This window comes from Procambarus clarkii, chromosome 37 (assembly GCF_040958095.1).
Source record: "Procambarus clarkii isolate CNS0578487 chromosome 37, FALCON_Pclarkii_2.0, whole genome shotgun sequence".
Lineage (NCBI taxonomy): Eukaryota > Metazoa > Arthropoda > Malacostraca > Decapoda > Cambaridae > Procambarus > Procambarus clarkii.
The window spans coordinates 39866152-40010330 of NC_091186.1; the positions used below are offsets into that span (position 1 = coordinate 39866152).

The following is a 144179-nucleotide window of genomic DNA, read 5'->3' on the forward strand; positions in this document are numbered from 1 at the left end:
TGTGGCTCATCTAGGTACTAAGTTTCCACCTGTGTCCCCTTGTTCGTGTTCCACCCGCGCTAAAGAGTTTGTCCTTGTCCACCCTGTCAATTCCCCTGAGAATTTTGTAGGTGGTTATCATGTCTCCCCTTACTCTTCTGTCTTCCAGGGTTGTGAGGTTCAGCTCCCTTAGCCTTTCCTCGTAACTCATTCCTCTCAGTTCCGGGAAGTATGGTGGCATACTTCTGAATCTGCTCTAACTTCGTCTTGTGTTTAACTAGGTATGGACTCCAGACTGGAGCTGCATACTCCAGGATTGGTCTTACATAAGTGGTATACAGGGTCCTGAACGATTCCTTACACAAGTTTCTAAAGGCAGTTCTTATATTGGGCAGTCTAGCATATGCCGCTGATGATATCCTTTTGATGTGGACCTCTAGGGACAGTTTCGGTGTGATATCGATCCCCAGATCTTTCTCTCTATTTGACTCTTGTAGGATTTCACCTCCCAGATGGTACCTTGTGTTCAGCCTTCTGCTCCCTTTGCCTAATTTCATTACTTTACACTTTCCTGAGTTGAACTTTAGCAGTCATTTTCTAGACCATTCCTCCAATTTGTCCAGGTCGTCCTGTAGTCTCTGTCTATCTTCATCTGTTTTCATTCTTCTCATAATTTTTGCATCGTCAGCAAACATTGAGAGGAATGAGTCTATACCCTCTGGAAAGTCGTTTACATATACTAGAAACAGGATGGGTCCGAGTACAGAGCCCTGTGGGACTCCGCTGTTGACATCTCGCCACTATGATGCCTCCCCCCTCACCGTTACTCGCTGTTTCCTATTGCTTAGATACTCCCTTATTCACTGGAGCACCTTACCTTTTACTCCTGCCTGCTGCTCCAACTTTTGTAACAGCCTTTTGTGAGGTACTGTGTCAAAGGCTTTTTCACAGTCCAAGAAAATGCAGTCTGCCCACCCTTCTCTTTCCTGCCTAATTTGTGTTGCTTGGTCATAGAATTCTTTTAGGCCTGTGAGGCACTATTTACCATCTCTGAACCCATGCTGGTGGTGTGTTACAAAGCTGTTTCCCTCCAGATGCTCTACGAGCCTTTTCCTCACAATCTTCTCCATCACCTTGCATGGTATACAAGTTAGGGAAACTGGCCTGTAGTTCAGTGCCTCTTGCCTGTCACCCTTTTTGTAAATTTGGACTACATTAGCTGTCTTTCAGCTTTCCGAAATGTCTCCCGTTTCCAGTGACCTGTTATACATCATAGAGACAAAGAGAGTGGCACACTTAGTGCTTCTGCACCTTCTTTTAGAATCCACGGTGAGATTCTGTCAGGCCCAACAGCCTTTGACACATTCAGCTCCAACAGATTCCTCTTGACCTCATCACTGGTGAGGTAAATTTCCTCCAAGGTTGTTCGGTTTGCCTCCTCATTTAGTGCAGGGACCTCTTCTTGTTCTATTGTGAAGACCGCCTGGAATCTCTTGTTGAGTTCTTCACACACCTCTCTATCGTTTTCTGTGTATCTGTTCTCCCCTTTTCTGTTTCATCACTTGTTCGTTCACTGCTGTTTTCCTCCTGATGTGGCTGTGGAGCAGTTTTGGTTGGGTCTTAGCTTTACTCGCGGTGTCATTTTCATACTGCCTCTCTGCTACTCTCCTCACTCCTCATTTCTGGCCTCTGGTATTTCTCCCTGCTCTCTGGTGTTCTGTTGTTCCTGTAGTTTCGCCATGTTCTTTTACTCAGTTGCTTTACTGCTGCACATTCCTGGTTGAACCACGGATTCTTCTGTTGCTTTTGATTTTTCACTTTTTGGACTGGGATAAACCTGTTTGCAGCCTCCTGATACTTTTGAGTGACATAATCCATCATATCCTGTACAGTCTTTTCTCTGAGTTCTGTTTCCCATGGTATTCCCATTAGGAAGTTCCTCATTTCGTCATATTTTCCTCCTCTGTAATTTAGTCTTTTTCCTTCCAATCCCATCCTTGGATAGGTTATCCCTACTTATAGCAGATACTCAAATATCAATACTTGTGTGTGTGTGTGTGTGTGTGTGTACTCACCTAGTTGTACTCACCTAGTTGTGATTGCGGGGGTTGAGCTCTGGCTCTTTGGTCCCGCCTCTCAACTGTCAATCAACAGGTGTACAGGTTCCTGAGCCTATTGGGCTCTATCATATCTACACTTGAAACTGTGTATGGAGTCAGCCTCCACCACATCACTTCCTAATGCATTCCATTTGTCAACCACTCTGACACTAAAAAAGTTCTTTCTAATATCTCTGTGGCTCATTTGGGCACTCAGTTTCCACCTGTGTCCCATAGTGCGTGTGCCCCTTGTGTTAAACAGCCTGTCTTTATCAACCCTGTGTGTGTGTACTCACCTAGTTGTGTCTGCAGGATCGAGCATTGACTCTTGGATCCCGCCTTTCGAGCATCGGTTGTTTACAGCAATGACTCCTGTCCCATTTCCCTATCATACCTGGTTTTAAAATTATGAATAGTATTTGCTTCCACAACCTGTTCCTGAAGTGCATTACATTTCCCCACTACTCTCACGCTAAAAGAAAACTTCCTAACATCTCTGTGACTCATCTGAGTTTCAAGCTTCCATCCATGTCCTCTCGTTCTGATACTATTCCGTGTGAACATTTCGTCTATGTCCACTCTGTCAATCCCTCTGAGTATCTTATACGTTCCTATCATGTCCCCCCTCTCCCTTCTTCTTTCTAGTGTCGTAAGGCACAGTTCCCTCAGGCGCTCCTCATACCCCATCCCGCGTAGCTCTGGGACGAGTCTCGTTGCAAACCTCTGAACCTTTTCCAGTTTCATTATATGCTTCTTCAGATGGGGACTCCATGATGAGGCGGCATTACTCTAAGACTGGCCTCACGTAGGCAGTGTAAAGCGCCCTAAATGCCTCCTTACTTAGGTTTCTGAATGATGTTCTAACTTTTGCCAGTGTAGAGTACGCTGCTGTCGTTATCCTATTAATATGTGCCTCAGGAGATAGATTAGGTGTTACGTCCACCCCCAGGTCTCTTTCACGCGTCGTTACAGGTAGGCTGTTCCCCTTCATTGTGTACTATCCTTTTGGTCTCCTATCTCCTAGTCCCATTTCCATAACTTTACATTTGCTTGTGTTGAATTCTAGTAGCCATTTCTCTGACCATCTCTGCAATCTGTTCAGGTCCTCTTGGAGGATCCTGCAATCCTCATCTGTCACAACTCTTCTCATCAACTTTGCATCATCCGCAAACATCGACATGTAGGACTCTACGCCTGTAAACATGTCGTTAACATATACAAGAAATAGAATTGGTCCCAGCACCGATCCTTGTGGTACTCCACTTGTTACTGTTCGCCAGTCCGACTTCTCGCCCCTTACCGTAACTCTTTGGCTCCTTCCTGTTAGGTAGTTCCTTATCCATGCTAGGTCCTTTCCCCCCACCCCCGCCTGCCTCTCGAGCTTGAACAGCAGTCTCATGTGCGGTACTGTATCAAAGGCTTTTTGGCAGTCCAGAAATATGCAGTCTGCCCAACCATCTCTGTCCTGTCTTATCCTCGTTATTTTATCATAGTATTCCAGAAGGTTTGTTAGGCACGATTTCCCTGTCCAGAACTCATGCTGATGTTTGTTCACAAACCTAATGTTCTCCAGGTGTGCAACCAGTCGTAGCCTAATTATTCTTTCCAGTATTTTACAGGGGATGCTTGTCAGTGATACAGGTCTATAGTTAAGTGCCTTCTCCCTATCACCTTTCTTGAAGATCGGCACGACATTTACCTTCTTCCAGCAACTGGGGCAATTCTCCTGACATAAGTGACTCATTAAAGATCATTGCCAGAGGCACGCTGAGGGCCTGTGCTGCTTCTTTTAGTATCCACGGTGATACTTTGTCTGGTCCAACTGCTTTAGTTGCATCTAGAGTTGTCAACTGTTTCATTACCTCCTCTGCTGTCACCTCTATATCTGATAGTCTTTCATCTAGGGTAACCCCTTCCAACAATGGGAGCTGCTCAGGCTCGGTAGTGAACACTCCATGGAAACTGGCATTCAGTGCCTCGCAGATTTCCTTGTCACTTTCAGTATATGCCCCCTCTGTCTTCCTTAGTCTTGTCACTTGGTCGTTCACCGACATTTTTCTTCTTATATGACTGTGTAGTAACTTAGGTTGTTTTTTCGCTTTGATTGCAATATCGTTCTCATAGTCCCTTTCCGATGTTCGTCTTATGTTAATGTAATCGTTAATGTAACACACTGTTACCCAAGACGAGACAGACCAACATAAACTACTTGAGTCTGTAATTATCTCTTCACGTGATTTTCCCCAAGAAACTGATGGTGAAGACTGTGCTGCCATCGTGATCAAAGTATTGCAGGATAAGTTAAGCTATTCGATCCAAAAAAATGACATCACAGCAGCTTATAGAGTGGGTACCAAATCATCTGGTACTAATAACAGGCGAATTCGTTTAAAATTAGATAGCTGCTCCCGCAAGTCTGATCTTATCTCATCTGCAGTCTCTAGTAAATCCACTGTTTATGTGAATGAATGTCTAACCAGGTGCAGGCAAAATCTCTTTTTTAAACTTAAGAAGCGTGGCTTCTGCAAAAATTCCCCTACAATTAAACACTGTTTTGTGCGAGATGGTAAAATTATAGCTAGGAGGACTGACACTGGAAAAACCTATTCAATAACCACAGAAGCTCACCTTAATTCTTTCCTCAATGACTGTGGGATATCTGCTGTATAGCCTGAATTCAAATTATAATCTCATTTAACTACCTTGTGTACTTTAGCTCTGCCTTTACCTTCAAAAGGTTTTAACTTTAGTTAAAAAAAAAATAAAAAAAAAAGAAAAATATTGTCATCTTTATTATTGTCTTTTTTTTCTTTTTACTTCCATGTTCCATAGTACACTGGCTTTGCCTGTGTCCTCTAGTATTAACTTTATTATCTAGTGTCCTGAGTGTATCTCTATTTAAACTACCTCAGTTTGTTTTAGTGTAACTTTAGTATTCAACTATAGTGTACTTATAATAGTATAGTAAGCAAGCTTTTCATCTTATAGATTTCATAATTATTTTTTTACTTTTTTGGTCATCTATTGTTATTAATTATTCTAGTTAATTTTTTACATTCCTAGTTCCCATTAACTTTTTTCTTTTTACTTAAATTTACCATTAAGTTTATATTACTTTAGAATTTTTAATCTACTTTTTTCTTTGTTTTCTATTTTGTAATTTGCCATTCTTGCCTTGTTTTCCTGCAAACAGCCTTTTTATGCAGACAAGTATAGACCCAGAACTAAACCTCTTATCCACTATCTATGACAATCATCACTTCAATGATCAAAATTGCAGATATTTTACAGCACATGATGTAAACAATGTATTAATAGATAATCACAATATCTCTGTAATCAACTTGAACGTTAGATCCCTAGGTAAACACTTCGATGATGTTAGTGCCTTGATTGAAACTATTGACAACAAATTCTCTTTTATTATACTTACTGAAACATAGTTGAAAGAGGATACCACTCAACTCTTTAACATGCCTAACTACTCGGCAATTCACAACTGTCGTCAAATGCAGAGAGGTGGTGGTACTTCTCTTTACTACCACCAAGAACTAACATGCTTAAAAATAATTAGAACTAGAGACTGCTGTGTGGAGTATATCTTCGCCAGTTTCAGTCATGGGTGCCGAGTCTGTCCTGTCTGTGGGTGCAGTCTATAGAATTCCTAACACTGATGTGTCTGAATTCTATTCAAACCTTAGAAATCTAATACTAGATAACAGACTGAACAAAAACTATCTAATTATCGCAGGGGACTTTAATATTGACCTCTGCGAGCCTGAACACCCTACTGCTGTTAGCTTCCTCAACTGTATGAATTCCTGCTTCCTCATACCCTTAATCACTAGACCAACTAGAATCACTGATAGTACTGCTACGACTCTAGATCACATCTGGACCAACATAACCTCTCCGCTTACTTCAGGTATAATCACCGATAGCACTACAGACCATTACCCCACATTTCTCTTAACAAACATTATCAAACCACCGCTTGAGTCAAGGGAGTTAAGCTTTAGGCTGCACAATGAAACTGCTTTAAACAATTTTATAACTGCTGCTGATAATGTCAACTGGGAGTCCGAGTTAGGTAACATAGGGGACATCAACCTAGCAGTGCAATCTTTTCTACAAACAACTCTTAGCCTTTATAACACCCACTGTCCTATGCTTACAAAACAAGTCACAAACAAAAGGCTTAACAATACTTGGCTTACAAAGGGAATACTTAAATCCATTAACAAAAAACACGACCTTGAGAAGAAGTATAGGTTAGGAACCGTCTGCAAAGAATTCTCAAAGAATTACTCGTTATTGCTATCTAAAATAATTAGACGAGCCAAAACTAAATACTATGAAGATAAATTTACCCAAATAAAGAGCAACATTAAAAAAAACTTGGAACACAATTTCACAAATATTGGGATCAAAGAAGATTTTAAATAACAAACCAACACTCCTGTCCAATAACGTGGGTCAGCTTTCAGCCTCTGATTCTGCTATTGAGTTCAATAGGTTCTTCTCTTCCATTGGGTCATCCCTTGCAAATGATATTCATTCTCCCAGTACTGATGTTAATGACTATCTTACAGGTAACTATCCACAGTCTCTGTACCTAAAGCCTACTAGTTCCACTGATGTCAATGAGATAATCCTTTCCCTTAAAACCAACTCTAGTGCCCTCAAGGAGATACCAACTTTAATTTACAAAAAAGCCTCCAGATCTTTAGCCCCTGCTATTACATTGCTCTTCAACAAGTCACTTGAACTCCAAACCTTTCCAGACATTCTAAAAAAAGCGAGAGTAACGCCTGTCCACAAATGTGGTGATCACACAGATGTTAACAACTACAGACCTATATCAATCCTGACTAACTTCTCAAAAATATTCGAAAAACTAATCTACAAGCACCTTTACTCTTTTCTAGCCAAACACAATATACTTAACTCTTGTCAATATGGATTCAGACCCAAAAAAGCACTAACGATACACTTATTAGTATGATTAACTTGATTCACCCAGCTCTTGATAAAAAGGAGTTCCCTGTTGAGTTATTTGTGAACCTGCGTAAAGCTTTTGATACTGTCAACCACCAGAACCTTCTTAAATTACATTATTATGGAGTCAGAGGACACTCCCTGCAATACCTCAAATCTTATCTTACTGACAGGCTCCAGTATGTTTCTGTGAATAATACAATTTCTCCCACCCTACCCATCAACATTGGTGTTCCTCAGGGCAGCATACTTGGCCCTCTCCTCTTTCTCATCTACATTAATGACCTTCCAAATGCCTCCCAACACCTCAAACCAATTCTATTTGATGACGACACAACCTTCATTTACTCCAGTCCTGAAACCCTTGCTCTAAATGCCACAGTAAATACTGGGCTAGAGAAAGTCCATCTTTGGCTAACTGCCAACAAACTCACCCTTAACATTGACAAAACGTTTTATATTCTGTTTGGCAATAAATCCTCTAATCATATAAATCTCAAAATAAACAATACCCAAATTTGTAACAAATTAGATGGCAAATTCCTTGGCGTTCTCATCGACCACAAGCTGAATTTCCAGGGACACATTCTAAATATATCAAAAAAAGTTTCAAAAACTGTTGGCATTCTTTCTAAGATCAGATATTATGTACCCCGCCCTGCCCTGGTGACTCTCTATTACTCCCTCATCTATCCATATCTCAACTATGGCATTTGTGCTTGGGGTTCTTCTACCCAAAATCATTTACGTCCTCTAATTACTCAACACAAAGCTGCTATTAGGACAATATCCAACTCTAGCCCCAGACATCACTCGGTACCCCTACTCAAATCTCTGAATATGTTAGATATTAAGTCATTGCACATTCTCTCATGTGTATTATACATATATAAAACGCTGAACTGTAATGCCAATCCTGACCTCAAAAGATTTATTGAAGGTTGTAACAGAACCCATGAGCACCACACCAGAAATAAATACAGTTTTGATATTCCTAGAGTACGACTTAATCATACTAGAAATGCTCTTCAAATCAAGGGACCCAGAATGTGGAATGATCTTCCCAACCATGTTAAAGACAGTACCTCTCTCAACCAGTTTAAGATAAAAACGAAGCACTACCTAATAAATTCCCTGTAACCTACCTTACCCCTCTGTTGTCAACCCATGTATGTTTTTTGTTTTTTTTTCAAAACAACGCTGTTTGAATGTAATTTTCTGTAATAATTTGTAATTGTATTTGTGCTGCTTTTTCATCCATGTTCCCCCCTCTTTTACCTCTATTTTTATTTGTTCTCAACACATTTTATTCTTTTTACCCATTAGTTTTAAGCTTTAGTCATTAATGTTTTTCCTGCCCGAAACGCTTTGCGTAATAGTGGCTTTAGGCATTGTATGTACTAGCTCTATCTATTAACCCAACAAACTTTGTAAAATATGCAGGCGATGAGTCACAATAACGTGGCTGAAGTATGTTGACCAGACCACACACTAGAAATTGAAGGGACGACGACGTTTCGGTCCGTCCTGGACCATTCTCAAGTCGATTGTGATGAGGACAGGTAGGGACAGGCATTAAATAGGCAAGAGAGAGCTGAGGAGGAAAGTCAGGTGTAGGGGATAGTAGTAATGAGAACTGCAGCAGGCCTATTGGCCCATACGAGGCAGCTCCTATTATAACCACCGAAGGAGATAGTAATAGGAATAAGAAGAGGATAGCAAGGGAGCGTAGAAGACAATGAACAGAAAAAGGGAGAAGAGAGAAAGAAAGGGAAAGAGAAAGAAAGAAATGGAAGGGGGAAAGCTTATGTTAAGTCACGTTTGTTAGAAAGATTAGAGCATTTGAGTATATACTGTGAAAGGGAAGAGTCCACAGCAACAAAGCCAGGACTCAAGTTCATGTTGGGTACATTGTTAATAAGAGCCGATTCTACAAGACGGCGTCTGTGTAGAGTAGAGGCAGGAAAGATTATTTTGGAGGAAGACCAATCAATGGGATTGGACTCATTAGACTCTGTGTTGAATCTAACTCTTTCTCTTTCAACGGTAAATATTACACTCAAACTTTCGGTGTCGCTATGGGTTCCCCTCTCTCCCCTGTTCTTGCTAATTTCTACATGGAATACTTCGAAACTGTTCTTCTTCCTTCTATTGATACTCGTCCCTCTCTCTGGCTTCGCTATGTTGATGACATTTTTGCTTTATGGCCTCATGACCTTAATCTTTTCCAGCCTTTCCTCGCCTCTCTTAACAATCTGGCTCCTTCTATCCATTTCAAAGTGGAGTGGGAATCTAATTCCCTCCTTCCTTTTCTTGATGTTCATGTTCACAGCTCTGTGTCTGGGTTCTCTTTCTCTGTCTACCGTAAACCCATGCATAGTGGCATGTACATTCACTTCTTTTCCTACCATCCTCTTTCTGTTAAGAAAAGTGTCCTCGTCTCTCTCTTCCTCCGCGCTCTACGCATCATTTCCAGCTTAAGATGAAAACTAATTACTACCTAATTAACTCCTTGTATCCTACCTTACTTCTAAATGTCAACCATGTCTTACTATTTAAAAATAAAATGATGTTTGTTGACCAACTTGTATATTGGCTATTTTCTACCATGTTCCCCCCTTTTTATATCTTTTATTATTTGTTTTCTTTCAACGCAATTTATAATTTAAGCTCAATTACTATTAAGTTTTAGTCTAAGTTTTTTTTTCCCCACCTCACCTTGCCCGAAACACTATGCGTACTAGTGGCTTTAGGTATTGTATGTACTACCTCTATCTTTAAATCAAACAGAATGTTTGTACTGCAACTATGTATGTACTTTTCCTAAATAAATTTTTATTGTTATTATTATTATTATTATTATGTTAATGTAATCGTTCCTAGCTCTGTTGTATCTGATCCTGTTGTCCTCTGTCCTTTGTCTTCTGTACTTCCTCCACTCCCGCCTGCTGGCCATTTTTGCTTCCTGGCACTGTCTATTAAACCATGGGTTTATATTCCCTCTTATTTTTTCCCTTTACTGTTGGTATAAATCTCTCTTCGGCCTCCTGGCATTTCCGTATGACTAGGTCCATCATATCTTGGACTGTTTTTCCTCTAATTTCTTCCTCCCACTGTACTTCTCCCAGATAGTTCCTTATCCTCCTGCAATCCCCTTTCCTGTAGTTAACCCTCCTTTCCCAGACCTCTTGACCCATGGTCACAAGTTTGAATTCCATCATGTAGTCAAAGACTAGGACACAATGGTCGCTGGCCTCTAGAGGTATTTCATGCTCCAAATTCTCGATGTCTTCTACGTTCTGGGTGAAAATCAGGTCTAATAGGCTCGGTGCATCTCCTCCTCTTTCCCTTGTGTCTTCCTTCACATGTTGTGTTAGGAAATTCCTGTCTATAAGATCTACTAACTTTGCTCCCCACGTTTCGTTTCCTCCATGGGGATTCCTTGATTCTCAATTTATCTCTCCATGATTTAGGTCCCCCCATGATCAGCAGCTTCGCTCTCATTCTGTGAGCTAATGTTGCTGCCTTTTGCAGTTCATCTATGCATGCCTTGTTGTTGTCATCATACTCCTGCCTGGGTCTTCTACTGTTTGGTGGGGGATTGTAGATTACCAAGATCACAATCTTCCTCCCATCTACTGTCAGAGTTCCATGTATGAAGCAATTATGCTCTCATTAGTAACCCAATTTCCCGGGTCTTCAAAATTGCATCCAAGATCATGTAATTTGTTTTAGTTTCCACTATTGCAACTATGTCAAGATCTGCCTCACTCACTTTTTCTTTTATTTCTTCTGCTTTATTAGATATCCCATCAACATTGGTGTACCAAACCTTGGGATGCTTCATGGAAACTCTGGTACCGGAGTTTGCCCTTTCTCTGGGGGTCTGGGGAAATCTAGGGGTGAATGGGGGCTGGGGGGGTCCGGGGGGTGGATGGGGTCTGGAGGGGTGCTTGGGGGGCATATGGGGGCTGGGCATCTAGGAAGGTAGGTAGGAAGGACTGGGGTAGGGCCTGGGTAGGTAGGTCTGGAAAAGAAGGGCATACTGGGTTTGCAGATTAGGGAGGGTCTGAGAGGCATAGAGGGGTTGAGAGGTATTGTAAGGTTTAGAGTCAGATAGAGTTTGGGAGGTTGCGGGGGGGGGGGGAGAAGGATAGAGGGGGTGGGGGGAAGAGGGGTGGATGGAACATGGATAGTGATAGTGGGAAGGAGGTTGTATTAGTCAGGGGACTCTCAGGGTTAGGTGTAGGCATTGGGACAGAAGGGGGGAAAAGAGAAATGAAGAAGGAGGTGGGGGGTCCCCCCATCTTCCACGGGGGGTCTATGTGCCCCCCTTGCAAGGATAGGGGGTCACATGGAAGGAGAGGGGATGAGGAGGGGTGAGGGCTAGTCGTTTTTTTTTGGGGGGGGGGGGTTAATGGGATGAGGACTGGGCGGGTTTTGGGGGTTGAGGGGATGAGAGGGTCCTTGGAATGTGGGAAGAAGCAGATGGATTCGAATGCAATGGGGTCAGGGGAGGTGTTGGGGAGATAAGCAGGGGCAGAGAGGGCTGATTTGGAGAGGATGTGACCTGGGAAGCAGGTGTGGGCTCGTTAGCACGGGATGGGTTAGCACTGGAGTGGGTTAATACACTCAAATTTGACGAGGTGTGTCGAGGACGGCTCGCCCTGTGGGCTATCTGCTCATCTTTGGTCATGTATATGTCAATAGTTTTCGCTACCTCTGAGTAAGTGCTTGTGTTGCAGTATGTAGTCCACAGCCTCCTCGTTAGTGAACTGTACCGGGACAGGTCGTTTCTTGTTACAGTTATACGCCCCAATGTGGCGGTGGATTCCCACCTCATTCCCTGCTATCTCGGCTCTGATATCTCTCAAGATCCCCTGTAACTCAAAATCTTTAATCTCCATCCTTTCCTGCCTCGATGATGCCTTGGCTTCAATTAATCCATGGATTATGATTGACCTTCTCCTCAGTGAAGGGTCATGCTGGTCGCCTCCCCGCTGGATGACGCCCACCCTCCCACACTCATTCACACTTACTACTCCATTCCCCACCACTCCCCCATCCCTTGGCATGCTACCCTTATTCCTGCCAAATTCAGTTGTAAGCCTAGTTATCTCACTTTCCCATGTGTGTGTGTGTGTGTGTGTGTGTGTTCTGTACTCTCTTGTGTACACAAAGCACCAGGCACCAGTTGTGTGTACGTGTGCTCCCAGGTCTCTCCAGGTGTGTACGAGTGCTCTCCAGAGAAGGTGTCCTGGGAGACCTCCAGGTCGTGTCCTGGGAGACCTCCAGGTCGTGTCCTGGGAGACCTCCAGGTCGTGTCCTGGGAGACCTCCAGGTCGTCCACTGGTAGTGTATGTTAGGGGCTCACTATATACACCCGTGTATACATATGGGTGTATACATACATGCGCTGACATTATATACATCTGGATCTGTATGTCAAGTGGTGTTGTGTATGCTGGTGAGTTTGTGTATTCATGGGCATCAGTGTGTATGGACGTGTGTGAGCCAAACCTTATGTATAAATGTTAGCTTATACATAGGCTTGTGTGTATGCGTAGTGGGAATGTGTTTATATATGTTTGTATTTGATATACATAGATGTATAAGTATAACAAGAAATGCGTTTTTTGTGTTCCTGAAAAGTGTATTAATTCAGTGTTTGGGCCAGTAGCTGTGTATGAAATACTGTTGCATTATGCCTGTGCTCGTGCGGAAACATAGGTAAGAAAACTGTAATACAAACAGACTTTTGTATTTATGTTTTGTTCTGAATTTACTTGATCCAATTTATCTGTTATGCTCATATGACGTTTTCTTGTTGAACATCAGTCAATCCCTTCCTCGTATTTAGCCCCACCCTGTTCCAATCCTTTGTCATTAGTTTATCTTCACCTCCTTTGCCTCTGCTTAAGAATATCTTGATCATCGTATTTATCATATTATCAATCATATTTCTTATGTTTGAATTATCTTCTTCTTTTCTTCAAATAATTTGAGCTTTAATATTATTCATGAATTCACATTTTCTTTGTTATTAATGGTTGAGTCGAACTTTGAGGCAAACTTAAATAAACACTAGCAGTACCCAACCACAGCAACCTTTCCCTGTCTCCCAGTCCTCCCCTTCCCCCATCCCTCGTCCTCCCCACCATCCCTCGTCCCCTCGTCCTTCCCACCATCCCCCACTCTCCTGTCCCCTTGTTCTACCCACCATTCTCCCATCTCCTGTCCCTTCGTCCCCACTATCCCCAAATCCCCCGTCCTCTCGTCCTCCTCACCATTACCCCCCTCCCCTGTCCCTGTTCATTCGTCCTCCCCACCATCCCCCACTCCCTTGTCTGATGCATTTTCAAATGATCAGATGTTTCCATCAGAAAATTGGGAAAATCAAGTGATCTGATGTTCCTGTTACGACCCTGGGTTCCTCAGTGGAAACCAGAGGTCAAAATTAAGCTAAATAAACTACCTTATGGTATTGGGGACGCATGGCGAGGTGCATTTGTCGTATCTTCCCTGCCAGACGTAAGACGATTCGTGTTTCTCACAGAGCATGTAAAGACTGAGCTTGGGGTTGATTATTAAATAATAAAATAGGCAGCAACTATGTTTACTAATACTTTCTAATCATTTGTAAAGTAAACCTGAGTAAACTTGGGATAGGAATGCTGTACGATTAGTTGAGTAGTCTGCTGGCAGCTAGTGAACTGAGGGAGGAGAGTGGAGATGCTCCGCCTTCTCTGACTGGCGTTCGTGGGGGTCAAGACCTTTCTGAGCTGCTCTGCACACCTCTACCTTTCCTCTTACTTATTTCCCTTACCTTAAGTTCCTGTACCATTAAGTTAAGTCCTGTGTTTTTTAAGTGTGCCTACTCTGGGTTTGTAAGATTGGTGGAGACCTTGGGGTAGTATCTGCCAGTGTTTTGGGTACCCATTAGTGTTGTGTTGTGTTAAGGTACCACGTGGGCTCACTACCCCTAAGCTGCCCAAGCTTCAAGTGCTTCACTAGTAGTACTTTACCCTAGCTTTTTCTCAGTGTAAACCTTGTATCCTGCTTATGTGGACCAAGGCTTTTAACGTAAGATAGTGTGGTAAAGTAATTATTATTATTGTTATTGGTGAGAATGTATATGGGGGGTTGTTAAGGGGTTAATAAATAAGTAAGTTAGTTAAAGGAGTATCCATTCTTCCTGTGTAGGAGATCTATGATCAACCTCTAGACTGACATTATCTTGTAGCCAATTAATATTCACTGTGGATATTTTATTTTTGGGGCCGGGCCTTTTAGATCTCCCATATTTGATAACTCTTAATGCTAACTACTGCCCCTACATCCATTTTATACTAGATCCCCCATAATACAGACCACCTTTTATAACAGTTCCCATCACTGAAATATAAGAAAAAGAGTTAAACAACGAAATGAAAACAATAAAAAAACAAAAAATAAACTATACTTGCAAAATGAATGGTATGGTATGGTATGAAAGAAAGAAACCGGAGGCTGAGTGAACAGAAAACTGTACGTGTGATCCTGTGGTCCCAGGTTCGATCCCGGGCGCCGACGAGAAATAATGGGAAGAGCTTCTTTCACCCTGATTCACCCTGTTACCTAGCAGTAAATAGGTACCTGGGAGTTAGTCAGCTGTCACGGGCTGCTTCCTGGGGGTGGAGGCCTGGTCGAGGACCGGGCCGCGGGGACACTAAAGCCCGGAAATCATCTCAAGATAACCTCAAGGTAAAATGGTAAACAACTCAGCTGAATTCCAAGACAATGTCACAAAAATAATTAAATCAAAACGAAAATAAATCGAAATCTATGAGAATTAAATTTATCAATGAAATCGGAAACATTGAAATGGAATCGTAACATATTTAGAAGAGTTTGTGTTGCTCTTACGTACAACAAATGGTGCTGTTTTAATTAAAAGCATGTTTTTACCTGTCACAGGTGTGGAATCTCTACTTTTACTTATGATATGAACAGTATGGTAAACAACACAGCTCAATTCCAACGTAATATCACACAAAATAATTCAATCAAAATGAAAATATATCTTAATTTTTGAAAACTAAATTTATCAGTGCAAATAGAAACTGAAATGGAATCATAACATATTTAGTATACCCTGTGTTGATATTACGTGCAACAGATGGCGCTGTTTTGGAAAAAAAATTACCAATCACGGGTGTAGCATCTATATAGTAGGTATACAAAAACACGCACCTATTTGAATGCAACGTTGTGTAAAAATTTCAAAGCAATCGGTAAAGAAGTTTTGAAGATTTCCCTCACATGAAAAATATTTTTTTTTCCAAAAAAAAACATGTTTTTCCCGTCACAGAAGTGACATCTATATAGTATGTATATATAAACCCGCTCGGATGCGAATAGAACGTTGTGTGAAAAATTTCAAAACAATCGGTGAAGAACTTTCGGAGATTCGCGATTTTGAACAAACATTTACATTTTTATTTATATACATTTTCCGGAGCATTTCGTGCCTCATGGCTAGTGGCTAGGGAATGCAGTCAGGTGAGGAAGGAGGCGCGGGACAGATACTGGCAAGAATTTGCTCAGTCCATTGGTAATACTAAGAACCTTAAAGACATATGGAGAGCAGTAAACAAAATCAGGGGTTGTAAGACCAAATTCATTGCTCACTCAGATCCAGGGAAAGTTGCTAATGAGTTAGTAGATAAATGGGCAAGTGCTGCTGGTATGGAGTCCTTACCTGCAGACACGAGAGTCACCATTGAGTCATGGGAAAATATTAGAAATGGAGTAACTTTATGTGCCTTAAATACAAGATCTATAACATGCACTGAGATAACTCACGATGAGCTAGTGGATGCTATAAAACGTGGCAGCTCTACTGCTCCGGGAAAAGATGGAGTAACGTATGACATACTTAATTATTTAGCCGGTATGAAACCTAGTCCCTTACTTGATTTGTTTAATATGAGTTATAGAGAGGGAAAGTTACCAAGAAAATGGAAAGAGGCTGTCGTCATTCCTATCCCTAAGTCAAACGGAGGCTACAGACCTGTCTCCTTAATATCCTGCTTTTGTAAAATGATGGAAAGGATTTTGTTAAATAGGCTACTCTACCTTGTAGGTGATAACATGTCCAGTAATCTCTTTGGTTTTATCAAAGGCAAAAGTACTGCGGATTGTCTCTTTAAAGTGTTTGTCTAATGTGGATGACAATTGTAGAGTTTTTGTTGATCTACAAGGAGCATTTGATAAAGCCAATGGGGAAGTAATCTTATACGAATTAGCCAATCTGGGAATAACAGGGAGATTGCTACACTGGATAAGGGATTATCTACAAGGCAGAAAAGGTCAGGTGTATTACCAGGGATACATGTCTGAGGAACGGAGGTTTCAGTTAGGTACCCCACAAGGGGGAGTATTAAGTCCCACCTTATTCAATGTATTAATGAACAGATTAGCATCAGAGATGTATCCTCCAGGGGTTACGACGATCATATATGCTGATGACATTCTTATACAAGGCACTTCTGGGAACAAAATTCAAATTGCTCTTAAGGGGTCATCTAGATGGAAATTGAAAGTTGTTGTAGGGCATTGAAAATTTATTATCCTGATACATGTGAAAGGTGCTGCAACTGGGCCAAGTTTCAGCATCGCAGCCTAAATAGAGAGGGAGAAAAAAAATAAAAAAGTTTTTTTTAGACAATTTTTCAACAATGTTCAAATCATTTCACAGGCCACAATTGTGAACCGAAATCAATTCTATGAAACTTAGCTATGACCTTACTATATAATAAAGATTTGTGTGGTGGATTTTTATCCCAGATGTATTTAGTGCAATAATACAGATTTTGTAAATTTCCCAAAAATCCTATGCACTAATATGATATTTATAAATATTTATAAAATCAATAAATCTACGTAGAAAGAAAAGCCACCACAATGTTTTAGAGGCATAAACTTTACATATAATGTGCAAGTTTCATGTAAATTGAATAATAAATAAAGTCTGTGAAATCAGATAAAATTGTAAAATATTTACCTGCACAAACGGAGTTTAAAGTTCAGCCACCTTTAGCTGAGGTTGATGTTGACCGATATCATTCAAAATTTGCACCCTTGTAGATAGGCATGGGTTCAGTAAGGTGTGCAAGTTCCATGCAGATCGCCTGATAAATAAAAAAAAAAAAAAAAAAAAAAAAATAACAACAATATATATATATATATATATATATATATATATATATATATATATATATGTATATATATATATATATATATATATATATATATATATATATATATATATATATATACATATATATTTGCTACCAGTTTTATATGTACAAATATATATGAAGTAATATCACAATATAACACTAAAACATACTAACCTAATATAATTGGTCAGTAATATGGGTCCTCAAGGTGGCACTGGAGTGGCACTAGTAGGCACCTGCGCCATAGCTGGGGTCAGCTCCCTCAGGGGCCTTTCTTGGTTTGGTTGTGGGTCTCGTTGGTCTCTGCATATCCTTGTCCTTTTTGTTCAAGTACCAGTCCCGTACGTCACTTTGTGGTAGACCGAGGAGGTTGTTCAGTGATCCCATCACATACCCAGCGTTATAGTTGACAGCTGTCATTGCCATGGCAAATTCTACCATTACACGACTGCAACAGCACTTGAGGTGCTGGGCCCTGCAACATCAAGAGCGAGAACGTCTGGAGTAGCAGGTGGAACGTCTGGAGTAGCAGGTGGAACGTCTGGAGTAGCAGGTGGAACGTCTGGAGTAGCAGGTGGAACGTCTGGAGTAGCAGGTGGAACGTCTGGAGTAGCAGGTGGAAGACCTGGAGTAGCAGGTGGAAGACCTGGAGAAGCAGGTGGAACGTCTGGAGTAGCAGGTGCAAGACCTGGAGTAGAAGGTGGAGAATGTGCGGTGGCAGAGGGTGGGATTGTGGGGGGGGGGGATAGCGGTCTGCAACAAGTTCCTCACACTCGCGGCTGAGAGGCCTCCACGATCTTCACTCGTCAAAGTGCGTAATCCATGGATTCTAGCCAGCTCGCACCTTCTACGGGCAGCTAGCATGCTTTTAGCTTTCAGAGTTTTCCTCATCTTCGTTTTGTACGTCATTTTGCAGTAAAAATAGCACAAATACTGATAATTCTGGGAGATATTGTGAGCGCGCGTCCACGATAGATCCGCTAGCTATCGGACACAGAGAGTGACTGACTTATGTTAGCAATCCCATCCCTCCCTCACTCGCGACTGTGGTCAATAAGTGAGTTTATATTTGTTTTATGCATCACACGTTATTTTCAACACTATTACGAAATATTAGACAGCTACAACGTAAGACGCAATACCCCACGGCGCACCCAGGCCGCGAGAACCGGAATGGGGAAACTTGCAGCGGGAATTTTGACTCTAATTACGTTATTTTTCAAGATAACATGAAACGGTTTTCACCACAGTGTTGCCAGAACGTTGTAGTATTTTTCAGAATTTTTTGTAAATTTTCGAAATTTTTCGGATTTGAGCAGAGATGTCCCCTTAACATACTTGGTACAACCTGTCACAAGTTAGGCTTAGTTATAAATGCAGATAAAACCAAATACGAGTATAGGAAACGAAGAAATATAACACTTACTCTAAATGGTGTGGAACTGAGCCGTGTTCAGAAGTACAAGTATCTAGGCATGTATGTTCGATACACATGTGAGAGTAAAAATGCTGAAATAAATCATATCAGCACCTTATGTAAAGCCCGTCTGCATCCTCTGAAAGCACTGGCTTTTTCTGGTAAAGGTGTTGGGGTACCTATCTTGCGGATGTTATACATAAGCACTTAGTACCACGCCCTGCCCTGATGACTCTATTACTCCCTTATCTATCCATATCTGAACTATGGTATTTGTGCTTGGGGCTCTACTACCCAAAATCACTTACGTCCTCTAATTACTCAACACAAAGCTGCTATTAGGACAATATCCAATTCTGGCCCCAGACATCACTCGGTACCCCTACTCAAATCTCTGAATATGTTAGACATTAAGTCACTGCACATTCTCTCATGTGTATTATACATATATAAAACGCTAAACTATAATGCCAATCCTGATCTCAAAAGCTTCATAGAAGGTTGTAACAGAACCCATGAGCACCACACCAGAAATAAATACAGTTTTGATATTCCTAGAGTACGACTTAATCAAACCAGAAATGCTCTACAAATCAAGGGGCCCAGAGTGTGGAATGACCTTCCCAACCATGTTAAAGACTGTACCTCTCTAAACCAGTTTAAGTTAAAAACGAAGCTATACCTAATAAATTCCCTGTAACCTACCTTACCCCTCTGTTGTCAACCCATGTATGTTTTTTTTTTTTTTTTTCAAATCAACGCTGTTTGAATGTAATTTTCTGTAATAATTTGTAATTGTATTTGTGCTGCTTTTTCAACAATGTTCCCCCCTCTTTTACCTCTATTTTTATTTGTTCTCAACACATTTTATTCTTTTTACCCATTAGTTTTAAGTTTTAGTCATTAATGTTTTTCCTGCCCGAAACGCTTTGAGTAATAGTGGCTTTAGGCATTGCATGTACTAGCTCTATCTATATAGCCAACAAACTTTGTAAATTCCCTTTATGTATGTACCTTACCTAAATAAAAATTATTATTATTATTATTATTACTGTTCGGTCCCTGATAGACTACGCAGCACCCGTATTGTCTTACACAGGCCAAGGCAGAATTAAAAAATAGAGCTGATACAGAACGAGGCTATGAGGATTATTCTTGGATGTCAAAGAAATGCAATGATTGAAATAATGAGAATGGAATTAAATTTACAGAGTGTGTGTGATAGAGTCCGTGACATTAACACTAGAGTATCTATTCGTTTCATGTGGAGAAAAGGAGGGGATAAGCTGTTTGAGAGCGTTCAGACCTGCTTGAGTGACTGTTATAAATAACAGTGTGTGGGCTATGGGGTACTGGTACTATTAAGGGGTAAGGGTAGTTAGAAGACAAGAGTATCAAATATGGGAGAGCTAAAAGGCCCGGCCCCCAAAATAAACTATCCACAGTAGTAATAACTTGCTACTAGACCATATATGTTAGTCTAAGGGTTGATCAATGCGCTCCCACATAGGAAGAAGGGATACTCTGTAATTCATGTACTTATTTATTAACCCCTTAACAACCCCCCATATACACTCACACCAATAACAATAATAATAACTTTACCACACTATCTTACGTTAAAAGCCTTGGTCCACTTAGGCAGGATACAAGGTTTACACTAATAACAAGCTAGGGTAAAGTACTACTGGATAAGCACTGAAGCTGGATGCAGCTTAGGGTAGGGAAACCACGTGGGACCCTAATACAAAACACAACACTTAGGGGTACCCAAACACTGGCAAAATACTATCCCCAGGTCTCACCAATCGTTACTACCAGAGTAGGCACACTTAACACCATATAATACTTAACTTAAGGGTACAGGAACTTAGGGTAAGGGAAATAAGTAAGAGGAGAAGGGAGGAGATTAGGGGTGCAGCCACAGAGTAGGTCTCGTCCGCACGAATACCAGCCAGAGAAGAGAGAGCTCCTAGCGACCAGCTGGCCTCCCTCATGTCGTGGTGCCGGAAGGAGCCTAATTGATCGTGCAGCTAAGCACATTAAAGATCTTCCCCTATGCAACGTATTGTTACTTTATGAATGATTAGAAAGTATTAGTAAGCAAAGTTGGTGCCTATGTTATTATTTAATAATCAACCCCCAGCTCAGTCTTTAAATGCTCTTTGAGAAACAATAATAGTCTTACGTCTGGCAGGGAAGATACAAACAATTGCCGTTCGAGTTGCACTCAACTTGTACTACTAGAAAGTTTAATAGCTCAATTTTGACCTCTGGTTTCCACTGGAGAACCCAGGGTCGTAACACTCCTCCCCCCTTCAGAGAAAAAAAAATGTGACTACTAGAATAGTAGTCATATTTTTTTGTAAGAGTATACAGAGAATAAAAAGAAAAAACATATGACAAAAACAAAAAATCAATCAAAAACAATTTCTCTGCAAAAAAAAAATACAAAGGAGTTCTCTGAAAGAAAAAAACACAAAAAATAAAAGAACAGGGAAGTAAAGAAATTGGACACGGAATATTTAATGTCACAGGAGAACCTAAAAAAAATAACTAAAGCATGACAGTTGGTAAATGGCTTTCTGTGGCTCAGATGAATGTTATTCAGGCAACCGGGACAGAGCGTCGGCCATCACGTTGAGTCTGCCCAGTAGGTGGGTAATGGAAAGATTGAAGTCCTGTAGGTACAACGCCCACCTGAGGATGCGTTTATTCTTACCCTTCATCTGAGTCAGGAAAACTAGTGGGTTATGGTCCGTGTACACTTCCACTATATTACCTGTGAGGTAAACTTCGAACTTTTTACATGTTAACACTAGCGCCAACGCCTCTTTTTCTACCACTGAATAATTGTGTTGCGCCTTGTCGAATTTCACAGAGTAATAATATACTGGGTGTTCCACCTGATCATCCCCAGTTTGCAACAACACTGCACCAGCACCCGAGTCAGACGCGTCAACATGAATTTTAAACGGTCGGTCGAACCTTGGACTAGCAAGCACTGGGGCGGAAGCTAAGATCAATTTCAAATTTTTAAATGCCTCTGCACAGTCTGATGACCACTTAAATTTAACGGCTTTCCGCAACAAGTCTGTGAGAGGAGTGGCAACACTGGAAAAGTTCTGACAAAAACGTCGATAGTACGCACACATACCGATAAATCTTTGAACGTCCTTTTTAGACTTTAGTACTGGATACTCCAGAATGGCACTGATTTTATCTTGCCGAGGTAACACTTTTCCTTGGCCCACTTCATAACCGAGGTACGTCACTGTGCCTTGGCCAAAATGACACTTTTTAGCATTTAAGGTAAGATTTGCCCTTTTCAAGATGGCAAACAACTGGCGTAACCTAGCTATGTGGTCAGCCCAATTACTGTCAAAGAGCACGATACCATCTAAATACGCCCGACAATTTGGCACCTTAGCGAGTAGAGAGTTCATGAGTCTCTGGAACGTGGCCGGAGCATTACGCAAGCCGAACGGTAACACTTGATACTCAAAAACACCCTCGGGTGTCACAAACGCCGTTAGCTGTTTAGCACGTTCAGTGAGTGGGATTTGATAATACCCCCTCGAGAGGTCGAATTTCGAAACGTACTTGGCATTTCCCAACTCGTCGATGCAGTCCTCGAGGAGGGGCAGCGGATAGGCATCCACAATGGTCACCTTGTTGAGCTGCCGATAGTCGGTGCATAATCGCCAGGAGCCGTCTGGTTTGGGGACCAAAAGGCAGGGCGAGCACCAAGAGCCCTGGCTCGGCCGGATGAGGCCGTGCTGGAGCAAGAAGTCGACCTCCTTCCGTACGATGGCCTTCTTTTCTGGACTCATCCGATAGGGTTGAACGGGAATGGGAGTGTAGTCCGTCAACTCGACATCATGGCAAATGGCATCAGTCTGGGTCGGGACCTCCCCGAACAGACTGGAGAATTCATCAACCAACGACTGCACCTCTTCACGTTGGGCCATCTGCAAATGGGACAGTCCCTCCACAGCATTCACAGAACTAGAATTATTGAAAATGAGATTAGTTGGGTCCCCAGAACAATCATCCCCTCTCTCACTGGAAATGGAAACATTGGTTAGTGCAATGGGCCTGGGGCCCTGGAACTTCTTCAGTCGATTTACATGTATGAGCATTACCTGGTTACGTTTGTCAGAGTGCCTCACTTTGTACGTGAGGTCCCCAGTCTTTTCTGTCACAATGTAGGGGCCTTCGTATTTGTGGGACATAGTGTTCCCTAGTCGAGGCTTTAATACCAGGACAGGGTCGCCAGGCTGAAATACCCGTAACTTAGATTTAGCATCATTACGTTCTTTCATCTTTTCTTGGGCCTTGCCAAGATACTTAAATGCAGCCGCCTTGCAGTCCTTGAGTCTCTGGTGGTGTTGCGCAAAGAAAGCCGAACCTTCGGATAACGTTACGTTCCCTAACAGATTCTCCTGTAACATTTGCAAGGGTCCACGAACTTTATGGCCAAAGACTAACTCAAAAGGAGAACAGCCCACTGAACTTTGTAATCCCTCTCTAGCCGCAAACAAAACATACGGTAAATTCTCATCCCAGAAGGTGTGGGAACTCTCGCACGATGTCTTCAACATCTGCTTCAGAGTTAGATGGAAACTTTCAATTACCCCCTGACTCTGTGGATGGTATGGGCTGGAAACCTTATGAGTTATTCCATGTTCCTTACAAAATTGCTCGAAAACATCAGACTTAAAATTAGTACCATTGTCAGTTTGCACGACCCGAGGCAGTCCAAAAGTGGAAAAAATTGCAACATACGAGCAACAACAGTTTTTGCTCGGATGTTCCTTACAGCAAAAGCCTCTGGGTAACGAGTAGTGATACACATCATCGTGATTAGGTAAATATTACCAGACTTAGTTCTCGGTAATGGTCCAACACAGTCCATTACCACATGAGAAAATGGTTCCTCTGGCACGACAATAGGCCTTAGAGGAGCTTTAGGTGGAGTCTGGTTTGGTTTCCCAACCAGTTGACAAACAATACACGCATTACAAAATTTTGCCACATCGCTTTTCAGCTTGGGCCAGAAAAAATACTTTAAAATTTTGTGATACGTAATATTAATACCTTGATGTCCCCCCATAGGATCATCATGAGCAGCTGCCAAAACTCTTTCTCTATAGCAGATCGGCAACATAACCTGGTGGACTACCTCCCACTCATTTGACAAGGGAGCACTCTGTGGTCTCCATTTTCTCATCAAAATCCGATCATTGTAGTAGTACCCAGTTGCTGCGTCTACAATTTCCTCCATAGAGACGGCTGTTTCATGACAATCTGCAAGAGTGGGGTCAGCTTTCTGTAACTCACTCAAGGAGGCATCTAGGCCTTGGTCAGATGCCATTGGCCGAAGCTCAACAGTGTTCTCCTCCACCTCCCCACTACTCTCGGTAGATGGCGGTGGCAGGCTCTCCACAATGTCCTCGGCCACGTCATCGAGTCGGGCCATGAATGTGTCCGCGAGGTCCACTTGGTTTTCACCACTCGGAAAGCTCCTCGTGACCTCGGGATTTACCACCTTGGCAAGCACAGGGCTGCCCTTACATTTAAGTCCCATAGACCTGGTCACCGCGCACGCAGGGTACACAGCATTATCCTCTGCGGCGGGTGGATCCAGGCAAACCTTAGGGGTAGGCAACATAATAGGCAGTCTGGAGTCCCCTACCTTATCCCCTGCTAAATCATTACCAACTATTACATCAACATTAGGGAAAGGTAGGTATGAAGTGACTCCGACTGTACAAACACCCTTGTGGAAATCAGATTCCAGGGTAACCTTATGGAGGGGTACTGCCCGAGTATCACTAGTGACACCCTCGACCAGTACCACCTCTCCAGTGTCGAGAGTGTTGGCACCTTGCAATGCACTCTCTAAAATTAAAGTCTGGATGGCACCGGTGTCTCGGAAGATCACCACGTCCTTCCAGGAAGAACCTTCAGACAAAAGTAGTCTCCCTTTCGATAAGAATGGGGTAAGCAAGTCCAACCACTGTGGGTTGGAGGTCTTACTCCCTAACCCTTCCGAAGGCCTCAAGCCCTGTGTCACAACTAGAGCATAGGGTCTTTTTTCTGGGTACAGTTGCCAACAACGGCTAATATTGTGGTTTGAACGATTACAGTGACCACAAAAACGTCGGGTAGAAGAGACAATACAATACAATACAACAATACAATTTTATTTAGGTAAGGTACATACATACAATAAATATTTACATGGATTGTTTGACTTATAGGTAGAGCTAGTACATACAATGCCTAAAGCCACTATTACGCAAAGCGTTTCGGGCATGATAAACTTAAATGACAAGCTTAATACTAATTGAGCATAATGAGTAGAATGAAAACAAGAAATGAAAACATAGATGAAAAAGCAGCACAAATACAATTATGTCGACAAACAGCACTCTTTAAAGAAAAAAACAGACATTGGTTGACAATAGAAGGGTAAGGTAGGTTACAGGGAATTTATTAGGTATAGCTTCGCTTTTAACTTAAACTGGTTGAGAGAGGTACAGTCTTTAACATTACATTACTAACAGAATTACCCTTCGGTTCACCTTTAGGTGCCGTTGGGCTAGACACTTTAACAGGGTTAGTTATGTCTGAAACAGAAGGTGCATTAGGTAAAGGGTTAGAATGAGCTGGTCTGGACTGGCTGTGGGTATAAGTTTTGCTACTCTGTGGGGTATAATTATTTTTATTGGGCCTTTTGCCCGCCAATTGGTAGTTTTCTGCCAACTTGGCCAAATCCCCTATTTTAGAATTTACCTCTACCCTTCCTCTAATGTAATGTGATACGTTCTCTGGCATAATATCTATAAAATGCTCCATTAAAACTAAGTTCCTGAGAGCCTCGTATGTTTCGGCTTTCGCCGAGCGAATCCATCTATCAAATAATCGAATTTGATCATTCACAAATTCAGTGAGCGGTTGGTTGTGAGTAGGCCTAAGGTTGCGATAAACTTGGCGGTGAGCTTCAGGAGTAATTTCATATGCCCGCAAAATACATTCCCTGACTTTATCATATTCGAAACACTCGTCGTCAGGCATGTTTATAAAAATATCTTGTGCTTTACCCCTAAGTCTTCCCTGTAGGATTTTCACCCACTCTTCCTTTGGCCAGTTCATGGACATGGCCAATCTCTGAAAATGGTTGAAAAACCTTTCAGGGTCTGACTCGGAAAATTCAGGCAAATTATGCTTTTTCTCATAATGCCTGGGGTTTGAATCCCCGGCAGGTGGAGGTCCAGTGGCATTCGCTCTAATTCTAGCCTCCTCGGTTTTGAGTCTTTGCTCCTCTAATTTTATTTTTGCTAACTCTAAAGCTAATTCTCTCTCCCTATGAGTTGCACTTTCTGCTTGGCTAGGCTGGCATAAAGGTGTATCACTTGCCAATAGTTCTTCATCAATACAATGTTGTAATATTTCATTCACCAAAGTCCACTTTTTATCTGCGACATTTAATTCTAGGTCAAATTCCTTGCCTAACAATACTAAATTAGACTTGGTAAGTTTCTTTATCTCTACTGCTGAAGGCTCCCTTGCCAGTCTTTGCATTTCAGAAGACATCACTAATAATTTTAGCTTCCAGCCAAAGAAAAAATTAAAAAATAAAAATTGGAAAAAAAACAAAAATTTGCACGGCCCCTAACACAAGGCCACACTAACCTTAATCGTGAAGGGATCCAGCTGGGTGTCCAGTCAGTGCAAGAATGTCCTTTGCTAGATGAGCTGGACCCTAGGCTAGCACACAACCGTTCTGCGGAAAACAAAAAAATTTAATTTTGGCACTCAAGAATCTAATTTTTTACACTTATAATGTTCCTCCGGGACAGGCCCCCACTTGTTATACATATATGTGTGGAGCTTCTATGGGGTACTGGTACTATTAAGGGGTAAGGGTAGTTAGAAGACAAGAGTATCAAATATGGGAGAGCTAAAAGGCCCGGCCCCCAAAATAAACTATCCACAGTAGTAATAACTTGCTACTAGACCATATATGTTAGTCTAAGGGTTGATCAATGCGCTCCCACATAGGAAGAAGGGATACTCTGTAATTCATGTACTTATTTATTAACCCCTTAACAACCCCCCATATACACTCACACCAATAACAATAATAATAACTTTACCACACTATCTTACGTTAAAAGCCTTGGTCCACTTAGGCAGGATACAAGGTTTACACTAATAACAAGCTAGGGTAAAGTACTACTGGATAAGCACTGAAGCTGGATGCAGCTTAGGGTAGGGAAACCACGTGGGACCCTAATACAAAACACAACACTTAGGGGTACCCAAACACTGGCAAAATACTATCCCCAGGTCTCACCAATCGTTACTACCAGAGTAGGCACACTTAACACCATATAATACTTAACTTAAGGGTACAGGAACTTAGGGTAAGGGAAATAAGTAAGAGGAGAAGGGAGGAGATTAGGGGTGCAGCCACAGAGTAGGTCTCGTCCGCACGAATACCAGCCAGAGAAGAGAGAGCTCCTAGCGACCAGCTGGCCTCCCTCATGTCGTGGTGCTGGAAGGAGCCTAATTGATCGTGCAGCTAAGCACATTAAAGATCTTCCCCTATGCAACGTATTGTTACTTTATGAATGATTAGAAAGTATTAGTAAGCAAAGTTGGTGCCTATGTTATTATTTAATAATCAACCCCCAGCTCAGTCTTTAAATGCTCTTTGAGAAACAATAATAGTCTTACGTCTGGCAGGGAAGATACAAACAATTGCCGTTCGAGTTGCACTCAACTTGTACTACTAGAAAGTTTAATAGCTCAATTTTGACCTCTGGTTTCCACTGGAGAACCCAGGGTCGTAACAGTGACGTACACACTTCCAGGAAACTGAGGGAGACACGCTACACGAGAGGATTAGCTCATGACCTCAGGGAATACGACGTACTTGACTGCTGTAAACCCTCTCGACAGTGTAATATGTCTGCTCCCTGGAAAGTACAGAAAATAGATGTCAAAATTGTACCCCTCAAGGTGAAAAAGATTCATCATGAACCGGGACAATTACGGTGTTTGTATGGAAGCATGATATCTCTGTTACTGTTACGGCCCTCTCGGGTCGCAACTGGGTTCTTACTCTGATGTTATTAGAGGAAGGGTATCTGGCCCCAAGCCAGTAGTGGCTTTCAAGGGATGAGATCCGTGACGCAAGTAAAATAAAAGGGGAAGGGAAAGAAAGGCAAAAGCTTAAGATTATAATTAATACCTTCACCAATAAATAATATATAAAAGTTACACAGGGGGAGGGGTATTAACACTACACAGGGGAAGTATATACACAGTCGTCTTCTCCTGAAGACGCTGGATCCTCTCGGTGCCAAGTCCTCGATGCTCTCGTGGTCTCCTGACGAATCCTTCGATCAAGCTGAGTCTACCCCTGACCCAGGCCAGCCAAAACACAGTTCCACTGGGGGCACCGCCATGGAGGCCGTCAACCACAAGTCCAGCAAGCTGCTGGCAGGTTCCGGATCAGCAATGCTGTTCAGGCCACTCCACGAGCGATACTAGGGTAGCGCCCTAGTCAGGAGCCTCGTGTGATACCACAGATCACTTTCCTGTCCAGAATACCCCAGTGGTCAATCGTCTCCAGCAGTCGGTCCCGGGGACGACAATCCTTCAACTGCCACTTCACTGGCAGGGTAACACCACAGTGTTCTTCCGGGAGGCGACTCACAGCTGCTGCAGCAAAGCACAAGGTATGGGGACGGCTGCCTTGGGTAGACTCAACTTCCCTTACAGCAGTCCCAGGTCGACTTTGTAAGCAGACACGTCATCAATAACAGGGACACACTAAAGCACCTCACTTACAGGCTCAGACACAAACGCCCGACGTATCCACTCCATAGATGGCGTCGTCGTCTGAGCACCACCTCACCAGAGGTCAGCAGCGGCTGTGTTGTGAGCTGCACAGGACTGGAAACTGGCCCTTGTGGCCGGTACACTTCGTCCTTGCCAGGTGTCGTCGTCCATTGGGAGGGGGTTTCGGAAGCTGACCCACAGATGGCGCGGTCGTCACTGCTCCGTGCTCGGACGCTGGATTCGGGTCCGTAACAGTTACCAAGAGGCAACAGTTTACATGTATATTGCGACGGGTCGGTGGCGGAGGATGGCAGGGCCGGGTGTGGTGTCCTAATGCACCACACCCAGCCGTATTTAGTCTCCGTGGTGTAGTGGTAAGACACTCGCCTGGCGTTCCGCGAGCGCTATGTCATGGGTTCGTATCCTGGCCGGGGAGGATTTACTGGGCGCAATTCCTTAACTGTAGCCTCTGTTTAACGCAACAGTAAAATGTGTACTTGGATGAAAAAACGATTCTTCGCGGCGGGGATCGTATTCCAGGGACCTGCCCGAAACGCCACGCGTACTAGTGGCTGTACAAGAATGTAACAACTCTTGTATATATCTCAAAAAAAAAAAAAAATAAGGGATTACACGGAGTTTGGGACTGTGGACAGGATAATTGAACTCCGGCTTAGTAATTATATATCATCCACACTAGCTGAACTGCAGGCCATTCTGGCGTGTTTGGAGGAAGTACGTCATGACGACAAAAATGTTTTTGTATTTGTCGATAGCCGAGGAGCACTGGAGTCCTTAAACAGTCGAAACCCAGTCTTCATGTCTATAGTTGAGGACTGTAAGAGAAGAATAACTGAGATACAGCTGAAAGGTTATAGTGTGAAATTCATGTGGATTCCATCTCATGTTGGAATAGTGCTCAACGAGGTGGCGGATGACTTGGCCAAATAACGTGCCACATCAAAACCACAAGTTGACATTGAATGTGAATTCACAATGAGACAAATAAGAAGCAAAATCAGAAATATTCAGGCACAGGCAGGAGTGGAGAGGAGAGAGATAATGTATGAGAGTAGTCAAACCATGCAACACTACATGTATGTGAGTCAAAACACCCATTTCACTTATGGTAAAAGGAGAAATGCTTGGAGTGACTCTGTGTACATGCGGCTCAGGCTTGGGTACAAATATTACTGGGAATATGGGATAGATGTTCATGATAATGACACGAAGTGTAAACTATGTGGTATGTTAAGGTCTCACACCCTTGCCCATTATGTTCTTGATTGTCCGTTGATTAATGTATATAGAAACACTGAGATAAGGAGCTGTTCCTGAACAAATAGCCTGGATGTGTCACAACGGAAAGGTTGATGATATTCTTGAGAGATATACGAATTTTGCACCAAGATTGTAATGTTTTGTTGAATTATCTGTAGGTGTCTTGCAAATTGTCTATACAGTATACCTAGGTCATAAAAGTATTTGTGTGTACGTCTGATACCATACTACTTGTGAAGGAGGAAATGTATATGTTTACCTCTCAGAATGTTTGGTAATGTGTTTATTTGTGATGTGTGTCTATGTAATTATTAATAATTAGTAATTAGTGTGTCTATGTATATATTAATACGTTGTACTGAATGGGGTGAGAATAGCTTGAGCTACCTCATCCCTTTGTGTGTATTTTACCTCAATAAACTTATTTCAATTTCAATTCAATTTCAATCCCACAGACTTAGACACATGTATGGCTGTGAAACTGTGTATGGCTGACTCCATACACAGTTTCAAATGTAGATATGATAGAGCCCAGTAGGCTCAGGAATCTGTACACCAGTTGATAAACAGTTGAGAGGCGGGACCAAAGAACCAAAGCTCAACCCCCGCAAGCACAATTAGGTGAATACATATTAACACATATCTCTCAGGCAGCTATCCAAGCCTCTCTTCTCCTTTCACCAGTCAGCCCGACAGATGTTATGTCCATCATACACTCACTAAAAACCGAGGCAGGGAACATCAGTGAAATTCCGTTCATTGTATACAAGAGCGCCTCCCATGCCCTTGCGCCACCTATAGCTCTTTTGTTCAACAAATCCATAGAGTGTCATACCTTCCCTGATATCCTTAAAAAAGCAGGAGTAACGCCAGTTCATAAAGGAGGTAATTCGGCGGACATAAACAATTATAGACCAACATCAAACCTACCAATTCTATAAAAAATATTTGAAAAAATTATCTACAAACAGCTCTATTCCTACCTCGTAAAATTCGACATACTCAGCCCCTGCCAGTTTGACTTCCGGTCCCACAAGAGCACCAATGATGCAATCATTATATTATAATCTCCTTGACGTAATCTACTCAGCCCTTGACAAAAATGAATTTCTGATTGGACTCTTCATTGACCTAAGAAAAGCCTTTGATAGTGTTAATCACAATTACCTCTTACATAAACTCCATCATTATGGAATCAGAGGCCTTGCTCTGGACTATATCCGATCCTATCTTAGTGACAGACACCAATATGTAACCATCAATGATACAACCTCTTCCACTCTACCAATAACCGTTGGAGTGCCACAGGGCAGCATCTTAGGACCTCTTCTATTTCTTATATATATCAATGATCTGCCTAATGTTTCTAATATTCTTAAACCTATACTGTTTGCTGATGATACTACCCTCATCTATTCAGACTCCAACCCACATACACTAAACAATGTTGTGAATAATAAATTTAAAAAAGTCTACTTATGGATGTCAACTAACAAACTAACACTAAACATAGAAAAGACCTACTACATCTTATTTGGAAGCAAATCATCGAATGCAATTCAGCTACAGATAGACAACATTAACATTAGTAATAAAAATGATGGAAAGTTTCTTGACCTATTCCTAGACAAGAGACTCAACTTCAGCACCCACATTCAACACATAACTAAGAAAGTCTCTAAAACTGTTGGTATACTCTCTAAAATCAGATATTATGTTCCTAACTCTGCTCTCCTCTCACTATATTATGCACTAATCTATCCCTATCTGAATTATGGTATCTGTGCATGGGGGTCAGCCACTGCAAACCACCTCATGCCCATCATCAACCAGCAAAAATCTGCTATCAGAATTATAACAAACTCTGCTTTCAGACAACACTCAGCTCCCTTGTTTAAATCCCTAAACTTGCTAAATATTAACTCCCTCCACACATTCTCTTGTGTCAACTACATTTACAAAACCCTGTTCTTAAATGCAAATTCTGCTCTGAAACTCTCCCGGACAGATGTAATAGGACCCATTATCACCACACCAGAAATAAATATCTCTTTGATATCCCCAGGGTCAAACTTAATCTGTGTAAACACTCTATGCAAATAAAGGGACCCAGTGTATGGAACTCACTCCCTAGTGAATTGAAAAGCTGTCCAACTTTTGCCCCATTCAAAAACAAAACCAAAAAGTACCTAATTTCATCTTCGTAGTTTCCCACAATGAGCTTTAAATTTGCTTTGTATCTAGTGTTACCAAATCTCCCAATCTTTATGTACTTAATCCAAACAACTATCTCATTGTGTTCATTGCTGTCTTCTTTTTATGTGCTTTTGTGCAAGCTATATACTGTATTGTGCCTACTAATTTTTGTTAACTACCATTCAAGCTGTCATTGCAATCAATCTGAGCTACCTATATGTGCCTTAATATACCTACAAATTTTTCTCATCTTATTTTTTTTCTTGCTATGTATCTGTTATCATTTTTATAAATTTTACTAGTATTTACTACGTAAAATTTTCTTAGATTTATATATATATATATATATATATATATATATATATATATATATACATGAAGGTACATGGACCTGCCCGAAACGCTGCGCGTACTAGTGGCTTTACAAGAATGTAATTACTATGCTATGTATCCTCACAATCCCAATGTACCTTCTTGTATATAAATAAATAAATAAATAAATAAATAAATAAATATATAACACTGCAAACCAGCATGACAGGGCGGAGCTCATCGAAACCTTTCAAATACTAAACAATTTGGACGATGTCGATCTGGACACTTTCTTCAAAAGGTCAGATTCTCGGGTTCGAGCTCAACAAGCCTCAATGTAGGACAGAAAACAGGAGATGCTTTTTCTCCCGTATGGTTGTAAACCCGTAGAACAGCTTACCCGCCAAAGAGTAGGTAAGGCAAACGCCAAATCTGTACTGGGTTTTAAAATACAGATAGAAAAGATCCTCCAGGCAAATGGGTAGAACCTTTAACAAGCCGCCAGCTTCCTGTCCTCGTTGAGGCCACCAATATTAGTGGCTTTCAGGTAAATTAAACTTCAGCAAAGATCAGTAACCAAAGAAAATGGGAAGAGCGACGTGGCGAGTAAGCGAGCGAGCGAGTGACGTCATCACAATAAAGGTTGCTATAGACGTCTCCACGCCCCGGTAGTTCGCATGTCTTAAAGACCTGTGCCCACAATACCCGCCAAATTGTTCCTCCCACAGTACTCTCAGGACACTTGTGGCAGTGTAAGTGTGTGGTGAGGCCACACCACTGAAGACATTGAGGATATAGCACGAGGGAGAGACAAAACTGTTGAAGGAAGGAGTCACTGGCTCCACCTGACCACCTTGTTCCTCGCACTCTCATCATCCTCCGTAAGTACTGGAGTACTTTCTGCTCCACCATTGTCTTACACCCCAACATGCATTTGTTGGGGTGTGGAAATAGGCCTATGGCATTGTTGGGATGTGGACATTGGTCTATCGAATATGATCATTTTTATAATAATAATAATACGAAAATCCACTGGGACTGTGTGGTGTTGCAAACCAACAACCAAAGCATTGCCAGCCGCATACTCTACCACTGTACCACCACTGACTTCCTAAAAGTTTTATAATCGGATTTCTACTGATAACACAGGAAGTCTGTGATATCCTGATATCACAGGAAGTCCTGAAGCCAGTCCAAATTTTATGTAAGACCCCCCAAGCACTCGGGTGAAGGATAAAGTACTGTAGTTCAATATTGTATGCACAACTTCAGATACACAGAAAATCACACTAAGGTGATATACATAAATGAACAATCCACTGAGGCTGTGAGGTAATGCAAACATTGCAGGTTTGCATCATCTCACAGCCCGAGGGAATTTTCTCATTGATGTATATCACTTTTGTGTGATTTTCCGTGTGTAAATAATAATAATAATATTATTATTATTTATTCAAAAGATTGTGTGTACAAAGAACATAAGAGTATTGTTCAATGAAGAGACAGGAGTTACATATACTAATGAAGCTACTATTATGCAAAGCGTTTCGGGCAAAAATTATTAATAATATAAAAATTGTTTAATTAATGTTGTGACGAGTAAAACACTTAATACTATTAGAGTAGTAAGCTAACAAAATGAGAATGTTCCAGGAAAATAAAAAATTAATACAAAGAAGGTGATACTTAAGGATGACAAGCATAGACTATTACATTATGGAGTCAGTAGTTCTAGCAACAGTACAGTAGTTTATTTGCATTAATTATAGAATGGAAATACAAGTTGTAATTTAGAAAAGCAAGTGAACTGCTCCTCATAACATTTTTTTTTTCACAAATCAGAAGATAGAGTAACATACTATAATTTAAGGTTAATGGGGCCAACACTTACAAATAACGAAGATCATAAAGGACACGAGTAAACACTTTATCAAAGAAATGCATGAAATTAGATGACATTAAATGTTGACAGTAAATATAGAAATTAAATGAGTAATACAGTGTGTCCTCGGCTATGGGGCATAGCCGATTTATTCCAGTGTGGAATTCGTTCCATCCGTTCGGCCCCAGCAACCCCCTTTCCCCTCCCCCCCCCCAAAAAAAAAAAATACAATCACATTAATGCATATGCCAGTACACATTTGCCTTATGAAAAATTTAAATAACGAAGAATTTATATTGAAATGAAATAAATTGATATGGCATGTTGCAGTACTGTACTTACCTTACCAGTTGAGTTGTAATTACCTAAATGCAATTACCTAAGTGTAGTTACAAGATGAGAGCTATGCTCGTGGTGTCCCATCTTCCCAGCACTCTTTGTCATACATATCACGCTTTGAAATTACTGACGGTTTTGGCCTCCACCACCTCACCTAATTTATTCCAACTGTCTACCACTCTGTTTACAAAAGTGAATTTTCTTATATTTCTCTGGCAGCTTTGTTTCGTTAGTTTAAATCTATGACCTCTTGTTCTTGAAGTTCCGGGTCTCAGGAATTCTTCCCTGTCAATTTTATCGATTCCTGTTACTATTTTGTACTTGGTGATCATATCACCTCTTTTTCTTCTATCTTCTAGTTTTTCATATTTAATGCCTCTAACCTCTCCTCATAGCTCTTGTCCGGTCCGTCTAATTACCACAAGCTACACAAGCTTCAGAAAGCTTCAGAAAGCTTATGTTAGTAATGAATAAATATGATATATTTACTCATTATAATGTTGGTGCTGAATGTACAACACGAGAAAACATAATTTTAATCTGAAAAACTATATTTTTATTAAGAAATTAGACGAAAATAAAGAGCTAGTGACGCCAAATAAAGTCGACGATCCAAGCGTCGGTTAGGTTAGGTTAGGTTAGGTTGGTTAGGTTTGGTTAGGTTAGGTTAGGTTAGTTTAGTTTAGGTTAGGTCAGCCTAACCTAACATGTCATATTTATTCATTACAAACGTATTGCCAGGAAGCTTTGTGAAGCTTGTGTAGCTTGTGGTAATTAGACAGACCACTCTTGTCCTTTACTTCTGGGAGCCACTTAGTGGCATGTCTTTGCACCTTTTCCAGTTTGTTGATGTGCTTCGTAAGTTATGGGCACCATACAACTGCCTCATATTCCAGCTTTGGTCTTACAAAAGTCGTGAACAATTTCTTTAGTATTTCACCATCCATGTATTTAAAAGCAATTTTGAAATTAGAAAGTGTAGCATAGGCACCTTGCACAATGTTCTTAATGTGGTCCTCAGGTGACGGTTTTCTATCTAGAACCACCCCTAGATCCCTTTCTTTGTCAGAATTTTTTTAAAGATTTCTCACATAATTTATAGGTTGTGTGGGGTCGATGTTCTCCAATTCCTCATTCCATAACATGGCATTTATTCACGTTAAATTCCATTTGCAAAGTATTGCTCCATATACTTATTTTGTCCAGATCTTCTTGAAGGGCATGACAATCATCTAGGTTTCTTATTCTTCCTATTATCTTAGCATCATCAGCAAACATGTTCATATAATTCTGTATTCCATCTGGTAGATCGTTTATGTAAACAATAAACATTACCGGTCCAAGAACTAAACCCTATGGTACTCCACTTGGGACATTTCTCCAATCCGACACATTGCCTTTGATTACGGCCCTCATTTTTCTATCAGGAAATTTTTCACCCATGTTAGAAGCTTACCTGTCACCCCTCCAATATATTCATTTCCAGAACAACCTCTTATGTGAAACTGTCAAAAGCCTTTTTTAGGTCCAGATAGATGCAGTCAACCCAACCATCTCTTTCCTGTAAAATCTCTGTGGCTCGATCATAGAAACTGAGTAAATTCGTTACACAGGATCTTCCAGATTGAAAACCATACTGTCTGTCTGATATTATATTTTTTTGTCCAGGTGTTCTACCCATTTAGTTTTAATTATTTTTTCCAATATTTTGACAATTACAATTGTTAATGATACAGGTCTATAATTGAGGGGGGTCTTCCCTGCTGCCACTTATGTAGATTGGAATGATGTTAGCCTTTTTCCACACATCAGCTACAACTCCTGTAAACAGGGATGCCTGAAAAATCAGTTGAAGTGGAATGCTGAGCTCAGGTGCACATTCTCTCAGAACCCAGGGTGAAACTCCATCTGGACCAACTACTTTGTTCTTACTTAGCTCCTTGAGCATTTTTTCCACTTCGTTTTTAGACACCTCTATGTGCTCTGTTGTTCTCTGGAATTCTTATTGTGTCTGGTTCCCTGAAGATTTAATTTTGTACAAACACACTTTGAAACTTTTCGTTTAATGTTTCACACGTTTCTTTTTCTTTTTCCGTGAATCTATTTCCCATTTTCAACCTCTGAATATTATCCTTTACCCTGCAATTTGTTGTTTATGAATTTATAGAATAGACCTGGTTCTGTTTTGCATTTGTCCACAATTTCTTTTTCAAAATTTTTTTCTTCCTCTCTCCTCACTGACGTGTAGTTGTTTCTCGCATCTTTGTATCGCTTGTATGTTTGGGGGTTTGGCCTCTTGCTATATTGATTCCATTTTTGTGTCTTTTGGTCTCTGGCCCTCTCACAATTTCTGTCAAACCAATCCTGTTTCCTAGTTGTGTATCTCTGCTTTGGTATAATTTTTTTTGTGCCTTTATCATGTATGTCAAGTTTTGTGAAATATATCTCATTTACTTCCTTGCCTAGCAACAAGTCTGTCCAATTATACTCACTAAAAAAAATGTCTAAGGTTGCCATAATGTCCTCTCCTGAAGTCAGCTTTTTCAACTGCTTCAACCTCCTTATTTTCTACCAGATTATAATGCATTGCATAGTTTATTCCCAAAAAGACATGGTCACTTTTACCCAAGGGAGGAAGGTACTGAATATCAAATATCTCTTCCTCCTTCCTGGTTAATATAAAATCTAGCATGGAGGGAACGTCCCCTTCCCTCATCCTCGTAGCTTGTTTAACATGTTGATACAAGAATGTTTCCAGGATGAGGTCTACAAATCTACTGGTCCAAAAATCCTCTGTTCTAGCTTTGTATGCTTCCCAGTATATGGATTTTAAGTTGAAGTTGCTGACTATCAACAGTCATGATCTATATTTATCCGCTCTTACTATAAACTCTCTCATTATTGTTATAAGACCCTCTCGTTCACTATCTAGCTCCCTCTTTGTCCATGTGTTGCATGGCGGTGGACTATGTGCATTTATGATCATTAGTTTATCATCCTCATAGGAGATCTCTAATGCTATTACGTCAACTTCTCGTGGATTGGCAATCATTATTTCGTTCACCATTAGGTGTACTTTCACCAGCACAGCAACGCCACCGCCTTTCCTAATTTTTCTGTCCCGTCTCCAAATTGAGTAGCCTCTTGGGAATATGACCTCATTTAAAATAACATCTTCAAGTTATGTCTCCGTGAGTGCAACAATGTCTGGTGTCTGAAGCTGTATTACATCACTTAACTCCAGTATCTTTGATCTTAATCCATCTACATTGGTGTATACTATTTTCAGGAACATGTTCCCCCTCTCCTTATTCATCACTACCCTTCTCTCTAGCAATTTTGTTGGGTTGCCTTTTTGTACCATTTTACAGGCCTGCCTTCCCTTATCAATTTGTAGAAAAAAGAATTGATTTCTTCTTCATTTCTGCTCTCATTTAGTTTTTTACCTCTATGAGGTTTAGTTTCAGCTTCTCTCTGTCTTCTCTTGAAAGATCTCGTCTTAACGATCACACTTTCCCATCCTCATCACTTTGTAATTTTCAGCATTCCTTAGTACTTCTTCCATCTATTTGGCACCGTTTAGGGTGATCCTCAAAGATCGATCTTTCCCTTTTATGTACCTGCCTATTCTCCTGTAGTCGCAGACATTCTCTATGGTAGTAAGACCTTCCACGAGGCCAACAATTTTATCTACTACTTTCGCTTCTTCTACAGCTCTTTCTGACCTAGATATTATCTTTTCTTTGCAACCAAAAATTATCAGGGACTTGCTCCGATCAACTGTGTTTTGTACCAACTTTGGGTTAGATGCCAATTCCTTCCTCATCTCCAGCCTAATGTTTGTTTTATCTTGGTTGCTGCAGTGTTTGGCTTCCTTTACTACTTCTTCAATTTTTTCCTTCTCCTTGGCCACTTGTGCATAGGTTAGTTGCATATCCTTCTTGCACTGTTCTATTCCCTGTGTAACTTCCTCCATCTGTGCTGACAAAAGCTGTTTCTCCTGTTGAATTTCCTTACCTAACCTATTGTAGTCATTTATGTTTAAATTTGCTTCTTCCAAAGCTATTTTTAAGAGTTTATTTTCCTCTTCCATGACTTTGCAATTTGTTTCCAATTGAGTCTTGTCCTTGCACAAGTCTTTCACTAAACCCTCAAGACATAAAACTTTGCTACACAACTAGTCATTACTTTCTTTCAATTTACTGATTATTTCTACATGAGAGTTCACTATGGTATCTAATTTTGCCAACTTGTTGTGTAGACTTATATCAATGCTTTCTTCATTGAATCCCCCAAAATCAAACTCTGTTTTTCCTCTTGCTGGCGGCCATCTTGAATATTCTTGTCTGCACTAGAACACTAGGGTAACTTTGAGTTGTGTAGTGCAAACTTTGTTAATCTCAATATCCTGAGAGTGCCACACATATGATATGAATATAAATTGTTTAAAGAACAGTAACTTTTCTAACAAATGTACATTATACACTACAGTCTGTACATAAAGTACAGACCACTAGAATCACACTACTGCAGTACACTTATATCATATAAACTACACTTTGTATATTTAATGTCATTAGAACTGTGCTGTACAGCTCAATTGGCACTCTCAGGTAAGTTATGGCTAGTGCTGGGTGCTGGTCCAGTTGCCTGGGCATCCTCAGAAGATGAGTCCTTGCTAGTGCTGGGTGCTGGTCCAGTTGCCTGGGCATCCTCAGAAGATGAGTCCTTGCTAGTGCTGGGTGCTGGTCCAGTTGCCTGGGCATCCTCAGAAGATGAGTCCTTGCTAGTGCTGGGTGCTGGTCCAGTTGCCTGGGCATCCTCAGAAGATGAGTCCTTGCTAGTGCTGGGTGCTGGTCTAGTTGCCTGGGCATCCTCGGAAGATGAGTCCTTGCTAGTGCTGGGTGCTGGTCTAGTTGCCTGGGCATCCTCGGAAGATGAGTCCTTGCTAGTGCTGGGTGCTGGTCCAGTTGCCTGGACATCCTCGGAAGGTGAGTCCTTGCTAGTGCTGGGTGCTGGTCCAGTTGCCTGGGCATCCTCAGAAGGTGAGTCCTTGCTAGTGCTGGGTGCTGGTCCAGTTGCCTGGGCATCCTTGGAAGGTGAGTCCTTGCTAGTGCTGGGTGCTGGTCCAGTTGCCTGGGCATCCTTGGAAGGTGAGTCCTTGCTAGTGCTGGGTGCTGGTCCAGTTGCCTGGGCATCCTCAGGTGAGTCCTTGCTAGTGCTGGGTGCTGTTCCTGTAGGCCTTCTGTGAAATCATACCAAAAACTTTTGAATCATAGTTTGACTCTTTGTTGTGCCAACCACAAAGATATTATAATATCTTTCATGTCCTTTAGGTGCAGGTAATAATCTGTCAGCTCTTTGTTATCAGTTACAACAACCAAATCAAGCAGATCATTAACCTTTTGCAATGATGCAGCATATGGAATAGATAACTTACTGTCATCTTCCTCTTCAACATCCTCATCATTATTACCAGTAACAGACTAGATAATCTCATTATCAGTTAATTCATTATAACCTGGATCATCAGCAACATTATCTAACCACTCATTCACATCAGAAAGTTGCAAATCTTCCTCACCTGCATCTCTGAATGTCTCAAAAATCACATTATCAAAGCCCTCAAAATCATAGTAATCTTTGTCTTCATTCTAACTAGGTACCGGACTCAGAATTTTATTCCATGCATTCTTTAATGTGGTGACCTTCAACTTGCTCCATTCTTTGGCCTAGTTGTAAATTGCGTCCTTAATTGAATATTTCTTGAAGTTTTCTATTGTTCTACTAACCTTTGTATCCTTATTAGTCACTGTGCTGCTCGGGCTCAAAATATGGCAACCCCCCCTGTGTGCAGGAAATAAATTCTTGGCTTTTTCTGGGGGGAGCCCCGCTGGCTCCCCAGAGCTTTACCGGCTGATATGCTAATGTCAGACTTTGGCATCAGTCATGTGTATGGAGTTCTAGGGCCTACCGGGGACCACGGCCAGAACCTGGCCCCCTCAGAGAGGCAAGGGGAGCAATGGCCTATAGAAACCCCCGTGTGGTTGGAAGCATTCTATGTCTGCCATCGACCGGGTCAAGCATCCAGAAAGGTAAGCATTCCAAAACAAACCCCTATTCTGGTGAAAATTGCTACCTAAAGCCGAACTAGTGGATAGAACTCTTCAACAGAAAACATGGAAACTAGTATGACGTCATACGTCACCACGCCGCTGTCTGCGCAGCTCCCCCCTCCCCGGGAGGGGGAAGGGGGAGCCCCAGACCTCCCACGCCGGCTATCCACCCATCAGTTCTTCGGCTGATGCTATAGGCAACGGTTATGTGCTCCGGCTCCAGTGGTTGTTTCAGCACCGTACCTAGAGTGTGGTGTCTGTTTTCTAGGTGGTGCGTGAGCCGGGAGTGATTCTCCAGTACTCGGGCTGCATGCGCCTAGGGTTCCCTTTCCTAGGTGCCCTGTAAGTACTGCCCTTGGGGCTTGGGGCCACCTTCCACAAGTTCCTTGGGTCCTGCCCCTGCTTGGCCGTTTACTGCTTGGTTTTCGGCCACTCTTTGTGTGCTCGGGTGTTCTGTCTCCCTTGTTCACCTTAGAGTAAGGGGCAGTTTTTGCACTGGTGGGGCGCAGGGTACTGTGCAGCTTGTCTTTACCAATCATAGCGGCCGGCTCTGTTCCGCTTGGGTACGCTGTCCTCTTGCGGGGTTTTCTTTTTCTTTTTGTTTATCTACCTGGTGGGGGGGGTCTGCCTTCGTTCTTGCCCCTTGTGTCCCTTGTGTTCTGAGTATTTTCTGGTGGTACCCCCTGCTAGGTCCCCGTGAGTTTACACGTCATGGGGGTTCAGCTCTTAGAAAGTTGTTTGGTAGCTTTGGGTGCCGGTTAGCAGTACCCTGCCTGGGATTACCTGAGCGCGAGTCCTCTTATAGTAAACGCTCGGGACCCTGGGAAACCCCTGGGGCGCGCGGGTCCGATGGATGTGACCCCAGAGTCCCCCCCCTCGCTTCCAGCGAGTTTGAGGGTTGCTCTCGCCCTTTGTCTCTGGGTGACTCTCTGTTTTGCCTCCGTCTGCTGCCTGTGGGGTCGGTGACACCTTCGACCCGGAGTCCTGCGAGTTTGGTTGCTCGTTGTGGCTTGGTTACCCGGTTGTGCTAACGAAGCGTGTGCGGGCAGCAGGGGCGTTGCACTTGAGCCTTGGTGGTGGCAACGTTCTCGTGGTTTCCTCCCCGGGAGCCCCGGGGCTGCCCCGTTGTAGTTCGTTTTAGGACTTGGGGGTGTTGGTTGCTTCGGTTCCATCCACGCCCCCTTGTCTTTCCCCTGGATCACCCTTCCTGCCTGCGTCCGGTTCCTTACCATCTGTAGGTTCGGGGCGGGGTTTTTGGTGGTGTTGAGACTCGGGCAGTCTCGGGGAATTCCCCTTCCGGGGTAGTGATGGGGGCATTTGAGCCTGTTCCTCCAGCCGTGTTGTATGAATCTGCCAGTGGGCTCCCTTCCTTAGTGTTTTCACGGCTGCCCCGGTTTTCTGGTACGGCCGGGGCTTTGGGGGAACGGCTTGGCCCCGGGGCCTGTCGTGTCGGTTCCCGGGGCTGGGGAGGTGCTGACTTGGGGGGCCTTGGCCCCGTTAGACCCCGTGGGTTTTTTTTTATCCCCCTCTAGGCGGGGCTTGTGGTTATGCGGAGTGGGGTCTTTCCTCCCCACTCGCCGTACATGCTGTTGGGCGTCGGCCCCTCCCCGGGCTCGGTTCTTTGGCCTTTGAGTCGGTTGGTTCCGTCCTGTGGGTGGATGTTTCCTCCCACCCCTTTTTGGGACGGTGTTTTTGTCATGTTTCCCCGTTCGATGGGGTTCTGCGTGACTTCTGATCTCGGGTGCACCTGCGTGTGCCTTCGGGACTAGTGTTGGCTTCTGTGTTCTCAAGGGTACGGGAAGGTTTTTCGCTACTTCCCGCATTATTGGAACGTCTGTCGGCTCCTCTTCCTTGTCGCCCTGTTGGGCTACTTGTCGCCCTGTTGGGCTACTTGTCGCCCGGTTGGGCTGCGTGTCGCCCGGTTGGGCTGCGTGTCGCCCGGTTGGGCTGCGTGTCGCCCGGTTGGGCTGCTTGTCGCCCGGTTGGGCTGCTTGTCGCCCGGTTGGGCTGCTTGTCGCCCGGTTGGGTTCCTCTTTGGGCTCTTTGCTTCTTTGGCCGGTTTTATTGTTCCTGCTTCCTCTTTTGGCTACTTTTCTCGTGCAGTAGTCCTGGCTGGCGTCTTCCCGCAGAGAGGGTGTGCGGTTCGGCCAGCGTGTTATGCGCATGCGCCGTGGAGTTTGTTTTGGTCTGGGCGGTGTTTCAGTGCTGGTGTTTTGCGCCCTTTTTGCTACAGTGCTTCGCCTCTCGTTCTTCTCCCTGGCTGCGGTATGTGCCCCTTCGCGCCGGGGGTGTCCTGGTTCCCAGTTGTGGGGAGGACACCGCAGTTTTCCCTGTGTCATGGGTGTGGACCGCCTCCTTCGCCTCTCCTTGCTCTCCTGCGGGTCCGGCTCTGGCGTCTTCATCTGGCGATGCTCCCTGGTTCTTCTGGGCACGGTTGAGTCGTGTCAAGTTCGTGCCACCGTTCGCCAGGTGAGTTTCTGCGGTCTGGCGTCATTTGGTCGGGCGCTGGATGCAGAGTTGTTTATATACCTGTCTTTATTTAGGTATATTTTTGTACGACTGAGACCGTTCGTACACCAGTGACTGTCTCTTTTTCAACCCTTCCTGTCCCCCTCATGTGCATGTCCAACCCATGCTGGAGTCATTCAGGGGACCCTCCTTTTTTAATGTTGTGAGGTGTGGGGGTTGTAGGGTTGGTTCTGTACTCACCTGGTAAGGCTCCTGGCTGTGCTTGCAGGTTTTGAACTCTGGCTCTTGGGTCCCGCCTATCTGGTAGAACTTACGGGATAGTACCAGTGGAGTGTAGTGGTGCTATTGGCACATTTGGGGAACACTGTATTACCATCAGAGGTCTGTGCTTGTTACACGACCTACTTGCAAGCATAAGCCTTCTTGCTGGTTCATCCGTGGACTTCCAGGGCACACTAGCCTGTTTTCGTATGGCAGTTCCGGCCCGTCCTGGTTGTGGGGGTATGTGGGCCGGTGGACTGCTCCTAGCAGCTGCCTGGTGGGCCACCCTCTGGCCGGTCTAGCCTGGCCTTGGGCCGGGCTTCAGGTGTAAAAGAGCTCCCAGTACCTCATCCAGCAGGTATGGAGCGGGGTTTCTCCGCCGTCGGTCGCCTGGTGCAGGTTTCTGGGCCTGCAGAGTTTTGTCGTGTCTCCGTTGGCCCTGTCTGGGGTCTGCCTGCTCCGTTCTCTGCCTTTGCAGAAGGGAGTTGCTATTTACATGTTCCAGTGGTGCCTGTTGCTGCTGCTGCACGTGTGCATTGGTACCATGTTTCACGGTGGCGTGTCCTTGTTCCTGTGTCCGGTTGTGGAGTGGCACTTTGCTGCCGTTTTGTGCCTGGGGATTGCGTGGGTTTTTTTTCTGTCCCTGCCTGATTGTCCACCCCTGGTGGTTCTCCTGGGGTTTTTGTGCTTCTGCTCTTTCTTCCTGCTTCCTCTGCAGCAGGGATGTTCTGCGTGTGTTCTTAGGCGTTGGTCAGCCTGTGTCCTGCGATGTGCTTCTTTGTCTCGGTCTATTGCAGTTGTTCGTACCCCTTGGTTCGGGTACTGTTCTGGCGGTGACCCTTCCGCCTTCTTTGGTTTCCTAGCTTGCCCTGCTGGTTGGTTTTTTTGGGGGTCTTGCGATGTCTCGCGTCGGACCCGTCGTTTCTGAACTCCTGGCGGGCTTGCATGCTTTGGGGAGTTTTTCTGTTCGGCAGACGTTCCATCTCCTTGTGCCGCCTGGGTTTCGGTGGTCGCGCCTGAGATCTTTCCGCGGCTCCGCCTTTTTCCTGGGCTCGGAGGGGCCTTGTCGGGGCTGCTTATGTTCTGCCTCGCAGTCTCGCCTCCGGTTGGTGGTCGAGTGGCTTCGTGGTAGGTGTCCCACCTGCGTGCTTCTCTTGGCAGCAGTATGGGGTATTTTGGCGGTCCTTCCTTTTCCTGTCCCTTCTTAGGTGGTTACTCTTGTTAGCTTGGTTTACTCTCGGCTTGGTTTTCTGGTGGGGGTTGGGGGCCGTTGTCTTGCCACATACTGTCGCCTCTTTTCGTGCAGCGCGGGCGGAGCCGCTTCAGCTTGCTTTCAGTCTTGGTGTTGCTTCTGCACCATTAGTCAGCTGTCTTGTGCGTCGTTTCACCTCCGGCCTGTTCGTGCGCCGCTTGCACCATCCTGGTCTCTGGTCAGCGTGCTCTGTCTTCTCCTCGGTTGGTAGTGCCCCTTCGGTTCCGGTGTGTTTTTTCGTCGGCTCTTTCCTTTGGGCCTTTGCCTCTGGGGGTCGCGTCGCTGAGTTTTCTTGCTCCTTCGGTTTTAGCGTTTTGGTTGTTTGGTGGCAGCAGTCTCCATCTTTTCTGGCGCGGGGTGGGGATGCTGCATTCTGGAGGGGTCCAGGGTTTGTTGGTGCTTCGTTGGTCGGGCCGGGGGTGTGTCGTTTTTGTGTTCAGTGGCGGCCCTTCGCTGTTGTTTGCGTGCCACGGCGTTTGTGTCCGGAGCGCGTTTTGCGTTGATCCGGTTCTGTTCTTCCCGGTTCGTGGGTGATAGTGTCCCGGGTGGTCAGCCGTGTTCTTGCGGCTAAGCTGCCTGTGTTCTTCCCTCATGCCTGTGGCGTTCGTGGCTTCGCTGCTCTCGCTGCCGTCTGGGTGACGTGGCCTTGCGGTCTTTCAGGCATGGATTTTTGGTGTTCGTGCAGGGGCCTTGCTGCTCATGGTTCTCGTGTTGTTCCCGGGATTTTCGGGGCTGTGGCGCCTTGGGTTGGCGTTTGCTGCCGGTTGTCTCGCCTCTTTGGGGGGTGCGTGGTGTCCGCCTCCCGGTTCTGTCCCTTGACCTTCCTCTGTGGGTAGTTAGCTCCGGGGAGCCAACGGGGCTCCCCCCAGAAAACCAGCGTTGAATGTAATGAAACGCCATTTTCTGGGTGAGACCCGGAGGCTCCCCAGCAACCCTCCCTCCCTCCGGTCGGCGTTTTTCGTGTGTTTTGACATCCAGCCTCAGAACTGATGGGTGGATAGCCGGCGTGGGAGGTCTGGGGCTCCCCCTTCCCCCTCCCGGGGAGGGGGGAGCTGCGCAGACAGCGGCGCGGTGACGTATGACGTCATACTAGTTTCCTTGTTTTCTGTTGAAGAGTTCTATCCACTAGTTCGGCTTTAGGTAGCAATTTTCACCAGAATAGGGGTTTGTTTTGGAATGCTTGCCTTTCTGGATGCTTGACCCGGTCGATGGCAGATATAGAATGCTTCCAACCACACGGGGGTTTCTATAGGCCATTGCTCCCCTTGCCTCTCTGAGGGGGCCAGGTTCTGGCTCGTGGTCCCCAGTAGGCCCTAGAACTCCATACACATGACTGATGCCAAAGTCTGACATTAGCATATCAGCCGGTAAAGCTCCGGGGAGCCTCCGGGTCTCACCCAGAAAATGGCGTTTCATTACATTCAACACTGGTTTTTTTAAAACAACGCTGTTTGTCTGTAATATCTGTAATAATTTGTAATTGTATTTGTGCTGCTTTTTCAGCCATGTTCCCCCTCTTTTATCTCTATTTTTATTTGTTCTCAACACATTTTATTCTTTATACCCATTAGTATTAAGCTTTGGTCATTAATGTTTTTCCTGCCCGAAACGCTTTGCGTAATAGTGGCTTTAGGCATTGTATGTACTAGCTCTATCTATTAATCCAACAAACTTTGTAAAATCTCTTGTATGTACCTTACCTAAATAAACGTTTATTTATTTATTTATTTATTTATTATAAGTATCTACATTTGTGTTCACAATAGTGAACCTCTAAGCTAGTATGGTGAGCAAAACAAGAGTGGCTGCCACATACTGACGCTACCTCGATTCCCTCCCTCCCTCACCAAAATTCCACCTCCCACAATACTACACACAGCGCTAATTATCACCACAATCCTGGTCACTAAATCCTGTAAATGAATAATCGATCACACATTTATTTTGTAAAGGAACGTATGAAGTCGTTTGAAGATTCCTAGATGGACGAAATAATGGTGTGGTGCTGTGGCTAGCGCTGTGAACATCTTGAAGAGCATTGATTCACTGACATTTGAACATTGTACACAGTCATTATCACACTCAGGCTCTTCTGTAATACTATCATGGCTAAATAATACCAGTTACATATATATTTTGACATTATTCGGCGATGCTGTGGTCACAAGCTGAACAGCAGTGCTGTGAGCTCATGCTGCGTGCGCCAGCCTTGGTTGCTCACTCAGTACTGAGGCTCTTACACCCAGGAATGTTTCCCACGATTTTTTTTTAAATGGCATCTGTTTACAAAAGAGCCCTGAGGAAGCTGATGTGACCCCCATGTATCCGCGGGAGTTTTGAATCATACGCTATACCTATAAGATCCCTGAGGTGTGTTACGCACCACCCGTCGAGCGCCTACAAGCGCGTTGCGCAGTGCAGTGGTTAAGCATCTCGTCTTCCTCAGAGAGCAGAACTTCCATATCTGAATTCATAGCTCTTTTATAAAGCCTTTTGAGAACATAGATAACCCCCTTAATCCATGGGCTGTATTACAGATGTAGTGTTTGGTGGTAAAGCCATACATGTTATTTTGCCATCAGGTGATGTTAATTTAGCAATGGGGTGAGCTGGGGCATTATCAGTCAACAGCATTACCTTTACCTCAGCAGGATGAATTCTACACTCTGAATTCTACATCTGCTGCTTTTTTTACTTCTTTACAAGTGATTCTGGAACCAATCTTCGAAAATAATCTGTGTGAACCAGGCATTTTTTGTGTTGTAGTAGATGACAGGTAGTCTGTTCATGCAGTTTTTCAGTGCTCTGAGGTTGGCAGATTTCCCAACAATTGCGTACTTTGTTCAGTGACTGCCATCTGCGTTACAGCACAATAATGCTGAAATTCTTTCCTTCTTTACCTTGCAACCAGGAATACTCTTCTCAAGCCTGAAGGCCAAATTGTTTCTTTGAAGGCATTTCCAGTTAAAGCCTGTTACATCTGCATTGTACACTTAAAACCAGCTTAGATTATTAGATATCATGTGCTGAGAAAGTTTATGCTTATATGCATTAGCACTTCCAACATCTGCACTTAATGCATCGCCACAAATTTTCTTGTTAATGATGCCATACCTCTCTTTAAATCGACATACCCATTCAATGCTAGCCTTGAAATTGTCTATGTTTAACTTTACAGCAAGTCTTTCAGCTGCATTTCTAATAGAATCAACTGAAACAGCAATTCCTTTCGTACCATGCTGTGTAAACCATTTAAATACAGACGAGTCCAAATCCGTATACTTAGCAGGCCTCAATCTTTTCTGTTGCCTATTGCATCAGTTTGAGCAAAGAATTTCGTAATATTATCCTTCTGCTTTTTTATATCACAAACTGTAGCTTTACCGATGTTGAATTCTTGGGCGAGTCGAGTGACAGAGTATCCATGCTCTACTTTCTCTATCAAGTCAACTTTCTAATCAATTGACAAATATTTTCTCTTTTGTTTTATACCTTTAATACCATGAATGCTGCTCTGAGACATCTTGACAGATTAACCCTTCAATTGCGCATCGCATCATATGATGCTTTGACCGACTTGCAGTAAATTGCGCATCGCATCATGTGATGCTTTGGAGTACTACGCAAGATTTAAACGGCCCGCGGATACACGGGGTTCACCAGACCTTCATCAGGGCTCTTGTAAACAGACGCCATTTTTTTAAAAAATCGTGGGCCAAACTCCCGGGTGTTAAGGGCCTCAGTATTGAGTCAGTTACCAAGCCTGACGCACGCAGCATGAACTCACAACACTGCTGTTCAGCTTGTGACCACAGCATCGCCTAAAAATGCCATAATATACTTGTTCATGCTATTATGTAGCGATGATATTATTACAGAAGACCCCAGACAGTGATAAAACTGACCAGGGTTCTGATAATAGCAAGATTGTGGTGATATTTGGCGCTGTGCGCCATGGAGGGAGGAGTAATGCTGTGGGAGGGAGGATGGTGGTGTTGTCTTTTGAGTGTGTGTGGCCACCTTTTATTGACTGCACTCACCATACCAGCTTAGTGGTTCGCTATGGTGAACACAAATGTAGATACTTACATGTAACATGTGTATAGTGTGAGATAACAGCGAGAGTAGGAGGTTGGGAGCCACCATTTTGGTGAGGGTGGAGCGTCGTCTGCAGGACTTATCATGTTGTTTACTGATGACCACGATGGTCTTTGGGCACCATACCAGTTTACTTGTACAAGTATGGTGAATAAAACTGGTAGATATTTATATATAATGTGTGTATATATAGCGTAATAACACCACACAGTATTGTTGTAGGAGAAATATTAGTGCGTCTGGCCTTGAGGGCGGTCGCCACCAGCTGACTCTGAGTAGCTACGTCTCTGTGACTTTACTCACCATACAAACTTAGATGTACAGTTATGGTGAACAAAACATGTAAATACTTATATATAACGTCTGTATATAAAAGCAAAAACAGTATGGTGGGTGGAGAATGGTGGCAAGTCAGGTGAGGTGAGGGAGGGAGTGGCAGCCAGTCACTGCCTGCCACTGCCACTCAGCATACCAACTTAGTGGTTTGTCATGGTGAACAAAACATGCAGATACTTATATATAACCTATGTATATAGTGTAATAACCGACAAAGTATTTGTTCACTGTTTGATGAACATAATTGAATCAACAATATGCACACCATATTTTTGAGTACAGCGATGATTCACTCATTTTATTATATAAATATATCACACTACACACTATTGAATAATATTACAGCAAAAAAACTACGAAAAATCAATCAGAGACATTGAAATAATTAGGTAATTATCTCTTTGTTACGGCCCTCTCGGGACGCAACGGGGTTCTTACTCTGATGTAGTTAGAGTAAGATATATATCCGGCCCCAAGCCAGTAGAGGCTATCAAGGGATGCGATCCGTGACGCAAGTAACTTAAAGGGAGTAGGGAAAGAAAGGCAAGAACTTAATATAATATAATATAACCTTCACCATTTAAATATATAAAAGTAAAACGTACACAAGGGGGAGGGGTATTAACACTTTACAAAGGGGATCAACACTGTAGTCTTCTGCTGGAGACTATGGATCCTCGAAGCTAGATGCTGAGTCCGCGGCGCTTTCTTCGTGGCCTCAAGACGTGTCCTCTGAGAACGCCGAGTCTACCCTGGCCACAGGTCAGCCACAACACAGGTCCACTGGGGGCACCGCCGTGGAGGCCGTCAACCACACGTCCAGCAGGTCTGCTGGCAGGTACTGAGCCACCAAGGCTGGTACGGCCACTCCACGAACGATAAAAGGGGTACGCCCTAGACAGGAGTCTCGTGTGATATCACCAATCACCCTCCTGTCCTCAATACCCCAGTGGATTATCGTCTCCAACCGTCGGTCCCGGGTAAATCCTTCCACTGCCACTCCACTGGCAGGCTTAACACACCACAGTGTTCTTCCGGGGGGACGACGTCACGACAGCTGCAGCAAACTTCACTGTATGGAGACTGGCTGCCTCGGGTAGACTGACTACACCTTCAACACAGTGGTCCCAGGTCGGCTCTGTAAGCAGACACGTCATTAATAACCTGGGACACTAATACACCACACTCACAGGCTCAGATACAAACGCCCGACATATCCACTCCTATAGATGGCGCTGTCGTCGGAGCACCACCTCACCAGAGGTCAGGAGCGGCGGTGTTGAGCGCTGAACCAGACTGGAAACTGGTCCTCGAGTCCAGTACACGCTGTCCTCACTAGGTGTCGTCGTTCGTTTGGCGGGGGTTTCGGGAGCTGACCCACAGATGGCGTGTTTGTCACTGCTCCAGGCTCGGACGCTGTATCCGGGTTCGTAACACCTCCCCACCAAAAAGAATTTGGTTTGGGGTTCTATAAAAAGAATCACAAACCAAATTAGTACGACGACACAACTCCAAATGGACACACATGCTTTATGATCTGGAATAGCGAGGCTGTCTCGTCCACAGAACTGTCCTACTGGGCAATTCTGGCACAACGGGAACTTTAAAATTGAAGGCAAGGTCCTGCCTGGTGTAATCCTCCACATCTTCCACGTCTCCACTGCGATGTTAAGCAGGGGCATCATCTCGTTTTTCTCGAGTACGGATTGGTTTCGACACGATCTGGGGTGACTCGACACTTCCCTATGTCATGGCACCGATGATGGCTGACCACAGACGGCATTTCTGGTGCCGGTCCGATGGTCCTTCAGGGAGACAGGAACCTGGAATACAGGGGTCTGATAATTCAGAGTGATCGCGACAGTGGGTAAGTCAATACTTACTATACTCTCATCTACTAGGCCCACACCTAGTTCCAACAGGGCTGCTTGCTCACCGAAGATGGCATTCGCTCTGCCACCGTCAGGTCGACCAACGTTCCGTATAACGCTGCATTGAGGCTCAGCTATCACGCGGGGGGTGTCAACCTGCCGGAAACAGTCACTCATTTTATCATCTATCGTACCTCCTGTATCAATCTATTACCTCCCAGGTCCCTTCTTCAACTGCAACACCTTGCAGTACAAATCTCCAATCCCTGGGACCTTTTCACGATGTTCATGGGGGCCATCATTCGTCGGGTCGTCCACCGGTCCTTACTGAGAACACATAGAATACATAGGAGAATAAAACAAAATATCGCTAAGAAACATGAGGCCAATTGAGGGATAAGTTTCCTGAGCTTGTCATGTCCATAGCCGGCACCATCCACTAGCCTGGCTTGGACCAAAGAGGGCTCTAGACCTTTTGAACATACCTCACATACCTCTGACGTCTGGAGAATCTCTGGCTGGTCCACTACACGCTGTAACTTGCCGTACCGCAAGCACACCTCAACCTTCGCTCCAGACTCGTTGGTATCCGTGGGTGTCTGCACACAAGGCCTCTCTTCTAGCTCAGGTACTCCTGCCATCGTAACCTCATGTTCCTTGTGAAGAGAAGAATCAGGAGACTCTGCTAGATAACTGTCGATCTGCGGGGGAGAGGACAAATTAGACATGTTCAAATCCGGGTCTGTCTTTACCTGGACATTACCATTGCCTGTTACCTCAGACCGTGCTGTTCCGGTAGACTCGTCCGCAACCTTGGGATGATTGATGCTCCAATCTATCACCAAGTCGTTGGCTAGTACCACGTCAATCCCAGCCACAGGGAGGGTATCGACTACTGCCAACGCACATGTGCCGCTGAAATAAGGCGAGTCGAGATGTACTGGCACTAAGGGGGCGATGTACTGCGTCCTTGGAAACCCAACCAGGATAACCTCTGGTCTCCCATCCACACTTACTCCCTCGGGTAACGAGCTCTTCACGATCAGGGACTGGGCTGCTCCACTATCTCTGAGCACTACAATTGATGTACCAGTATGATCACTCGTTACATACCCGGTGGAAGTGTGAGGGGCCAACAAACTTGGTCCTTCCTGCGTCGTCGTCGACTGGTTTCCTACTGGTGGTGTAACACAGCTCATCAACATCACCTCCCTACGTGCGCTGCCACCTCTTCTGCCTCGGCACCTAGCAGCTATATGCCCTTTCTGCCCACAAGTCCAGCACACCATATTCCTCCTCGGGCTCCGGTGTTTCGGACTGCTAGGACTTGTTCTTCGGGGGCTACTTGGGGGCGTCTTCTTAGCACTTTGTGGGACGGGTCTTTCTTCATCATGAGGTCTGTCGAACCGGCGCTGGTAGTTCCTTGGGACGTACTTAGCAGACGGCCTATGAGTCAGGATGTACTCTTCAGCCATGGTGGCTGCTGCACTCAAGGTCTCCACCTGCTGCTCTTCTAAGTATGTCTTGAGGTCTCCAGACAAACAATCCTTGAAGTCCTCGAGCAGAATCAGCTGTTCGAGGTCTTCCTTGGTCTCCACCTTCCGAGAGGCACACCATTCTTGAAAAAGTCGCTCCTTGATGGTGGCGAATTCGGTGAAAGTGTGCTCTGAGGTCTTCTTCAGGTTTCGGAACTTTTGCCTATATGCCTCAGGTACCAATTGGTACGCCATGAGCACCACTTTCTTCACCATATCGTAATCGCCGGAGTCGTCAAGGGATAACGTAGAGTAGGCAATTTGGGCCTTCCCAGTCAAAACTGACTGTATCATGATGGCCCAATTCTCCCTTGGCCACTCCAAAGAGGCAGCGACTTTCTCGAAGGCTGCAAAGAACTTCGAGACTTCCCTCTCATTGAATTTGGGGACCATTTTGATATTTCTTACCGGATCGAAACCGCTTACTCCAGTTTGTCTCTGTCCAGCGCCTAGTCGTAAAACTTCTAGTTCATGTTGTCTTTGTCTTTCCTCCCTTTCTCGCTCTCGTTCTTCTCTCTCTCGTCTCTCTTCTCTTTCTCGTTCTTCTCTCTCTCTTTCTCGTTCTTCTCTCTCTCTTTCTCGTTCTTCTCTTCTTTCTTCTCTTTCTAATTCTAAACGCCTCATCGCCAATTCTTTTTCTTTCATCTCCATTTCTTTATCTTTTAATTCTCGTTCTACTTCTAACTTCTTCCACTCTATCTCGCGATTGATCTCTAGGGCACGCATTTTGACTGTTAGGAAGCTGATATTAAGCTCACCTGCATCACTGTCAATGTCACTGCCCTTATCTTCCTTTTCTGTGGAAGCTATTTCCTCACCTTCCCTTGTACTAGGAGTCTCGCCTTCCTGTTTCTCTTCTGCCTTCAGGTGCCGGTGAACCTTGGACAAGATCTCCACACGGGAATCACTGGCACGGATCTTGATCTCCAGGTAGGCGCTCACTAGTACAAGTTCCGGTTTGCTCAGATACTTTAATCTGGCAAGACAGTCCACTCTGTTCAGAAAAGCCTGAACATCGTCCAGATCATCGATGGTAGCTTTTTCTGCCATTGTCACAGATGGAATACTTAACGAGCACTTAACACACCTTTTTACACGTTAGCACTTAACGCACCGAGCACTGTTCTACGCCAATATTGCCAACCTGCCTGCCAATATTGCACGTAATCACTTTGGGCACCGCACTACCCAATATTGCACTGAATCCAAGCGAACACTTCGCTCTACAATATTGCACTGAATCACTGAGCACCGCACTAGTCAATATTGCACTTAATCGCTTAATCACAGCGAGCACCGCACTGCACAATATCGCACTTAGTCACTCTGAGCACCGCACAGGACGTATAACGTCACAATCGTCACACACAGGGGGAATTATATACAGGGATTACGCCACTTCACCACCCCTGTCAAACATACTTAACAAGGGGTCGGATCCCGCTGGGGATGCCAATTATGTTACGGCCCTCTCGGGACGCAACGGGGTTCTTACTCTGATGTAGTTAGAGGAAGATATATATCCGGCCCCAAGCCAGTAGAGGCTATCAAGGGATGCGATCCGTGACGCAAGTAACTTAAAGGGAGTAGGGAAAGAAAGGTAAGAACTTAATATAATATAATATAACCTTCACCATTTAAATATATAAAAGTAAAACGTACACAAGGGGGAGGGGTATTAACACTTTACAAAGGGGATCAACACTGTTGTCTTCTGCTGGAGACTATGGATAATCGAAGCTAGATGCTGAGTCCGCGGCGCTTTCTTCGTGGCCTCAAGACGTGTCCTCTGAGAACGCCGAGTCTACCCTGGCCACAGGTCAGCCACAACACAGGTCCACTGGGGGCACCGCCGTGGAGGCCGTCAACCACACGTCCAGCAGGTCTGCTGGCAGGTACTGAGCCACCAAGGCTGGTACGGCCACTCCACGAACGATAAAAGGGGTACGCCCTAGACAGGAGTCTCGTGTGATATCACCAATCACCCTCCTGTCCTCAATACCCCAGTGGATTATCGTCTCCAACCGTCGGTCCCGGGTAAATCCTTCCACTGCCACTCCACTGGCAGGCTTAACACGCCACAGTGTTCTTCCGGGGGGACGACGTCACGACAGCTGCAGCAAACTTCACTGTATGGAGACTGGCTGCCTCGGGTAGACTGACTACACCTTCAACACAGTGGTCCCAGGTTGGCTCTGTAAGCAGACACGTCATCAATAACTGGGACACTAATACACCACACTCACAGGCTCAGATACAAACGCCCGACATATCCACTCCTATAGATGGCGCTGTCGTCGGAGCACCACCTCACCAGAGGTCAGGAGCGGCGGTGTTGAGCGCTGAACCAGACTGGAAACTGGTCCTCGAGTCCAGTACATGCTGTCCTCACTAGGTGTCGTCGTTCGTTTGGCGGGGGTTTCGGGAGCTGACCCACAGATGGCGTGTTTGTCACTGCTCCAGGCTCGGACGCTGTATCCGGGTTCGTAACACTCTTTGTGGAAACTCTGGCCTGACAGCTGGCGATCAACAGACCGCCTGGGACACACGCTCAGTCAGCGCCTGATTTTTGCCACACTTCCCCGCCCTATAGTGGGCAATATATGCCACTTACAATTTTTTTATTATTTTTCCCGTGATCAGTGAACACAAATTAACAGGTTAGAAAGAAAAAATAATTTTTTTTTTTTTTTTTTTGGTATGCGCCTGTGGGTGTCAAATGGTATATAGCTATGCGCCATTTAAGGGTTAAATGAGTTCAAACAGTAAAAATTGTTCAAATTTATCACGAAAATCCATCGCGCGTGAACCCGACGTTTTTACCCCAGGAAGAGGAGAAGCACATGGTGCCAACCATCTCATCCAGGCCCAATGCGTTGACATGACCTGTGCTTATTTTATAGGCATACTCAAAATTTAATGTACATGTTACAAGTTATCAAATGACTGTTACAATTTGTTTTATTTAAAATATTATTCTAATAGGATTGTAGAACAAACAACTGTGCACATTATTTGTAAAAATGGTGAGAATCAGTCAGAAACGGAATTTTTTGAAGCTGACTCAAAGTTTTAGAGATAACTGAAGTTAAAGTTATCGACAATGAATAAGGTAGTTCTAATTCATTAATTTACTTATATGTTTTAATAAACGTTGTTTGGCATTCGTACTCGAATATGTGAAAGTTGTAGGTCAATATGTGTTGGAATGATGTCAAGAAAAAATACCCCCCCCCCAAAAAAAAAAAAAAACAGCTAAATACTGTATAGGGAAAATTATAATGATTTAGGGGATAAAAATGTATATAGTGGCACCTCGATTAACGAGTTTAACCCTTTCTGGCACCGAGCTCGTTATGTGGAAACTCGTCTTTAGAAACAAATTTCCCCATATAAAATAAAGGAAATAAATTTAATCCGTTCCACTCACAAAAATATCCATACTTGTATGACATTTTATAATGTAAATATAGTTCTGCACATGTATTTATGAATGTTTTGTTGTACTATTTTCATGTTTACCTTATGAAGAGTCGTTGCTTGCTTGAATGAGACGATGGGGAGGTGGGAAGGAGGAGAGGGGTTATGGTGTGGAAGGAGAATCCACCTCTGAATCAGGGGGGCTCTCTCGGGAATTTCTCCCCACTGGGAGAGTTGTGGTTCACTATCACTGGCTCTTCTTTTCTCTACTGTACTTTTCCAAAGAACGTATCTATTGACAATTGCTCTTGTCTTTGTTTTACGATGTTCCTAAAACGATTCAGCAAATTGTCATTAAACATGTTCACACACCGGGGTGTCACTGCTTTATCAGGGCAGCTTTTCCAAGAATGCGGTTACCTTTTCAAACATTCCCAACACTTCACTGATCTCACTGGAAGAGGCAGCATCCTCCCTTACCTCCTCATCCCCTTACTAATGGTGCAAATTGTTGATGAGGATCTGCCATACTCCATTGTGAGATCAGTCACACAGACACCACGCTCATGCTTTGCTATAATTTCCTTCTTCAAATCCATAGTAATTGTGTGTGTCTTCCTCTTGACAAGACTATCTTTAACAAGCAGCTTCTTTGGCGACATCTTGCATTACAAATTGTTGTCACAAAACCACAAAATACCGAAAGAAAAGCGCAAATAAATGCAGAGGGATGCTTGTCGTGCGCGATACAACAACACTGGTGTTGGAGGCGTCCGAGAATTTGTGAGAACCCGCGAGACGCTAGGAAGCACCATGTGGTTTTGCTCGTTAATAGAGGTGAAGCTCGTCAATAGAGACAAATTTGCTGTGAGTGGCTCACTCGTTACTCGAAATGATCTTAGATACAGCCGCTCGTTAATCGAGGTGCTACTGTACTTTATAAAAGTGATAAAGCCCTGATCATCAAAACCGCCTAAAGAGACAAAGAAAATAGAATTTGAAATCTGTGAAAAACTCAGTCAAAAAAAATTCAAAGTCCCAAGTTCTGCCAGTTGTGACTGATTTATTGGGTGACCAATTTCATTCTATCTTGACATAGTTAGGGATGGGTATGCACTCTCCAGGATGTAGAGGTTACATCAAAATGAGATAATAAACAAAGGAGATAAAAAATATATATATTTTTTGGATATTGGTGACAGTAACAGATATTAACATTAGGCAATACATTTTTATGGTATTTAACAAAATAGAGCATGATAACATACTCATTATTATTGGTATTATGATGTATTACTCAGCAATGCTATACAGGCACCAGCTGCATATCCACTTTGTCGATACTTCTTGCTACTATTCTTCTTCTTTGTACATTGTACAAGTGCTTGCATCCCTTTACCTTTATTACTGCATTATCCCTCAGTTCCAGTTAATAGGAGCTGTTCTCCTTATCAACAAAATGTTCTCCTTTTTAAAAAAAATTGTCTAAAATATATTTTTGAAAATATTAGGATGAAACTTGCATGACGCTTATGCCAATAAGTTGGAGATTTGTCTAACATTTAATATTAATTTTCACATAATTCAAATATTTTTGGCCCAGCCCCCATTTACAGCATTTACAGGTTAATGCACATGGTTTGTATTACGTAGGCTGTTAGAGAGGGAGGGGAGGCAGCCGAGAACCCGCCCATACCCCTTCCCCTTTCCTGCCCCACCCTCCTTACTCCTGCCCACCCTCCATACTCCTGTCCACCCTCCTTACTCCTGCCCACCCTCCTTACTCCTGCCCACCATCCTTACTCCTGCCCCACCCTCCTTACTCCTGCCTACCCTCCTTACTCCTGCCCACCCTCCTTACTCCTGCCCACCCTCCTTACTCCTGCCCACCCTCCTTACTCCTGCCCACCCTCCTTACTCCTACCCACCCTCCTTACTCCTGCCCACCCTCCTTACTCCTACCCACCCTCCTTTTTCCGGCCTACCCTCCTTACTCCTGGCCACCCTCCTGACTCCTACCCACCCTCCTTACTCCAGCCCACCCTCCTTACTCCTGGCCACCCTCCTTACTCCTGCCCACCCTCCTTACTCCTGCCCACCCTCCATACTCCTGCCCACCCTCCTTACTCCTGCCCACCCTCCTTACTCCTGCCTACCCTCCTTACTCCTGCCTACCCTCCTTAGTCCTGCCCACCCTCCTTACTCCTGCCCACCCTCCTTAGTCCTGCCCACCCTCCTTAGTCCTGCCCACCCTCCTTACTCCTGCCCACCCTCCTTACTCCTGCCCACCCTCCTTACTCCTGCCCACCCTCCTTACTCCTGCCCACCCTCCTTACTCCTGGTCACCCTCCTTACTTTTGCTCAAAGTACAATACCTAAAAAATATTATTAAATTTTTCAAAAAATTTACTATGTTTTGGTGGGAAAAATTTAGTCATAGAAACCTTAAATTTGTTTTATTTTGCCTAATAGGTAATACTGCTTCCATCTCTGCTCGGCTACCAAGGACGATAGCAAACACAACTTCTGCCCATTAATGATGGTAAGGACAATTTTATTCTTACTGTACTACCAGTGTGTGTGTGTGTGTATCATGATATTGTCATTAACTAGTGATGGTAAGTATATTTATTATGTTGTCATTAACTAGTGATGCTGAGTGTATTAACCCTTTAAGTGCACAACACATCATATGATGGGTTGAGTGACTTGCAGTAACTTGCGCTCCACATCATATGATGCATTTGAGTACCGCGCAAGATTTGAAAGGCCCGCGAGTAGAGGGGACTCCCATACTCTGCTTAGGGGTTATAGTAAACAGACACCATTTTGTAAAAAAAATCCAGCTCACGCTACCATCGCGTGGGAGGCATCAGTTACCCAGCAGCCACCATGTCGAGCGCACGGCCGAACGCTTATCGGGCGCGCACCACGCAATCACTCGCCCAAGAGCAAATAACCAGTGAATTATTTTCTGATGGTGAGGAAAGTGATTTTGATAACTAATATTGATAAAGACTTCACACAATTGACCGATGATAGTAGCACTGACAGTGAAAATGAGATACAGCCGCCTCCCATGGCGAGGCCTATATGCTCACCAATACCACTTAGCCCAGTGTCTACTCCAATTCACCCTCGACCACACAGTTCATGTGCTTATTTAGAGTCTGAGGATATTTTCGGTGACGAGTCAGAGGAAGGTGACTCTTCTTCTGGTTTTAGTGAAGTGGAATCAGAACATAGTGTTACTGGGCCTGGTGCCAGTACCAGTGGTGTTACTGGGCAAGAATTTGTCGCGTCAGCAGCGTCTCGCCCAGCCAAGCGCCACCGCATGGAACAACATGAGGCACCAAGAGTAGTGTAGTGATGGTGATGTTCACGTGCTTCCACCTAATGTGCACGTAGCGGCCGTACTGTGCGTAGACGGGCTTCAGCTCCTGGTCCACGGTGTACATCACTTCCTCGCCGTCGTGCCCCTGTTGCGTCTCGCAGGACACCAGGTGCACTAGTGTGGAGTGATGGTGCTAGTTTTATTCCTCGAATTCCTGCCTTTGACAATAAAGATGGGATTACCGAGCTTTTCCCTGATAATGGAGAGGATATGAGTGAATTAGATTATTTTACAGCATTCTATGATCAGCCGCTCATGGAATATATTGTGCACCAAATGAACCTTCATGCGGCTCATCTCATTAGAAGAGAGATAACAGAATTTTCACGATTGCAACATTGGAAAACCACCAATGTAGGTGAAATGTATGTGTTTTTAGCAATATGTATGTTGATGAAGCACTGTGTCAAACACGCTATCACAGATTACTGGAGCAAAGATCTGACTATTCCAACACCTTTCTTAGGGAAATATATATCCCGAGATAGGTTTCAGATACTCCTCAGGTATCTGCATTTTGCATGTAATGAGGACCGGGCAGAGGATGATAGACTTTGGCGAGTGAGACACTATATGAATGAAGTGATTGATAAGTTCAGAGATTTTTACGTACCAGCACAGAAGCTGGTGATTGATGCTTTTTTTTCCCTTGTGCTTTTCAAAGGATTTGTTTCATTCAAGCAGTATATTCCCTCCAAACGAAACAGATTTGGATTGAAATTCTTTGTACTGTATGACTGTGAAACAGGATACGTGTTACACATGATTCTGTATTCAGCTAGCGATGTAGACATTCCCGGTAACAACGAACATGGTGTCTCGGGTAGTGTGGTGAAGTCACTGATGGCACCATGGACGAACAAGGGCCACATCTTATACACAGATAATTACTATACAAGTCTATTGCTAACTACGTTTTTGGTTGAAAATAGAACTGGATTGGTTGGCACAGTAAAGGCACGAAGGAGGGAAATGCCAGTGTTTGACGGTAGACTTGCAGTTGGTGAGTGCCAGCTACGGAAATGTGATCAAATACTCTCGGTTCGGTGGAAAGACAAGAGAGAAGTGAACATACTGACAACCATTCATGAGGGTACAATGGTGAACAGTGGCAAGGTGAACTGTGTAACGAAAGAACCAGTATATTAGCCAGATTGTGTTCTTGACTATAATATCAACATGCGTTTGATTGATAAGGCTAACATGATGGTTGGCACTATCGAGTGTGTGCGGAATACATTGAAATGGACGAAAAAAGTGTTTTTCCATCTTGTTGACATGAGCATGTTGAACTGCTATAATATGTATCTGGGGAAAACTGGACATAAACCTAGTTTCTGTGCATTTGCTTTTACACTTGCAACACAGTTATTAGCAAAGTTTGGTCAAGATGTCCCTGGCATACAAAGACCAATCATGAACCCAGTGTTGCAGCATGCTGCAACACCCAGGCTTGCTCACAGGGAGGCCTTTCAGCAACACAGACTAAAACATTTGCCACCAGCTGGAAAGCGTGCAATAGGCCAACAAGAATGCCTAGTATGTAAAAACAACAAAAAGGAGAGAACAGAAACGTAAAGTGGTGCAAACATCGTGTGAGGCGTGTGCAGTGCCATTGTGTGCTGTCGACTGCTTCAACGACTACCACTCTCTCCAAGAATTCTAAATGTACAATAATAGTGCAAAAACCTGTACATAGTGCATGCTTGTGTGTACATATAATAATGAACATTGTGATTACATAATATAATGGCGTAATGGAAAACATTTGTGTGCACATGTGTATACTCGATGTATGTAACATTTATTGACAATGACTGTGATGTAACATTATGTGCAACACAATTAGTGACTAATATTGCTAATAAAATAGGCCTAGACACTGTAAATAATGACGCGAAAATAAATTCGTGGCAACTCTGGTTGCTTGAAGACAGCACGCGACGCCTCTGGGACACACCGTGCATGAGCGATCATGCAGGGTGTGACGTCATCGCCCATCTTGTCGGCTCAATTACGTCGTCTGTAAGTTCAATTGAATTTTTTTTTCTCGTGGTCAGGGAACACGACTTAACAGGTTAGGAAGAAAAAATAATTTTTTTTTTTTTTGGTATGCGCCTGTGGGTAACAAATGCTAAATAGCCCGGAGCCACACAAGGGTTATTCTTGGTGTTTTCATTACCCAGTAATGGTGAGTGTATTCATCATATTGGCATTACCCAGTGATGTTGATTGTATTAGTCATGGTATTAATAACCAGTTTTGTTGAGTGTATTAACCCTCTGAAATGCATTAGCGCCTAATTTCGCTCACTCAAGCGGTGCACATAACACCTTAACCACTGCACTGTGCCAAACGACAAATGCTTTTCGCCATTAACTGTCCCCACCGACAAAAGTTTTTTTTTTCGTACTCGGTCAAAACACGCTCGCGGTAGGTTGGATACAAAATGAACTCTTGGTGATGAGTGACTGTCCAAGAGTCACCCGGCCGACGCCTCACGTCAATAACGAGGTTGTCAGGGCCAGCGAGCTGTCCACATTATAGCAGTCACCGGAGGTGCCATATAATGCCGGGGTAGCTGTCTCGAGATCACCACTACCCACCTGCTGCGTCATCAAGACTGCAGCCACTCCAGCAGTGTTGGAGGAGAGGTCAAGAAATGGAAAGCGCGTAGCAGTACTCAAGAATTTCGCCGGAAGATTAATGATTACGTCATCTGAAGTAACAAGAAAGCGGAAGTAAGGCGGTCACAGGTGGAAGGCACGGTTTCCCTACAGAGTACCAGGACTCGCCAATAGAAGGTCGCAAAATTGTCTCCTTTGGCCTAAAGTCGGCGGTACGAGGGTATACACAGTTGGTGTTTACGGCCTAGTAACCTGGTGACATCAAGAAACGCCTGAGATGATGTGAGCAATGATGGAAGACGAGATTCACCTGTTCTGCAAACAAGCAACCCGCCTCTACGACCTTCTGACACCACTCCTGCTAAGAGACACCGTTGGTACATCCAGTCCTGCTCTGCTGTGGTCATCTGCGACGTCAAGTTTAACATCAAGACTGCCGTGTGAACTGTGATTGATATGAAGGCGTGTGGACTGTCGAGAGCAAGATTAATGGCCGAAGTAACAGTATTCTACAGCTGTCACTTGGCACTCCGCTCTACTACACTCTGTCGTCATTCAGGAGTACCGGATGGGAGTACAAGAGGACCAGGTATTGATGTCTACACATGGGAAGAAGCAAGATCGACACCGTCATCGTCAGCGACTACATTCAGCATCCAGCAGCATTGATTTTTTTTTTCTCGATTACTCAATATGAACAATTGATACAAACAACAAAGTTGGCTCTGAACATCTGTGTAAAGAATATCTGGACACTTTTGTTTAAATGTTGAAAAACAGAGTTAGAATCACAATACTTTTTAAATGTTGAAAAACAGATTTAAAATAATTCTGGTATAATATATGAAAATTTTACTCTATAAATTGGTCATTGATTAACATCGAAGCCCCTATATAATTGTCTCAGCCCAGAACAAACGGTTATGGAAAATTATGTTGTGTGCTATTTTTTTCAGAATGTTTGAACACAGGAGAGGCGGACCAATATAAACATTGACACTTCTAGTGAGTGAGAACACTTGGCTGTACAGTCAGCTGAAACCTGTGATATAGTATAGGATTTTTTTTTTTTTTTTTTATTTTTAGATACATGTAATAAACGTTAGGTGTGTTCCTTAGCATGTCAAGCTTGACATTGATGGGGAGTGGTCAGTACACGGAGGTGAATTTGATAGTTCCGTAGTACACTCCCGGATGACTGAAAGTTCAGTCTGAAGATATAACTTTAATGTTTATGTTTGAGCACGGTGTGGCCGGCTCTAGAGGACACATGAACTTGGCTAGTGAAGCGCCAAGAGAGTTTAATAGCTAGTCTTTGATGATAGAGTAAGGACATGTTATTTAGCTATGTCAGTAAGGATAGAATGTATGTTTCCTGATGTTGGAGGATTGTTGTCAGTTGACAGCTGAGAAATTTATGAATTTAAACATGTTGATGTTGGACACTCAAATATTTGTCAAATTTTATTAGTTAGGTTAGCTTTTGTTTGTGGCATGAGTTGAATTGTTGGTTTGGATACTAAACCTCATGATTTTTAACAAATTAACAAGGTTTACTAAGTGCTTGTGCGGGGGGGTTGTAACAAACTAGGCTGGTTGTAAGAATTATCCAGAGTGGTTTATCGACAAAAGAGAATGGGAAGCTGGGCCCGCGTGGTGACCCGGGACCTGACCCCAGGGAATTCACGGTGTAAATAATCGACGCCTTGTTCATAGCTTCGTATAATGAACCATTCTATAATATTCAGTAATTTAGAGAAATTAGCCTTTATTCATTTTGTATTAAAATTGTATTGTATAATATTACTGGGTACAATATCAAGAGTATTCTGATTATTGAGTTAAGTCACCATCAGTGACGTCACGAATCAGATCTAAGTTGTAAAGCGCGAGTGACCGGCGGTCATAGGTCATCAGAGTTGACATGTCCACTATTTCTCAAAGTTCAAATAACCATTTGGTGATCGGGAACAGCTCTGCCATTAGATGCTTGTGTAATTTAACTTCAGTAAAATAATTCAACCAGTCTGGATCAATTAAGTACAACAGAGGTTAATTGTTATAACTTAAACCTGGCTAAGTAACTTGGTAAGCGATGCGGAACAATACAATGCTCTAGTCTGGGGAAGACCAGAGAGAGGGAAATCAGTGTGGATGCCAGATCAACTGGGAGAGGTCAACCATCTTACCTCTCTCCCAAGACCAGCCCCCAACATCTAGAGCTGGTCGCCCAAGGTAGAGTTGCTTTATGAGTTTTTTTTATAGGGATAGTCAACTCATTGCTGTTCAGGTCAAGTAGGGAGTGAACATCTTTAGATTTTGTTTAAGTTTTTCTTTTAATAAATTAATTAGTTAATAAATTGCATTTTTATTATTTCCATGTGTGGGTATATGTATGTGAACTTGTCCTGGTCACGTGGTCCACACGAGGCAGAGTTGGATTGGGCGCCGATTCTAACACCAAATCGGAAGTCATCTTTACCGTGTAATTAATTCCACACTTAAGAACTCTCAAGGTCATCGGTTATAGTGGGGATCAAGCCCCAAGGTTGATCAATTAGCATGATCGATCCAGACCTCGATCATTGCTCAGTGTTACTGGTCTGGTGGTGGCGGCGGAGGCGACTCTAGGGTTTTGCTCAAAGCCTAGGTCACGTCATACGGGTTGTAGAATCCTAAGTCGGTCAATCGTCTTAGGACCACGTGGCGTGGAGTCGGCTTTAGTGAAAGTTTTGGAGTCCCTTGTAGAGAATAAAAAGTAAGAATACGGGTAGAGGGGGGAAAAGAAGGAAAGATAATTCGAGAAACCCTACCCGTGTTACAGCAAGACCCCAAAAAAAAAAAAACTGGCAGGGCAAGCTAGGAAACCAAAGAAGGCGGAAGGGTCGTCGCCAGAACAGTACCCGAACCAAGGGGTACGAACAACTGCAATAGACCGAGACAAGGAAGCACATCACAGGACACAGGCTGACAAACGCCTAAGAACACATGCAGAACACCCCTGCTGCAGAGGAGGCAGGAAGAAAGAGCAGAAGCACAAAACCCCAGGATAACAACCAGGGGTGGACAATCAGGCAGGAACAAAAAAAAAAACCTACGCAATCCCCAGGCACAAAACGGCAGCAAAGTGCCACTCCACAACCGGACACAGGAACAAGGACACGCCACCGTGAAACACAGTACCAATGCACACGTGCAGCAGCAGCAACAGGCACCACTGCAACATGCAACATGTAAATAGCAACTCCCTTCTGCAAAGGCAGAGAACGGAGCAGGCAGACCCCAGACAGGGCCAACGGAGACACGACAAAACCCCGCAGGCCCAGAAACCTGCACCAGGCGACCGACGGTGGAGAAAACCCCGCTCGATACCTGCTGGATGAGGTACTGGGAGCTCTTTCACACCTCAAGCCCGGCCCAAGGCCAGGCTAGACCGGTCAGAGGGTGGCCCACCAGGCAGCTGCTAGGAGCAGTCCACCGGCCCACATACCCCCACAACCAGGACGGGCGGGAACTGCCATATGAAAACAGGCTAATGCGCCCTGGAAGTCCACGGACGAACCAGCAAGAAGGCTTATGCTCGCAAGTAGGTCGTGTAACAAGCACAGACCTCTGATGGTAATACAGTGTTCCCCAAATGTGCCAATAGCACCACTGCACTCCACTGGTACTATCCCGCAAGTTCTACCAGATAGGCAGGACCCAAGAGCCAGAGCTCAAATCCTGCAGGATTTGAGCTCTGGCTCAAATCCTGCAGCCAGGAGCCAAGAGCCTTACCAGGTGAGTACAGAACCAACCCTACAACCCCCACACCTCACAACATTAAAAAAGGAGGGTCCCCTGAATGACTCCAGCATGAGTTGGACATGCACATGAGGGGGACAGGAAGGGTTGAAAAAGGGACAGTCACTGGTGTGCGAACGGTCTCAGTCGTACAAAAATATACCTAAATAAAGACAGGTATATAAACAACTCCGCATCCAGCGCCCGGCCAAAAGACGCCAGACCGCAGAAACTCACCTGGCGAACGGTGGCACGAACTTGACACGACTCAACCGTGCCCAGAAGAACCAGGGAGCACCGCCAGGTGAAGACGCCAGAGCCGGACCCTGCCGGACCCGCAGGAGAGCAGGGAGAGGCGAAGGAGGCGGTCCACACCCGTGACACAGGGAAAATCGCGGTGTCCTCCCCACAACTGGGAACCAGGACACCCCCGGCGCGAAGGGGCACATACCTTAGCCAGGGAGAAGAACGAGAGGCGAAGCACTGTAGCAAAAAAGGCGCAAAACACCAGCACTGAAACACCGCCCAGACCAAAACAAACTCCACGGAGCATGCAGATAATACGCTGGCCGAACCGCACACCCTCTCTGCGGGAAGGTGCCAGCCAGGACTACTGCACGAGAAAAGTAGCCAAAAGAGGAAGCAGGAACAATAAAACCGGCCAAAGCAAAGAGCCCAAAAAGGAACCCAACCGGGCGACAAGCAGCCCAACCGGGCGACAAGCAGCCCAACCGGGCGACAAGCAGCCCAACTGGGCGACAAGCAGCCCAACCGGGCGACAAGCAGCCCAACCGGGCATCAAGCAGCCCAACCGGGCGACAAGCAGCCCAACCGGGCGACAAGGACGAGGAGCCGACAGACGTTCCAATAATGCGGGAAGTAGCGAAAAACCTTCCCGTACCCTCGAGAACACAGAAGCCAACACTAGTCCCGAAGGCACACGAAGGCGCAGGCGCACCCCGAGATCAGAAGTCACGCAGAACCCCATCGAACGGGGAAACATGACGAAAACACCGTCCCAAAAAGGGGTGGGAGGAAACATCCACCCACAGGACGGAACCAACCAACTCAAAGGCCAAGGAACCGAGCCCGGGGAGGGGCCGACGCCCAACAGCACGCAGGGCGTAGTCCGCGTAACCACAAGCCCCGCCTAAAGGGGGATAAAAAACCCCACGGGGTCCAACGGGGCCAAGGCCCCCCAAGCAGCCCCTCCCCAGCCCCGGGAACCGACACGACAGGCCCCGGGGCCGAACCGTTCCCCCAAAGCCCCGGCCGTACCAGAAAACCGGGGCAGCCGTGAAAACACTAAGGAAGGGAACCCACTGGCAGACTCATACAACACGGCTGGAGGAACAGGCTCAAATGCCCCCGTCACTACCCCGGAAGGGGAATTCCCCGAGACTGCCCGAGCCTCAACACCACCAAAAACCCCGCCCCGAACCTACAGATGGTAAGGAACCGGATGCAGGCAGGAAGGGTGATCCAGGGGAAAGACAAGGAGGCGTGGATGGAACCGAAGCAACCAACACCCCCAAGTCCCAAAACGAACTACAACGGGGCAGCCCCGGGGCTCCCGGGGAGGAAACCACGAGAACGTTGCCACCACCAAGGCTCAAGTGCAACGCCCCTGCTGCCTGCACCCGCTTCGTTAGCACAACTGGGTAACCAAGCCAATACGAGCAACCAAACTCGCAGGACTCCGGGTCGAAGGTGTCACCGACCCCACAGGCAGCAGACGGAGGCAAAACAGAGGGTCACCCAGAGACAAAGGGTGAGAGCAACCCTCAAACTCGCTGGAAGCGAGGGAGGGGACTCTGGGGTCACATCCATCGGACCCGCGCGCCCCCAGGGGTTTCCCATGGTCCCGAGCGTTTACTATAAGAGGACTCGCGCTCAGGTAATCCCAGGCAGGGTACTGCTAACCGGCACCCAAAGCTACCAAACAACTTTCTAAGAGCTGAACCCCCGGGACGTGTATACTCACGGGGACCTAGCAGGGGGTACCACCAGAAAATACTCAGAACACAAGGGACACAAGGGGCAAGAACGAAGGCAGACCCCCCCCCCCTCACCAGGTAGATAAACAAAAAGAAAAAGAAAACCCTGCAAGAGGACAGCGTACCCAAGTGGAACAGAGCCGGCCGCTATGATTGGTAAAGACAAGCTGCACAGTACCCTGCGCCCCACCAGTGCAAAAACTGCCCCTTACTCTAAGGCGAACAAGGGAGACAGAACACCCGAGCACACAAAGAGCGGCCGAAAACCAAGCAGTAAACGGCCAAGCAGGGGCAGGACACAAGGAACTTGTGGAAGGTGGCCCCAAGCCCCAAGGGCAGTACTTACAGGGCACCTAGGGAAGGGAACCTTAGGCGCATGCAGCCCGAGTACTGGAGAATCACTCCCGGCTCACGCACCACCTAGAAAACAGACACCACACTCTAGGTACAGTGCTGAAACAACCACTGGAGCCGGAGCACATAACCGTTGCCTATAGCATCAGCCGAAGAAGTGATGGGTGGATAGCCGGCGTGGGAGGTCTGGGGCTCCCCCTTCCCCCTCCCGGGGAGGGGGGAGCTGCGCAGACAGCGGCACGGTGACGTATGACGTCATACTAGTTTCCTTGTTTTCTGTTGAAGAGTTCTATCCACTAGTTCGGCTTTAGGTAGCAATTTTCACCAGAATAGGGGTTTGTTTTGGAATGCTTACCTTTCTGGATGCTTGACCTGGTCGATGGCAGACATAGAATGCTTCCAACCACACGGGGGTTTCTATAGGCCATTGCTCCCCTTGCCTCTCTGAGGGGGCCAGGTTCTGGCCGTGGTCCCTGGTAGGCCCTTGAACTCCATACACATGACTGATGCCAAAGTTTGACATTAGCATATCAGCTGGTAAAGCTCCGAGGAGCCGACGGGGCTCCCCCCAGAAAAGAAGCATTTAGTAATTAATATACAAATATAAAAAAGCCAAAATTTAGATATGGTTAGGCTAGGTAAGGCCTGATCACTCATGTGTTACTCTCAGCAATGACATTGGAAGTTCACTGACTTCTAGTTATGTCACAATCAACAAAGAAAGTTAGTAATTGTTGGACACTTTTGATTTCATGTCTTTTGCTGTTCTTTCTTAGCAATGAACTTTCTTAGTTCCATTCCTGAGCTAGCACTGCTTGATAAGATTTGGGTTTTGTTTGTGAATATGATGCAGTCTGTAGAGGAGGATCAACGCTGCTTGGTAAGACACTCATTAACCCTTAAAGTGCGCATCACGTCATATGAAGTATAAATCGTTTTACCAGTCAACTGCGCTTCACGTTATATGACGATTATGGGTACCGCGCACGATTTGAAAGGCCCGCGGTGTAGCTGGGGGTCCCATACGCTGCCCAGGGGCTCTAGTAAACAGCGGCCATTTTGAAAAAAATTCCCGCTCACGAACCGAAGGCATGGGAGGCCTGGCGAGTGTCACCATGGCGAGCGCACGGTCAAACGCCTCACGGGCACGCACCACTCAATCCCTCACCCCGGAGCAAATAGCCCACGAATTATTCTCTGAAGGTGAAGAAAGTGTGTTTGATGATTCAGACAACGATGAGGATTATACACAGTTGTCAGGTGATAGTAGCAGCAGCAGTGAGAGTGACAATGCTCGCCATGCCATGGCGAGGCCTCTACGCTCACCCATGCCTCCTCGGCCAGTTTCTACCCCAATTCTACCACGACCTCACAGTTCCTGTGGATATTTTCTGTTTGAGGGTGACGAGTCAGAGGGAGGTGACTCCTTTTCTGGGTTTAGTGACTCAGATCATAGTTTTATTGAGCCTGTGGCTGGTACCAGTGTTGTAACTGGGCGAGAAATTGTCGCGTCAGCAGCATCTCGCCCAGCCAAGCGCCACCGCATGGCACCACATGAGGGACCAAGACCCTCGTGTTCACGTGCACCCACCTCACGTTCACGTAGCCGCCGTGCTTCTCGCAGACGGTATTCAGCTCCTGGTCGCCGGTATGCATCGCTTCCTCGCCGTCTTTCCTCTGCATCTCGCAGGACGTCTGGTGTACTTGAGTGGAGTGATGGTGACGATTTTATTCCTAATATTCCTCACTTTGACGATAAAGATGTAGGGATTACAAACCTTTTCCCTAATCAAGGTGAGGACATGGCTGAGATGGAATATTTTACAGCATTCTATGATGAACCACTCATGGAATACATTGTACACCAAACGAACCTGCATGCTGCTTACCTGATTGAGAGGGAAATCACAGAATCTTCACGACAGCAGCGTTGGAAAAATACCACAGTTGCGGAAATGTATGTGTTTTTGGCACTCTGTTTGTTGATGAAGCACTGTCACAAACATGCAATAAGTGACTATTGGAGCAAGGACAAGACAATACCAACACCTTTATTCGGGAAATATATGACACGAGACAGGTTTCAGATACTCCTCAGGTGTCTACATTTTGGAAGTGTTCAGGACCGAACACCTGATGATAGACTGTGGCGAGTGAGGTACTACATAAACGATGTTATTGGAAAATTCAGAGATTTTTACGTACCAGCACAGAAGCTGGTGGTTGATGAATCTCTTGTACTTTTCAAGGGACGTGTTCCATTCAAACAGTACATTCCCTCAAAACGAAACCGATTTGGCCTGAATTTTTTTGTTCTTTGTGATTGTGACACAGGATACGTGTTACACATGATTCTGTACTCGGCTAGTGATGTAGACATTCCCGGTAACGACGAACATGGATTCTCGGGGAGTGTAGTGAAGACCATCATGGCTCCGTGGATGAACAAGGGACACATTTTATACACAGATAATTACTATACAAGTCCCTTGCTAGCTCGGTTCTTGCTAGAAAATAAAACCGGATTGGTTGGTACAGTAAAGCCACAACGAAGGGAAATGCCTGTGTTTGACAACGACATTGCAGTTGGTGAGTGTCAGAGAAGGAAAAGTGATAACATTCTGTCAGTTCGGTGGAAAGACAAAAGAGAGGTGAACTTGTTGACAACAATTCATGATGGAACAATGGTGAACAGTGGGAAAGTGAACCATAAAACAAATGCACCACTATATAAGCCAGACTGTGTTTTAGACTATAATATCAACATGCAGTTGATTGATAAATCAGACATGATGATTGGCACTGCAGAGTGTGTGCGGAAGACATGTAGGTGGACGAAAAACGTGTTCTTCCATCTTGTGGACATGAGCATGCTGAACTGTTTCAACATGTACCTTGTGAGAACTGGACGTAAGCCCACTTTCCGTGACTTTGTATTTGATACTGCAATACAGTTATTAGGAAAGTTTGCAAAAGATGTCCCAGGTATTCAGCGGCCCATCATAAACCCACTGTTGCAGTATGCTGGTACTCCACGCCTCGCTCACACTGAAGGCTTCCTAGCACACAGACTCAAGTATTTGCCACCTGGTGTGAAGCGTGCAATAGCCCAACGTGATTGCTTGGTGTGTAAAACAACGACACGTAGAGACAAGAAACGGAAGCTTGTGCAAACATGGTGTGAAACGTGTGGTATCCCATTATGTGCTGTCGACTGCTTCAATGACTACCACAGTCTAGAAAACTTCTAAGTGTGCTTCAAAGTGTGTATAGCGTGTGCGAGTGTGTAAATATGTAAACATATAAGCAGATAGCGTGTGCGTGTGTGTAAATATATACAAATATAAGCAGAACATACAATATAATAGACTGTAATGACATATTATATTGCCGTAATTGAAAACATTTGTGTGCGCCTGTGTATACTCAAATATGCAACAATTATTGATACAAAATATGTTCAAACAGTATTTGAAACACAATTAGTGAAAAAAATTGGATAAAATGCGCCTAGACATTGTAAATAAATAGCGCGAAAATATATTTGTGGCAACTCTGGCTGTTTGAGGACCGCGCGCAACACCTCTGGGGCGTGTACTGCATGAGCGAACATGCAGATTGTGACGTCATCACTGAGCTTTCCGGCTCTATTGCAACAAAAGTAAGTACAATAGAATTTTTTTTTTATTTTTCCCGTGATCAGTGAACAGAACTTAACAGATTAGCAAAAAAAAAAAAAAAATTTTTTTTTTTTCAAAATGACATGCACCTGTGGGGATGGCAGGATATTAGACCCCGAGCATGTTAAGGGTTAATATAAAGATTGGTTTTATATTTGTAGCTGATTGAATGAGGTCTTACTTGTCATTGGATAAGCTAGTTTAGTGAGCATCTGCCTGGTGCTGTGGTGATTGTTTTTATCTATTCTGATAGATTTAATAGTATCATTAAAGTTTATCTCTGATGTAATCAGTTGATGGGCTACACTTGAACAGTTTTGACCTTCTTGTTCTTCAGGCAGTTCAGTAGAGCTGATGATGAGCAAATCATGGAGTTTTTGTTGATACTGTTGTCTGGAGAGCCTGAAACACTTATAAATTCAGTACTACCTACCTAACTACACATGCTGTATTGCATATTAATGGGTTATAAGGCAGTCCAAACATGGTATAAGTATGGAATACTATAACTCTCATACTGGGTGGGGTGGATATTATGAGGGACTGGTGGCTCATAACAGTTGTCATTAACATGTGTTGGTGAGTGTATTAATAATTATCACTTTTGCACTCCGATGTCGCTTTCCAGTGACATCCGTTTTTCTCCTGGGCCGTCTCGGATGATGTGGTCAGAATCATCTATTAAAATATTTGTTAAAAATTAAAATTTTAACTGATCAATCTGGGTGTGGTTTCAAAATGAGCGCCTTTAGATTGCACACAATTTGGTGCCAAAATGAAAGACGTCACATGAAAATTGGTGTCGGAACACTGGAAAGATATAAATATTTAGTATTTCTTTTGATTTTGGCTATGATGAATTGTTCTAAAATTAATGGTAATTACTGTACTGTAGTGTATAGGCCGCTCCACATCTCCCTTATCCCCCCAGGTGGTCCCTCCCAACGCTCCTCTCTCTCCTAACACATCCTACCCACCCCACCCCCGCCTACACCATGCGCCTCAAGCCACAGCCATACGGGATTAATACGGTACGGCCCGCGGCCTGGCTTTCATATCCGAACAATTCACTCGTTGTCCGGCTGACTGTCCGGATATTGTAACATAGGAAGCAAGTTATTAACTGGCCCAGATTTTCCGGCTCCTAAGGACATTTTGGCTGGATCTTGAGAACTTTATCCGGTCACGATTTTGGCCGTATAAGGGGGTTTTCCGGATATTCGAATCCCGGATAATCGAGTGTCTACAGTAATTATTTTGTGTGACATGGAGTTGGAATTGAGCTGTGTTTTTATCATACCGTAAATTTTGTGAGTACTGTATAGAATTTTTTTAATTTTTTTCATTTTTTTAACTGCTTTTCTTATATTTCAGTGATGGGAACATCAGATCATGTGATGTTTCCAATTTTCTAATGGGAACATCAGATCATTTGGGAATGTATCGGATGAGGGAGTAGGGAATGGTGGAGAGGACGAGGGGACGGAGGTGGGGAATGATGGGGAGGACGAGGTGACGGGAGTGGGGGGATGGTGAGGGAGACAGAGGAGGGGGGGTAATGGTGGGAAGGACGAGGAGATGGGGGTTACCTTGAGGTGCTTCCGGGGCTTAGCGTCCCCGCGGCCCGGTCGTTGACCAGGCCTCCTGGTTGCCGGACTGATCAACCAGGCTGTTGGACGTGGCTGCTCGCAGTCTGATGTATGAGTCACAGCCTGGTTGATCAGGTATCCTTTGGAGGTGCTTATCCAGTTCTCTCTTGAACACTGTGAGGGGTTTGCCAGTTATGCCCCTTATGTGTAGTGGAAGCGTGTTGAACAGTCTCGGGCCTCTGATGTTGATAGAGTTCTCTCTCAGAGTACCTGTTGCACCTCTGCTTTTCAACGGGGGTATTCTGCACATCCTGCCATGTCTTCTGGTCTCATGTGATGTTATTTCTGTGTGCAGGTTTGGGACCAGCCCCTCTAATATTTTCCACGTGTAATTTATTATGGACCTCTCCTGCCTGCGCTCAAGGGAATACAGTTTTAGGCTCTTTAGTCTGGGGAGTTGGGGATGGTGGGGCCGAGGGAACTGGGGAATGGAGAATGGTGGGGAGGACAAGGGTACAGGGGAGTTGGTGATGGTGAAGAGGATGAGGGGACTGTGGAGGGGGGGAATGGTAGGGAGGATGAGTTGACGGGGGAGTGAGAGATGGTTTGGAGGACGAGGGGATGATGTAGTGGGGAATGGTTGGGAGGATGAGGAGACTGGGGAATGGTGGGGAGGACTGGGAGACAGGGAAAAGTTGCTGTGGCTCAAGATCGCACATGCGTTGTTGAGCCACAGCAACGCGTGGCCAAGTACAGCTAGTAAGGAATAATGTAAATTGGATTAATCAGTTCCAAACCACAAAAATAAATACTGTATGGTTATACAATAATTAAATGGAATAAATGCTAACACACTACACTTTACCTGTACTTCGGAGAGTTGATGGCATATGTGGAAACTAGTGAGGCAGAGGAAGAGAGATGTTCTTTGGCAGGGGAGTCCCCTAACATTAAAACTTCTGGAAGTTGTACTTCTGATGTTCTTTCTCTTTTCTGTTTCCCTCATTACACTCACTGAATGCTTTCCATACAAGAAACTTGTCCAAGGATGATTGTTTTTGCCTGTGCATTAAAATGTTTTTAAAGTGAGACATAGCATTGTCATTCAACAGATTTGTAACACAGTTTTTCAAGGTGATAATTTCAAGAAAAGGTTTACACTTTCCCTCATTTTGCACACATTTCTTTTAATAGAGAACTAGATTTAGGCATACCAAACTCTGTAACAAGAGCTGACACTCAGGTACCACTCTCATATTTAGCTGTGAGTTCTTTCTTCATCTGTATTGTGATTCTAACCATTTTTCTTTTTGTTAGGCTCATATCACAAACTTTCATAGGTGTCATGGTGACTTATTTATAATAAGAATATAAAAAATATCCAAGAGAAAAGTGTAGTAGGTTGTGCACTGAACAACAGCTATGGTGAAACTGATGCATCAGGGACCCGTGTTTACATCTGAGTGCCGAGCAAACAGACGAATACCGAACATGAACACAGCGTCTGAATACCGAAAAGTGTGAATTATGAGCAGTGCAAATACCGAGGCTCCTCTGTACAAAGAAATTATGTAAATATTATGTAATTTGTATCGGTAAATACAGTACAGTACTGTAATATTACTTTTTGTTCTAAATTCTTCTAGCTTAACCAAATATTTTTTTCCACAGGATGTTCACCCAGAGGAATGTTCACTGTGTTTTAACAATTATGAAGACAATCTGCTACGGCCTCGCACACTGCCTTGCGGACACACATTCTGCTCCCAGTGTATTGACAATGCTATCAAGAATGGGCAGCTGACCTGCCCCAGGTGCCATGCCCAACATGCTGCCACAGCTGCTACTCAGTTCTCAATTAATTATGGTATGGAGGCCCTTATCAGAAAACTAAAAGGTATCGAGGATGTACCAGGAAAATCCATTAAAGCTCCTGCAAGAGGCATCAGTAAGACGTTACGTTCCCTGGTGCAGGAGCAGAAGAGCATCATCAGCATCCTCATTACTAGCTGTGAAGAGGTACTGTCCCAGCTGGGGTGGTACCGGGGGCAGCTGGGGGACTGGAAGACTCACCACCTCCAGCTCCAGGACAGACTCTATGCTCTGGTAGAGCAGAACAAGTCAGCAATGAAGCTCTTGGAACTGGAGGATACCAGTGTGGTGGATATAACAACACAAGGAGAGGAAGGGAAGACTCAGCTGCAGGTCATGGTGGGGAGCCTCGACACAGTCAACACAGCACAGGAAGTTGACACAACCATAGACACAGCTCATGAGTGCAAGATGAAGGTAGAAGATTGGCTCCAGAAGTGCCAGGAACTCTTCCCAGATGTCAAGACTGTCCACACCTCAGTGAAGGTACGCTGCTGAAGGTCACATTGTTCTCACCCAACTGAGTGTAGTTTTGCCTCTATATAAACACTTTTGACATGGAGACACATCAAGATGAGAGTAGACTTTATATATAGGAAACATTTTGCTCTAATGCCTGAAACATTTTTATTAATAAAGTCAATTGTAATCTTGGTGTTTCTCTACACTGTGGTCAGCGTAGAGAAACATTACTTATATTGTCAAATTACTTTACTCAGTCTGATGCTTCATTATAGTCCAGTTACTTTACTCAGTCTGATGCTTCATTGTAGTCCCATTACTTTACTCAGAGCCTGATGCTTCATTATAGTCCAGTTACTTTACTCAGAGCCAAATGCTTCATTATAGTCCAGTTACTTTACTCAGAGCCTGATGCTTCATTATAGTCCAGTTACTTTACTCAGAGCCTGATGCTTCATTATAGTCCAGTTACTTTACTCAGTGCCTAATGCTTCATTATAGTCCTGTTACTTTACTCAGAGCCTGATGCTTCATTGTAGTCCAGTTACTTTACTTGGAGCCTGATGCTTCATTATAGTCCAGTTACTTTACTCAGAGCCTGATGCTTCATTATAGTCCAGTTACTTTACTCAGAGCCAGATGCTTCATTATAGTCCAGGTTCCACATTAATGTTTGTGTTGGTAATGACAGGTGCAGGAGACCATCAGGGAGGCCCTGGAGATGATGACCACAGACAGGTGCCACAGCTGACCCCGTACACCTGGGAGACTCAGCCTCCAGTATTAATGTTTGTGTTGGTAATGACAGGTGCAGGAGACCATCAGGGAGGCCCTGGAGATGATGACCACAGAGACAGGTGCCACAGCTGACCCCGTACACCTGGGAGACTCAGCCTCCACCATTAATGTTTGTGTTGGTAATGACAGGTGCAGGAGACCATCTGGGAGGCCCTGGAGATGATGACCACAGAGACAGGTACCACAGCTGACCCCGTACACCTGGGAGACTCAGCCTCCAGCATCATGAAAAAAGTTCGGGAAATCACTGGAGAGATCACTCAGAAGAAATTAACAGTAAGTTTTTTATTTCTCTCCTAGGTCATATTACAAGATATTGAGTTGCGTTTTGAGGAAAGGAAGCCTGTTCTTAGGTTTATTGTTCTTAGGTTTGTTCTTCTATTTATTTATTATAGACTTTCCTTAACATACAATCTAAAATAGTTGTCTAACTCCTGGATAAATATATTCTGGTAGGTGAACAGGGACATCAGGTGAAAGGAAACATGGGATCCATTTCTGGCCTGCATGGTGATTGAACCTGTGATCCTCTATTGAACCCGGGATCCTGGCCCCCGTCACAGAGGCGCAGAGAGCGGGTGACACTCCACCAACCTACTGGGAAAGCATCCAGGAAGACAGTGAACCAAAACAGACCACTGCAGGGTTCGAAGAGACTGAAGCCTTCAAACTGCTAATAAACTCCCAAACAATGCCAGCACCAACCCCTTGCCAGTAGAGGGAGGCTGGAGCTACAGGTCCAACACCAACCCCCCTGGCAGTAGAGGGGGGCTGGAGCTACAGGTCCAGCACCAACCCCCTGGCAGTAGAGGGGGGCTGGAGCTACAGGTCTAGAACCAACCCCCTGCCAGTAGAGGGGGGAGCTGGAGCATCAGATCCAGCACCAACCCCCTGCCAGTAAAGGGGGGCTGAAGCTACAGGATCAGCACCAACCTCCTGCCAGTAGAGGGGGGGGGGCTGGAGCTACAGGTCCAGCACCAACCCCCTGCCAGTAGAGGGGCTGTAGCTACAAATCCAGCACCCACCCCTAGCCAGTAGAGGTGGGGCTGGAGCTCAGGTCCAGCACCAACCCCCTGCCAGTATAGGGGGCTGGAGCTACTGGTCCAGCACGAACCCCCTGCCAGTAGATTGGGGACTGAAGCTACAAATCCAGCAGCAACTCCTTGCCAGTAGAGGGGGGAGCTGGAGCTACAGGTCCAGCAGCAACCCCTGCCAGTAGAGTGGGGGCTGGAACAAAAGGGCCATCCCCAACCCCCCTGCCAGTAGAAAGGGGGCTGGAGCTACAGGTTCAGCATAAACCCCCTGCCAGTAGAGGGGAGCTGGAGCTACAGGTCCAGCAGCATTCCCTGCCAGTAGAAGGGGGCTGGAGCTACAGGTCCAGCACCAACCCCCTGCCAGTAGAGGGGGGCTGGGTCTACAGATCCAACACCAACCCCCTGCCAGTAGAGGGGGGCTGGAGCTACAGGTCTAGCACAAACCTCCCTGCCAGTAGAGGGGGGGGGGGGCTGGAGCTTCAAGTCCAGCACCAACCCCCTGCTAGTAGAGGGGGGGGGCTGGGGCTACGGATCCAACACCAACTCCCTGCCAGTAGAGGGGGGCTGGAGTTTCAGGTCCAGCACCAACCCCCTGCCAGTAGAGTGGAGCTGGGGCTACAGGTCCAGCACCAACCCCGTCCAGTAGAGGGGGGCTGGGGCTACAGGTCCAGCACCAACCCCCTGCCAGTAGAGGTGGGCTGGGGCTACAGGTCCAGCACCAACCCCCTGCCAGTAGAGGGGCGCTGAAGCAACAGGTCCAGCACCAACGCCAGTAGAGGGGAGGGTTGGAGCTACAGGTCCAGCATCAATCCCCTGCCAGTAGAGGGAGGCTGGAGCTACAAGTTCAGCTCCAACCCCCCTTGCCTGTAGAGAGGGCTGAAGCTATATGTCCAGCACCAACCCCCCTTGCCTGTTGAGAGGGCTGAAGCTATATGTCCAGCACCAACCCCTGCAAGTAGAGGGGGCTGAAGCTACAGGTCCAGCACCAAACCCCTGCCAGTAGAGAGGGGGCTGGAGCTACAGGTCCAGCACCAACCCCCTGCCAGTTGGGGGGGGGCTGGAGCTACAGATCCAACACCAACCCCTTCAAGTAGAGGGGGGGCTGGAGCTACTGGTCCAGCACCAACCCCCTGCCAGTAGAGGGGGGCTGGAGCTATAGGTCCAGCACCAACCCCCCTGCCAGCAGAGTGAGGCTGGAGCTAATGGTCCAGCACCAACCCACTGCCAGTAGAGGGGGGCTGGAGCTACAGGAACAGCACCAATTCCCTGCCAGTAGAGGGGGCTGGAGCTTCAGGTCCAGCACAAACCCCCAGCCAGTAGAGTGGGGCTGGAGCTACAGGTCCAGCTCAAACCCCCTGCCAGTAGAGGGGGGGGGGGGCTGGAGCTACAGGTCCAGCACCAACCCCCCTGCCAGTGGAGGGGGGCTGGAGCTACAGGTCCAGCACCAATCCCCCTGCCAGCAGAGGGGGGGGCTGGAGCTACAGGTCCAACACCAACTCTCTGCTAGTAGAGGGGGGCTGGAGCTACAGGTCCAGCACCAACCCCCTGCCAGTATAGGGGGCTGGAGCTACAGGTCCAGCACCAACTCTCTGCCAGTAGAGGGGGGCTGGAGCTACAGGTCCAGCACCAACCCCCTGCCAGTAGAGGGGGGCTAGAGCTACAGGTCCAGCACCAACCCTCTGCCACTAGAGGGGGGGCTGGAGCTACAGGTCCAGCACCAACTCTCTGCCAATAGAGGGGGGGCTGGAGCTACAGGTCTAGCACCAACCCTCTGCCAGTAGAGGGGAGCTGGAGCTACAGGTCCAGCACCAACCCCCTGCCAGTAGAGGAAAGCTGGAGCTACAGGTCTAGCGTAAACCCTCTGCCAGTAGAGGGGGCCTGGAGCTACAGGTCCAGCACCAACCCCCTGCCAGTAGAGGGGGGCTGGAGCTATAGGTCCAGCACCAACCCCCTTGCCAGTAAAGTGAGGCTGGAGCTAAAGGTCCAGCACCAACTCCCTGCCAGTAGAGAGGGGGCTGGAGCTACAGGTCCAGCTGCAACCCCTTGTCAGTAGAGGAAGGCTGGAGCTATAAGTCCAGCACCAACCCCCTGCCAGTAGAGGGGGGGTTGGAGCTACAAATCCAGCACCAACCCCTTGCCAGTAGAGGGGGGGCTGAATCTACAGGTCTAGCACCCACCCCCTGCCAGTAGAGGGGGGCTGGAGCTACAGGAACAGCACCAATCCCCTGCCAGTAGAAGGGGCGCTGGAGCTTCAGGTCCAGCACAAACCCCCTGCCAGTATAGGGGGCTGGAGCTACAGGTCCAGCACCAACTCTCTGCCAGTAGAGGGGGTTGGAGCTACAGGTCCAACACCAACCCCTTGCCAGTAGAGGGGGGCTGGAGCTACAGGTCCAGCACCAACCCTCTGCAACTAGAGGGGGGGCTGGAGCTACAGGTCTAGCACCAACCCTCTGCCAGTAGAGGGGAGCTGGAGCTATAGGTCCAGCACCAACCCCTTGCCAGTAGAGGAAAGCTGGAGCTACAGGTCCAGCGTAAACCCTCTGCCAGTAGAGGGGGGCTGGAGCTACAGGTCCAGCACCAACCCCCCTGCCAGTAGAGGAAAGCTGGAGCTACAGGTCCAGCGTAAACCCTCTGCCAGTAGAGGGGGGCTGGAGCTACAGGTCCAGCACAAACCCCCTGCCTGTAGAGGGGGCTGGAGCTACAGGTCCACCACCAACTCTCTGCCAGTAGAGAGGGCTGGAGCTACAGGTCCAGCACCAACCCTCTGCCAGTAGAGGGGGGCTGGAGCTACAGGTCCAGCCCCAACCCCCTGCCAGTAGAGGGGGGCTGGAGCTACAGGTCCAGCACCAACCCTCTGCCAGTAGAGGGGGGCTGGAGCTACAGGTCCAGCCTGTAAGCCTAGCCAGCCAGTCTGGAAGCCTAGCAGCCATCCAGAAGGAGTGGGAAAGGAACAACAACAATTCTAATATACCAGGGGCGGAGGCTATAGTAAAGGATGAAACTGAGGCTGAAACTCAGGAAGTTGTAAACTCTGACTCAGTAGGCCCGGATGTAGATGACAGTAAACTAGAAAGTGTAACAGACAGCACTGACAGCTCGATAGGTACAGACACTACGATGGTTCCCGATAGAGCAATTCAGAACAGAAGGAGAGACTTATGCAAATTTTATGCAAAGGGCATATGCAGACATAGATATGCTGGTAATAAGAAAGGATTAGAATGCAGTTACCAACATCCCAAAAGTGTTAAAATATGCTTAGGAAAGGCGAGTGTCGATTTGGATCAATATGTAGGTTTTTCCATCCTGACATGTGCCAAACCTCACTGGAGGACAGAAAATGCTATGACCTCAGCTGCTCACACTTTCACGTGAAAGGCACGGAACGCTACATAAAGAGTGTCAAGCAGGATAATGAATTTGGAGGAAACTATAAAAAAAATTTTTACCAGACCGAAAGAGAATTCAAAAGGAGGAGCATGGAGAGTGTATGGAACTGGATGCCAGATCCACTTACATTCCAGAATTACAGATACAATTACACACCGAAAGGGAACTACAACTACGACAGGCAACTGCCCTACAACAATCAGCACTGGTCAGAACAAACTCATTATGTCCACGCATAATGGGCTTGCCGAAAAAGTCTCCCATTCAAACTATCACTAATAGAGTAACCTCATTCATCTTTGCCAACATACAAGGACTGAAAACAAGAACAAACAACAAAGTACAGTTCATAAATGGCCTCCTCACGGAGTCAAATGCAGTATTTGGAGCTTTCACAGAAACCCATGCAGGGAAATTGTTGGACAGTGAGATCTGGATTCCAGGATATAACCTATACAGGTGTGATAGGAAAATTAGGTCACATGGAGGAGTGGGTCTGTATATTAGGGAAGACCTTGTATGCTCGGAGCTCCTAAATGTTACAAATGAGGTGGTAGAGGTACTGGGATTAAAAATAGAGAAAATAAAGTTAGTGATTATTCTAATATACAAACTGCCAGATGCAACGGCTGAGGAATTCACAGAACAGATAAACAAAATAGAGAATAGCCTTGATAATTTGGAGAACCCGATACCTGATATTATCTTCCTAGGTGACTTCAACTTGCCTAGTCTCAGGTGGAAAATAGCAAATAATAATATTATACCATGAAATCTATCAGGACCTAACCAACCACAGAGTAGAGAACTACTTAGATTCTGTGACAAATTTTCACTCAATCAGCAGATATCGGAGCCAACGAGAAATGAAAATATTCTAGATCTGGTCTTTACGAACAATGAAGACATTATCAGAGACATTACGATATCAGATACCACATACTCACATCACAAGCTCATTGAAGTGCAAACGACCATCAATACTCAGAACAGACCTAAAACGTTGATAAAGCGAGAGGGGCTATTCAGTAAATTCAATTTTAATAATAAATGGATAGACTGGGAGATAATAAACAGGGAACTTACAAACATTCCATGGGAAACTGTTCTAAGTAATACAAGTCCTACAGAAGGAATAGAAAAACTGACTTCGGAAGCGTATCAAGTCTGTCTGAAACATGTTCCTTTGAGGAAAGCCAGAAAGAGATCCAACGTAGAAAGAGAACGCAGATGACACTATAAACGCAGGAAAAAAATAATGGAACTGCTTATGCAGACACGAATTTCCTGTCAAAGAAGGAATAATTTAAATAGGAAGATTGAAGAAATCGAGCGAAAATTTAAACACTCATATGAAACTGAAGAAAGGCAGTTAGAACAGAAAGCAATTCAGGAAATAAAGAAAAATCCAAAATATTTCTTCACATATGCGAAATCAAAAGCAAAAACCACTGCCAGTATTGGACCTATTCGTACAAGTGAAGGTTCATACACGGAGGATGACAAAGAAATTTGTGAAATCCTAAAAAAGCAGCATGAGGACATGTTTAGCACTCCAATAAACAACATGAAATTGGAAGATCCAGACAATTTCTTTATGCGAGATATTCAAACCCCTGTAAATATAACGAATATCAACACGAGCGCACTAAATTTTGAAAGAGAAATTGAAAACATGCCCATGCACTCGACCCCAGGTCCAGACTCATGGAATTCAATATTTATAAAGAAATGCAAAGTGCTAGTAGCACAGGCATTCAGTATAGTGCGGAGGAAGAGCTTGGACACGGGGGAGATACCAGATGCACTTAAAGTAGCAGACATAGCCCCTCTACACAAGGGAGGGAGCAAAGCATTGGCAAAGAATTATAGACCAGTTGCACTAACATCGCACATCATAAAAGTATTTGAGAGAGTGATTAGGAGTCAGGTCACCAATTTCATGGAGACCAATGACCTTCACAACCCAGGCCAACATGGATTTCGAGTGGTAAGATCGTGCCTCTCACAGCTACTTGAGCACTACGACAAAGTCACTGAGGCATTAGAAGAAAAACAGAATGCTGATGTGATATACATGGACTTCGCAAAGGCTTTCGATAAATGTGACCATGGCGTGATAGCACGCAAAATGAAGTCAATGGGAATAACCGGTAAATAGGACGCTGGATACTCGGTTTTCTGTCAAACAGGACTCAGCGAGTAATGGTCAACCATATAAAATCTAGTCCAAGTGCAGTTAAAAGCTCTGTACCTCAGGGTACAGTCCTTGCACCGCTGCTTTTCCTTATTCGCATATCAGATATAGACAAAAATACAAGTCCCAGCTTCATATCATCCTTTGCAGATGACACAAAAATCAGTATGAAAATTATCTCGGCTGAAGACATTGAAAAACTTCAAGCTGATATTCATAAAGTTTTTGACTGGGCATCAGAAAATAACATGATGTTTAACAGTGATAAATTCCAGGTACTCAGGTGCGGTAAAAATGAGGACCTTAAACATAATACAGAGTACAAAACACAATCATATGTGCCCATAGTAGGAAAACAGCATGTAAAGGATTTGGGAATAATAATGTCTGACGACCTAACATTTAAGGAGCATAACCAAGCAAATATTGCGACAGCCAGAAAAATGATAGGATGGATTACGAGAACTTTCAAATCCAGGGATCCCATCACAATGGTTGTACTCTTCAAGTCACTTGTGTTGTCCCATCTTGAGTACTGCTCAGTACTCACTTTCCCCTTCAGAGCAGGAGAGATTGCTGAAATAGAGGGAATACAGAGAACATACGGCACGCATAGACGCAATAAAGTACCTAAATTATTGGGATCGTCTCAAAGCCCTCCAAATGTACTCACTAGAAAGAAGACGAGAGAGATATAAAATAATATACACCTGGAAGATACTGGAGGGCCAAGTACCAAATCTACACAGTAAAATAACAACGTACTGGAGTGAACGATATGGAAGAAAATGCAGAATAGAACCAGTGAAGAGCAGAGGTGCCATAGGCGCAATCAGAGAACACTGTATAAACATCAGAGGTCCGCGGTTGTTCAACGTCCTCCCAGCAAGCATAAGAAATATTGCCGGAACAACCGCGGACATCTTCAAGAGGAAACTAGATTTATTCCTCCAAGGAGTGCCGGACCAACCGGGCTGTGGTGGGTATGTGGGCCTGTGGGCCGCTCCAAGCAACAGCCTAGTGGACCAAACTCTCACAAGTCAAGCCTGGCCTCAGGCCGGGCTTGGGGAGTAGAAGAACTCCCAGAACCCCATCAACCAGCACCAACTCTCTGCCAGTAGAGAGGGCTGGAGCTACAGGTCCAGCACCAACCCTCTGCCAGTAGAGGGGGGCTGGAGTTACAGGTGCAGCACCAACCCTCTGCCAGTAGAGGGGGGCTAAAGCTACAGGTCCAGCACCAACCCCCTGCCTGTAGAGGGGGCTAAAGCTACAGGTCCAGCACCAACCCCCTGCCAGTAGAGGGGGGGCTGGAGCTACAGGTCCAGCATCAACCCCCTGCCAGTAGAGGGAGGCTGGAGCTACAAGTTCAGCTCCAACCCCCTGCTAGTAGAGGGGGGCTGGAGCTACAGGTCCAGCACCAATCCTCTGCCAGAAGAGGGGGGCTGAAGCTACAGATCCAGCACCAACCCTCCTGCCAGTAGAGGGGGGCTGGAGCTACAGGTCCAGCACCAACCCCCTGCCAGTAAAGAGGGGGCTGGAGCTACAGGTCCAGCACCAACCCCCTGCCAGTTGAGGGGGGCTGGAGCTACAGATCCAACACCAACCCTTTCAAGTAAATAGGGGCTGAATCTACAGGTCTAGCACCCACCCCCTGCCAGTAGAGGGGGGCTGGAGCTACAGGTCCAGCACCAACCCCCTGCCAGTACAGAGGCCTGGAGCTACAGGTCCAGCACCAACCCTCTGCCAGTAGAGGAGGGCTGGAGCTACAGGTCCAGCACCAACCCTCTGCCAGTATAGAGGGGGGCTGGAGCTACAGGTCCAGCACCAACCCCCTGCCAGTACAACCTGTTCTCACATAAGACAGCACATATATGACTTAATGCTTAAAGTCAATATGTTGAATGTGATTTAGTACATATGTGATATATTTCCAGTTACCTTTTTTACCAAGGCCCAAACTCTTCCTCATGTACCGATTTACGTCTCACAGTACCCGTCCATCAACGTAGATAGCAGAATAGTCGTGATTGGTTGAATTATAATGAAAATTGTAGTTTTCAGGTCCCACAAGGGTTGTGAAATTTACCTACTATTGTTCATGCTCTTAGAATATTACAGATCAGCTACATACTATTGAAGGCTCGTAGTTTTGTTTTGAGAAATATTAGTTGTTCTTAGTAAATTATAATAAGCACTACAAATTATTACATAGAATAACAGTGCTTCACTAATCAATTTTATATACCATAGTTTACGCTTTAAAAATCTTTAAAGAATGTTTGTAGGAACGCTAACAGAAAACGATGTTATGTTGGAATGTTTATGGGGTAAACTACTGCAAACTTGGGGATCACTTCCACCCACAGGAAGGGTATGGGGTCCAATACCATCCACTGGATGTGTATGGCGTCCACTACCACCGACAGGATGGGTATGGGGTTCACAACCACCCACAGGATGGGTATGGGGTCCAATACCACCCACAGGATGAGTATGGCGTCCACTATCACCCACAGGATGGGTATGGGGCTCCAACCACCTACACAATAAGTATGGGGTCCAATAACACCCACTGGATGTGTATGGCATCCATTGCCACCCACAGGATGAGCATAGGGTACAGTATTGCCCACAGGATTAGTATATAGGGTCCACTGCCGCCCACAGGTTCTGTAAAGGGTCCACCACTGTCCACAGGGTTGGTAGGGGGTCAACTGCCGCCCACAGGGTCGGTAGGGGGTTCACTATCGCCCACAGGGTCGGTATGGGGTCCACTGCCACCCACAGGGTCGGTATGGAGTCCACTGCCACCCACAGGGTCGGTATGGGGTCCACTACTGCCCACAGGGTCGGTAGGGCGTCCACAGGGTCGGTAGGGGTCCACTACCGCCCACAGGGTTGGTAAGGGGGTCCACTGCTGCCCACAGCGTCGGTAGGGGATCCACTGCCGCCCACAGGGTCGGCAGGGGGTCCACTACCGCCCACAGGGTCGCTATGAAGTCAACTACCACCCATAGTGTTTGTATAGTATTCACTACCGCCCATAGTATTATTATGGGGTCCACTACCCCTCATAGTGTCGGTATGGGGGTCCATTACTACCCACGGGTGTGACTGGGGTCTATTTTTTTCTGTATTGCAGAAGTGGCAATACTGCTTTTCCAATCTCATTTCTTGTTCAATGTAAAATATTTGTTGCTCGACTTGCAACAATTTATATATATATATATATATATATATATATATATATATATATATATATATATATATATATATATATATATATATATATATATATATGCATGCAATTGACGATCACAAAACACTGATCATTTTATGCGGAAAATCCACAGAGAAATATGAAATGAGGTGAACGTTTCGGCTTTGTTAAAGCCTTTGTCAACACCAGACTGACTAAGGAGAAGGGAGAAGGGGGAGAAGGGGGAGGATATATAGGCCGACACCTGACCAACCCATCCCTAGGGTTGGTCAGGTGTAATTAACCAAAATCAGGTATAGCTTAGCTTAAAATGGTCAAAGAGGATTAAGCGGTCAGAGAATAAGGATGAAAGATTAAAGAAAAGCCTCATGAACACACAATATATGAATATACAATTATAATGAGACATTGTAAGCCTCTCTATCAGAGTTGTTTCTTAAACTGTTGTGCAATATTATAACTTAAAAATGGATCAAGTTTGTACATTCCAGTACTAACATTAAGAAGATTTGGACACTGATTAGAGCAGACTCAATCAAATTCCGTTCCACGAAATCCCCACAATTGGTAATGCTTTTTGCCCCATTCCAGTTAATATTGTGATCGCATAAACTCGTATGTAGATACAATGCATTAGACGTTTGGGCAGTTCTAATACTATAAGCATGTTGTGACAACCGCAATTGTAAGGACTTTCCTGTTTGTCCAAGGTACACAGAATCACAATCATTGCAGGGAATTGAATACACACAACCTGCTGTATCAGGGGAGTTTTTTATTAAATTGGATTTGATCGTACTATTAGTGAACACCAAATTTATATTAAGTTTCTTAAAAATCAGAGACAATTTTTCAAGTCCACTCGCATAAGGTACCACCAATGAGTTAATAATTTTTGGTTTCGCCTTAGGGACGTGATTATAAAACGTACGTTTGGCTTGTACAAACGAGAAATCCAAAACCCTCTTAGGATATTGTAAACTCTTCCCAATTTCATATATTTTAGCAATCTCTTCATCAAAAAACTCAGGGCTGCAAACCCTCAAAGCTCGTAGAAACATTCCTGAAAATACTGCCTGTTTAACTTTACTATGATGATTCGAATAAAAATGAACATACGACCCCACGTTGGTAGGTTTCCTATACACATTAAATTTGAACTTTCTAGCGACTATGAATCATAATGTCCAAAAACGGAAGAGTACCATTCTCCTCAGTCTCACAAGTGAATTTTATTGAAGGTACCAAAGAATTGAGTTCATTAAGAAAAACTATCTGGTCTTTGTTGCACGGCCATAAGCACAAAATATCATCAACATACCTATACCAAACCACATTAGCCGGCATAATCCTGGATAAGATTTTTGTTTCAAAGAATTCCATATACAAATTGCTTAAAACTGGGGACAGGGGATTGCCCATCGCCATACCAAATGTTTGTTTGAAAAATTTTCCATTAAAACTAAAATAATTGTCTTTTATACACAATTTAATAAGTTCCAATACTTTATTGGTCTGCAAGCTCAAATTATATTTAGGCAGTTCTTCACGTAGAAATTCTAACAGATCATCAACAGGAACTTTAGTGAATAAAGAGGTTACATCGAAACTTATAAGTTTAAAATCAAAATTTAAATTCAGTGTGGATAGCTTATTAACTAAGTCCACATTGTTTGTCAAGTGTGAGTTGGAAATAGTACCAACTATAGGGGACAAAACTTTGACTAACCACTTAGAGAGTTTATAAGCCGCCGAACCAAATGCAGAAAGGTGAGTACTAAACTTGATTTCAAATTAAAGAAACTTATTCAACAAAGTGACTGGAATAAACACTCCAACCGGGATTTTGTTATAAACCTCTCGGATAGACAGCTTGATAATGACACGATTACTGCATTAGGATATGGCCTGAGCTTTGCCACATCTAACGGAACAGTCAATTATGTAGATATTGCCAAAGGTTTCAGCAATCTTGAAAAGTATAGCAATGTCTCAGTTGAAGATATTAATGTGTGCAAAGGTATGATGTATGGCGTTTTACTTAACAATTCTGTTCCTAATTGTCCAAGTCGATTTGTTCATGCGTTCAAAAATCTCAAAAAAGATAGTTCATTACATATTACCAAGGCTGATAAGTCAAATGCAGTAGTTATTATGAATAAAGATGACTATGTCCGAAAAATGGAGTTACTCTTGGAAGACAGGGATACTTATCTATTGGTTAACAGAGATCCTATTGAAAAAGTGATTGCACATTTTAACAAAACTCTTAAAACTGTGTGTAAAGGCGATAAAGAGTTGATATCTAGGCTAACAAGTCGATCCCCCTCTCTTCCTTACATGTATGGTCTTATAAAAACTCATAAGCCATATAATCCGGCAAGGCCGATTATTAGTTCAATTGGTTCGGCGGCTTATAAACTCTCTAAGTGGTTAGTCAAAGTTTTGTCCCCTATAGTTGGTACTATTTCCAACTCACACTTGACAAACAATGTGGACTTAGTTAATAAGCTATCCACACTGAATTTAAATTTTGATTTTAAACTTATAAGTTTCGATGTAACCTCTTTATTCACTAAAGTTCCTGTTGATGATCTGTTAGAATTTCTACGTGAAGAACTGCCTAAATATAATTTGAGCTTGCAGACCAATAAAGTATTGGAACTTATTAAATTGTGTATAAAAGACAATTATTTTAGTTTTAATGGAAAATTTTTCAAACAAACATTTGGTATGGCGATGGGCAATCCCCTGTCCCCAGTTTTAAGCAATTTGTATATGGAATTCTTTGAAACAAAAATCTTATCCAGGATTATGCCGGCTAATGTGGTTTGGTATAGGTATGTTGATGATATTTTGTGCTTATGGCCGTGCAACAAAGACCAGATAGTTTTTCTTAATGAACTCAATTCTTTGGTACCTTCAATAAAATTCACTTGTGAGACTGAGGAGAATGGTACTCTTCCGTTTTTGGACATTATGATTCATAGAGTCGCTAGAAAGTTCAAATTTAATGTGTATAGGAAACCTACCAACGTGGGGTCGTATGTTCATTTTTATTCGAATCATCATAGTAAAGTTAAACAGGCAGTATTTTCAGGAATGTTTCTACGAGCTTTGAGGGTTTGCAGCCCTGAGTTTTTTGATGAAGAGATTGCTAAAATATATGAAATTGGGAAGAGTTTACAATATCCTAAGAGGGTTTTGGATTTCTCGTTTGTACAAGCCAAACGTACGTTTTATAATCACGTCCCTAAGGCGAAACCAAAAATTATTAACTCATTGGTGGTACCTTATGCGAGTGGACTTGAAAAATTGTCTCTGATTTTTAAGAAACTTAATATAAATTTGGTGTTCACTAATAGTACGATCAAATCCAATTTAATAAAAAACTCCCCTGATACAGCAGGTTGTGTGTATTCAATTCCCTGCAATGATTGTGATTCTGTGTACCTTGGACAAACAGGAAAGTCCTTACAATTGCGGTTGTCACAACATGCTTATAGTATTAGAACTGCCCAAACGTCTAATGCATTGTATCTACATACGAGTTTATGCGATCACAATATTAACTGGAATGGGGCAAAAAGCATTACCAATTGTGGGGATTTCGTGGAACGGAATTTGATTGAGTCTGCTCTAATCAGTCAGTGTCCAAATCTTCTTAATGTTAGTACTGGAATGTACAAACTTGATCCATTTTTAAGTTATAATATTGCACAACAGTTTAAGAAACAACTCTGATAGAGAGGCTTACAATGTCTCATTATAATTGTATATTCATATATTGTGTGTTCATGAAGCTTTTCTTTAATCTTTCATCCTTATTCTCTGACCGCTTAATCCTCTTTGACCATTTTAAGCTAAGCTATACCTGATTTTGGTTAATTACACCTGACCAACCCTAGGGATGGGTTGGTCAGGTGTCGGCCTATATATCCTCCCCCTTCTCCCTTCTCCTTAGTCAGTCTGGTGTTGACAAAGGCTTTAACAAAGCCGAAACGTTCACCTCATTTCATATTTCTCTGTGGATTTTCCGCATATATATATATATATATATATATATATATATATATATATATATATATATATATATATATATATATATATATATATATATATATATATTGTGACGGTAACGCGTTGGTGTTCGGCTGTTTAAGGCTAGGGGTATGGCCTCGTCACATAGTTATAAAAAAAATAGAAAAAACTGGAACTTCGTCTGTGGTAAGGTAAGGAGAAGACACACAAAACACAAGTAAACTTTAACAATGAAATTTTAATTACGTTAAATAAATCAAAACATGAATAAAATGCACAAACAAATTCTTATAATAAAATCAATCAATCAAAATAATAAGAATAATTAAATGACACAATGAAAAGTTACGTTAAGGCAAAATAACAAGAAGTGCAATACAAAGTAAATGGGAGGTGTTGGAATATTGGCTTTAAGCCACCACTTCTCTCAGTACACGCTAGCGTCTAGCCGGGAGGAGTGGTGACAACGAGAGCACTGAACATTCTGAGTCTGAGGTTGGTGCGACCCCAGACATCAAGTAGTATGGGGGGGCGAGTGCAGGTGCAGCCAGACCGGCGACCAATCAGCGGAGCCGGTAGCGATCAACATGTAGTTTGGTGGTTTGAGTACGAACAGGTGGCTGGCTGCATACGTTTTGCTCACCCTGGCAAGCCTTGCTGGTGTTGTTGTTGTTGTTGTTGGACATGTCTTCCATAGTCGTTTTATATAATTTCAACGACGTGTTTGTGGAGGGAAGAGCAGGCTCAATCTCTTGAAGGAGATTATTGTCACAACTCTCCCCCGAAGCCTGCGGTTCTGGAAGAAGTACGTCGTTATGTGGTGGAGTAATGGATGGAGTCGCTTCTACTTCATAAACTCTGGAGAGGGCATCGGCTATGGTGTTGTCAGAACCCTTGATATAGCGGATCTCCAGGTTGAAGTCTTGTAAATACAGAGCCCATCGTAGAAGACGCTGGTTGGTGAATTGGGCTTGATGTAGGAAGCGGAGAGGGTTGTGGTCTGAGAAGATGGTGGTAGACCTGGCGCCTTGTAGGTACGGAGCGAAGTGTTGGAGGTTCAGGACGATGGATAGTAGCTCCTTTTCAATAGTGCTGTAGTTCCTCTGGTGTGGTTTCAGTTTGTAGCTGTAGTAGCTGACAGGTAGAACCTCCTCGCCTCGTTGTTGCATCAGGACGCCACCAACGCCGGTACCACTGGCGTCGACATGAAGGACGAAAGGCTTGGTGATATCTGGAGAGGCGAGAATGGGGTTAGAACAGAGGAGGAATTTGAGTTGTTCAAAAGCAACGGTTTGCTGTATGGTCCAATTATACCGTTGCTTGGGACTGGTTAATAGAATTAGAGGTGTGGCGACTGTACTGAAATTCCTCACAAACCTACGGTAGTAAGAGGCAAGACCAAGGAAGCGCAGGAGCTGCTTCCTGGTGGTAGGCTGTGGATACTGTTGGATGGCTTGAGTGTGTGAGTCTAACGGAGCTATGCTGCCACTCCCAATAACATGACCCAGATAACGCACTTTACCTTTCGCGAAAGTGGACTTGCCCAGGTTGATGGTGAGGCCGGCTGTCATGAGCTTTGAGAACAGACGTCGCAGCTGGAGCAGATGTTCACTCCAGGAGTTGGAGGCTACGACGATATCGTCCAGGTAGGTGTATGTGTTATCCAAGCCCTGGATGACACGGTTGACAGCTCTTTGAAAGGTGGCCGGGGCATTACATAGTCCGAAAGGAAGGCGTTCATATCTGAAAAGTCCAAAAGGAGTGATGAAGGCAGATATCTCTTTAGCGCGCTCCGTTAGACACACTTGATAGTACCCCTTAAGCAAGTCCACTTGGGACAAGTACTGGGCACTACCAATGGCATCAAGGATGTCATCTATCCTTGGCAAGGGGTAAGCATCCTTGACAGTGACAGAGTTCAGTTTACGATAGTCAGTGCACAACCGCACCTTACCTTGGGGTTTGGGCACCAAGATACAGGGTGAGGCCCAGGGGGACTCACAAGGTGTAGCCAGTCCATGATCCAAGAGGTATTGCACCTCAGCACGCATGACTTCCTTCTTGCTCGGGCTGATTCGGTAGAAGGGTTGACGAATCGGCCGGGTGTCGGGGAGCAGTTGGATGTCGTGCTGGGTAACATTACACTCTTGGGGATCATCTCTGAACAACTCTTGATGTTCTCTGAAGATCTTGACGAGAGGTGCACTATGATTATCCTGAAAGTATTTGGGAAGATCATTAAGGATTTCGGAATTAGAAAGCGCTGACTCCTTGTCAGTGCTTTCGGGAGGAGAAGCTGGGAAGGTCTCACTGTGGATGTAGGGTTCTGTGAATGTGGAATAGTTAGTCAAGACAGTGGGAGGAGTACCATTATATTGCTTCAGGAGGTTGACGTGGCACAGCTGGGTCTTCCGCCGGCTATCTGGAGTTTCTATGACGTAGTTGTTGTTGTTTCTGCACTCTTTGACGCAGTAGGGTCCTGAAAATCTGTTTTGTAAAGGTGAACCTGGGATAGGGAAATAGGCAAGGACGAAGTCTCCCGGCTTGAATTTTCTTACTTTGCTGGTCTGGTCGTAATGAGTCTTCATTCTCACCTGGGCTTTCAATAGATTATCATGGGCAAAGCGGTGGACTCTTTCTAGAATGTGTTGAAGGTTTTGAAGAAACTGGGGCACATTCTGATGCTCACTGAAGGTGGCATCTCGGAGAGAGTCTTTGAAAGCCTTAAGGGGAGTACGGCACTTACGGCCGTAGAGCATCTCATAAGGAGATACTCCTAGGGACTCATTGGGGAGACTTCTGAAAATACACATTATTAGGTCAATCTGCTTATCCCAATCCTTTGAGGTTTCACTACAAAACTTTTTCAAGAGTGCTTTGATGGTCTGATGACTACGTTCAAGAGAACCCTGTGAAGCAGGATGATAGGGGCTGGACAATACCTGTTTGATGTTGAACTCCTCCAGTGTCCTTTTGAAGAGATCACTGGTGAAGTTGGTGCCACAGTCACTTTGAATCTCCCTGGGAAATCCGTATTGAGTGAAGATCTTCAATAGATGTTTTATAACCGTAGCAGCCGTGATGTTCTTCACTGGAACTGCTATGGGAAATCTGGTGGTAGGACACAGGATGGTTAGGATGTAGGCGTTACCTGAACTGGTCCGAGGTAAAGGACCAACACAGTCTATTATGAGTCTGTGGAAAGGTTCCGCAGGCACCTGTATGGGAATCAGTGGTGCTCTGGGAATGGAGACGTTCGGTTTGCCTGCCATCTGACATGTATGACACTGTTTTACGTACTGTTTGACGTTATTTACCATACCTGGCCAGTAGTAGTCTTGACGAATCCCATGGTAAGTCTTGTTGAAGCCGTAGTGGGAGAATGCTCCGTGGGCCAGGTGTAGAATAGTGGGCCGCAGACTGGTGGGAATCACAAGTTGTTCGATGTTGGCCCAATCGTCCTCCTCCTTCAGTTTACTGGGTCTATATCTGCGGTAGAGCAAGTCGTTCTCTAGGAAGAACCCAGGAATACTGTCGGGTTGAGTCTCAGCCTGGAAAAACAATGGTGTTAAAGTAAGATCTTCCCTCTGCAACTTACGGAACTCCAACTTGGTCAGATGCGGGGGGAGTTTCTGAGGGTCTTGAGGGACAGCGGTAGCAGTAGAGTCAGCTGGCTGTGGACGTGCGGCTTGTGCACGGGTGGTCACGAGAACCGGAGGAGAAGCTTCATCACTCTCTTGAACCTCTGCTGGAACATACTCAAGAATAGGGTTTATTGGCACAGAGTTACACACCTGGGGTTTGTCCATGACGATCAGGTTGGTCGGTTGCAGGTCTTCTGCCAAGTCGTTGCCTAGGAGAAGTTGCACTCCAGGCATGGGAAAAGGCTTTTCCCTGACGGCGACTTGGACTTCCCCGTTCACGTAGGGACAATCCAGGTGGACTCTGGCGAGAGGGTATGGAGTGGTAGCAGTGAGGTCAGTGATGAAGACTGTTTCCCCGGTGTAGACTATGTTGGGCACAGCCGACTTCAAGATGATCGATTGTAGAGCAGCTGTGTCCCTCAAGATCTTCAATTTGAAACGTCCCTCCGGATTTGAACCGTTGGCAGAGACAGTTCCAGTATACAGGTGGTTACTGAAAAGAGAAAGATCATTAACATCAACACCAACATTCATCACAGGCTTACCGGACTTAGGAGGAGTTGGTTTGGGTCGTTGTTGGTCAGTGGTTCCCTTGTATTGAGACTTACCACACTTGTCTATGGTATGTCCATAGAGTCTACAATACTTGCAGTACAGTTGTGAACCAGCTTGATCGGGGCTCACCTTCTCGTAACTGTACCACGACTTCTTACTGGAGGATGGTTCAGGTGTCAGCCGGTGGATGAGGCTGTAAGTGTCAGCCGACTTAGCACACTTCAGGTAGTCGGTTTCTTCTTTATCTGCTAAGTAGAGGCGGACAGGAGGCGGCACACGTCTCAAGAATTCTTCAACAAGCATCAGGTTGACGAGTTCTGTAAAAGTAGAGACATGTGCTGCTTCCAGCCATTTCATGAAATACCTCCGTTTCGTGTTAGCAAACTCGAGGAAGGTAGTGGTACTTGCCTTCAGGTGGTCACGGAATTTCCTTCTATAACTTTCTGTGGAAAGTAGGTAGGCGTCCAACACTGCTTGTTTCAGAGTGTAGTAGTCATTCTCAGACGCCAAAGTACTGAGTGTGACTGCAGCTCTACCTGTAAGATGGACTCTGAGAAGTGTGGCCCATTGGTCGACAGGCCAACTGAGTTGATTAGCAAGGGTTTCAAAGGTGGTGAAAAACACATCAACTTCTGCTTCTACAAAGGATGGCATTAACTTACTTGCATGTGATATATTAAAACTGACGGGAAGATTGGCAGTAGCTTGTTGGCGTTGAGTGAAGTGGGAAGTTTCCAAGGCGATTTCACGTTGACGACACTCTAGAGCCAGAGTTGCTTGTTGCTTGTCATGTTCACGTTGCATTTCCAACTCGCGTTGTTTGGTTTCAAGCCGTATGCGTTCCCGCTCCTGGAGTAAGGCAATCTCACGTTCTTGTTCTTCCCTTCGTATGGCAGCTGCTCGTTCTTGTTGTTCGAGGGCTTCCCTTTGCTGCTCACGTTCAATCTTGGCCAGTTCCAATTGGAGTTTCATCGTTGCCAAATCAGTTTTTCCTGCAATATAGTAAGTTTCATGAGTTTCAGAGTCTATCTTACCTTGCTCTAAATAGTAATCCAGCAACAGGTTGTGTAGGTCATTTTTGTTGGCTTGATAGGGAACTTCTAGTTGATACTCATGTGCAAGAGTTTGTAATTCAGTCCTCTTGGCACGACTTAAAGTCCCTATTTCACCTGCTGGATTTGCACGGAAAGTTTGGAGACGAAACATGGTGAAATTAGCAAATAAAGGTACACGAATATTCGATAGTGAAATGTCAGAAACAGGACAACGTGGCAACTGGTACCTATCCTGTGTGATCTTTAACAATTAACGTTAAGTGAAAGATATTAAATGATTAAATTAAATCAAGGGCGCAGGAAATCTTGTACCCGGTACTCATGTAAGAGAATAAGGGCAAGAAAATCCTACTAACAAATGAAACAAAGTTTCGAAAACAAATGAAACAGTTAAATGCTTCAAAAGTAAAATTGGTAGTCCAAGGATGTAGGCATACCTTGCCAAGTCTCTATAGGACATAAAGCAAGTTTTTCCTACTGAATTTAATATGATACTTACAGAATTAGCGAACTTTTGTGCTCTGAAAAAATAAGCTAATTCCCTACCGTTGTATGTATCATCATCTCTGACTGACGTGTAGGGGTGCGAGGTGTCAACTGGTGACGAGAACTGCTGCTGAGGTCCCAATTCAGCAACTAAAGTTCGAGCTAGAGGAACTATGGCCCTCTTTGTCCTCCTACAGTCAGATTGCAGAAGATTGGGTACTCTTGACCCGGGGCAGACCACAGTACCAGGGTACCAATATGATGATCTGTCAGAATGAGAAATATTCAAGGGACATAGATGGTAAACACGAGTAATAACACGGAGGGAGAGATGACCAATTAAGAGTATGACTGCGGCCTACAGTCACCACGTAATCCAAAGTTGTCTCACCTTCACTATGTGTTACTCTCGTAATGCACAATACACCGCACCTCATAAAAAATGAAATTGAATAAAAAATAGTAAAGCTACGTTAACAAAGTTAAATACGCTTACCATAAATTACCACTTGGCACCAGTACCTGAGTGAAGCTCCTAGGACAGGCCCCCATATAACTTGTGACGGTAACGCGTTGGTGTTCGGCTGTTTAAGGCTAGGGGTATGGCCTCGTCACATAGTTATAAAAAAAATAGAAAAAACTGGAACTTCGTCTGTGGTAAGGTAAGGAGAAGACACACAAAACACAAGTAAACTTTAACAATGAAATTTTAATTACGTTAAATAAATCAAAACATGAATAAAATGCACAAACAAATTCTTATAATAAAATCAATCAATCAAAATAATAAGAATAATTAAATGACACAATGAAAAGTTACGTTAAGGCAAAATAACAAGAAGTGCAATACAAAGTAAATGGGAGGTGTTGGAATATTGGCTTTAAGCCACCACTTCTCTCAGTACACGCTAGCGTCTAGCCGGGAGGAGTGGTGACAACGAGAGCACTGAACATTCTGAGTCTGAGGTTGGTGCGACCCCAGACATCAAGTAGTATGGGGGGGCGAGTGCAGGTGCAGCCAGACCGGCGACCAATCAGCGGAGCCGGTAGCGATCAACATGTAGTTTGGTGGTTTGAGTACGAACAGGTGGCTGGCTGCATACGTTTTGCTCACCCTGGCAAGCCTTGCTGGTGTTGTTGTTGTTGTTGTTGGACATGTCTTCCATAGTCGTTTTATATAATTTCAACGACGTGTTTGTGGAGGGAAGAGCAGGCTCAATCTCTTGAAGGAGATTATTGTCACAATATATATATATATATATATATATATATATATATATATATATATATATATATATATATAAATAACTTTTTAGACACTCAACCCACCAGGGGACTCGAACACTGGCCAACAAGGTGGCAGTTGCATGCTGTATCCACTACACCATACTTCAAAGCCATGGCAATGAGATAGTGTGGGACCTCTAATGCTCTTTCATCGGTTCCTGTTATATGGGAAAACTCAGTGCCAAATGCTTAATGCACAGACTACCCTATTCCAGTAGCTGAAGTTTATAACTTTTTAGACACTCAACCCACCAGGGGACTCGAACACTGGCCAACAAGGTGGCAGTTGCATGCTGTATCCACTACACAATACTTCAAAGCCATGGCCATGAGATAGTGTGGGACCTCTAATGCTCTTTCATCGGTTCCTGTTATATGGGAAAACTCAGTGCCAAATGCTTAAATTAAATTAAAGGGGGTGGATGTTATCCACCCCCCCCCCCCCCCCCCCCCATTGTAAATATTTGTGGGTTTCTGACCATACGGCCGCGGCTTACCCTCTCCGCGGTCGAGGGTAAGAACACTGGACTGGATGTATATACCCAGTATTACAAGTAAACATTAGCAATAACAATTATGGAAAGCTCCTTCACCTATACATAGACAAGAGACTGAACTTCAGCACCCACATACAACACATAAGGGGATGCTCTGAGAGAGAGAGAGAGGGAGAGTAAAAATATCCACTGAGGTCTGATTAAGTCCTTTTGGGGACCTTAATCATTAGGACGTTCAATGATTAACGCAAAGTGAAGCGTATTCAGATGGTATATTGACAACATTCAGCATATCTCATAATGACCTAGTAGTACTTGGTGCACAAATACTTTTTCCAAAGGAATCGCAAAACATAATTAAACACAACTGTACCGTATAGTGTTATATATTATTTCAGTTTGAACAATTTTTAACATTAAAGGATAAATCCATTATTTGATTGAAATTGGTTTTAACATTCGAAATCTAATTTGTTGATGTTAAATAATATAAGGTTCAAATTTATTAAGATACATGCTTTAAAAACTATTTCTATTTGAAATTTAAATAACATAAAAAGAGTACAGAATATAACAAATACCGACTATATAAAAGACCTGACACTTGCAGCACTTAATTATGCTATTGTAACACATTGAAAGTAATAACATTATTTGATTCAGCAAAGCATTTGGTAAGGTTATAATAATAATAATAATAATAATAATAATAATAATAATAATAATAATGTATTAATTAAGCATTCACAATTCGCAAGTTGTGAATTAATTATAATTCACAACTTGCTAGCGCACAAGAAACAAATCCACCAATCATCATTACATTCTGTAACACCTACACATGATCCATGGTTCAAAATATTGCAATGGTCACAGCATACCATCAGCTTCAAATCATTTGGCTTTATGCAAATGCAGTACACTTCCATCGAGCATGACCGGATGATTCGTTTTCTTCTCAGTGTCTGAGCTGCAGGGAATGAGATGAGACACTTTCCTTTAAAGTTTTCTTGAAGATGTTGTCTCATTCTGCACATCATACGAGGTTCACCGGATCTACACCACTTGCAAGTGATGCAGCAAACGCCACAGCATATACCCCACTCATACTTGAGTCCCTGTGTCTGCTGACATTCATTATATTGCATATCAGCTTATTATTCTGGCAATTAGCAAGAGCACACAAGATAACTGCAGTAGATTTGGATGGTAATTTATGCCTGGTGTCATATATGTTAATTTGTCCAGTTACTCCAATGTTGGAAACGTTGATGGTTGGTGACCCGGTGACAACCATGAACTTGGATAATTTGAATAAATTCACCAATTGTAACTGGCCAGGAGAGGTCCCGCTACAACGCTGGGTCATGAAGGCCTTCTACGCTTGGCACAGTTTCATGAGGTCACATGCAGATTTTATATGAAGGTCAGAGAGCTGTACATTTGTTCCAATGTTCATTATCTCATCATCTGTTAAATAATTTAACATTGTCGAATGTGAAGCACTGTTATCACTCTCCTTATTGTTGCATTGGTGTGAGGAGTGGCAGTGATTGGTGCAGTTTATTTTTTCTTTAAATAGGGACATATATTTGTACTGCAGATACCAGTACAGTTGCACCGTTTCTTTATAATGTTAAAAATTGTTCAAACTGAAATAAATATATAACACTGTACGGTACAGTTGTGTTTGCCTGCCACAGCCTGCCACAGCCTTGAGAGCACGGAGCCTCTCTCTACATTGGCGACCCAGTCTGGCTAAAACATTGCGGTACAGTAGAACCTCAAGACCAAGGTATTTGTATCTGGTAACATAGTCGACCAGAGAGCCATCATGCAACTGCATTTTGCGAACGGCCCCACCCCGTCTGGGTGAGTGTCGGTTCAGGATCTTTGTTTTCTCTACTGAGATGACTAAGCATAGTTCCTGACATGTGTACAATACAGTTCAGAATATTTTGGGTGTTGGTATACCCATTGGTGTGGATCAGTATATCATCCACATAGCTAATGATGTGTTCGCTGGACCTTCTAGTTACTACGTTTAAAAGTGCATTGATTAACACATTGAACAGAGTAGGACTGAGGACACCTCCCTGTGGAGTGCCAAGTTCAAAATCTCTCGTTACACGCCTATGCCCTTGGAACAGTACAGATGACTTCCTGTTGGATAGATAGCCTCTTATCCACCGTAGAAGCCATCCTCCATTATTCATTTTAGCAAGTTCTCTCAGAATGACTTGTGGGTTAGCAATGTCAAAGGCTCTGTCAATGTCAATGTTAAGATCTAGGAAAGTGGTATATGACCTATCAGTATGCAGGGTGAGGAATGTGGTAATACAGTAATGTACACTCTTTCCATGCATAAAGCCATATATCTGGGGAGACAACATATTATTAATTTTGTAAAGGAGACGGTTGAGAACCATCCTCTCATGACACTTATAGAGACAACTAGTGAGGGAGATTGGGCGAAAAGCACTCGGCTGGTGAGGTTTAGGAATGGGAATAATAACACTGTTGGTCCATGACTTAGGAAGCTCCCCAGTTACATAGCTCATATTATACAATTGAAGCCATTGATTCCCTGGAACTAGCAGAAGCATATGCAGTATGCCGTAAGTAACTCCATCCTCCCCGGGTGATGTAGCTTTGCCTTTATGTAGAACAGAATCTAGTTCGTATTCAGTAAAAAGCATGCCACAGTCATCCTCTTGATGACGCATGAAGTCAAGGAGCCTTGCCCTATCAGTATATCTGTTATTTAATTCATTCTGTGAGGGTAGAGAAAGACTGTCAAAGCTGGAAGTCGTGGCCCAAGCATCAACAAGCTCATTTGCTCTGTGCAGAGGATTAGGGTACGAGATCTTTGCAGCATTTTTCCCATTGACCTTGTTGATATCCTTCCATGTCCGACTTAGTGGCGTGTGAGAATTGAGACCACGGACAAAAGTTTCCCAGTCTGTCTGCCTCAGCTCCACCATACGTTCCCTGGCCTTAGCCAGAGCCGCTTGAAAGAGCCGAAGCTTTTCAGCAGTGCGGGTCCTTCTACAAGCTAGTCCAATTATTCTGGCAGTGCGTTTTAGTGTATGCAATTTAGAATCATTATTTATTTTTATTTATTTATTTATGCATATACAAGAAGGTACATTGGGAATGTGAGGATACATAATATGGTAATTACAGTCTTGTAAAGCCACTAGTACGCGCAGCGTTTCGGGCAGGTCCTTAATCTAAGAAAATTTTAAGTAGGTAAATACTTGCAAAATTTATAGACAAAAAAATGATAACAGTTACATGGAATGAAAAACGAAGATGAGAGAAAATTGTAGGTACAGTATATTAAAGCACATAGGTAGCTAAGATTGATTACAATAACAGCTTGAATGGTAGTTGACAAAAATTGGTAGGCACAATACAGCAGAAACAATATAAGATTGATTGCAATGACAGCTTGAATGGTAGTTGACAAAAATTAGTAGTCACAATACAGCATATGGCTAGCACATAAAAGAAGACAGCAATGAACACAATGATAAGGTTGTTTGATACTACATAAAAATTAGGAGATTGGGTAACACTAGGTACAGAGCAAATTTAAAGCTCAGTGTGGGAAACTAAGAAGTTGAAATTAGGTACTTTTTGGTTTTGCTTTTAAATAAGCCAAAAGTTTTACAGTTTTTCAATTCACTAGGGAGTGAGTTCCATAGACTAGGTTCCTTAATTTGCATAGAGTGTTTGCACAGATTAAGTTTGATTATAATAAACATAAGTGCTATGACCAGTGTAATTTGGGTTACGTGGCCTGGACGATGGATCAAGTGATTCTATAAACTGCTCGATAGTACCTGTGAGCTCATTGTTAAAATCTTCAACTGATGAAGGCTCAGATGAACTGCACCAATCTGACACTTGAGCAACAAGATTGTCTCGTTGGATTGGTTTGAGCAACAAGATTGTCTCAAGATGGTCACAGCCAGCCTCTTCCGCTTGAACACTCCACCAGGGAGGATAGAGCTGCCAATGCTTACAGTGGCTAATATGCCCAGATGATCAGACGCCATATCTGGCACTATTGACGAGGCGCACACTGCGTGGAACATGTGGAAACCGAGACATAGATCAAGAAAACCTCCGTAGATATTCGTCGGTTCAAGGTCACCCACAACCTGTGCATCATCGTGACTACCTAATAGTGACACCAGTTGGTTGCCGTTACGATTACTGAACTGCGAATTACCCATATTCCTATGCCTAGCGTTATAATCATCTATAATGATGGCACAGTCTGAATACAGTTAGGAAGGTCAGCATAATTAAAGTTACAAGGAGTTGATTATTTAGTACATAGTTGTTTTTCGCTTTAATTGGATGATAGAGGGGGAGTCTTTAACGTGATTGGGAATACATACATACACACATACATACATACATACATACATACATACATACATACATGCATACATACATACATACATACATACATACATACATACATACATACATACATACACGCGTACATACATACGTACATACGTGCATGCGTACATACATCCATCCATACATACATATATACATACATACATGCATACATACATACATACATACATACATACATACATACATACATACATGCATACATACATACATACATACACGTCCAGTCAGCATATAGCTATTTCGGGACAAAATCCAATACAGTTTATATTGGTGAGACGCCACTGTGATGAGGAGTTTAAATATCACAGGAACTGTAGGTTAATGTGTGACATAGGTGAGGTTAGATGAGGCATCTACAAGCATCAGCTGGAGGCTGATGGAGTGTTGTGGAGGCTGGTGGTACTATGCCCAGATGTTGGAAGGTGAATTTGACTCCCCCCCCCCCTCCCCGCTCAGCTCGTTGTTGCCGTGTGGGGGCTTAGTGGGCGGCTGCCGGAGTGTGATGCTCCTTGGGACAGTCCTCTGTCCTTTTCTAGCCTTGTGCTCCTGCTGCCGTCCTCTCCAATTCTGCTGGGCATCTTTTCCTTTTCCTTCTGTTTCGTTTTTCTCCCCCCTCTTCTCCTATCTGCTTGCCGTTTCCTGCCGACCTTTTGCTCGTTCTGGTTCTTCCCATGGACTTCTTCTATTTTGTCGCCCGGGTGCTTGAGGAGGCATACTCTTGCACCCGTAGAACTGCAGTACCCAACGTCGAGAGCGAGGGGAACCTTTTAATGTCAATCCCCCTTTCGTCACTGAACCCGATCTCGACGGACTGTCGGTTTCTTAAGGTGGCGTTTGTGGGGCGTATACTCACGACGCACCCCTAGGAGGCCTCGGCAAGATTGGCGATAGCTTCTTGTTGGGTGTCCTGCCTCTAATTGTGGCTCCGTGGTGGGTGTGGAGGCACGTTCGTGAATGAATTCTTCTTTTCGTCATGATGATAACCCCTGTTTCGGCTGCTTCTGGTTTACCTTCTCAGGCTCGTGGGGTGGGCGACCAAGCCCCCGAGTCGGTCCGTATTGGAAGACCGGGCTCTGTAGCCTCCGCTGCGTTGGGCCCAGACCTTGCTCCTCCTTTGGCCTCTCTGACTCCTTCCCCTGGCTCCCCTCCCTCCTCTGTGGTAGGGTCGAGCCCCAAGCCCCCAGTGGTGGCTACCTCGTTCCCTGGCGCGGCTCCTTCTCTAGTTGTAACTACTGTGCCTTTTAACCCCTCTCTCTCTGGGGGTTCTCACCGCCGTCCTCGTCACGGCCGCCCTCGCTCAATTCCTTCCAGTTCTGCTACCTATCAAGCCTTGTTTGGTCCCGCTTCGTGGGCCAAATATTTTGATCTCCCTCTTGATTCTGCGCCTCCTGACGATTTCTCCCTCCATCGACATCTCGTTGATTCCGTGGATGCCTCCATTACTTTCAACCCCACTCGTCTCGGTACACGTGTCGTTGCTGCTCCTTCTCAGGATGCTGCTTCCCGCTTGGCTGCCTTATCCTGCCTTGGCGAGACCCCTGTTCGGGTCTCGAAGAACGCTCAGTTGAACGCCAGTGTTGGCACTATTTTGCTCCCGCCCCATGTCGCGACCGGTGTTCGGGACCTGCGCGACTGCCACGACGATATTCAACATATCCTTGCTGCCCAGGGCCATTCTATTCTCCAGGTGGACACGTTTACTCGTCCCCCTCGTGGTAGTCGTCGTCAACCCCTCCGGGTTGTGAAGATTACCTTTGACGGTAGGACCCTTCCACCCTCTGTCATTCTTGCTGATGCCAGGTGCTCTGTCCAGGAGTACATTACTTCTCCTCGGCTCTGCAACAAGTGCTGGAGGTTTGGGCATGGTGCCCTCCGCTGCTCCGGGACTGTCTCTCTCTGTCCTTTGTGTGGTGGCGAAGGTCACTCTAAGTCGGAGTGCACTTCTCCCCAGGCTCGTTGCCTCAACTGCGGTGAGGCCCATCCTACCTTCTCCCGTGCGTGTGTCCATTACAAGCTTGAGGCAGCCATCCTCAACTTGAAGCACTGGGAGCGTTTATCTTTTCCTGAGGCGAGACGCCAGGTTCGCCGGCTCCCGCCTTATGCTAATATCTCTTATGCTCGCGTGTTGCCCTCTTCCTCTCCTCGTCCTTCCCGCCTTCCTCAGACTCACAACCGTTTCCGGGCCTTGGACCCTGATGCGCCCACTGCCCCCTCCTTTGTTCCTTTGGGTTCTCTCCCGAAGGATCCTCCTCCTGGTCCTCTGTCTGGGGTTCCCCTTCCTTCTACCCGGTCTGTCGTGTCTCCTGTGTCTTCTTCCTCGTCCCCCTCCGATCCTCCTTCCCATCCTCTTCCTCCATCTATCGGCTCTCCCCACCGTCTGTCGGTGCGGGCGGATGTCCATCGCTCTCCTAACGGCCGTCGTATGTGCTCTCGTTCGGCTTCTCCTGTTGAGACACTGGAATCCGTTGCCCGGTACGTAGTTGCTGGGACACCGGTCTCTTTAAGTCAGAAGCGTAAGCCTGGCTCCTCTCCTTCCTCTTCCCCGGCGGGTAAGAAGGCTTCGCTTTCTTCCTCAGCTCCTACTTCTAGCTCTGTTGCTCCTTCCCCTCCCGTTTCAGTGATTACGCCCCCTGTTCCTGCTATGGAGGTTTCTTTGGCCCCTGCTTCCCTTTCGGTTGCTGCTCTTGCTGAGGTGCGCTCCCCTCTTTCTACTCCCCCTCTTCCTGCTGCTGTCCTTGACTGCTCCTCTCCGTTGTCTCCTCTTCCTCCTCCTCCTCCTCCGGACCCCGCCCGCCCACCTCTGATCTGTTCTCCCGTTTCCTTCCCTCCGTCTTTGCTCAGTTTACCCATGCCCCCTAACCCTGACTTTGCTGACCCTGATATTCTTTAACGTGCTCTGTTGCTCTTTCGCCTTTGTTTCTTCCTTGTTCTCTGTTTTTGTCCTTTCTCTTCTCGTCGTTGTCCATTCTCCAATGGAACGTTCGAGGTTATTACGCCAATTTCCTCGAACTCCAACTTCTGATTTCGCGGTTTTCGCCCCTTTGTGTCTGTCTCCAGGAGCCAATGCTTGGTGCTCGTCCTGGTCGTTTTCGTGGCTATTCCTTTCTCTCTCCCCCCCCCCCCAGCCATTGCTGGGGCTTCTAATTCTTCTGCTCTCTTGATTCATGCTGATGTTCCCTTTGTTCCTTTGCTTTTCCTTCGCCTCTCCATTGTTCTGCTGCTTGTGTCTTTGTGGGGAAATGGTACACAGTTTGTTCCATTTATCTCCCCCCGAGTGTCCCGCTCTCTCTTCCTGATTTGAAACACCTCCTAGACTCCTTGCCGGAGCCTGTGCCCCTGCTGGGTGACTTCAATTGTCGTCATTCTCTTTGGGGTGATGTTCTGACGAATACCCGGGGTCGCCTCCTTGAGCCGTTTCTCCTCTCTTCTTCCCTGTCTCTTCTGAATTCTGGTGAGCCCACTCATTTGGACTCTCGGACTCGCACCCTTTCTTGTCTTGATCTTTCTCTCTGCTCTTCTTCTCTTTACTTAGATTTCACGTGGCAGGTTCTTGATGACCTCCATGGAAGTGATCATTTCCCCATCCTTGTTTCCTTTTTCTCTTTTCGCCCTTCCCTCTCTTTCCCTAGGTGGCAGTTTGCTAAGGCAGACTGGACCCTATTTACCCTCAGTGCTGCTCTCTCTGACCTCTCCCTTCTGCCTCTCTCTCGCGCTCTCCTCCTTTTTCATGACACTGTCTTCAACGCTGCCCTCCGCTCTATTCCTCGCTCTTCCTCTCGGGGTCCACGGAAATGCATTCCCTGGTGGAATGCGGACTGTGCTCGGGCTGTCCGCTGTAAGCGTGCAGCCTGGAAGAGGCACCACCGTAGGCAGACGACCGATTCTTTTCTTTTCTTTCGGAAAGCGAGTGCGGTGGCCCGTAGGGCCATCCGTACGGCTAAACGTGAATGTTGGGCATCTTATGTCTCAACAATTATGTCCGAAACCCCTCTGGCCCAGATCTGGAAGCGTATCCGCAAGATAGCGGGTAAGTTCGTTCCCGATGTTTCACCGGTCCTTCACCTCCATGATACTCTTGTGGCGGACCCGTTGCAGGTCGCTTCCGAACTGGGTTCCCACTTTTCTTCTGTTAGCTCTGGTCTTCATCTTCCCCAATCTTTCCTTCTTCGTAAACCTGTCCTTGAGTCTCGTCCTTTAGATTTCTGCACTCATCTTCAGCTTCCCTATAATGATCCCTTCTCTCTCTCTGAACTTCGTTCTGCCCTGGCCCTCTGCGGTTCTACGGCAGCGGGCTCCGATGGTATTCATTATGAGATGCTTCGCCATCTCCCTCCGAGCACGTCTCAGTATTTACTGAGTCTGTATAATTGGATCTGGGAGTCGTCGTCAGTCCCTGAGGACTGGCTCGATGCCGTTGTCCTCCCTGTTCGCAAACCGGGGTCTCTGGGTACTTCCCCTAAGGACTTTCGCCTTATTGCTCTCACAAGATTTGTCTGCAAACTCTTTGAACGTATGGGTAATGTTCGTCTGATGTGGTTCATGGAACACCATCACCTCCTCTCCCCTTCTCAATTTGGTTTCCGCAAGTGCCGCAGCACGACAGATGTCCTGGTGAACTTGGAGGTCTATATTCGTACTGCTTTTGCTGCGAAGACCTCCGTTGTTGCCGTCCTTTTTGACCTGGAAAAGGCTTATGACACCACTTGGCGTTATCATATCCTATCTCAACTTCATTCTTTTGGCCTTCGTGGTCATCTCCCTCTCTTTCTCCGCAGCTTCCTCTCTCGTCGTTCCTTTCGGGTGCGCCTTGGTACCGCTCTCTCTCCCTCTTTTCAGCAATACGAAGGTGTGCCCCAGGGTAGTGTTCTGAGCACTACTCTTTTTCTGGTTGCCCTCACTTGTCTTCTTTCCTCTCTTCCTTCTGGTGTCTTCTCCGCCCTCTATGTCGATGATCTTACCCTTTGTTGTCAGGGTGATGATTCGCCTCTCCTTCAACGCCGGCTTCAACTTGCAATTGATGCCGTGTCGTCTTGGGCCACAGATCATGGCTTCAAGTTCTCTACTTCTAAGACTTGTGCCATGACTTTTACGCGGAAACGGGTAGTTCTTCGTCCCTCTTTGTCACTTTATGGTCATCCCCTTGAATACAAAGATTCCGCGAAGCTTTTGGGGTTATTCCTTGACACTCGTTTGTCTTGGTCTCCCCATATCTCTTACCTCCGTGTTGAGTGCTCTAAGGCCCTTACCCTCCTTCGGGTCTTGTCCCATACTTCTTGGGGGGCAGATAGGCGCACTCTACTTGCTTTGCATTCCTCTCTCGTCCTGTCTAAGCTCGATTATGGTTGCCCTGCTTACTCGTCTGCTTCTCCTTCTACTCTTCGCCGTCTTGATGCTTTGCACCATACTGGGTTGCGCCTCAGTTCTGGTGCCTTTCGTTCGACTCCCATCCTTAGCTTGTATGTTGACACTGGCTTCCTGTCTCTCCAGGACCGCCGTGATCGCTACTGTCTTCGCTATCTTGCGTGGTCCTTGCAACATCCTTCCTCTCGCCTCTGTCGTGCTTTAACTTTTACCCCTCCTGCGGTTCCTGTTCCTCTTCACCACCTCCCTCTTTCTGTCCGGTTATCTCGCCTGCAGGATTCTCTTTCCGTTCGTATTTCTGATGTTTCTCCTCGTGTTGTTCCTTCTTTGCCCCCGTGGAGGGTCCCTCTTCCGCGGTTTTGTACATCCTTGACCCGTATCACTAAAGCTTTTACCCCTCCTACGGTTCTAAAACGCCTTTTCCTCGAGCACTTTTCTTCTCCCGCTCCGTTTCTGTCTTCACCGATGGGTCTAAGTCAGCGGACGGTGTTGGCTACTCTGTTGTTTTTCCTGATCGCACTTATATGTGTCGCTTGCCTCCGGAGACTAGCATCTTTACAGCGGAACTTTATGCTATTCTCTATGCTCTTCGTCTCCTGCTTTCTCGTTGTCAGTCTTCCTTTGTAGTTGTTGACTCTCGTAGTGCCCTCATGGCTCTCGGGTCCTTTAATCCGGTTCATCCAGTAGTTGTCAAGATCCAGCATTGGCTGTTTCTCGTTCACAGTAAATTTAAGTCGGTTGAGTTTTGTTGGGTTCCCAGCCATATTGGCGTGTCTTTAAATGAACGTGCGGATGCTGCCGCCAAGGAAGCTGTCCGCTCTTGTCCCATCTCTCGTAAAGGCATTCCGTATTCCGACTTTTACCCGGTTATCCATTCCTCAGTCCTTACCCGTTGGCAGGCTTCTTGGTTGTCTGTTACTGGTAACAAGCTCCGTACTCTTAAATGTTGTGTTTCCTCGTGGCCGTCCTCCTTCCACCGTAACCGGCGGTGGGAAACAGCTCTGGCGAGGTTGCGTATTGGCCATACTCGCTTAACCCATGGTCACTTGATGGAGTGCCGCCCTGCTCCTTATTGTCCTAGTTGCATTGTCCCTCTTACGGTCATGCATGTCCTTCTTGAATGTCCTGACTTCCAGGACGAGCGTGTGTCTTGCTTTCCGACCGCCCCTCGCGGTCGCCTGTCCCTCGATAGAATTCTTGGTGACTCGGATACTTTTGATATCGTTCGCCTTATGTGTTTTTGTTCTCGTATTGGCATCCTTGGTGATATTTAGCGCCCTCTGATTATTTTGCGTATTTGATGGTGCTACATAGCCTTCCCGGTTTGGTGCCTTCTTTTGATAATTACTTACTTGACTCCCCCCCTCCTTCCCCCCCCCCCACACACATTGACCGCAGTATGTCTAAGGTTACTTTCCACTCTCGCTTACCAAGGGTATAACCCCCCCCCCCCCAACACACACACATGCATCAGATTCTTAACTTACAATATTTATGATTTACCAATTTATGTTACTACACTGACTCTCAATTTCACAATATTGTATAAACTTTGATGAATCGCTAGTCTTTGGGTCATCCAATAATGTTAGCAAACTTCTAGATGTTACCACTGCTAGGTTTTGGCTCAGCTACAAGTACCCCTGGGAGTTTGTAACATCTGATGATGTAGATTTGACTAAATGTAAACTCTGTCAGCAGAACTATTCGCATACTTTGCGTCATTATATAATGGAATGTGAAAAAATCGCTGAATTTAAACATAACAACATCAATAGTGACCATGAAATGTATAAGTACTTCATTCATAATGATGTGCTGCCCGAAATCTTAGCGAAGTATCCAAATTTGCTTACTGTAGGTAATGCATGCACATGACTGTAAAGCTGCCGCCCAGTTGGGTAAGTGTGCAGCACATGACTGTAAAGCTGCCGCCCAGTTGGGTGGGTATGGAGCACATGACTGTAAAGCTGCCGCCCAGTTGGGTGGGTATGGAGCACATGACTGTAAAGCTGCCGCCCAGTTGGGTGGGTGTGAAGCACATGACTGTAAAGCTGCCGCCCAGTTGGGTGGGTGTGGAGCAAGACTAGTAACTGTGCGACTCCTCATAGATGTAAAGTGCCTTGTATAGTGACTGTTGTGAGCCCCTTGTTGAATTATTTGTGACACAGAAGATTACTGATGTGTGTATTTGTGTGGCTGATTAAATATGTATGTGTATGTATATATGTATACGTGTGAATATGTACATGTATGCATAAGTATGTGTACATTAATAATTTTGTAACTAGCGTCAAAAGATTGTTATTTGCTTAGCTAAACGAACTAGAGGGTTCAGTTCCTGAACCGATTATGTGCCTCTGTAATCCTTTACACCACTGCCCACGGGATGTGTATTATGGGGTGCATAATAAAGAAAGAAAATAAATGGACCGAACCCCACAATTCATTTAGCTAAGCAAGTTACAATCTTGATGAGCTAGTTACAAAATTCACTATAAGTCGTCACATCATACATGGGTTCGAGATGGACCACAAGTAGTGCATTACATAATTTATCAGTATTGTGCAGCCTGTGATCCCCGCGTGGCTGGATACTGATACCTAGGTAGTTTTCATGTGTCCCGACACTGGCGATAAGGTGGTAATTATTTATTTAACTTAACCCTCAAACCGCGCATATCATATATAAATGATATCAGTGACAAAACCGAAACCGCGCACATCATTTATATATGATTTCGTGTCTAGCGCTATAATTTAAACGCCCCGCCTGGGATAGGGGCAGCTATAGTACAGCCACGACTGATAGTTGCCAGATGCCACCTAGAAAAAAAATCCAGGCCAACATTCTTGGGTGTTACAGCGTCAGTATTGAGCAAGCCACCAAGGCTGGCGCACGCAGCACGAGCTCACAGCACCGCTGTTCAGCTTGTGACCACAGCATCGCCTACAAATACCATAATATAAATGATACTGCTATTATTTAGCAGTGATAGTATTACTGAAGCCCCCTTACTGTGATAAAACTGACCAGGATTCTGATAATAGCAGGATTGTGGTGATATTTAGCGCTGTGCTCCATGGAGGGAGGAGTAAGGCTGTGGGAGGGAGGGTTGTGGCGTCGTCTTCTGACTGTGTGTGGCCACCATTTATTGACTGCACTCACCATACCAGCTTAGTGGTTTGCTATGGTGAACACAAATGTAGATACTTATATATAACGTGTGTATAGTGTGAGATAACAGCAAGAGGAGAAGGTTGGGAGCCGCCATTTTGGTGAGGAAGGAGCGTCATCTGCACGACTTGGCATGGTGTTTACTGATGGCCAGTATGGTCTTTGGGCACCATACCAGCTTATTTGTACTGGTATGGTGAATAAAACAGGTAGATACTTATACAAAAAGTGTGTATATAGCGTAATAACACCACAAATAATATTATTGGAGGACAAATATTAGCGAGTCTGGCCTTGAGGGCGGCCGCCGATCAGCTGAGTAGCTACGTCTTTGTGCCTTTACTCACCATACAAGCTTAGATGTACAGTTATGGTGAACAAAACATGTAAATATGTATATATAACGTCTGTGTATAGTGAATAAATACAAAAACAGTATTGTGGGAGGTGAATGAGGGTGAGTGAGGTGGTGTTGAGGGAGGGAGTGGCAGTGAGGGGCTCGCTGGTGGTTGGCGGTCACTCCTCGTTGCTTTTTGACTCACAAGACCAACTTAGTAGTTCGTTATGGTGTACAAAACATGCAGATACTTATATATAACCTGTGTATATAGTGTAAAAACAGCAAAACTATTTGTTTATTGTTTTATGAACATAATAATTGAATCACTAATATGCACACCATAATTTTGAGTACAGCATTGGTTCACACATTTTATAATATAAATATACCACAATTCACTGTATGGAATAATATTACTGCAAAAAACTAAGAAAAAATCAATCAAAGACATTGAAATAATTAGCTAATAATATATTTGTGGCAACTGCTGTCTGGCAGCTCGGGCGGAGTAGACCTCGTCTGGCGAAGGCTCTGCCAATGCCCCTTTTTTGCCACACTTCCCTACCCTATTGCGGCTAAAATATGCCACCTACGATTTTTTTGTTATTTTTTCCATGATCAGGGAACGAAAATGAACACTTCTATAAGACGAAAGAATTTTTTCAATTTTTTTTTTTTGCGCCTGTGGATGTGAATTCCATTTGGGCCCCTAGCAGTTTGAAGGTTAAGAGATATATATTTTTAAATGTTGTCACATTAACGGCTACATCTTCCTTTCTTCTGACATATAGATTTTTAAGATTAATTAAAATATATGGAAACTAATTATACAATTTATTGGCTGGTGTGCAGGGCTTCACACTCTCAGAGCTAGCCATCAAGTAACTATCAAAACGCATATATCTTCGTTTTCACTACAGTTATATTTATGACAGGATTTTAAATGTAGCCTATATTTCTACCTTTCTGATGACATAAATACTTTCGTTAATTACAATATCTAGATCAAACTAACATTGATTTTCAAAAGGTTATATTTACCATCAATGGAGAGCATCAGCCAAGAAGCCTTCTTTAAAATATGAATATCTTTCCTCGCCCAATAAGATCTAATCTCTGAATAAAATGCAAAAAACAACTTGATTGTAACCTATCCACCGCTGCCCATTGGATGGGGGAGAGGGGGTTATGTGTAGGATAAACATATCAATTGTGACACTAGCCCTCCATATATGTCAGTTGCTTAAATTATAAACTGTACTTGTGGTCGGTCTCGAGCCCATTGTTGATGTGACGATGTGCATTGACTTTTGTAACTAGCTTATCAAGATTATAACTTGCTTGGCTATATGAATTGTGGGGCTCAGTCCCTGAGCCCAATATGTGCCTCTGTAACACTCCACTATCGCTCATAGGATGGGTATGGGGTGCATAATAAATGAACTAAACTAAGCTCTGCCATTTTGATAACATATACAATTATAAGCTTTATTTGTGAAGCTCAATTAATTAAACAATATATCACAGAGCCTGTAGGGTTCGGTGAGATGAGCGAAGAGACATGGGAGATTTTACATAAGTACAGTACATGGTAGTTTAAGTAGCGAACGCATGTCAACGAATAACGAGTATATATAACAAAACTATTCTCCCATGAAGTCGATTTAACTTCCAAACATATATTTTTTAATAAATGTTAAATGTTTTCTGGCTAGTTATGTTAGATTTTATTAAAAATACGTATTCTACTTGTTAACATTATAATTTAAATTTGTGATAATTTGTGCAGAGAAGTGCGACAACTGGATATGCCAACAAACACTTTCTTCTTCTTCTTGTTGATAGTAGGTGCAGTTTGCATGAAGGGTTTGTCCAAAACACTTTCCAAACAACGATATATCTTGGATAAGTCGCTCCACAACATTGACGCTTGGACCGTCGACTTCCTTTGATGCTACTTTTTTACTTATTTCATAATAAAATTATATTAGTTTGGAGTAAATATATGTTTTCTCATGTTCTGCATTCAGCACCCACATTATAGTGAGTAAATATACCATATTACTTCATTACTTAAATAATGCTAGGAGGGTTTGAGTAGCTTTGGGTCTTCAGTGGACAGAATCTCCAATAGATGGGGCGAGAGTCGCCCCCATCTCTCGCCCGAGCAAGAGTCGAAACTTAATTTAAAATTGATATATCTTTGTTCTCGAACATGATATATTTCATTTGGTGCAATCATAATAATGTTCATATCTCGGTTTTTCTGGGGGCATATAAGATTTTAGGCTTTATTAGCGTATCTTTGTTAATTATACAATATATCGGCAAGTGCGTAGGCGTCTGCACTCCATGCCTGACAAGGTACTGAGCGCTACTATAAAAACATATGTATCTTCACTTGAGCTATAAATATGTATATTGTAATGTATTTAAAATGAAGCTCTTATTTCTATCTTGCTTAAGACATATAAAACATTTGTGTTTATTAACGAATTTACGTGAAATGAACATTGATCTGAGAGAGAGTTCTCTGTCGTTCAGTCTGTATGGGGTGGGAGCTTCATAATTTTTAAAATACATGTATCTTCATTAGAACTTTAAATATGTCTATGGTAAAGTGTTTAAAGTGAAGCTTATATGTCTGCCTTTCTTGAGACATATAAAACATATATGTTTATTAACGAATTCACGTGAAATAAACATTGTTCTGAGAGAGAGTTGCTCGGTCGATCAATCTGTCCGGGGTCAAAGCTCGGCTATTATAAAAGTACACGTATCTTCGCTTTAAACTTAAATATGCCGATGGTAAGGTATTTAGAATGAAGCTTATATTTATATCTTTCTTGTGACATATAAAACTCTTACGTTTATTAAGGAATCTGTGTGAAATAGGCATGGTTCTGAGATGAATGCTGCAGTTTTCGAGCTCGACGAGCAATGAAAACTGCCCCTTTTATAAAACTACAAATATCTTCGGTTTTACTTAAAATATTTGTCTGGTAGAGGTTTAACATATAGATCGCATTTTTGTCTTTCTTCTGACTAATAAATAATTTTGGTTTAATAAGTCATCAAGATGTTTTCAACAATATTTCACATGTATTTCATGTGAACAATGTATTTCAACAATACAATACAACAAATACACACATTGGTACATTATTGCAAAGGCACTATACTATATACACACACACAAACACACACACACACACATATATATATATATATATATATATATATATATATATATATATATATATATATATATATATATATATATATATATATATTGTTGCAAGTCGAGCAACAAATATTTTACATTGAACAAGAAATGAGATTGGAAAAGCAGTATTGCCACCTCTGCAATACAGAAAAAAATAGACCCCAGACACACCCCTGTGGGTAGTAATGGACCCCCATACCGACACTATGAGGGGTAGTGGACCCCATAATAATACTATGGGCGGTAGTGAACACTATACAAACACTATGGGCGGTAGTGAACACTATACAAACACTATGGGCGGTAGTTGACTTCATAGCGACCCTGTGGGCGGTAGTGGACCCCCTGCCGACCCTGTAGGCGGTAATGGACCCCCTGCCGACCCTGTGGGCGGCAGTGGACCCCCCTACCAACCCTGTGGGCGGTAGTGGACCCCTACCGACCCTGTGGTCACCCTACCGACCCTGTGGGCGGTAGTGAACCCCATACCGACCCTGTGGGTGTCAGTGGACTCCATACCGACCCTGTGGGTGGCAGTGGACCCCATACCAACCCTGTGGGCGGTAGTGAACCCCCTACCGACCCTGTGGGCGGCAGTTGACCCCCTACCAATCCTGTGGACCCTTTACAGACCCTGTGGGCGGCAGTGGACCCTATGTACTAATCCTGTGGGCAATACTGGACTCTATACTCATCCTGTGGGCGGCAATGGACGCCATACACATCCAGTGGGTGTTATTGGACCCCATACCCATCCTGTGGGTGGTTGTGAACCCCATACCCATCCTGTCGGTGGTAGTGGACGCCATACACATCCAGTGGATGGTATTGGACCCCATACCCTTCCTGTGGGTGGAAGTGATCCCCAAGTTTGCAGTAGTTTACCCCATAAACATTCCAACATAACATCGTTTTCTGTTAGCGTTCCTACAAACATTCTTTAAAGATTTTTAAAGCGTAAACTATGGTATATAATATTGATTGGTGAAGCACTGTTATTCTATGTAATAATTTGTAGTGCTTATTATAATTTACTAAGAACAACTAATATTTCTCAAAGCAAAACTACAAGCCTTCAATAGTATGTAGCTGATCTGTAATATTCTAAGAGCATGGACATTAGTAGGGAAATTTCACAACCCATGTGGGACCTGAAAACTACAATTTTCATTATAATTGAACCAATCACGACTATTCTGCCATCTACGTTGATGGACGAGTACTGTGAGACGTAAATTGGTACGTGAGGAAGAGTTTGGGCCTTGGTAAAAAAGGTAACTGGAAATATATCACATATGTACTAAATCACATTCAACATATTGACTTTAAGCATTAAGTCATATATATGCTGTCTTGTGTGAGAACGGGTTGGCCAGTAGAGGGGGCTGCAGCTACAGGTCCAGCGTAAACCCTCTGCCAGTAGACGGGGGCTGGAGCTACAGGTCCAGCACCAACCTCCTGCCAGTAGAGGGGGGCTGGAGCTACAGGTCCAGCACTAACCCCCTGCCAGTAGAGGGAGGCTGGAGCTACAGGTCCAGCACCAACCCCCTGCTAGTAGAGTGGGTGCTGAAGCTTAAGGTCCAGCACCAACTCTCTTGCCAGTAGAGGGGGCTGGAGCTACAAGTCCAGCACCAATCACCTGCCAGTATAGGGGAACTGGAGCTACAGGTCCAGCACTAACCCTTTCAAATAGAGGAGGGGCTGGAGCTACAGGTCCAGCATCAACCCCCTGCCAGTAGAGGGGGGCTGGAGCTACAGGTCCAGCACTAACCCTCTGCCAGTAGAGGGGGGGCTGGAGCTACAGGTTCAGCACCAAACCCCTTCAAATAGAGGGGGGGGGCTGGAGCTACAGGTCAAGCACTAACCCTTTGCCAGTAGAGGGGGGCTGTAGCTATAGGTCCAGCATCAACCCCCTGCCAGTAGAGGGGGCAGGAGCTACAGGTGCAGCACCAACCCCACTGCCAGTAGAGGGGGGCTGGAGGTACAGGTCCAGCACCATCCCCCTGCCAGTAGAGGGGGGGCTGGAGCTACAGGTCCAGCACCAACCCTCTGCCAGTAGAGGGGGGGCTGGAGCTACAGGTACAGCACCAACCCCCTGCCAGTAGAGGGGGCGCTGAAGCTACAGGTCCAGCATCAACCCCTTGCCAATAGAGGGGGGGATGGAGCTACAGGTCCAGCACCAACCCCCTGCCAGTAGAGGCGGGCTGGAGGTATAGGTTCGGAACCAACCCCTTGCCAGTAGAGGGGGGCAGGAGCTACAGGTCTAGCACCAACCCCTTGCCAGTAGAGGGGGGCTGGGGAGATACAGGTCCAGCACCAACCCCCCCTGCCAGTAGAGGGGGGCTGGAGCTACAGGCTCAGCATCAACCCCTTGCCAATAGAGGGGGGTATGGAGCTACAGGTCCAGCACCAACCCCCGGCCATTAGAGAAGGGCTGGAAGTACAGCACCAACCCCCTGCCAGTAGAGGGGGGCTGGAGCTACAGGTCCTGCATCAACAACCTGCCAGTAGAGGTGGGGCTCGAGCTACAGGTCCAGCACCAACCCCCTACCAGTAGAGGGGGGGCTGGAGCTACAGGTCCAGCACTAACCCTCTGTCAGCAGAGGGGGTGCTGGAGCTACAGGTCGAGCACCAACCCACTGCCAGTAGAGGGGGGGGGGGCTGGAGCTACAGGTCCTGCATCAACAACCTGCCAGTAGAGGGGGGGCTGGAGCTACAGGTCCAGCACCAACCCCCTCCCAGAAGAGGTGATCTGGAGCTACAGGTCCAGCATTAACCCCCTGCCACTAAAGGTGGGCTGGAGCTACAGGTCCAGAACCAACCCCCTGCCAGTAGAGGGGGTTTCTGGACTTACAGGTCCAGCACCAACCCCCTGCCAGTAGAAGGGGTCTGGAGCTACAGGTCCAGCACCATCCCCCTGCCAGTAGACATGGGCTGGACTTACAGGTCTAGCACCAACCCTTTGCCAGTAGAGGGGGGCTGGAGCTACAGGTCCAGCACCAACCCCCTGCCAGTAGATGGGGTTTCAGGACTTACAGGTCCAGCACCAACCCCTTGCCAGTAGAGGTGGGCTGGAGCTACAGGTCCAGCACCAACCCCCTGCCAGTAGAAGAGGGCTGGAGCTACAGGTGCAGCACTAACCCCCTGCCAGTAGAGGGGGGCTGGAGTTTCAGGTCCAGCACCAATCCCCTGCTAGTAGAGGGGGGCTGGAGCTACAGGTCCAGCACCAACCCCCTGTCAGTAGAGGGGGGCTGGAGCTACAGGTCCAGCACCAACCCCCTGCCAGTAGAGGGGGGGCTGGAGCTACCGGTCCAGCACCAATCCCCAGCCAGTAGAGGGGAGCTGGAGCTACAGGTCCAACACCAACCCCCTGCCAGTAGAGGGGGGGGGACTGACACTGCCCACAGGTGATAATGGGGCTGACACTGCCCACAGGTGATAATGGGGCTGGCACTGCCCACAGGTGATAATGGAGCTTACACTGACCACAGGTTACAATGGGACTGACACTGACCACAGGTTATAATGGGGCTGACACTGCCCACTGGTGATAATAAGGCTGACACTGCCCACTGGTGATAATGGGGCTGACACTGTCCACAGGTGATAATGGTGCTGACACTGACCACAGGTGATAATGGGGCTGACACTGACCACAGGTTATAATGGGGCTGACACTGCCCACTGGTGATAATAGGGCTGACACTGAACACCGGTGATAATGGGGCTGACACTGTCCACAGGTGATAATGGGGCTGACACTGACCATAGGTGATAATGGGGCTGACACTGTTCACAGGTGATAATGGGGCTGACACTGACCACAGGTGATAATGGGGCTGACACTGGCCACAAGTGATAATGAGGCTGACACCGACCACAGGTCATAATGGGGCTGACACTGACCACAGGTCTTAATGGGGCTGACACTGACCACAGGTCATAATGGGGCTGACACTGAGCACAGGTCATAATGGGGCTGATACTGACCACAGGTGATAATGGGGCTGATACTGACCACAGGTGATAATGGGGCTGACACTGTCCACAGGTGATAATGGGGCTGACACTGTCCACAGGTGATAATGGGGCTGACACTGTCCACAGGTGATAATGGGGCTGACACTGTCCACAGGTGATAATGGGGCTGACACTGTCCACAGGTGATAATGGGGCTGACACTGTCCACAGGTTGAGGACCTCCGCAGGATGAGGGAGCCCGTCAAGAGGCTGGTGGAGTCTGGCCGGGTGTTGGCCGTCCAGGAAGACCAAGATGGCCTCCGCTCCGCCAGGATAACTTTACAAGATGGACAGCTGTACCTCCACCCACTCCTGCGTCAGCCAATGCCCGCCCACGCCCACACCCTCCAGGTTACTTTATTACACCCACTAGTCTTACTGACATTACTGACTTACTGAGTTTTGATACCTAATATGATAACATCTTGTTACACAGTTACCAGCATGATTTATTTGATTTTCTGCAGGAAAGTGAGGTTGTGGGCGTGCTGGAGCCCTCCTGCACCCTGGCGTTCCTTGACCTCGGGTGGGCGGGGTCAACAAGAGGGCGGGTCACCATCCGGCTGACCCCTGACACTCCGGTGGCCAGACAGTTTGTGTTGTTGTGTACGAGCCAGCGGGGCCACACCTACCGCAACACTAAACTGTTGTGGGTGTGGGCCGAGGGGCAGCCGGGGGAGTGTGTGGTGGGCGGAGACTACGAGACTAATGATGGTAAGGGAGGAGCCCCACTGCTGCCTCACCTCCAGGGCCAGTACCGGAGGTCAGGCCGGGCAGGAGCTGTGTGCGTGTTCGGTGGGCCGGGGGATCCCAGGTGTGCCCTGTTCGTCGTCACCACCAGGGACTGCCAGGTTGGTGACCAGTGGTCATATGTCTTCGGCGATGTGGTGAGCGGCCTGGATGTGGTGATGGCAGCAGTCAACCACAGTGACATTAGGGAGGTGACTGTGGTGGACTGTGGTGTTGTGCTGCCACTCTAGTTCACTGTACCATCACCATCACTACTGTGGTGTTGTGCTGCCACTCTAGTTCACTGTACCACCACCATCACTACTGTGGTGTTGTGCTGCCACTCTAGTTCACTGTACCACCACCATCACTACTGTGGTGTTGTGCTGCCACTCTAGTTCACTGTACCACCACCATCACTACTGTGGTGTTGTGCTGCCACTCTAGTTCACTGTACCACCACCATCACTACTGTGGTGTTGTGATGCCACTCTAGTTCACTGTACCACCACCATCACTACTGTGGTGTTGTGCTACCACTCTAGTTCACTCTACCATCACCATCACTACTGTGGTGTTGTGCTGCCACTCTAGTTCACTGTACCATCACTATCACTACTGTGGTGTTGTGCTGCCACTCAGTTCACTGTACCACCACTACTGTGGTGTTGTGCTGACACTCTAGTTCACTGTACCACCACTATCACTACTGTGGTGTTGTGCTGACACTCTAGTTCACTGTACCATCACTATCACTACTGTGGTGTTGTGCTGCCACTCTAGTTCACTGTATCTCCACTACTGTGGTGTTGTGCTACCACTCTAGTTCACTGTACCACCACCATCACTACTGTGGTGTTGTGCTGCCACTCTAGTTCACTGTACCACCACCATCACTACTGTGGTGTTGTGCTGCCGCTCTAGTTCACTGTACCATCACTACTGTGGTGTTGTGCGGCCACTCTAGTTCACTGTACCATCACTACTGTGGTGTTGTGCTGCCACTCTAGTTCACTGTACCATCACCATCACTACTGTTGTGTTGTGCTGCCACTCTAGTTCACTGTACCACCACCATCACTACTGTGGTGTTGTGCTGCCACTCTAGTTCACTGTACCATCACCATCACTACTGTTGTGTTGTGCTGCCACTCTAGTTCAATGTACCACCACCGTCACTACTGTGGTGTTGTGCTGCCACTCTAGTTCACTGTACCACCACCATCACTCCTGCATCACCATGGACAGCGTGTTTTGATGTCAATGTAATTTAAGGACACACTATCACTATATCATCATAACTATATCGTTATCACTATATCATCATAACTTCACTATATCTGGCATTTAACACTTTTGTATTTATACTTTGGTATCATATACTTGACAATGACGGCTGTATCACCATCAATGCTATATCTTCCCAGCACTGTAACCTATCATTGCTGTATCACTATAGCTTCACTATCACCTCTATATATCACCATCACCTCAGGACCCACACGTGGGGTCATATACTGACCATGTTGAGTAACAAATTGTTGGTGTCACCATATGACAGCTGTTGTCACTGTTATATATATATATTTTTTTTTTGAGATATATACAAGAGTTGTTACATTCTTGTACAGCCACTAGTACGCGTAGCGTTTCGGGCAGGTCCCTGGAATACGATCCCTGCCGCGAAGAATCGTTGTTACAACCAAGTACATATTTTACTGTTGCGTTAAACAGAGGCTACAGTTAAGGATTTGCGCCCAGTAAATCCTCCCCGGCCAGGATACGAACCCATGACATAGCGCTCGCGGAACTACCACTGCTATACTACCATCACTTCACTATCACTGCTACGGCACCACTACCTCACCATCCCTGCTATATCACATCACCTCACCATCACTATCATTTCACTATCACCTCAGTATCTGCTATATCACCACTATACTATCACTGCTATATCGCCTCAGTATCACAGCTATATTACCTCACTATCACAGCTATATTACCATCACCTCACTATCACTGTCATATCACCACCTCAGTATCGCTATCACAATATCACTATTATATTACTATCACTGCTATATCACCATCACCTCACAATCACTCAGGTGTGTTGTGATATTACCATACTGGTCCATGGTGTGTTGTGATATTACCATACTGGTCCATGGTGTATTGTGATATTACCATACTGGACCATGGTGTGTTGTGATATTACCATACTGGTCCATGGTGTGTTGTGATATTACCATACTGGACCATGGTGTGTTGTGATATTACCATACTGGACCCTGATGTGTTGTGATATTACCATACTGGACCATGATGTGTTGTGATATTACCATACTGGTCCATGGTATGTTGTGATATTACCATACTGGTCCATGGTGTGTTGTGATATTACCATACTGGTCCATGGTGTGTTGTGATATTACCATACTGGTCCATGGTGTGTTGTGATATTACCATACTGGTCCATGGTGTGTTGTGATATTACCATACTGGTCCATGGTGTGTTGTGATATTACCATACTGGACCATGGTGTGTTGTGATATTACCATACTGGACCATGGTGTGTTCAGATATTACCATACTGGACCATGGTGTGTTGTGATATTACCATACTGGTCCTTGGTGTGTTGTGATATTACCATACTGTTCCATGGTGTGTTGTGATATTACCATACTGGTCCATGGTGTGTTGTGATATTACCATACTGGTCCATGGTGTGTTGAGATATTACCATACTGGTCCATGGTGTGTTGTGATATTACCATACTGGTCCATGGTGTGTTGTGATATTACCATACTAGACCATGGTGTGTTGTGATATTACCATACTGGTCCTTGGTGTGTTGTGATATTACCATACTGGTCCATGGTGTGTTGTGATATTACCATACTGGTCCATGGTGTGTTGTGATATTACCATACTGGTCCATGGTGTGTTCAGATATTACCATACTGGACCATGGTGTGTTGTGATATTACCATACTTGTCCATGGTGTGTTGTGATATTACCATACTGGTCCATGGTGTGTTGTGATATTACCATACTAGACCATGGTGTGTTGTGATATTGCCATACTGGACCATGGTGTGTTGTGGTATTACCATATGGGTGTGAGGTGGTGTTATGACCACACATACACCAGTATGATCATACTGTAGCTGGTGTATGATGTGCTCAAACTGTATAGTGATGTCTTGGCTGATTAGCCTAGTATCACGAATATTAATTTATGTAGTTATTCTTTTTTCAACAACACAATAGTATTAAATGTGTATTGCCAATGTATGCCACATATATCTATGTATATTATATATCTGTACCATAAGTCCTTGCCATGTATTTGTGGATATATATTAGAAGTCTAGTGAATAGCAGTAACCTAATGTTATGTAGCTTGAAAAACATCCGGATATGCTTATATTATGGAATGCTACATAATGCTGTATAGGTAATATTATGTGAACTATGATGGAGAATGTATAAATTTAGGTCTCGGATGTATTACTGTCATGTATACTGTGTAATTTCCCTTTCATTATTGTTCATTACATTGTCCTCTAACATTAAATTAGATTTTGGCATTGTGAGATGTATACCACATAGACATGGTTTTGATACACATGTATATATATATATACTTTATATTGTGTTCATGTATACTTATGTATAATGGCTGGTGGGCAGACGTCTTGAAATCCTCCCTTAACCCCTCCTCCCCTCTCCCGCCAGTGTTACCATGTCTTGCCAATATGAATTCTTTGTTCACATATTTTTATATCATGATATAATCTTTAATGTACTGAATTACTGATATATATTATTATGTAAGGTTGTATATTATAGTCTTTTTTTTGTTGATATATGAATTAGAAGTTCTTGATCGAGATATGTCTGTATATGAGCTTGAGATATTTGAAAGAGAGGCGTCAGCTGACTCATAGAGGTGGATACAGTGTCGCTCCCGGCCAGCATGGCTCTGGGCGGTCACTCTTTGAGTTTCTCAGTCGAGCGCATGTGTTGCCGCTACGGTCCGGGTTTTGTGACCTTATTTGTGTCATTTGACTGCTAGGATATTTGTCATGTTGCAGTAATGTATACCATGGATCAATTCTGCCGTTGTGTATCCTTTATACCAGGTGATAGGTGCTGTTATATATCTTAGTGAGGTGGGTACCTGAGGATCTTAAGTGATGCCATTGTGCTGTATATGATATTGATTCCTCATACCTCATTTGTTAATGGTTGTGACACCACCACCACCCTGTATTGGTATTAGCAGCATAATAGGCGCTAGTGTCCCACTGTGCCACGATAGAGCCTGGCGTCAGCTAGTGCTGATTGTATGCAGTTTTGAGACCTGTTGATGATCATGCCCAGCTTTGAGAAGCTGGATAAATCATTGAGTGTGAGTTTATAGATTGTATTCTTTTTTATGTTATGTTAATGCCCAGTAAACTGGAATATTTTTTGTTAGCCTTTCACTCCCCTAGACACTTATTGATATTTGGCCAGGCTGTGTTTTCCAATGACGCTGTAGGTTACTCCCCCTTAACATATATATATATATATATATATATATATATATATATATATATATATATATATATATATATATATATATATATATATATGTTATATTCAGTGAGAGACCACAAGGTCTCCTCTGAATACTTTTTATTTTCTTCTCCGAGGCTATGGGTCCCCACATTGGCACCAGAGGTGGTACCCTCACAATTAAAAAAAAAAATTATATATATATATATATATATATATATATATATATATATTATTGTACCTAGTAGCCAGAACGTCATACTCGGCCTACTATGCAAGGCCCGATTTGCCTAATAAGCCAAGTTTTCCTGAATTTGTTTTTCAATATTTTTTTCTTATGAAATGATAAAAATATCCATTTCATTATGTATGAGTTCATTTTTTTTTTAATTTGTGTTAAAACTAACGTAGATATATGACCGAACCTAACCAACCCTACCTAACCTAACCTAACCTATCTTAACCTAACCTAAACTAAATTAATTTAATAATTTATGTTTTTAATATAATATAATAACAATAAAAAATAAACTAATTGGAAACAATTTATTGAAAATAAAGAAAATCACTCAGCCTATTAGGCAAATTGGGCCTTGCATAGTAGGCCAAGACGTATGTTCTGGCTACTTGGTACGACATATGTTATATGTTAAATATGACCGAAAAAGTGAGATTATTAATTCTAACACGAATTTTCTCTGTTGTGTGTGTGAACTAAAGTCTTTGAAAATGTAATAAGTTATTACGAAACGCATTCAAGTGTCGCGTCAGAATAGAAATAAAAGGAATTTTGGAGAATAGATTTTTCAATTACCATCAATAGTAAAAAGAAACATAAGAAATATTGAGAAAATTTGTGTTAGAATTATTAATCTCACTTTTTCGGTCATATTTAACAACATATGTTTACAAGAAGGACTACTACCAATGTATACTAATATTATATATATATATATATATATATATATATATATATATATATATATTATATATATATATATATATATATATATATATATATATATATATATATATATATATATATAAAATATGACCGAAAAAGTAAGATTAATAATTCTAACGCGAATTTTCTCAATATTTCTTGTTTCTTTTCACTGTCGATGGTAATTGAAAAATCAATTCTCCAAAATTCCTTTTATTTCTAGTCTGACGCGACACTTGAATGCGTTTCGTAATAACGTATTACATTTTCAAAGACTTTAGTTTACACACACACAACTATAACCTGCAAACACTAAACAGAGTTCTACTATGCTATAATTTAAACCTATCCTAACCTTTTGTCTTATATACCTGCATTTTGGTGAGGTGATATGTTACAACAGTTTGTTGTAACATATCACCTCACCCAAATGCATATCACCTCACACACCCAGTATGTTGTCAATATACTAATATATATATATATATATATATATATATATATATATATATATATATATATATATATATATATATATATATATATATATATATATATATATATATATTGGGAGTTCATAACAGATTGGGATTATTACTTAGTTCTTTCTCAGCCAACTTGGGAGTGTCAACAAGAATCACTGTTGTCGTTGCTGAGCAGCAATATGAGCCCAGAGGTCCACTTTGGATAGTCGTTGTCCCTGTGAGGCTTTGGGCACCCCCAGCTCCACTGGTTCCTCCCCTCAACTGTGAAGGAAAGAAAGCTCTGCTTCTGGCACTTCACTGATGCCAGTAACACCCAGAGAGTCACCTGGTGAGGCCTCACATCAACCATACGTGCACCAACCATACCAGATTGAAGAAAAGTAATTTTTTTTTTTTTTTTATATACAAGTAGGTACATTTTATTTATAAGAATACATAACAATGATGTTTTTACATTCTTGTAAATCCTTGTAAATTGTAAATTAAACAGAAAGCCACTTAAGAGATAAAGAAGACTTCAAAATATTAATTCATGTGAAATCGTAATAAAAATCTCCTTCAGTATTGGACCTATTATTATAAATGAAGGTTCATGCACAATGGACGACAAAGAAATTAGTGTAATCCTAAAAAATCAGTACGAGGGCATGTTTAGCAATCCTCATCAATACTAATTTGATTCACAGCGAGTAATCACACTAACAACCCATGTGTTTGGTAGTCCACCACACACACCCCAGACAATCAGGCCACAACATGGAAAAGGATTGCAACCTGGAGATCTGCTGAACACATGAGGATTTCCTGAGGCTTCCACTGAAACCTGACCAGGATTTTCACACAATCCTCCCCATGCACTCTGGTGGATTTTCACACAATCCCCCATGCACTCTAGGGAGATTTTCACACAATCCCCCCCATGCACTCTGGGGGGATTTTTGCACAATTCCCCATGCACTCTAGGGAGATTTTCACACAATTCCCCCCATGCACTCTAGGGAGATTTTCACACAATCCCCCCCATGCACTCTCGCTGTCATCTAGGAATGTTCTACCTCTGATGCTCCTCTTTTAATACACAGTAAGGACACTAAGATGTGATTACCCCCCCATGCACTTTTTCAGACTACATGGGGGGGGGGAATGTGTGAAAATCCTGGTCCAGCTTCAGTGGAAGCCTCAGAAAACCCTCGTGTATTCAGCAGAACTTTAGATTGCAATCCTTTTCCCATGTCGTGGCCTGATTGTCTGGGGTGTGTGCGTGGGAATACCCACCACATAGGTTCGAATCCTCATCACGGCTCCTAAGGATTTTCTCACTAATTTGATTATTCCCATCCTGATTAGTATCTATATGTATTCAAGAAATAGTGATGGGCTTTAATTACTCTTGGTTTACTTCCACACCTGCAGAGGTAGGAAATAAACTCCCAAGTCAAAAAATAGAACATTTAATACAAATAAATGACGATGGCAAATATTGATATTAACTGAGGCTGCACCCACGACCCCTCAGTGTACTCTTCTTGAACTCTCATCAACACCATCTCACAAACTTCTTGTTATATATATATATATATTGGGAGTTCATAACCTCATATCATAACAGGTGGGGATTATTTCTTAGTTCTTTCTCACCCAACTTGGGAGTGTCAACAAGAATCACTGCTGTCGTTGCTGAGCAGCAAGCAATATGAGCCCAGAGGTCCACTTTGGATAGTCGTATCACATCGGATATCACATGTGACTGTCTCCTCTGTAACTGAGGTGAACCTTTGGTCAAAACTGTACATACAACTAATGTGTTATGTGCTCAATATCTTCACTACATAACCTTCACTTCCTGGACAAAAATAGTTACCAATAAATCAACATATGGTCAAACACTCCACATAATGGACAACAATAAATGGGTACACTAACTTGCACATATATGTCTAATATTGGTAAGTCCCTTGACGATTGTTCATCAATAACATTCCCTGAGGTAATTATGATCAGCCATTCTCGACACCAAGACAAAAGAATATTACACGCATGGAAAGGTATGAGCAGTTGGTCATAGGAGACACTGCTAACGACCCGTTGTTGAGTGCCTTAAACACTCCACTGGGATGTTGGGGCAATGTTTACACTGATGCATCTGACACCATGGTGCCTTCCTTGCTGGCTGATACCAAGTAACAGTCTGGGCTTCACACTGTCCTCCAAATATATCAACCCAGTCTCCAGTTTACACTGGAATGTTGGGTGTGACGGACCTCGATGCCATCTACGATCTAGATGCCGAACTATAGCAGTTGACCCTCCCATTAATTGTAGGTTCCCATCTTATAGTCGGCTGAGCTGGAAGGTGACGACCAACCAGGGACAGGCAATGGAAGGCAGTGAAGCCGGGAGAGTGGAAGAGTGCTTAGGTCGACCTGAAGTGCTAGCCAGTGTGACGCTGTGGCCTTTACTTCTGGAGGGGCTAGCCAGTTGGGCTAGTTGAGTGCTGTTGTTGGGTACTGTGGACTTCACTATTGGAAGGTGCTAGCCAGTGGGGCTAGGTGAGCGCTTTGGATATTGCCGGATGAGCGTACTAGCAAGTGCGCTACATAGGGGGAGCATTTGAAGACGGCTCCATAATGGCAGATAGCATAAGGGCTAGTGGTGCCTTGAAGACCTCGTCAGAGGCTTATAGTGTCCGTCATCTGTGAAGCTAGCTACCGTGAGGGCTAGTGATGTCACTCCGGATGACCTCGCATAGTAACTTGTATATATTATTATGGAGATGGGTAATACTAATAATGGGTAATTTTAAGTTCTATTTTATTAATTTACCCTAAACATTAAACTACTTCCACCAAGGTTAGGATCCTTTGAACTTGAGTAGGATCATAGTTTAAAAAGAACCCGGTTATGGAAGGTTCGTAACATTAATGGCATCCCCAGCGGGATCATTACCTTGTGTTCAGTGTGTCCATTGGTCTTGGTGGGTGTAGTGACTTTAAGGTAATTAGTGAGTTAAATATTTAAAGTAACAAGTGCAAACCCCATGGATATATATGTCTCCTTATGCTGTGTAAGGTTTAGGTACAGTGACTAGGAACTGGGTGATCAGTGATTAGTGTTGGGAAACAGTACTGGGTTAAGTGATTGTGTGCAGTATTACGGAAATGAACAATGGCTGAGAGGCAGACCATTGATAACCCTGGATGATGTTCAGGAGTTCCTGAACCAGGAGGACTGCCTTTCCAAGTTGAAACATCTTGGAAAACCAGAATTGGTTTTAGTAAGTGCTTCTTTGGGGATTAAGGTGAGAGCATGACTCGCGTGTTGAGATCCTCTCGAAGGTGCATAAGCATTTAAAATCCAACGGAAAGCAAGAAAGGGAAGTGCAGAATAAAAAAAAAAGTGTAATGGCTTCCACTGAAAAGGAAGACCAAGGAAGTGATGGTGAACGACCAACATGAACTTAATATTAGCCTCTTAACTGTGAAAATGCGTGAGTTAGAGATAAATCGTGAAATAGTGGAAAAGTCTATAACTAGAAGAAAGATGAGACAGATGACATAACTAGATGAAAGATTATATAACTAGATGAAAGAGAAGAATGACAAGAAAAAGAACGGGAAATGTAAATAAAACGTTAAATCGAAGTGAAACGGTTGACTAGGGAAATTGGAAATAAAACGTTTAGAAATAGCGGAAAAGGAGCGAGAAAGGCAACACGATTTGGAAGTGCTAAAATTAAGTGGTAGGATGGAAACCTAGGTTTCGACCCAGTACGGAACATTAAAATGGTTCCTATGTTCAATGAGAAGAAGGTGTCAAAGTTCTTTGCTGCCTTCGAGAAGGTAGCTGCATGTTTAGACTAGACAGAGACAATTGGGCTATAATGACTCGGTCGATGTTAACCGTGAAAGCCCAAACTGCAGACTCAACATTTTCGGTGAGGGAGTCAATTATGATGCGGTAAAGAAGGTGGTTTTGCACGCATACCAGTTAGTTCCAGAAGCCTACAGGCAAAAGTTTCGCAACCTCAAGAAGATGTTGGAGCACACCTTTAGGGAGTTTGCGTGCATTAAGGAGTGCCTGTTTTATGAATGGTGCACTTCTCGGAAGGTAGAGACCAAAGAACTTGAGCAACTGTTTTATTGGAAGACTTCAAAGAATGTTTGCCTGGTGATCTGAATACATACTTGGAGGAGCAGAAGGTAGAGAACTTGGGTGCTGCGGCAACTATGGCGGAAGAACATATTCTAACCCATAGGCCCTCTACCAGGTATGTTCCCAAGAGCTACCCAAAACTATTTTTGAAGCATAAACCGGAAGAGGAGAGAACCGTCCCTAGTAGTGCCTTGAAAACACCCCCAGATATTCAGACTGACCAGTCCAAGTAGTCCAAAACGAAGTAGACCTAGGAGGGACATATTATGTTGGGCCTGCAGGCAGAAAGGGCACATAGCTATTAAGTGTCGAAGGACAGATAACAACCGGCATAGGGAGGTCATGCTGATGAATTGTAACACCACAACTAGGCACCCAGTCTCTAGGGATCAATAGACAGAAACCAAGATTGTTTGCCCCTTACACTTCAAAAGGGTATGTATCGAGTGATCAGACAGGCAGGTCTGTGGCGATTCTCAGGAATAGTGGGGGCAGCCCAATCTCTGTGAGAAACTCGTAACCTGAGGAAGTGTGTACTGATGGGAAATAAGGGTTATTTTAGATGGGTTTCCCGCAATGCGGTACTTTGACCCCTTAGTAGAAATACACCTGGAATCGCCATATTTCAGTGGCAACTGTACGTTGGCAGTAGTGGATCATCTTCCTATAGAGGTCATACTGGCTAACGACTTAGCCTTAGGATTGGAGAGTAACCATCCCTTGGTTGGGGACGATTCGATTGGAGAAGTGGTAAGATCTGTAGTAGTGGTGCAAACCAGATCCTATGTACAGACGAAGTTGAAATCAAATGACTTGTTTAACCCTATACAGTATCTACCACACAGGTTGTTGAGAGTACTCCAGCAAACTCTCGTGTCTCTGCTCGCGAAACGAAGCATTGGAATACAGCGAAATGGATAACTGAGGCAGAGGAGGAACAGCAAGTGCAAGCACGCACAGCGTCTGGTGCGACGGCAGGTAATCCGTACTCACAGAAAGATAAGGTGCGGTGCCGAAGGAACCGACTCAGAACTCCCCAGACTTCAGAGGTATGTGCCCAGGTTCTCGTGCCCTCCATGTTACAAACCAGGCTGATGAAAACGGCCCATTATGGACATTGTAGGCCTGTGAAAGTTTTCTTCGGGTAGCCAAATGTTTCTAATGTGTATTTTGTGTTTTCCTCATATTTGCATTGCGAGAAGTGACAAAGGACCAGTGGACAGACAAGCAGATGATATCTCACGTAAGCATGGGGGAGCGGTGTCAGGGACAGGACTAACGTCCTGTCCCTGAAGTCCACAGCACTCGCCTAGCCAGTAGGGCTAGGTGAGCGCTGTGGACTTCACTCCTTGAGGTGCTAACCAGTGGGGCTAGGTGAGCGTTGTGGTTGAGCGCTGTGGACTTCACTCCTGGAGGTACTAGCCAGTGGGACTAGGTGAGCGCTGTGGACTTCACTATTAGAAGATGCTAGCCTGTGGGGCTAGGTGAGCGCTTTGGATATTGCCGGATGAGCGTACTAGCAAGTGCGCTACAGAGGGGGAGCATTTGAAGACGGCTCCATAATGGCAGATAGCGTAAGGGTTAGTGGTGCCTTGAAGACCTCGTCAGAGGCATATAGTGTCCGTCATCTGTGAAGCTAGCTACCGTGAGGGCTAGTGATGTCACTCCGGATGACCTCACATAGTATCTTGTATATATTATTATGGCGATGGGTAATAATAATAACGGGTAATTTTAAGTGCTTTTATTTTTACTTACCTTAAACATTACACTACTTCCACCAAGGTTAGTGTCCTCTGAACTTGAGTAGGATCATAGTTTAAAAAAAACCCGGTTACAGAAGGTTCGTAACATTGGGGCAATGTTTACACTGATGCATCTGGCAGCGTGGCGCCTCCCTTGCTGGCTGAGACCCAGTAACAGTCTGGGCTTCACACTCTCCTCCAAATATATCAACCCAGCCTCTTGTTTACACACTGCTTTTGTAACTATGTGCACCTGTGTACTGCTGTGTAACTATGTGCACCTGTGTACTGCTGTGTAACTGTGTGCACCTGTGTACTGCTGTGTAACTATGTGCACCTGTGTACTGCTGTGTAACTATGTGCACCTGTGTACTGCTGTGTAACTATGTGCACCTGTGTACTGCTGTGTAACTATGTGCACCTGTGTACTGCTGTGTAACTATGTGCACCTGTGTACTGCTGTGTAACTATGAGCACCTGTGTACTGCTGTGTAACTATGTGCACCTGTGTACCTGTGTACTGCTGTGTAACTTATGTGCACCTGTGTACTGCTGTGTAACTATGTGCACCTGTGTACTGCTGTGTAACTATGTGCACCTGTGTACTGAGCACGTTAACAGCCTCAACCCCTCCCCTGCAGGAACTGGTACTCCACTGAGTATGTTGGTGGGGGGGGGGGTGTCCTGTGAACCTTTATACAGAGTCGTTAATCTTTTTCCTTCACTGTTCCCGATCTTTTACGGGTGTAAATATTCATCAATCGCATCCCAGTTTATATTCTGTGTGAGTGGGGGTGGACGGGGGTACAGGGAAAGACCCAGCTTAAAAAAGGTGAAACGTATAAGTGTCAATAATTTAAATAGTTTATAATCACATCTCCACCATTCTAGTTCTCTTCACACAGTAGGACTTTCCACATGTACGGTCATCCAGGGCAATTGGTGTTTGCCAGAGATGAATTAATCATGATCCCAAGACCTGGTACATGTAGGTCAGATGGAATTGTGTCTGTTATGGACCCGAGCCCGACGTCCGAGCACGGAGCAGTGACGACCGCGCCATCTGTGGGTCAGCTCTCAAAACACCCTCCAAATGGACGGCGCCATTAAGTGAGGACAGGAAATACCTGCCACAGGGGCCAGTTTCCCGTCCTGATCAACCCATAACACAGCTGCTGCTGACCTCTGGTGAGGTGACGCTCAGACAGCAACGCCATCTATGGACTGGATAGGTGGGCGTTTGGGACTGAGCCGGTAAGTGACATGCCCTAGTGTGTCTCTATTATTGATGACGTGTCTGCTTACAGAGTCGACCTGGGACTGCTGTAATGGAAGTTGAGTCAGTCTACCCAAGGCAGCCATCTTGTCTCCAAGAGTTTGCTGTAGCAGCTGTGAGTCGCCCCCTGGATGAACACTGTGGTGTTACCCTGCCTGTGACGTGGCAGTTGAGGGATTGTCGTACCCGGGACTGACTGGTGGAGACCCTTAACCACTGGGGTGTTGTGGCAAGGAGAGTGGTCGGTGGGATCACACGAGGCTCCTGACTAGGGTTCGCGACCTTAGTATCGATCGTGGAGTGGCCTAACCAGCGTCGCTGTTTGGAACCTGCCAGCTACCGGCTGGACTTGTGGTTGATGGCCTCCACGACGGTGCCACCAGTGGAATTGTGGTTTGGCTGGCCTGTGGCCAGGGTAGACTCGGAGAATCGAAGGATTCGTCGTGAGGCCACCAGAGGACTAAGACCTTAGCATCGTCGAGCACCGTGGAACACTTCGCGTCTTCAGAAGAAGACTACGCTGTACATAATAGTGTTTAACTCCCACCCCCCCCCCCTGTGTAACCTTTTATATATTATTTATTGGTGGCAGTAATTATATTATTAAGTTTTTGACTTTATTTCCCTTCCCCTTTAATTTACTTGCGTTACGGATCTCATCCCTTGAAAGCCACTACTAGCTTGGGGCCGGATACCCTACCTCTAACAACATCAGAGAAAGAACCCGGATGCGACTCGAGAGGGCCGTAACAGTGTCCACGACTATAGAGAATACAGGTCTAAGGTAACCACCCAAGGGAGTGTAGGGTTTGACTACGTTTTTGGGTTTAGGTCCACTGTTGGATAAAAACCCAAGTATATTCAGGGTGACCTGCATCAATGGTTTGAATTTCACTTATTCTGTCGCCCTCTGTGTGACAAAGGTTTTCTGGGAACCCTCATAAAACAGCCCCTGACTAGTAGTTTCCTTTTCCCCTGAGGCAGAGTTAACATGGCTGTTGGTAGGGTTGCAGCAGTGTTGGTTTGGGTCAGCATAGCCCCTGTACTGCCTTCCACTTGACAGTCATTGTCTGCTGCAGTAGTTTAGGGTTTAACGCCGGGTGACGATGGAGTTGGTCTCCTACCGTCACCCCTTCACATTCCAGCCCGTTGTTGACGTGAGGAGGCTTGGTGGGCTGCTGTCAGAGTGTGATGCTCCATGGGACAGCATTTCCTCTGTCCTTTTGAAGTCTTATGGTCCTCCCCCCCCCCCCTCCTCCCTTTCCAGCCCTTTGTCGTAGTGAGGGAGCTTGGTGGGCAGCTGCCGGGGTGTGATGCTCCATGGGACAGTCCTCTGCCGTCTTCACTAATTTTGCTGGATGATATTTCCTCTTCCTTATGTTTCATTTTGCCTTTCCCATCTCCTTTCTAATTGTCATTTCCCGCCGACCTTTTACCATTCTTGAATATTCTTTCATAAATCTTCTGTGGTGCCGGATGTTTGGGGAGGCACACTTTCACCCGTAGAACTGTGGTACCCGACGTTGCGAGGGAGGGGACGCTTCTATTGTCAATCCTCGCCTTCGTTGCTCAACCCAATTTCGATGGACTGAAGATTCTTTAGGTGACGATTGCGGGGTGTATACTCATGATACACGCCTGGGGGGCCCCATCTTGTTGGGTGTTCTATCCTCTAATTGGGGCTCCATGAAGGGTATGGGGGCTTATTCTTGAATGAAATTATTACCTGCTCATTGTTATGCCACTGAATGATCCTCTTATAACTTCCCAGGCTCGTGGAGTGGGCGACCAAGCCCCTGAGTCGGACTGTGTTGGAAGACTGGGCTATGTAGCCCCTGCTACATTGGGCCCAAACCTAGCTACTCATTTGACCCTCCCAACTACACCCTTCCGGTCCCCACCCCCTCCCCCACCTCTTTGGTAGGGTTGAGTCCCAAAACCCAAGGGATGACCACCTCATCACCTGGAGTGGCTCCTCTCATTGTGACAACTGGGCCATTTACCCCTCCACTTACTGGTTGTGCTTGGTGCCAACCCCCCACAGTTGCACTCACATGATTCCTGTCAGTGCTAATATGTTTCACACCTTGTTTGGTCCTGCTACGTGGCCTAAATACTTTGATCTCAACCATCAGGATTCTACACGGCCTGATAATTTCTTCCTCCTTAAACAGCTCGTTCTTTCAGTGGATACCTGTTACTTTTAACCCCACTCGTTCTGGTACACGAGTCATTGCTGCTCCTTCTCAGGAAGCAGCTGCCGGCTTAGTCACATTGTTCAACATTGGGAAGTCCCCTGTTGGGATCTCCAAAAATGCCCGGTTAAATGTCAGTATTGGCACTATAATCTGCCCACACCATATTGCGGCTGGTGTTAGGGAACTGAAAGACTGCCACGAAGATATTAAACATATCCTTGAAGCCTAAGGCCATTCTGTCCTCCAGGTTGATACGGTCACTTGGCCCCCTCATGGTCGTCGTCATCAGCCTCTTCGTGTTGTGAAGATCACTTTTGATAGTAGGTCCCTTCCGCCTTCTATAATTCTTGCTGGTGCCAGATGCTCCGTTCAGGAGTACACTCCCTCTCCTGTACTTTGCAATAGGTGCTGGAACTTTGGGCTTGGTACCCTCAAATCCACAAGTGCAGTGTCACAAGGCTCAGATGACATTATGAGATGCTGCATCATCTCCCTCCAATGTGCATTTCAGTATTTACTGTATCTATAACCGTATTTGGAGAGTCGGCATCAGTCCCTGAGAACCGGCTCTAGGCACTTGTTCTTCCTATTCGGAAACCAGGGTCTCTAAGGACTTTCCCTAACGACTTCCGCCCCACTGCCCTCACACGTTGCATCTGCAATCTCTTTGAACGTATGGTGAATGTCCGTCGGATGTGGTTCTTAGAGCACCAGTGGATCTTTCTTCTGCTACTTTGGCTCTGTGGCGACTTTTGATAGTTGAGAATATTTTCTTCTGGATTTACTCCTCAATCTGTGAAAAACTAGGGAGGTATTTGAACCTGTACAACAGGTAGAGCAGTGGCAGTTTTTGCTAGTGAGTCTGCCTTTTCACTTTTCACTTGGACTGTCTGCCACAGTCCAAGTCTGTGACTTGGTATCCAATTTAGGGTGATTGACAGCCCTAGATTATGGGCTTCTTTTCCTGTATGTTGAATTTCTGTGAGGAGTTGTATATTATCTCTGTGCTGACTGGATAACAATGCCTGGAGCGAAGATTTAGTCGGTATGAATGATGACATCATGTAAATTATTCTCAATTGTATAGTTTAGTGCCTCCTTCAGGGCATATAATTCTGTTTGCAATGTTGAGCACCCACTATTCATGCTCCAGTAAGCTTCATGGTTGGTAGTGTAAACTGCTGCCCCAGCAGAACCTCTTTCTTGATCAATTGATCCGTCTGTGAAGATGTGAGTCGTTGTAGGTCTTGAGATGGTTTCCATTTGTTGTTCTATTACTTCTTTGAGCCTCTGCGAGTCACATGCTGATTTTTAAACTGCTAATCCTTCAATGATTATCTTTAGACTCTATTCTTCCCATGGAGGAGGCTGCCGAAAGTGTTGATATGGTCTATCTTCCCATTTGTTTTTAATGTTCCATTTCAAGTCTACTTTCTCTAGAATCTTGACCAGATTATCCATCCATGTGCTTGTTCTATTTTGAAGGTTTTTCTGAAGCGATCTGTGTATGATGTCTTTGATTGACAGTCTGGCGGTGGTTCCAACAAGTTTTGTTGTTATGGCGGCTATCCTTTGTTTGACCATGTCTTATAATGCTGGTAAGTTGGTTACCATTCTTAGATTCTCTCTACGTGTCCATATAGGTGCTCCCAGCATTGTTCTCAGAGCATCATTTTGAGACACTTCCAGTTTCCCCCATTGGTTATCACTGAGGGATGTAAGAGCAGGGGCAGCATAGTCAATGTGTGGCCTAACTGCTTGAACGTAGTACCATCCTAATGTCCCTTCCAAGTGTTATATATTCATACTGGCCTGGCACTTTCACCTCATCCTTTCCTTACCTTACCTTACATCCTCTTCTCATAAAGATTAATTTTCCTTCCCGACTTTCTCCTTCACACGCCTCAGTTGTCAGTTGATGATGTATGATGAAGTGGATGAATGTATGACTGTTGAGTTCTTCATTAAGCAGGAAGAGTCGTGGCCAGACTGGGAGGTCGGACCCGGTGTTCACGCGGTCACCAGTTGGACCCGGTGTTCACGCGGTCACCAGTTGGACCCGGTGTTCACGCGGTCACCAGTTGGACCCGGTGTTCACGCGGTCACCAGTTGGACCCGGTGTTCACACGGTCACCAGTTGGACCCGGTGTTCTCGCGGTCACCAGTTGGACCCGGTGTTCACGCGGTCACCAGTTGGACACGGTGTTCATGCTGTCACCAGTTGGACCCGGTGTTCACGCGGTCACCAGTTGGACCCGGTGTTCACGCGGTCACCAGTTCCAACTCCACATCCAATTCTTCCTTTTTTCATATATTGCCCAAATAATACTTTAGTTGGAATTATTGAGTCCTGTTTTCCTTCTAATTTATCCCCTTTAATGTTTATTATTTTTATATATCTATTCCAACAACTTTTATACATCCAGTTATTACATATAAATTATTTCCTTCATCATCATGTATTTATTAATCCATTCACATTTCTTATATACTTATTTACCTGTATTTATATTCTTTTTCACCTCATAAACCATTCAATGGCACAGGATTTATTTATTAAATCACGTTGATTTTATTTTATAATTACTTTCCATGCAAGTAATTATGTCTACTTAATTACTTACAAATAGAAAGTATTAGGTAGACAAGTATGCGAGTTTTAAGTAATAAGTGTTCAAAGTATTGCAACACTTAAGTATGTGAGTGTTAAGTAATGATGTATTGAAAGTTTTGCAACACAATAATAACGTGTTGTTAGTGTTGCAACGTATACATAAAATGTTATGAGAGTTGCAACATCGAAATAACGTGTTGTGAGTGTTGCAACACACACAACTAGATTTTTTCAAAACTCACAACATCTCATTTCTGTGCTGGAACACTCGCAACACGCCATTCCTTTGTTGCAACACACGCAAATTGTGTGCATTCGTCTTATGTAATCCGTGAATTCGTCCGTGATGCAACACTCACGTTAGGACCGTGAAGCAACACTCACGTTAGGACCGTGTTGCAACACTCACGTTAGGACCGTGATGCAACACTCACGTTAGGACCGTGATGCAACACTCACGTTAGGACCGTGTTGCAACACTCACGTTAGGACCGTGATGCAACACTCACGTTAGGACCGTGATGCAACACTCACGTTAGGACCGTGATGCAACACTCACGTTAGGACCGTGAAGCAACACTCACGTTAGCACCGTGTTGCAACACTCACGTTAGGACCGTGATGCAACACTCACGTTAGGACCGTGATGCAACACTCACGTTAGGACCGTGTTGCAACACTCACAACTCAACATTCCCATCAAGTGTTTAACATTGTATTCTTGCCAGATATTAATGTTTTATTGCTAATATGTATATTATATATATAAGTTAGTGATTGAATAAATTAACAAAGGGTGATTAGAAATATAACTAACAAGTGATTAAACATATGAATAAAAATTAAATGAATTAATAAAACGTGACTGAATAAACAATTAAATTAGATTGAACAGCTAACAAAGGTGATTAACTAGAGCAATATAGGTGATTAAATATATTAAAACTGGTGATTGCTTTGGTAAATGATGCTTTAACAAGTCGATAAAATGATATAAATAGATATATTAAAGTTGTTGTAATTGTCCAATAAAACGTTGGTGAATTTTTTAAATGTGATTAAATGGATGAAAATTGCGATTGAATAATTAAAACTTAAATATAATTTAACTAAATGAAAAAAGAGGAAGATGCAAATAGAGAGTTCGAACTGGTGGCAAAAAAATCTTATGTCAATCAATAATTAATAAAGGTGATTAAACAGATAAATTTGCGTGATTAAATATCAAGAAAATGGTGATTGGATTAATAAATATATGATGACTGAAAAATAAAGATAATGTGATAAAAGAGACAATATAAAACTTGATTAAATTGATAAATAAAACTTGATTTAACATATAAAATTTGATTAAATAAATGAAAAATAGTAATGGATTAAAACTAAAGTGTTTTGTAGGCAATATATGGAAAAAGGAAGCTCATATCGACAGTCCAGAGTACGAACTGGTGACCGCGTGAACACCGGGTCCAACTGGTGACCGCGTGAACACCGGGTCCAACTGGTGACCGCGTGAACACCGGGTCCAACTGGTGACCGCGTGAACACCGGGTCCAACTGGTGACCGCGTGAACACCGGGTCCAACTGGTGACCGCGTGAACACCGGGTCCAACTGGTGACCGCGTGAACACCGGGTCCAACTGGTGACCGCGTGAACACCGGGTCCAACTGGTGACCGCGTGAACACCGGGTCCAACTGGTGACAGCGTGAACACCGGGTCCAACTGGTGACAGCGTGAACACCGGGTCCAACTGGTGACCGCGTGAACACCGGGTCCAACTGGTGACCGCGTGAACACCGGGTCCAACTGGTGACCGCGTGAACACCGGGTCCAACTGGTGACCGCGTGAACACCGGGTCCAACTGGTGACCGCGTGAACACCGGGTCCAACTGGTGACCGCGTGAACACCGGGTCCAACTGGTGACCGCGTGAACACCGGGTCCAACTGGTGACCGCGTGAACACCGGGTCCAACAAGTGACCGCGGGAACACCGGGTCCAACTGGTGACCGCGTGAACACCGGGTCCAACTGGTGACCGCGTGAACACCGGGTCCAACTGGTGACCGCGTGAACACCGGGTCCAACTGGTGACCGCGTGAACACCGGGTCCAACTGGTGACCGCGTGAACACCGGATCCAACTGGTGACCGCGTGAACACCGGGTCCAACTGGTGACCGCGTGAACACCGGGTCCAACTGGTGACCGCGTGAACACCGGGTCCAACTGGTGACCGCGTGAACACCGGGTCCAACTGGTGACCGCGTGAACACCGGGTCCAACTGGTGACCGCGGGAACACCGGGTCCAACTGGTGACCGCGGGAACACCGGGTCCAACTGGTGACCGCGTGAACACCGGGTCCAACTGGTGACCGCGTGAACACCGGGTCCAACTGGTGACCGCGTGAACACCGGGTCCAACTGGTGACCGCGTGAACACCGGGTCCAACTGGTGACCGCGTGAACACCGGGTCCAACTGGTGACCGCGTGAACACCGGGTCCAACTGGTGACCGCGTGAACACCGGGTCCAACTGGTGACCGCGTGAACACCGGGTCCAACTGGTGACCGCGTGAACACCGGGACCGACCTCCCAGTCTGGCCACGACTCTTCCTGCTTAATGAAGAACTCAACAGTCATACATTCATCCACTTCATCATACATCATCAACTGACAACTGAGGCACGATGAGAGAAAATCAATAGAGGAAAAATATCTGTGAGGATGTGAGGTAAGGTAAGGTAAGGTGAGGTAAGGTGAGGTAAGGTGAGGTAAGGTGAGGTAAGGTGAGGTAGGGTAAGGTAAGGTAAGGTGAGGTAAGGTGAGGTGAGGTAAGGTAAGGTGAGGTAAGGTAAGGTAAGGTAAGGTGAGGTAAGGTAAGGTAAGGTAAGATGAGGTAAGGTAAGGTGAGGTAAGGTAAGGTAAGGTGAGGTAAGGTAAGGTGAGGTAAGGTGAGGTAAGGTGAGGTAAGGTAAGGTAAGGTGAGGTAAGGTGAGGTAAGGTGAGGTAAGGTGAGGTAAGGTAAGGTGAGGTAAGGTAAGGTGAGGTATGGTAAGGTGAGGTAAGGTAAGATAAGGTAAGGTAAGGTGAGGTGAGGTAAGGTAACGTAAGGTAAGGTGAGGTAAGGTGAGGTAAGGTAAGGTAAGGTGAGGTAAGGTAAGGTGAGGTAAGGTAAGGTAAGGTGAGGTAAGGTGAGGTAAGGTGAGGTAAGGTAGGGTGAGGTAAGGTAAGGTGAGGTAAGGTGAGGTAAGGTAAGGTAAGGTAAGGTGAGGTAAGGTGAGGTAAGGTAAGGTAAGGTAAGGTAAGGTAAGGTGAGGTATGGTAAGGTGAGGTAAGATAAGGTAAGGTAAGGTGAGGTGAGGTAAGGTAACGTAAGGTAAGGTGAGGTAAGGTGAGGTAAGGTAAGGTGAGGTAAGGTAAGGTAAGGTGAGGTAAGGTGAGGTGAGGTAAGGTGAGGTGAGGTAAGGTGAGGTAAGGTAAGGTAAGGTAAGGTGAGGTAAGGTAAGGTAAGGTAAGGTAAGATGAGGTAAGGTAAGGTAAGGTGAGGTATGGTAAGGTGAGGTAAGATAAGGTAAGGTAAGGTGAGGTAAGGTAACGTAAGGTAAGGTGAGGTAAGGTGAGGTGAGGTAAGGTAAGGTAAGGTAAGGTGAGGTGAGGTAAGGTGAGGTGAGGTAAGGTGAGGTGAGGTAAGGTAAGGTAAGGTAAGGTAAGGTGAGGTAAGGTAAGGTAAGGTAAGATGAGGTAAGGTAAGGTAAGGTGAGGTATGGTAAGGTTAGGTAAGGTAAGGTGAGGTGAGGTGAGGTAAGGTAACGTAAGGTGAGGTAAGGTGAGGTAAGGTAAGGTGAGGTAAGGTAAGGTAAGGTAAGGTAAGGTAAGGTGAGGTAAGGTGAGGTAAGGTGAGGTAAGGTGAGGTAAAGTAAGGTAAGGTGAGGTAAGGTGAGGTAAGGTAAGGTAAGGTAAGGTGAGGTAAGGTAAGGTGAGGTAAGGTAAGGTGAGGTATGGTAAGGTGAGGTAAGGTGAGGTGAGGTAAGGTAAGGTAACGTAAGGTGAGGTAAGGTAAGGTGAGGTAAGGTGAGGTAAGGTAAGGTAAGGTAAGGTGAGGTAAGGTGAGGTAAGGTAAGGTGAGGTAAAGTAAGGTAAGGTGAGGTAAGGTAAGGTAAGGTAAGGTGAGGTAAGGTAAGGTGAGGTATGGTAAGGTGAGGTAAGGTAAGGTGAGGTGAGGTAAGGTAACGTAAGGTGAGGTAAGGTAAGGTGAGGTAAGGTAAGGTGAGGTAAGGTAAGGTGAGGTAAGGTGAGGTGAGGTAAGGTGAGGTAAGGTGAGGTAAGGTGAGGTAAAGTAAGGTAAGGTGAGGTAAGGTAAGGTGAGGTAAGGTAAGGTAAGGTAAGGTAAGGTGAGGTGAGGTAAGGTGAGGTAAAGTAAGGTAAGGTAAGGTGAGGTAAGGTGAGGTAAGGTGAGGTGAGGTAAGGTGAGGTAAGGTAAGGTGAGGTAAGGTAATAATGAGGTGAAAGTACTACTCTAGTTTGATTATATAGCACTTGTTAAGGATATTAAGGTGAGCTGGGATATATAAGGAAGGATTGAAGGAGTCGTGCCCAACCACTTCGACCACCGTCGATCAAACAAAAATATATTATTTATATATATATATATATATATATATATATATATATATATATATATATATATATATATATATATATATATATATATATATATATTATATATATATATATATATATATATATATATATATATATATATATATATATATATATATATATATATATATATATATATATATATATATATATATAATAGATCTAAATAAATGTAAGTAAAATTAAGTGTATAAAGTTTTCACCAATTATTTAAGATATATCAACAAAGTTTAGAACTTTGCATTTACCAAATTAATAATTGTTTGGATATGTTGTTTATAGGTAAGATGTTTACCTGACGTGTTCACTTACATGTGTTCACTTTAATAATTATTGTTTCTTCTTGTTCAAAAGTAAAAATATGACTAAAACCTAAAGCTGATTTTTTTACATTTTAAGTTGTTGTTTTTACAATGATAACATGATAGAAATTCTATCTGTATAATTTGTGTTTTTCGTAATGAACGAATGAGAGCAAATATAGACAATATCAGAGTATTTGACGTATAGATCAGCTATTGATTTTTCTTATAGTTGGCCTCAAGTGTTGAAAGCCAGAAACACCAGAGGGACAGACAATTATTTTATAAAGCGTTTTAATTTATGTTTCAAGTATTTTCTCTACATCTATATTCAAAGAGAAACAAAAATACACAGATATAATACGAATACATACTCGTGTCGTGAGTGTTGCAGTTGCAGCACACAGTAATAATGTCTTTCAAGTGTTGCAACACACAGTAATAATGTCCTGTAAGTGTTGCAACATGAAACACGTACTGTGATTATTTAAACACAGAATGAGGTGGTTTGAGTGTTGCAACACAGGAATGATGTGTTGCGAGGTGAGTGTTACAGTACTGGAATAACGTGTTGTTGTTGTTGTTGGAACACAGGAATGTTTTATAATTAAACACATAAAATTTCTGAGTGTTGCAACACACACAACACATTATTCCAGCGTTTCAATACTCACAATACGTTATTTCTGTCTTACAACACTCACAACACGATATTTATGTGTTGAAACACTCACTTGCTCTTCCTGTGTTGCAAAGTTACAACTTTCAGAACAAGTTTTTATGTCATGCAACTCTCACAACTATTATTGTCATGTTGCTTAACGTTCACGATATACATATTTCATTGCTAATATGTAAATAAATAAACAATATTGATTGCATAGATCGATAAAAGATTATTGAAAATATAACTAAAAAGTTTAAAATAAATGAATAGAACGGGATTACACAAATAAAACGTTATTTATTAAATAAATCATATGCGATTGAATAATTAATAAACGTGATTAAACAGATAAATATACGTGATTAAATATCTAGAAAAGATTGATTTGGATTAATAAATAATAATTGAACAAATAAATGTAATGTGATAAAGAGAGAAAATATAAAACTTGCTAGAATTGATAAATAAAACGTGATTGAATATTAAATATTTTATTAAACAGATGAAAAATAGTTTTAGATTAAAACTGAAGTGTTTCCTGGGTAAAGTATGGATAAAATGAAGCTCATATCTATTACAGAGTTAGAACTGGTGTGTAATTCCAACTAAAGTATTATTTGGGCAATACATGAAAAAAGGAAGAACTGGATGTGCCATTGGAACTGGTGACCGCGTGAACACCGGGTCCAACTGGTGACCGCGTGAACACCGGGTCCAACTGGTGACCGCGTGAACACCGGGTCCAACTGGTGACAGCGTGAACACCGGGTCCAACTGGTGACCGCGTGAACACCGGGTCCAACTGGTGACAGCGTGAACACCGGGTCCAACTGGTGACCGCGTGAACACCGGGTCCAACTGGTGACCGTGTGAACACCGGGTCCAACTGGTGACCGCGTGAACACCGGGTCCAACTGGTGACCGCGTGAACACCGGGTCCAACTGGTGACCGCGTGAACACCGGGTCCGACCTCCCAGTCTGGCCACGACTCTTCCTGCTTAATGAAGAACTCAACAGTCATACATTCATCCACTTCATCATACATCATCAACTGACAACTGAGGCGTGTGAAGGAGAAAGTCGGGAAGGAAAATTAATCTTTATGAGAAGAGGATGTAAGGTAAGGTAAGGAAATGATGAGGTGAAAGCGCCAGGCCAGTATGAATATATAACACTTGGAAGGGACATTAGGATGGGCTGGGATGTGAGGACGGAGTGAAGGAACGGTGCTCAACCACTTGCACCATCGGGGATCGAACGCCGACCCTGCAAGAAGCTGGAGTGGAGTGGAAAACGGTGCCCAATCACTTTGATCATCGGGTATCGAACAGAAAACATATTTTTTTAGACATCATAGATCT

General features: G+C 44.6%; 1 protein-coding gene and 1 long non-coding RNA gene across 2 annotated transcripts; one reads left to right on the forward strand and one right to left on the reverse strand.

The window, feature by feature from the left end:
• Window positions 1-16630: 16630 nt before the first annotated feature.
• LOC138371983 (uncharacterized) lies at window positions 16631-18358 on the reverse strand. The gene is made up of 3 exons (XR_011230607.1): window positions 17474-18358; window positions 17122-17248; window positions 16631-16739 (listed from the first exon to the last, which is right to left on the reverse strand). It is a non-coding gene; the product is annotated as an uncharacterized lncRNA (long non-coding RNA).
• Window positions 18359-32993: 14635 nt separating this feature from the next.
• Window positions 32994-118813, forward strand: LOC138372112 (tripartite motif-containing protein 59-like). The gene is made up of 4 exons (XM_069337405.1): window positions 32994-33244; window positions 58415-58484; window positions 75038-76774; window positions 118641-118813. The coding sequence occupies exons 2-3, from the start codon at window positions 58479-58481 to the stop codon at window positions 75734-75736; spliced, it is 705 nt and encodes a 234-aa protein (XP_069193506.1). The 5' UTR covers window positions 32994-33244; window positions 58415-58478; the 3' UTR covers window positions 75737-76774; window positions 118641-118813.
• The last annotated feature ends 25366 nt before the right edge of the window (window positions 118814-144179 follow it).